The sequence below is a fragment of the Camelus bactrianus genome, chromosome 9 (genome assembly GCF_048773025.1).
Source record: "Camelus bactrianus isolate YW-2024 breed Bactrian camel chromosome 9, ASM4877302v1, whole genome shotgun sequence".
Taxonomy (NCBI): domain Eukaryota; kingdom Metazoa; phylum Chordata; class Mammalia; order Artiodactyla; family Camelidae; genus Camelus; species Camelus bactrianus.
Genome location: NC_133547.1, coordinates 17,242,931 through 17,362,626, shown reverse-complemented (window position 1 = coordinate 17,362,626; position 119,696 = coordinate 17,242,931). Strand labels below are relative to the sequence as shown.

The window sequence follows — 119,696 nt, the reverse complement described above, 5'->3', positions numbered from 1 at the left end:
TAGTGTATTTCTTTCAGGTGCTGTTATAACAAATTACCACAAATTTGGTGGTTTAAAGCAACACATTTATTCTCTCACAGTTCTGGAGACCAGAAGCCTGAAATCAAGTCTCCCTCTGAAGGCTACAGCTCTGGGAGAAACCTGCCTTGCCTCTTCCAGCTTCTGGTGGCTCCAGGTGTTCTTGGCTTGTGGCCGCATCACTTTAGTCTCTGCCTCCATCTTCATGTGATCTCCCCTTCTCCTTGTTTTATGTCCCAAATCTCCCTCTGCCCTTCTCTTAGAAGGACCTGGAAAAATCCAGGATGATTTCATCTCAAGATCCTAACTTCTAAATACATCTGCAAAGACCTTTTTATCTCAGTCAGGTAACATTCACAGGTTCCAGGACATGGACATCTCAGGAGACCTCCATCCAGCCCACTCCATTTGCCTCAGGACCTTCATCCACTCTGATGTCCAAGCCAGAACTCTGACTCTCCTGGGGCTTATCCTTCCCCTTGTTTCCAGTACCTAACGCACCCGTGAGTCATTTCACTTCTTCTGCATCTCTGGTATCTGTCACTTCTCCCTCTTTACACAACTTGATCCAAGCTAGCATCACTTCTCACGGAGAGTCCTAGAGTAGCCTTCTGTCTGTCTACACCTGCTCCTGTGCCCTGCCATCCATCCTCCACACTGTAGAGCTGTTTGAAAATGTAAATCTGATCACACCACCCCCCTCCATTTAATTCCCTACCTTTTCACTGCTCTTATGAAATGAACTAATGACCATAACACAGTCTATATTAAAAGTCAAGGGGGAGAGGTATAGCTCAGTGGTAAAGTGCGTGCCTAGCATGCACAAGGTCGTGGATTCAATCCCCAGTACCTTCATTAAAAACAAATAAATAAATAAACCCTAATTACCTCCCCCCCCAAAATATTAATAAATAAAAGCTAGAAAAACTTATAAAAAATCAAAATGAAATAAGAGGACAAACTTTAAACTGGGAAGTCTTAAGAAGGGGGTGTACAGCAGACAAAGAAATGTTTTTGTAACGCAATTAGGATGAGTCATTACAAAAGTGCCTGACTTTGAACTTGGCCTGCTCTACACTCAAGAGTCTAATACACCGCGGCCTGATGAGGCCCCTTCTCTGGTCTGTAAGAAGACAAAGTCGCCGGACATTGACATGCTGAAAAACATCTGCCTCCCTTCAACACCCATCACGTAGTTAATACTGAGATGGCTGGGGTCCCCTCAGAGTGTTTCTGGCAGCAGCGTTTTAAAGCTGTCGTTTCTGCTTCCCCCAGGCTCGCCTTTCCTTTATGAGTCTCCGGCTGTAGTACCTGAATGTGAGCTGTCCAAATGGCTTCAAAATGAAGTGCCTCTAAGTTACCAACTTTCACATTCCTGTCACTACCAAGCAGTCTGCTCCAATTTATGTTCTAATAATAGCTAAGTGGAGACCTTACTGGTCCAATGGAAGCAAATCTCTAGCACAAAAAAAAATATATGACATTTGCCAATCAATCATAAACCACCTTCTGGGCATCCGCAACAGCGTCAGCACCGTGCTGATTCCTCTCTGGCCCCCAAACAGGGAGATGGAGAACAAGGCGATTTTATACAAGAGAAATGTTCCCTTCACATTTCTGTGTCTTTGGGATAGGCTTAATTCTGCTACAAAAAGCCCTAAAATCTCAGAGCCTTAAAGCAATGAAGTATTATTTCCCATTCTTGCTGCACACCCAGGAGGTTGACTGGGGCTTTCCATCATGCTGTCATCCCTTCTAGACTGACCAATGAAGCAGCCCCTGTCGGGGACGTGCCTGGTCACTATGGCAGAGAGAGAGAGATGGCTTTGGATACCAGTATTTAAAAGCTCTGGCCTTGAAGTAACACAAGTTTCTTCTGCTCACAACTCACTCAACCACCAGGGGACCCCGAAGGGCACCCTGCAGCACACTCAGAAAGGGGGAGACGTGGAAATATTGGCAAACTAAAGATGATAACAGTCTGTCCTTCTTGTCATTAAATATTTAGACCACTCGTCTTCCCTACAAGCAATATATACTTACATACCTCCCCCCAAGGGTAATATCCAGAAGTTCCATCCAAATGTGGCATCAAATTTTAAAGTCCAAGACCTATGGGTGCACAGGAATTTCTAAGTTGGATAGAAGGAGCCACTGTCTCGATTTAGAGATGTAAGAACCAAAAGCCAGGTTCTCTACTCCACCTCCAACATTACTGCTCCACTCCCAACATACATTAGTTGCTAAAGTAATCAACGCACCCTTCAGCAAGGGGCAGAATCAAACACTCGCTCTATTTCCCCCTCTATTGTATTTATTGCATTTAACATTTACATAGTATCATTTCTCTGCCAGGAATCTTTCTAGGCATCTTGCATGTATCACCTCACTGCAACCCTATGAGAAAGGTACTATCACAAACCCCATCTTCAGATGAGAAAATTCAGCCGATTCATTTGTTCAAGGTCCCCCAGCTCGTAGGCGCTGGAGCTGGGGTTCTGACTCAGGCAGCCTGGCTCCAGAGTCCGTGCCTACCCATTCCACCGCGCGGTCCTCGCAGGACATCTTCATCTTTACAGATTCATTTACAAGTAACATTCTAAACCAAACTTACTAAACTAAAAGTGGGAAAATGCATATTAAGAGATGTAAATTTTAGTCTTGGAGGGAACAGATTTGTTACTGGAATCCCCAGTGCCTGCTCCTCCCTCGTGCTGCTGTCTTCACCCAGGATGAGTTGGTGGGACACCCGACACCTCTCACAGATGGGTCTCGCTAGAAAATGGAACACAGATGGAACGCCCCCTGCTCTCCGCTGTCATGAAGCCTCTGTGTACAGCATACTGGTGCCTCACTGTATGGCCAGCAGAGGAAAACGCCTGTGAACACTTCCACACTGGGGTGAGTGGGCACGGAATTGAAGCTTCTGGATCCAAACCAGGAAGTCTTTTTGAAGTCTCCCTCACATGCAGCCCTTGATTGCTGGCTGTGAAGGCACAAGCCCAGTGCTGCTTGAATCCGTGTTCTCCTCCAAGGGCAGGAAGACCAGGAGAAGACTGAGCCAGCATGCAGAGACAGGTGGGCGTGGACTGAGAATCCTAGCAGCATTCGAGTCTCAGGTTTGAGTCCCTCCTAGGGATCCCCACAGGGTGGTAGATCCTTTCCTTCTAAAATTTGTTCAAGTTGGGAATTGTGCCTTTTACAATCAAAATGATAGTTATACCATGATTTATTTAACCAATCTCCCGCTGATGCCTTTGAATTTTTCTAATATTTTTGCTCATGCAAATAATGCTTGAAAAATTTTCTTGCTCTTTGAGCATGCCAAGAGGATAACCCTAAAAGTAGAATTGCTTTCTTCTCTTAAAAATTACTTATGCTTTTAAATTTATCAATACTTTAAAAATGTTACTGATATTGCTAGTCCTAAAGCAGTGCCAATGCACTAACTCTCCAGTAGTGCATGAGGGACCGAATTCCTCATATCCTCACCAGTACTTGATATCATCAGTCTTTTTATTTCTTAACCATTGGATACAAATAAGTGACCTCATTGTTTTATTTTTTAACATTTTTTATTGAGTTATAATCATTTTACAATACTGTGTCAAATTCCAGTGTAGAGCACAATTTTTCAGTTATACATGAACATATATATATATGTATATATTCACTGTCATATTTTTTTCTCTGTGAGCTACCATAAGATCTTGTATATATTTCCCTGTGTTATACAGTATAATCTTGTTTATCTATTCTACATTTTGAAATCCCAGTCTATCCCTTCCCACTCCCTGCCCCCTTGGCAACCACAAGTTTGTATTCTATGACTATGAGTCTGTTTCTGTTTTGTGTTTATGTTTTGTTTTGTTTTGTTTTGTTTAGATTCTACATATGAGCGATCTCATATGGTATTTTTCTTTCTCTTTCTGGCTTACTTCACTTAGAATGACATTCTCCAGGAGCATACATGTTGCTGCAAATGGCATTATGTTGTTGGTTTTTATGGCTGAATAGTATTCCATTGTATAAATATACCACTTCTTCTATATCCAGTCATCTGTTGATGGACATTTAGGCTGTTTTCATGTCTTGGCTATTATAAATAGTGCTGCTATGAACATTGGGGTGCAGGTGCCTTTTTGAAGTAGGGTTCCTTCTGGATATATGCCCAGGAGCGGGATTCCTGGGTCATATGGTAAGTCTATTCCTAGTCTTTTGAGGAATCTCCATACTGTTTTCCACAGTGGCTGCACCAAACTGCATTCCCACCAGCAGTGTAGGAGGGTTCCCTTTTCTCCACAGCCTCTCCAGCATTTGTCATTTGTGGATTTTTGAACGATGGCCATTCTGACTGGTGTGAGGTGATACCTCATTGTAGTTTTGATTTGCATTTCTCTGATAATTAGTGATATTGAACATTTTTTCATGTGCCTGTTGATCATTTGTATTTCTTCCTTGGAGAATTGCTTGTTTAGGTCTTTGGCTCATTTTTGGATTGGGTTGTTTGTTTTTTTCTTATTAAGTCTTATGAGCTGCGTATATATTCTGGAGATCAAGCCTTATAGTTTTAATTTGAATTTCCTTAATTTGTGTGATTAAACATCTTTTTATATTTTATTGACCATTCATCACTGCTTGTTACATTTAATTTTATGTCTCTACCTGGGATTTATTTTGGTATAAGGAGAAAGGTGAGGATTCTAAGTATTTTTGAAAACACATAGTAGCTTTTCAAAACCACACTTCTCTGAAAATATCATAAAATTAATTTATCATAAAATTATCATAAAATTAATTCCATATATACTTGGGCCTAATTATGAACTCTCTGATCTATACCATTCATTTGCCTCTCTGGTCTTATTGATTCTTATGATAAAAGGAAATGTTAACTTAAAAAACCTATTAAGTGAGATAGATTCTAAAATTGGGTCTAAAAACTAAACTGAATTCTATGCTGTTATATGAGACATACTTGAAACAAAAGAACACCATGAAATTGAAAATAAAAGGATACATAAAAATATACAAGGCAAATGCCAACCAAAGAAAGCCTGGGTAGCAATACCATCATTAAATATATAAACTATGAGCAAAAAGCATTAAATGAGTCAGAGGATCACTTTACAATAATAAAGGTTACAGTCCACAATGGAGCTAGCCATCATGTACTTCTATGCACCAAATAACTAAGCACTGGAATATATAAGGAAAAACTATAGGGAATTCATGTTGAGAGAGATGAGCACAGTGGTAGGGGGAGATAATATACAACCCTCAAGACCGGTCAGGCCAAGTACATAAATGAGTATGCCAACAGAGAAGTGATTTTGTCATGTCACATGTATATTCAGAAGGAATTTCTTGAAGTTTGTGATTATCTAAAATTAGGAGCTGGTATGAAAAAGTCAAAGCATGTTTATTAGCTTTAAAAATAAAATGTTATTTCTTGGTTCCCTACTATGGTGGGAATGTGTCCCCCCAAGTTCATATGTTAAAACCGTAACCTCCGAAATGATGGTATTAGCAGATGAAACCTTTGGGAGGTGATTAAGGCATGAGGGTGGGGCTCTCATGAATGGGATTAAGGCTCTCAAAAATGATATCCCACAGAGCTCCCTGGTGCCTTCTCCCATTTGAGGACACAGCAAGGAGTCTGTGACCCAGAAGAGAGCCTTCACCTGAACACGCTGGCACTCTGACCTTGGACTTTCAGTCTCCAGAACTGAGAGAAATAAATGTTTATTGTTAGACAGACTCACAGACATAGAAAACAAACTTATGGTTACCAGTGGGTAAGGTGGGGGGGATAAATTGAGAGATCAGGATTTGCAGATACTAAAACTATATATAAAGTAGATAAACAGCAAGTACTACTGGATAGCACAGGGAACTATAGTTAATACCTTGTAATAGCCTATAATGAAAAAGAATATGAAAAGGAATATATATATATATATATACCCTCTCTCTCTCTATATATATATATATGAATCACTATGCTGTACACCAGAAATTAAAATACATTGTAAATCGACTATACTTCAATATTTTTCAAAAATGTCTATTGTTTATAAGCCACCCAATCTATGGTATTTTTTTTATATCAGCCCAGACAGACTAAGACATTCCCATTGTAGAAAAAAATGAAGAAGCCAAGATCCTTTCCAACCCTCTCTGCTTCCATGACTTCCTCTGGCACTAGCTGAGATTTATGATCTCTTACATTTCTTGAATAAGCAGCATAATGTAAAAATAATAACATTTTAATAAGTAAATTCTGGTTTATGGCCACAATTGCCAGTCATTTTAACTTAATAATTTTGTTTATTTAGATTCAAGGCTCACCACAGACTTCATTCTTCATATTCATAAGTTCTTTATTTTGATTCTTCTTTTAATATGTTTTCCATCAACTGAAGCATATAATTTAAGAAGCATTTGTGAGTTCTTAGCTCCAAGGCTTCCCTTCACCATACTCTGCAAGCAATTGTTCCATTACCTTTTAGCATCTTGAGTTGTGGAGGAAAGTCTGAAGCCAACCTAAAATCTCCCATGATAAGCTGACCTTACCCTGCCCTGATGATTATAGGATCTACATTGGTCCTGATGGCTTTATACAGATTTGTCTTGCTATAGTAAGAGAATTCTCTTAATGTACAAATTACAGTCATCCTTCTATTTTATCTATAAATTTGGTTTTGTTACATTTGTTCTGTTCTCTTTGGGAAAACCTGCTGTGCATTACATCATGACTGTCAGCTTCCATATCCATCATCTAATCACGTTTCTCCTCCACCTATGCCCCTTGCACTTGATGGATTTTCCCTTGGACCTCATCTCCATGGCAGCAGCACAAATTGATTCCAATGTGATTCTGAGTTTTTGTTTTACAAAGCTTTCCCTTCAACTAATTCTCCAAGAGCCACTTTCCTTCTCTTTCTGATGTTCGATGCCCTTGTCTTTGAGCTTTTGTTTGACCCCTTGCTTCACAGGCATGCCCCATGATTAAGATTAGAGATAATTTCTTTGAGGCTTTGGAGAAGTTTTATCTAAATGTGTCTTCAGTGGTGTGAGCTAATTCTTGTTCAACTGTGTATCTACATGCTTTACCCTCATTTTTGTAATAATTATTCCTAAATCCCACCTTGGTTTCTTTCTGGTCATCACTGAGTGGGAGTGGCTTTCTGAGGATTACATGATGTCATTACCCTTTTCCCCTGTGATCCTGAGCATTGTTTCAATTCTTCCCTTAGAAAAAGAAGTGAAGAACTAGTATTGACTACTTATCAGGAAGTATCTGTTCACTCCTTCAGCTGCTGGAGAATGAATGGATGAGAGGGGCGAGTGAGCCAGTGTAACTGTCTACCTTGACTTGGGAATGTTGCCTGCAAATCTTTTCCATTGCTCTCCTCTGATATTTCAAGCATTTCTCTCTTTGGAGTATGGAGGGAGATGATCTCTCTCTCTCTTTGTCTCTGTTTCTTTCTCTGTTTCCCTCTCTCTCTCTCTCTCTCTTCCCCACTATCCCTGCCATCTGAGGACACAGCAAGAAGGCAGTCAGTCCTCTGCAAACTGGAAGAGGGTTCTCACCAGGAACCAAATCAGCCTGCACCTTGTTCTTAGACACCTGCCTCCCACCAGCCTTCAGAACTATCAGAAGTAAATGTCTGTTATTTAAGCCGCTCAGTTTAATGGTATTTTGTTATAGCAGCCCAAGCTAAGATGTTTACAAAATAGCTTGCTGGGATTTTTTTTTATTGGGATTGCATTGAATCTATAGATCAAGTCAGGAAAAACTGGTATCTTAACAATATTGAGTCTTCTAATTCATAAACATGGGTATCTCTCCATTTATTTAGATCTTTAATTTCTTCTATCAGCGTTTATAGTTTTCTACATGTTATCTTGTACATATTTTGTTAGATTTATATTTAAGTGCTTTTTCTTGGTGCTATTATAGATGATATTTCTTAATTTCAAATTTCAGTTGTTCAGCGACGTTGAAAGGAACTGCATTTTGTATATTAACCTTACATTTCTTGCAGGATGCACTTATTAATTCCAGGGGGTATGGCTTTGTTTTGCTTTTTGTAGATTCTTTTGGATTTTCTCCATAGATGATCATATCACCTGTGAATAAAGATAATCTTATTTCCTCCTTTACAATCTGTACACTTCTTTTTGGTCTCACTGCACTAGTTGGGACATCCAATATGATGTATTGTATATATTGCAAAATGATCACCACAGTAAGTCCAGTTAACACCCAACACCACACAGTCACAAATTTTTTTCTTTTCTAATGATGTGAACTTTCAAGATCCACTCTCCTAGCTACTTTCAAACATGCAACACAGTATTATTAACAATAGTCACCGTGCTGTCCATCACATCCCCATGACATATTCATTTTGTAACTGGAAATTTGTTCCCTTTTCTCCACGTCCTCTCCAACACTTGTTATTTCTTGGCTTTTTGATAACAACCATTCTAACAGGTATAAAGTAGTATCTCATTGTGGTTTTGATTTTCATTTCCCTGATGATTAGTGACGTTGAACATCTTTTCATGTGTCTATTGGCCAGCTGTATCTCTTGAGACTTCTTCAAACCATGTGTTATTTAGAAGCACGTTTTCATTTCCAAGTATTTCAGAATTTTCCAGCTATCTTTACTGCTTTCTGCAACTTTCCAACTTCCTGTTACTGATTTCTAGTTTCATTCCATTTTGTTCTGACAACATACTTTGTATGATTTATATTCTTTTAAATTTGTTAAGGTATGTTTTATGGCTAAGGATGTGGCCTATCTTGGTGAATGTTCTGCTGTGGCTGGATGGAATGTTCCATAAATGTCAATTAGATCAAGTTGATTGATAATGCTCAGATCATTTATATGCTTACTGACTTTCTGTCTGCTTGATCTACCAATTACTGACAGAAGAGTTTAAATCTCCAAATGGTGGATTATCTAGTTATTTTAAGCTCTTTAGATGTTGAAGCTGAGACCAGAAGTCCCAAGCCTTTGTTTTTTTTTTATCACTCATGTCATTGATAAAAATGTGCTCATGCACATTGTCTACAGAGTAAAGAAGCAAGAGATTAAATCACTCCTCTAAGACCCTTCTGTCAGCTGGGATTGCTTCTGCTTTATTCCTGCACATTAAATAAAAATGAATCTGTAGGCAACACAGAAATAGACCCTTAGGGCTCTAGACAATTTACAAACCACAAGCACATCATTCAAAAGCTCTAGGGTATCAGATGAGTGTCATATACAATTTGTTGAAACAGACACACGAGTAATTAAGTGTTGCCAAATACGTCATTGAGCAATTTAGAGTCATAACTTTTTTATCCTAAAGTCACAAAAACTCAAGTTTAACTCTCCTCAAACAAAATTATCAATTAAAAAAATATTTTGCCTAAATCAAGAGATTGTTTCTGCGACTTCTTCCTATAGTCAGTGATTGGAAAGGACTCCTGGACCCAATTTCAACAGTGTGTGTGTGTGTGTGTGTGTGTGTGTGTGTGTGTGTGTGTGTGTGTGTGTGTGTGTGTGTAGGCTTCCCCATGCCAACAACAAGCAATTCTTGGATGCTAGGAGGGTGTCCTACAATTCAGCTCAATTCTGACACTATCTACTCTGAGACAGAATCAGACTCCACAGATAAAGGGCTCAGTCCCACCAGGCAGCACTCCACTTTAGACATTAGCAGCAAGCGCAGGTTGTTGCCTGTGCTTCTGACCAAATGACTATAAACCAAAGGATCCCATAACCCCCTCCTCGGGTTAAATTAACTTGCTGAAACAGCTCACAGAACTCACGAAAAGCCATTTACTCACTCGATTACTAATTTACCATAAAAGGATATTAAAGGATTTGAATCAACAGCCAGGTGAAGAGATACATAGGGTAAGTTTACAAAGAAAGACGCTTCTGTCCTCGTGGAGCCTGGGGCACAGCAAGGTGGCACTCAGAAGCATTCTGTTTCCCTGACATGAAAAGGGGCAAAAAGCTGGTTTGGGTCTTTATGGTGGCTTCACTACACAGTCATAATTAACTAAATCATGGGCCAGTGGTGATTTCTTACACCTCCATCCACTCCCCTCTCCCTAGAAATCAGGGGGTGGGACTGAAAATTCTCATTCTCTTGGCAACTAGCCCTCATCCTTAGGTGCTTCTATAAGTCACCACATTCACATAACAAGACACCTTTATCACTCCCAACATTTAGGAAATTCCAAGGTTTGGGGAGCTACAAGTTAGGAACTATGGATGAAGACCAAATATATACCAGAAATATATTTTGGTCATCTGAATGATCAAATATATATTTCCTATAAATCACAGTATCTTAGTGATTGATATATTTAATTCTCTAGAAAGAGCATAAAGCTTTTTCTGTTTAAAGCAAACTTATTTCTGTCAATAAAGCTTTATGTCCTGATGGGGAGAAGGTAGAAAACGAGTCAGGCAAGGAGAGAGCTGACATTCCGCAGAGACCAAGTGCCTCTGTGGTTAACCAGCCCTCCACTGATGTCATTTCAGCAACAGGAGAGGAAGCACAGTGGGCAGCACCCCACCTCCGACACCAGACCAGTCTGAAGGAGTTGTAGGGGACGGAACTGTGGAGCCAGACAGTCCGGGTCAGGGCCGTTGCTCAGCCACTTGCTTGCTCCATGAGCACAGTGCCCTCACTGAGAACAGGGAAGGTAATGATTCTAGTCTCATCAAGCTACCATGAGAATTCAATGAAGCAATGCATCCAGGCCAGCACATCACAGATTTTCAGCAATTGTTAATACCCTCCCCCAACCACCACTTCTCATGTCTTGAAAATGCTGTTTAAGAGATACCCCCAAAAGCATAAGAGAAATGTGAATTAAACCTACACCGAAGTGTGCCTTCTCACCTGTCACATTAGCAAATATGGAAACTGTGTGACAGAGGTAGTATTACAGGATGGAAAGTTCAATAATAGTATTGGGACAATCTGTAGAGAAAAAGATGAAGCTGAATCCCTACCTTTTTACCTGATGGGTAAAATTCTTCATGGGTTACAAAGGTTTAAATCTGAAAGGCAAAACTTTAAAAACACCCAGAAGACAGCATAGAATACCATACGGCCTTGAGTAGAGAAGGATTTCTTAAATGAGATACAGAAAGCACCAATTGCATAAGAAAACAGTAATATTATATATTATTATTATGTTTATACTAAGTGTATACCTATTTTAATATATTTATATATTATATATTTTAATTAAAATATTACATATATTATATACAAATACATGTTAAATATATTTATATTGTATTTTCTTTTCTATATTATATATTATTTTATCTTATATAGATTACATATAAATATTATTAATATTAATATTAATGTATACAATTTATATAGTAAATATTTTCTTTTCTACATTATATACTATTTTATCTTATTATATAGATTATATATAAGTATTATTAATATTAATATTAATGTATACATTAAAATTAAGAACTTTTGTTCATCCAAAAACATCATGAAATTTTTTTTAATAGAGGTACCGGAAATTGGACTCAGGACCTCACGCTAAGCACGTGCTCTACCACTAAGTTATATCCACCCCCATACAAGTTATATAAGATGCTAACAGCAGGGAAGGTCGATGAACGGTACACAAGAACTCTCTGAAGGATGTTCCAACTCTTCCATTAGTTACCTCAAATTATCTCAAAATAAAAAGTTTAAAACAAAGTATAGAGAGAGTGAAGAGACAAGCCACAAACATAGGAGAAAATATTGTCAACGCACATAGCAGCCGAAGGATGAATACCCCGACTGTGTGAAGAACTCTACAAGTCCATAAGAAAAAATACAAACAACCCAATAGAAAAAAAGGTATACACACAAAAAATACTAAAATCAAAAATAAAAGCATAGGAACAGTCGTTTCACACAAGAATGACCCATAAACATAAACATGATGCTCAACCTCGTAAAACATCCAGGAAATGCACTTGAAGACCACAGTGAATACGACGTCTGTGACCTGCCTTCAAACACTCCAGTGAATAGACGCAGCTGGGTGACGGGGAAACAGGGCCAGTTATACAGTTCTCTTTACTTACAAGCACTTGAAAATGTCCACAATGAAAAGTTTTCAAAAACCCTACAGTTAGATACAATATTAGTTTGTCAGGCAGCCATAACAAAGTGTCACAGGCTGGGAGCTTTAAACAACAGAAATGTATTCTATTCCAGTTCTGGCGGCTGGAAGTCTGAGACCAAGTTGTCAGCACGGTTGATTTCTGCTGCAGCCTCTCTCCTTGGCTTGCAGACAGCTGCCTTCTTCCTGCGTCTCTGTCTGTGTCCTAATTTCCTCTCTATCAGGGACACGAGGCATACTGGAATAGGGCCCACCCTAGTGACCTCATTTTGGCCTAATTACCTCTCTAAAGAGCTTATCTCTAGAGCTAAGTTTTGTTTGGTTGGTTTTATTTATTGGGAGGAAGGGGTAATCAGGTTTATTTATTTTAATGGAGGTCCGGGGGATTGAACCCAGGACCTCATGCATGCTAAGCATGCACTCTCCCTCCCCCTGAGAGCTTATCTCTAAATCAGTCACATTCTGAGGTTCTGGTGGTTAGGATTTAACATGTGAACCTGGGGGGAAGACAACTCAGCCCATAACAGACACAATCTTCCACCCAACGGACTGGCCAAGATTAAGAAGCCTGACCCATGTTGATGAGAATGTGGACCAGTAGAATTGCCCCACTGCTGATCAGAGTGTGAACTGCCAAAACCACTCTGGGAAAGAAAGCAGCAGTTTTATAAGGTTGAATCCACGCATATTCTATGACCCAGTAATTCCCCATGAGAGGGAATCTTACACCAGGTGCCCTAAGAGACATGGAAAATTCTTGAAAGAAATGTGATTTATAAAAATGCCAAAAGAAATAAAGGCAATAATACAAAAGACAGGAGATGAGATATATGAATAACAACACAGGGAGATGCAAATGAAGAGGTAATAACTGGGGAGAAGTTCTCAGTTCTAATTATATGGTACTTGTTCTCTACCTTTATATGATCGTCAAAATTGTATTCTAATAACAGGGGGTTAGTTAAATAAACAGTGGTAGAGACATACAACAAAATGTCATGCAACAACCACTAAGGATCCTGTTCTCAAAGACAACTTTAGGATATTGAAAAATATATCACTTAATGGGGAAAAAATTCAGAACACAAAGGGACTAGATAAAGACAGCGCATCCAGCTTCCTTTAACTGCAAATGTCTAAAAATGGCATGCACATACTCGCATGTACGTGTGCATTAATTAATCTATGACAGAGTCCTCAAAAAAGAAGGAATGTCTCCAAATAAACCAGCAATTATGAAGATTCCCTGAAATTTAGAAGGCAGACGGGCCTGAATTGGAGGACTCACCCAAAGAGTGAGCCAAACACGCACAAGAGTGGATGTCTGTGGACTGTGGGGGCAGTTGGGGTGCTGGGACAGGAGGGGGCTGCATCCTCCAGGAGGTGTCTGAACAGGTGCTGGTCACACTGCAACAGTGACACCCAGGCAGGTCCACCCAGTCTGCCCCCCAGGCCATGCCAAAGAATGGGCAGGAGCAAAGAGGGTGAGGTCCTGGGAATCCAAAAAGCAAGAATGGGCTGTATGAAAAAGAACCTGTAAAAATCTTGGAAATGAAGGGGTGAGCCAAGCAACAGAACGGACAGTGCTGAGGAGCCAGTGAGTGAGCCCCGTGTGGTTCTGGGCGCACACGAGACCAGGATGGAGAGCCTGAGACAGATCCAGGAGTTTCATCACCAAGTCAGCTGAAGATCCAGGAGGAAAAGGGAGGAGAAGAAAAAAATGAAGGATGAGTAATCTTAGCTGAAGAAACCTGAGACCCCAGGTCAAAGTGCCCTCCAAGCATCAACAGAGCAACTTCTTCAAGGTTTTGAGGGACAATTCTTCCACACCTAGAATACCATTTCTAGCCCAATTATCTTTCAAAAGTAAGAGCCAGGTGACAAACACAGACTTTGAGGAGTCAGGAAGTACACCACAGTAGTGAAGAAAGATACTAACACACATATACTTAAATCTCAGTTATCAGAGTAACGTTCCCTTGTGACCTTAACAGGAGGGAAGGAGAAGCCATCAAGGGTCTTACAACGTGGATGCTTGTGAACTCGAAATCTTGATCAATTTAGTAATTCTGTCGGATCAGTGATGCCAAGGAAACCCAGTTCATCATTTACTTGGGAACCCCCACCCCACCAAGTGAAAGGTTGGTTGCACCATCTGCAAGGGTAACATGTAAAGATGTAAAGTAGCCTGCTGGAAGAGACAGCCGTGTTTTTCACATCACAATCTAGAATGTTATGGAGACATCAGCACCTGTACAAAACCTTAAAATGAAATCAGAAGTATGCACAACCCTGAGCCGAGTCAGGTGAGTTCTGTTGCACTGGGAGTTATTCACAGCCAGCCCAGCCCTGTCCTACCTAAGCCACCTCCAATACTGCACACAGAAACACCAAGCCACCTGGAAAAACCTTCTCCCTGAGGCTTGCTCCTGATATGTAGGACCATTTTCTTACCAAATCATAATTTTAAACATATTACAAAACTTTTTAAATGACAATAAAACCCTCTAATTTGCTAAACATAGAATTACTGGATCTGGTGTATCATAAAAATCTTGCCACAACCATAAAGTAATACAGAAAAAGGTAATGTGATGGGTAATTTCATGTGTCAAGTTTGAATTCCCAGCTTATAAAATCATTGATAGCTTCATAATCACCAAAGAAGTGAAACAACATTTTTAGGATGAAAAACTGACCTGGTAAGATTTTTAAATTAAGTTCTCTTCTTTCGACCAACATTCCAACATGGTGCAGTAAATGGAAAAGACCTCAACTGTAAGGTTTTTTTTCTTTTTGGCACAAAATTCTCTTAAGTTCTCAGTCCTTATATAAGATGGATGTAAATTGGCTCTGTAGAGTTTGAGCTGAATAATTAACTTAGAATTCAGCTTCTTATTTGTAATAAGATTGAAAAAGATAAATAAAGAAGGCCTGTGGCCATTTTACCCCCAAATACAATTTCTTTATTATAAGGAACCAAACAGAAAAGAAGTTAAAGAACTTCCTTAATAAAAGCACTGAACTGCCACAAGTCTAATAGACTATTAGAGCCTAGATGAAGATGGAAAATTGCCTAATAAAAATTGCAATTTGCATAGATTTGCCCCATAATTACATAACTTATTAAGCTCCATTTTCCAGATACCATAATGGGGTTCACCTTTCATTTAATGCGATTTGTGATCACTGACTACTGCAGGCAGCAAACGTTGGTAAAATCAAATCCATAATTACATTTTTGGTTCATACATGAAAGACTGAAATATTCATTAGCTGATATATATACTATTTGTTAAAATTAAGTAGAATGAAAAATTCTGAAGAGGATTTTACTCAATCCTTTAACTACCTTTTTCAGGGTTTTTAGTCCATTGACTGTACAAGGTAAGGTTACAAAACAGGAGAAGAAACACTTTGGGTCTAAATTCTCTCAGTCTGGTTCAATACAGGAAATGTTTATTAAGATCATCCTATCCCATTTGTGTAGTCATCTGAATTAAGCAGGTAGCATGGGTGCCAAATGTCTGTACCTTGTAAATAGCACCTACCTTATGGTTTGGCGGTAGATAAGACAAGACGCCAAATACATCACACCTCCCTGGGGCCACATCCTTTTCCACGTGACCTTGGGGCTCCTCCCATCACGTGGTGTGGTCTGCTTCCCCACCACTTGGATCTAGGCTGGCTTTGCAAGTTTGGCTAATAGAATGCAACAGACATGCAGCTAGGCAGAAAGAAACCTTGCAGCTTCCACTTCTGGTTCTTGGACCATTCCAGCTGCTATGTGAGCAAGTCTGCACTAGACTCCAAAGTGATGAGGGGCCAAGTGGAGGGAGAGGTCCAGCGGACAGCCAGCAGCAAGGCTCCAGACCTGTGAGGAGGTCATCTTGGCCCCTCCAGCTGCCAGGTAACTAGAGTCATGTGAGAAACACCAGGTGAGACCAACAGAAGGATCCCCCAGCTGAGCCCAATCAACTCATGGAATTGTAAGAAATTAGAAGTTAAAAACATTTTAAGTTTGGGGGTGGTTTGTTCAGCAGCCCTAGGTAACAGACACCATCTCTAAATCTCCAGTCTCCCAGGAAAGTCTCTGTGGTGCTAGAAACCACCAAATGTGTCTTTTTCTCATTTTTTTCTCTACAAATTACTGCTGCTAGTTCACATACTATTCCTGTTCTCTCCATAAGTCACGGTGACATCTATGACTATAAAGAGTTTCTAGGAAAAAAATAACCCATGTATGGTGATACATGCGGAAGTAACTTCATGTGCTCGTTACAACAATGAAGTTGTACAGAGTAGTCTTAGAGTACTTCCGCTGGGTACTCAGTAACCATGGGGAATTGCTTCCAGGACCCCTGTGGGTACCAAACCCCGTGGATGCTCAAGTCCCTTATGTAAAATGGCATAGTACAGCCGGCCGGCCCTACCCCTAGATTTTGCATCTGTGGGTTCAACCAAACATGGAACTGACTAGTTCTTGAATCTGTGGATGCAGAACCCAGGGACACCCAGGGTAGACTGTACTTCCAACTTCTTCGTGATCGCTTAGCTGCCTCTCAGATACACGAGATGACTGATCGCTTGATTGGTTGATTTATAATGAACTAAAACCCACTGATACTTGTTCGAATGTTGTTCTTTTACAGAGCTTGATTTAGAAGTATGGGAAGGGAAGCCTGTCTGGCAGTTTGTGTGCTCTGGGCTGGTCCCCCAAACGGCTGAGGACTGCTCAGCCTTCATGAAGTCTTCCATACCTGGCCACTCCCGCCTGATCAGTTCCCTTCCTTCCCACCAGACCTTTAGGCTCTGAGTCCCCAAACTCCTCCCCAATTAGATTAAGGGGGGGATTTATTTTTAAGGATCGTAAAAGCTATCCAAAACTTGAAAACAGATCAATGAGATTTGCTGGGTGCACATTCAGTGATTGCCTTTCTATTGACTGGGCTGTTTTACAGCTCTGAGCCAACTTTAAAGATTTTTTCCCACACAGACATGCAAATAATCTCTCTCTCTCTCACCCCCTCTCCCCTCACCTCACTGGTCCCCACACTGCTGCACTCACCTCTTGGCTGAACTCTTACCGGCTTGGGTCATTGGACTCTTTAATCAGTAGAAATTGATAAGAGGCCAGACGAAGAATTCAGGCAAGGCTTTACTGGGACTCTATGCTGCAGCATGAGGGAGGGAAAACAAGCCACAGGTGCCCTCACTTGCTCTCCGAGGAGGGCGGGCTAGTGCCTTAAATAGGGTGAGGGTAGGGGTGGATCGTGGGTGGGGCCAGAGGCGTGGCTCAGGTGGTCTCCCCCGTGGTGGTGGTCTGTGCAGGGCTCATGCCCAGCTCTCCCTTTTTGTTCCTGGCGCCTCAGAAGTGGCAGTTGGCTTTTGGCCATTTTTTTATGTTACTGTTCATCATTTGCCCCAACTGCACCTGTGTGCAGCTATTTTTAATCCCTTATAGTTATTTTGTATCCTGGTGCTCAAGGAGACGTTTGGCCAGGTGCAAGCACTCGAGTCAAGGGTCCTGGTGCCAGGTCCCAGCCTATCTCAGAATGGCTCTTTCCACATCCTGAGGGAAAACTGCTCTCAAGTTTGCATATTCTTAATTTAGAGGAATGGTCCCGTTGACCAGAGTTGAAGAATCTTCATTCCAGGAGAGACACCCACCAGTATGATTCCAGCATCTGCCCCTTGCCCACTGGAGGATAAGGACGTGGTTGTGACATTTCTGTATCTGTATTACCATATACTACTTCAGGGCTCAGGGGCGGCTGCCTCGAGGGCTCTCACTGCCCCTGATGCCCAGAGAGCTGGGCTGTGGGAGTACAGGGGATGGAGGGACATGTTGTAACGGTATTCATCTCCCCATCCCGTCTCTGTGGTTACACGCCCTTTACCATTTACTAATATTCTCTCTCTTTTTTCTTAACATTGCTAAAATGGAAGTCATTTTTAACTTTTTCCAGAGACCCATTCCCTGAATTAAAAATCCTATTCTAATTTTTTTCTCTAATTTGTTGTTCTCTAATTTTGTCTCCAGTAGTTCCATTTTTATTTTTCTTGGCTTTGTTTTATTGGTTTTCCAGCTTTTTATTGAATCCTTATTTCATTTATTTTCATCCCCTCTTGCCTAATAATGAAAACGCTTCGTTTTCTTGCTTTGAGCAAAGTTTGCCTGCATCTCTCATAAGCTTTGGTGCCCCTGCTCTCCAAGTTCTTAACTTCTAAGGAGCCCATAATTGCTGTCTGGAAGATGTTAACTCTTGACAGAAGGTTACTGAAAAGACTTATTTGTTTAACTTCCAAGCCTTGAATTTTTAAAATAAACTTTAAGTAACTGATTTTTAGTTTTATTACATTGTTGTCAGAAAATGTGCCCTACGTGACTCCTTCCTTGTGGGATTGGAGAGTTTTGTAGGTTCTGAAACAAGCAACTGATTTTGCACAGGGCACAGAGTTCCATGGATCTGTCTATATATGTCAACCTTATACAAAGCCTCTAACTCTCCTGTTTCTCCTGTTTGACCTGTCAAAGTTTGAGAACCATGGGTTCGAGTGTCTCACTCTCCTTTTCCTTATGACAATGTATTCCTTAATTTGTTTTCTGCTTTGTATATTTCAAATTCAGTCATTTACTGCATCTTTGTGGGTGATGTGTCCATCTTCACTGTGAATCATATCCTTTGTATCATGAAAACATTGGCCCAAATCCACAGAACATATTAGTCACATAATCCCCGTTTTTTCCCTGCAGCTGCCTGACATTCATTCATTCATTCATTCGAGTATTCGATCATCTGCCATGTGGGGGTAGGGCTCCATCCCTGGTGCTGGGAACAAAGGGGTGAATGGAACCAACCAGAACCCTGCCCTCAGGGAGCTTCTAGTGGAGGAGAGAGACTGAGAGCAAATTTACCAACAATGTCACACTTTCATGCGCACTCCCGCATTCACACACTGTCCTACCCTCTCACACACTTTCTTGCACACCCTCATCTTTAATCTGTATCAGTATTTCTGTGGGATAGACTTTTATGAGGAGAATTGGAGGTCTGAAAGACATGGGCATTTTAAATGGACAAAAACTGCAACATTTACTGATTCCAAAGAGGGTATAATTTTACACTCCCATCAAGAGAGAAGGAATGATTCTCCTTACACTGTTTCAAACACTGAATTTTTCTCTAAATTTTTACGTTTAGGTTGGTCCAACAGTGGTATTTTTGCCAGTTTATTTATATCTCTTTGATTCATAAACTTGAGTACATTTTACCATATATTTGTCTTACCTATTTTTAGAAGCACCTTACACATTTCTGGATATTAACACTCTGCCATATGTCATAAATATGTTTTCAAGTTTGTCGTTTATTGTTTATTTATGATGTGGTTGTGTATACAAGTTTTAAGTTGGGGGGTCCCCTCTTTTTTTCTTCTATTGCTTCTAGATTCTTTTTTCCCATCTCTCAGATTATGAAAACAGATGCCTGTATTTTCTTCTACTACTCTAGAAATTCTTTAATTTTTGATTTTTAATCCATTCAGGCTTTTGTAAATAACATGAAAGCAGAGAAGTGACCTCTCCCCAAATGGATAACCAGTTGTCCAGGCAAAACTTACTAACTAATCAATGCACCAATCCACCAAGAGAAGCGAAATGCTATTATCAGGGAAAGGGGAGGAAGAGAGAGATGCCAGACCAATTAAAAAAAAAAAAGGCAGTGTCTGTGCAAAAATAAATTTTTCTTTCCAAATCTAAGAGCCTGTATTCAAAGAGGAAACAGTAAATATAAGATAAGGCACCATATCCACCAACAGAGAGCTTGCTTTATTTAGGGAAGATGAATCTTGTTTCATAGAAGAGATCTGGCTTCTGGTCTGAGCCCAAGATGCTAGGAGGTGGCCACCCAGTCATGAGCTAAGCCCCTAAATCTCAGGGAAAAAATACACCAGGAGCAAAGGCAGCTAATACAGCATGCATGGCGTGATGAACACTACCATGGGGACCAATCTAACACAAAGCCAAGTCCTTTGTTTTGATAAAACTCAAATGCTTACCTTGATGAGGGAGGTTGTCAAGGTAACTCTTTCAGAAACAATGTCTTCACTGTGGACCAGTTGTCTAAACTCTGGAGAACTACCATTCTGCTCTTTGGTGACAAGTAAAACCAACTGGGGGTGGGGGGAACCTGGCAGCCCCAGGATGTACCACAGGGAGACCCTCACTGGTTTTCAAAACACTTCAAAAATGGTAAAACAAGAACTTAAAGTTATATGACACTTTTGTAAAAAGAGATGTTGCTGAGATCAACTGTTTTACTACACAGATATGATGTAGTAATAAATAAAAATGACACAATGAACAGTGTGATAATTATAACAATATTAGAACAGCTTTCTTTTTTACAATATGGGGATATTCAATACTAAATTCAACACACTAACCTAAATTTTCATCAGTCTCATCTACAGCTTCTAAACTGTTGTCTTCCTCTGTCTTAAACCTATTTCTATAGAGGACGTGGGACTGCATCAGTCCTGGTCCCTGCTAGGTGCTCCAAAGGTTTAAGGAAAGCTGTTTAAAGAGAAGACTCTTCAAAGGTGTGGTCTGGGGCCTGGAGACCCACAGACGGTGGGGAAGCACTGGGGACCAGCAACCCTGGGAAGCTGCTACTCCTGGGCCTGAATGGGTCAGAGAAGGAACCCCAGGAGCTCTGGGGCTGTGTAGGGTGGTCCTGGACCGGAGGTGCAGGTAGAAGAAAGCTGCCAGGTTCAAAATGCAGGTTCTGAGGTTTAAATCCTGTGTGGACAAGTTCCACGGCTAGGTTATCTCATCCATACAGTGTGGATAATAATACTACAGACTTCGTAGGGCTAAGAATTAAATCTGATATTGATGAAAACATTGGAGCAGTGGTTGGCACTGTTCAAATCCTCAGTACTCAAATGTGAGCACCGTTGTAATAACAGCTGAGGAAATTAACCTTGCAGATTACTTTTTCAATGGGAAAAGGCCTTCCCAGTTCTTAGGGAAAATACTTTTGATCCAAGAACTTCTAACCCAGGCCAACTATCAATCAAGTGTTTTCAACTGTGCCAAGATCTAGAAAACTGACCTGCCAAGCACACATTCTGAGGAAGTTACATAGGGGTGGGGGTGCACTTAACCACAAACCTCTTAATAAATGTTTGGATGCATGGGAACCAAAGCACAGATACTGAAGAAAGGCAGTAACTTTTCCCCCAGAAGAGAGACAAGAGGTCTGTTGATAAAGGCCATAATACAAATGTACATAATTTCCAACAAAAAGCCAAGAGTTCCCTGGCAGGAACAAGTGCCAGTATTTCAAATATTCCAGTGCTCCTCTGAGGGTCACTCTCGCTAAGGAGTTTCTGGGTTCTTGTCTAAACTCTTTGCTGACCCCCCAGTGTTTGTAAACACTTTATAAAGTAAAAGGTTGTTTACCTTTTTAGATTTCCATCTTATTTTTCTACTGCATTTTTTTTTTTTTTTGGTTTGCATAGTGTGGCCACAGCAACCAATCCAATGTCATAAATACGCAAAGGCAGCCAAAGTCGCATCAAAGGAATTTAAGAAGCAAAATAAAAAGTCCAACATGTGACTTCTTAGACATAAGTGAAAAAGGCATTGCAGATCTGGCAAGATGCCATGTAAATTGCTTCAGCTGAATTTAGACACTCAATTAGGCACTTAATTATCCTGAAGCTTTATTGATGCCCTATTAGAAGTGGCCCCACCCCTTAGAATCAAATGGAAGACACAGGTCAGCTCCCTGGAGCAGCCGGAAGGCAGATCTGATGCACAAGGGCAGGTAGCATTCGATCAACAGTTCACAGACCCCTCCCCTCCTGCTGTCCTAGTCACACCTCTCACTGCACATTTTCCCCCTGAGAGCATCTCAAATCTGAATTATAAATGTGAATTTTCTTCCAGGACTCCAAGCAATCTTTCTGCATGGCTCACCTATGAAGCCATCAACCTTCAGTAGCAGCTGACCCCTCTCAGACCTTCCAAGGGTCACCATTCCAGCTGCTCTCCTAAGTTGCTCTGAATGGGAGTCTGACTGATGGAGTCAGTAGAGGTCCATGCCTCCCACCCCCTCATTAATAACTTAGGTCCACAGGCAGCCAGCTCCTGGTCCCTGCCCTGGTACCACATTATATGATAATTATACTCGGATTAGTTTTTCATACCCTTTGGACAGAGATGCTAATTTGGCCTTAGACATTAAAATCTTATAAAGTTATCTAGTGATTTTAAGTCCAATTTCTTAATTTGGGTGCTCTAAACTGAAAAAGAGAAAAAGATGTGGCTATCGGCTTCCTATGAAGAGCTGATTCCTTAACTGACTTTAATCAGAAGCTTCTTGGGGGTGGGGATGTCATGTCTCATATCCAATTCAGCACCTTATTTTAAAATGCCTGTAACCTGTTTACTGACCATCTTAACACTTGGTCAACAGTCTAACCTTCATCGCCCCAAATAGGACAAAGGCAGCAACAAGAACTGGAGATCAGTCAGCCACCTGAATTAACCATTTACTCTTTCAAACTCGACAGCACTGGAAACAGAACTGTCCAAGGTACCTCGTAATAACCTACACAAGTGCTTAAACTTAAGTCAGTCATGGCTCTTTGTCCAGAGCAGCTGTTAGTTAACAGCTCAGGCTGGAGGGCGGCAGTACCAGCTCCTCTGATGACCAGCTGCTCAACGTCGCTGGACTCCACTTTCTCATCTGGAAAGTACGACTGTAATAGAAAAGAACAAGTCTGACTCTAGATTAGATCTGTTCCTTTAGATTTAACCACTGTGCCCTGTTTTCTACGCTTAGTCTTGCCAGCTCTGCACTCATGTAAAGATGACAAGTTGCAGAACAGAGAATAACATTTGTTTTGTTGGAGGTTTTGCAGGAGCACCATGATCTGACCCACGTGGACAGCTGCAGGAACAAAGAATTCCTACACCAAGAAGTTTGCAACAACCAACCACACCCCCTCCCCTGTTTTTTTTTTGTTGTTGTTGTTGTTTTGGTTTGGTTTGGTTTGGTTTGGTTTGGTTGGGGGTTTTTTTCTTTGTATAAAAGGAGCCTGTAATCTGACTGGAGCAGGATGGTTCTCCAAGACATTAGTCTGCCATCCTATCAGTCTGCTGGCTTTCCAAATAAAGTCGCTATTCCTTGCCCCAACACCTCATCTCCCGATTTATTGGCCTGTTGTGCGGCGAGCAGATCGAGTTTGGACTTGGTAACAGGACTGCAGTGGGATTAAAATCAGTAATGACCAGAAGCACATAACACAGTGCATGGCCCACAGAGCCTTAAATAAGTGTTACTTATTTTCTATGAATATAAAAAATGAAAAAATATATATTGAATCATTCTAAAGTGGTAAAATATATATTATGTAATGATAGTATATATATAACATATAAATTTTTACATAATAATACTAACATATAGTATTTTTTTATCTTTTACCACTTTAAAATAATTCCACAGATAGAACACTTTAATTAAGTTCTCTGCCTAGTGAGCAATCTTCTTGATTCTTGCTGCTCACCTGATAGAATCTGTGTTCATCTCTGTCTCTGTCTCTCCTTTTCTTTCCAGGAGCTCTCTTAAACTGAGATTACTCCCCTTCTGAGAACATCAGCTTGTAGAGCCTCTATGTCCCCTTCCCAAACTTCCTGGCCCTGCTCCCTTCCCTATCTGGCCTCCCACACTGAACTCCAGGGCTGGTTGGGCTCCCTCTGGCATCCCCAACACTCTGCCTCAGTCTCATGGCCCACCTGCCCCAGTCCTACACCTGCCAGGCTGCCAAGTCCTGCCCTAGAAGCCACACAGCCCCACAGGCTGGCTGCCACTACAAGTCCATGGCCCCTTTCCCCAGACTGGCCTCCAGGACATACACCTCTTCCAGTGTCATTCGAAATGCCAGTGTCAGCAGACTGTGGTTCTTGGTATCTGTGATTAGTTAAAACTACTTCAGGTAAAATTTTCTCATACGAATTTCTAAACGTTAACCTTGAAAGTCAAGTGCTGGGAATAGGGGAGCAGTTTATGGAACCGCAAGGCATCTCACCCTCATCAGTAAGAGAGTGTACTTCAGACACCCAAATAGATACAGAGACCAGTTCAAGCTAGAATTCTGTACGTGAGTTACGATGGAGCTGGTCAACTAAATTCTCTTTAAAACACATGAAGTTCTACAAAGCACCAGTCACGAGGTTATGGGATCTTGGTGTCCCGATTTCCTATGGTCAGAATAAAGAGTGAGGAAGGACCCAGCATTCTGTTCCTGTGATCATTGTTTTTTTTTTTCCAGCAAAAATTCATCCTTAAAGTCTCTTATAACACACAAAAATTTTTCTTAATAGATTTTTTAAAAAAACATTCTAGGGAAACAAATGGTGGATGTAAGGGAGCAATGTAGGAAGGAAGTAGAGAGAGAGCAGCTAGGACGCTGTCATGTAAGTCCCAGTATGACTGGACCCGGAAAGAGGCTGGAAGGAACTGATCTGAGGTGGTAGAATCTTCTGGACTTAGTGACTGATTGATAAGGAAAATGGGTGAAGGAGAGAACAGAACCTATGACAAGCCCCAGCCCCATCATGTCTGGGGGAAGGTAGATGTGATACTGTGATTTATAATAAGAAATACATATATTTGTCCACATCCTGTTTCTGGCAAAGAGCTCCTAAAACCATTGGAATTTCCTAAGTGATGAGAGTGATAAAAAGTGTCTTTTGGGTGTATTAATGAGACGACTTTGGGGAAGTGCCTACAGATGGGGGCTGGTTGCCAAGGGAACCAACCAAGTGATTAGAGATTTGGAATTTTCAGTCCCACCCTCTGACCTCTGGGGAAGGAAGAGGGGCTGGAGGTTGAATCAATCACCAGCAGCCGATGATTTAATCAGCCGTGCCTTTGTTAATGAAGCCTCCATAAAAGTCCTAAAAGGACAGGGTTTGGAGAGCTCCAGGGTTGGTGAGCACGTGGAGATGTGGCGAGAACAGCGCCCTCAGAGAATGTAGAAATTCCACGCCCTTCCCCCATACCGTGCTCTATGTATCTCTTCCATCTGCCTGTTCCTGAGTTAAAACCTTTTATAATAAACTGGTAATCTAGAAAGTAAAAATATTTTTCTGCATTCTATGAGTCATTCTAGCAAGTTAATCAAACTCAAGAAAGGGGATTGTTGGACCCTCCAGTTTACAGCCAGTGAGTCAGCAGCACCGGTGACAACCTGGACTTTCAGTTGGCATCTGAAGGGGGCGTGGGGGTGGTCTTGTAGCACTGAGGGATCTGATGGTATCTCCAGGCAGAGAGTGTCAGAATTGAGTTGAATTGTAGGACATCCCTCTAGTGTTGAAGAATTGTTTAATGATGTAGAAAAAGACATTAGAACTGGTATCAGAGTTGGAATAGATAGGGAATTTGGTTTAGATTCAAAGGATCTGAGACACCTGCAGAACACCCATGTAGAGAGAAATCCCATAGGCAACTGGATCTTCCCCCGGGAGTTCAGGAGGATGATGGCTAGAGACACAGTTTGGGGAGCCATCAGGATTACAGGTGGGACATGAAACCCTGGAGAGGAATGAGAATGCCCAAAGATGTTCAGGGAGAGACAGTGGCTAAGAACAGAACCGAGGGTGCAGGTCTCAGCCTGAGCATCCAGCAGGTGGAAAAGAGCCCACGAAGACATGAAGAAGAAACAGCGAGAGCAGTAAAGGAGGAGGCCTTGGTGCTACAGAACGGAAAGTGGAGAGAGTGGTTGGCAGGGTCTTAGACCTCAGGTGCTGGGTAAAGTGAGAAAAGTTCCCACTGCATTTGGCAGTCAGGGATAACTGGTGACCACTGTCTGAGCCCAAACCCAGAAATCACCCTTAATTCCGCTTTATCGCTCACACTCCACACTAAATCCATCAATGGTTTTACTTCCAAAATGTAACTCAAATTCATCTACTTCTCCCATTACGACCCTGATCCTGGACGGCTATCATTTCCAGCCTGGACTTAGCTCTCTATAAGAACGTCTATTGCCAGTATTAAATGGGAAAACTGGTTTGAATTCTGTGAATAGATTCCTAACCAGGTTGTTTCTTTTCATATCAATGAACCGAAGGAGAAAATTATGATCACATCCATAAATGCTAAAAGGATATATTCAATACCATTGTTGTTGTTGTTGTTTTTGAGGGGGAGGTATTAAAATTTATTTATATTTAGAGGATGTACTGGGGATTGAACCCAGGACCTCATGCATGTTAAGCATGTGCTCTACCACCCTCGATGCCATTCCTTACAAACATTGAAATAAGGAAATTTCCATCTACTTCCAACATGATTTTAAAAATGTAACCCCAAAGCCAGCATCAGCATAGTGGGGATACACTAGGGACTTTCCCATTAGTGTCATTAAAGAAAGCAAGGATGCCCCAGCACCCCTATTCCATATCATCGTCTTGGCAGCACTAGCCAAACAATTATTTGATGGAAAGAAATTAGAAGCATAAAAATCAGAAAGGAAGCGGTTACTATCACTATTTGGAGATGATGTGATTAGAAAATTCAAGGGAATTGACTGAAAAACTCTAAGAATCCAGTAGGAAGTCAATAAGTACCTACCAGATACGTGGGTGAGGTCACCTTAGACCATCCAGCCCCAGCTGAACCAGATAACTATGACCATTTGAGTGACCTCGGATGAGACCAGCAGAAGAACCACCCAGCTGAGGCCAGCCCCAATTACCGATCCGCAGAATCACAGACAAGTAAAAGGGTGGTTGTTCTAAGCCCCTCCATTTTGGGGTGGTTGGTTATGCAGCAATGGGTAACTATGTTTGTGTCCCAGCAAAATTCATATGCTGCAGCCTAATCCCCAACGCCATGGTATTTGGAGGTGGGGCCTTTGGGGAAGTGATTAGGTCATGAAGGCGGAGCCCTCACGAACGGGATTATAAGAAGAAACTCAAGAGGGCTTGCTTCCTCACTCCTTCTCTCCCCCTCTCCCAACCCACCCCCTCCCTCTCTCTCCACCATGTGAGGACACAGCAAGAAGGCAGTCATCTGCACACCAGGAAGAGGGTCCTACCAGACACTAAATCTGGCAGCACCTTGATCTTGGACTTGCAGCCTTCAAAACTGTGAGAAAGAAATGCCTGTGTTTAAGACCCCCTCATCCATGGTATTCTGTTACAGCCCAAACTCACTACAACAGTACTTAACACTGTATCTCAATTTTTAAATTACAGGGTATCAAAGGTGTGGATTGTGACTCAGGTAGAAGAGGAATAAACACCTCCTAAAGATGGGTAAGGTGACAAACAGGACTGTGTACCCTCTCCTGAGGACCAGAGAGTACAGGTTTGGTTCTATGGGGGACAGCTGCATCATGTTAGGTGAAAGTGTGACTCTGCTCCTGTCTTTATCTGGAACGTAAGTATAGGTGCAGGAAGTGGGCATGGATGCCAAGATGACAAAGACGGGGCGTGCTAGATTTTTTTTCAGCTTGGCACCACCACTCTGGTCTAAGGCTGGGAAAGCAGTTTCCTGCACGGTCCTGGGCGAGCATTGGCCAAGAGAGGAACTCGTGTGATTTTCGAAAGGATGGTAGAAAAGCAGAAGCCATTATTCTTGGATGGTCTTGTTGGTGAGACACCACTTCCTCATTTCAGGTTCCATCAACCAACAGTGGCCCCAGCCCACCTCAGAGTCCTGGACTGCGTTCCCACCTCCCCTTCCACACACCTGCTTCAGGGGTTGTCCCACAAGCTCTGATCTGCCCAGCTGTGTTCCTGGCTGTTGCGGTTAGAGACTTTGGACGTCCCTATGCCAGATCTTCCATTTCCCACACTTGTCTAAGCCTTAATTCCTCTCGTAAACCCCTTATTCCTATAAAATATAATCAAATAATAAAGGGGCAAAAGATGTAAACAGCTTACAGAAAAGGAACTGCATGCAAATGGTTGTTAAACACGGGAAAAGATGCTCCTCAGCCTCATTTATTACCAGGCAAACGAAAATTTTCCCAACATACAGTTGTCATCTGTCTAACTGACAACAGCCCTTAGGTTTGATAGCACATCTGCTGACAAGGCTGTGGGGAAGGACCCCCTTCTGCCCTGGGGGTGGGAATGCATTTGAAGGGGCCTCTATTTCTCCATCAGCAACAGCCATCAAAATGACAAAAGCGCATCTCTTATGACTCGGGGATCCCACTTTGACGTTTTATTCTACAGAAATTCACACCAGTCTACGTATGTGAAAAGGCATCGCTTAAAGGGTGTCATATTGCATGCAGTAGCGAAAGACAAGAAACAATCTAAAGTTTGTCAGAAGTTAAATAAGTTATGGTATGAGCATACAGTAGCGTCCTATGCAGCTGTAATAAAGAATGAAAATGACAAAGTTCTGGGAAGATATCAAAGATACTGTTAGGTGAAAAGGGCAAGATACAGAACCATATGTAGAATATGCGATCTTGTGTAGCAAGGACGAAAAGCAAAATATATATTTTATATTTTTATGTATGCATAAATATTCTCTAAAAGGGTATATGTGAAACCAATGGTAGAGAGGGAATTGAAGCAGAAACAGAGCAGATGGGAGTAAGGATGGAAAGAAATTTCTTCATATACTTTTTTAAAAAATCATATGAACATACTTCTATTTAAAAATTAAACATGTACAAAGTTAATAATGCATTGTTTTAAGAAAGGCAAGCATTATTATAGTCACAATGACATTAGTTTTAAAATGTAATTGCATCTTAGAGGAGGGTATAGCTCAGTGGTAGAGTGCATGGCTAGCATGCATGAGGTCCTGGGTTCAATCCCCAGTACCTCCACTAAAACAAATAAAATGTAGTTGCATCTAAATGTATTCATTTTACTCAAAACTCACCTAACATATTATGTGGAGAAACAGGGTCACACGTATTTGGCCAGCCCTTGTCCCCCAGCCTATAATTTTAGTCATTTTCACAACTGAAGAAAATTTGAAATAAGAGCATAATAAACACATCCTCCTTCTAGATTCACCACTTAATGTTTTCCCACATTTGCTTTATCAGTCTTTATATATATTTATACACACATGCACACAAGAATTTCCACTTTTTTTGGATAAATTATCCGAGAATTAGTTGTAGACATCATGACATTTTAACCTTTACGTATTTCAACATGTAGCTCCTAAGAACAAAGACATTCCCTACAAAACCGCAAGTTATTGCCATCAAGAAATTTAACTTTATTATTAACTAATAAACAGCCCATGTTTAATTTCCCAGGTTATCCCAATTGTCCCCTTTATACTTGTTTTCTCTTAACTAGCCAACAATCACACGTTGCATTTAGTTGTCACATCTCTTAGTCTCCTTTAATCCAGAATGTGCTCCATGTCTCTCCCAGTCTTTATGGTCACTGATGTTTTTGAAGAATCTAGGCCTGATGTTTTGCAAGAAGTCTCTAAATTTGGATTTTCCAGTTGATTCCTCATGATTAAACTCAGGTTAAACACTTTTGGCAAGGTTACGTACAGATGTTATCATGCCCTTCATCAGAAGACCTACGGTATCGGCTGGTCCCACCATCAGTGATGAAGTTTGATCATTTGGTTACAGTGGAAATCTACCAGATTTGTAATGACCCTCTTTCCCCTTTGTAATTAATAAGTCTTTTGGGGTGATACTTTGGGACCATATGACTATTCTCTTGCAACAACCTATTACTCAATGGTAATCCATTGATAAGTTTTATCTGAATCAATTATAAAATTTGTTGCAAAAGTGATTTTCTAGGATTACCATTTCTTCTGTGTTTATTGCCATTCTTTTTTAGGGAGTAGGTTTATGAGTGGTAGTATAATTATGACTCAAGCTATTTTTTATTCCATACGTTATACTCTATCTTCCTGTCATCATTCTTTATGCTTATATTGTCCCAGATGTGCCCAGTAGGGATGCCTCCAAGCTAGCTCCTCTGTCCTTTCACCACGTTCCCATCAATCTTGGAACATGTCCTTGCATTTGGGAAGAAGACACTTTGGCCTCAGTTTGCACATTTCCTGCTCCAGACGTGGAATCCACTGTTTTCCAAAAAGCCTTGTTTCCTGTAAGTCAGGAATGGTATTTAGAGACCACAGTCTGGGTGCCAGGGGTTTTCATTGGTTCTGGGCCCTTTTCACTTACTCTGGTAAAGAGATGTTCTCTGCTGTTTAATCAGGTCTTAATCATTTCTCTACCCACCCCACCCTCCACTTTCTTTTCTCCCTTCTTTTGCATCAAATCCTTCACAAAATATTGGAAGCCCTGAAGATTAGAAAATATGGATCTAAGTGGTTACAACATTTGAAAGGAGACATCTTCATTTCTCTCCCAGTACATGTCCTCAGGCTGAAGGTGGTTATAACCAAGAAGGTTAAGGACTATTTATGAAGGAAGGAGCAGACAGCATTTCCCATTCAGGTCTTTTTCTGCTTGAGGGTGAAAAAAATGGAGGAATTTCATCCAATACAAATATGATTTGAATTTGAGAAGTCTATTTCTAATTACTACTTATGACTAGAGTAAAAATTCATTTTATACACTGTAATTGTATGGTTTGAATATGTCATCAGAAATGCAAAGCTTGATGCCTTTGATTTTAATTTCCAAAACCAATGCCTCTCAGTTCACATATTTCAGTGGTTTCTGGGCTGAAGCACCTTTTTCTAATTAGCAATCAAGACGTGCACAGTAGTTCAAGACCTCCTCAGGGTTTGAACCACCCTGCATAATGCATTTTATTCCACATCATGATTATTCTTGGCCCTTTGCTGAACTGGTCATTACCTGGACCACTAAAAGACATCCCACAGGAAGTCTGTTCTTGAATTCTTAAGTGGCCTAAGATTTGCATCACCCTGGCAGGTAAAAGGGTCAATTTTAACTATCAAGTAGCAAACATTTTCAGAAGACAAAAAAAGAAAATAAGTTACAGTTTGCAACAACGAGAGCTGTACCCCCATGTTTTAATTAAAAGTTCTTTACTCGTAAAGAGCATGTGATTCTGTAAGAATCACCATATGATTCTGTAAGATTAAGGACAAGCATGAAGTCCCTGTCCTGTGAAAACCAAACTGGTCACTCTCAGCACCTCTGTTCAATGAAGTTCAGATCAGACTTCGTTTTGCTGTATATCGACATTCACAAGGTATATTGGCAGCCACCAAAAACTCAAAGCAAAAAGGCTCCACCAGAAATGGGAACCTGCTGGTTCACAATTCACACTGCTTACGTGCTTTAAGCACTTCAGGAGCAACCCTTCCCTTAGGCGAGAGGAAACCATGCCCAGGCTTCAAGCCAGATATCTAAGCCCAAACCCCCCCCCCCCCACCGGCCCAGAGGCTCCCCATCCTGAATCCCTCCCTGCAGCTTTGCTCATCTCTGTCTGTCACCCTCTTTGGTTCACAGCTTCCTGCTGCTTCCTGTAGTTTCCCTTATATTTTTGCTATGTTACTTTTGTCTCCCCGTGTCAGTTCTCTAGTCCATCCCCAACAAAGAACACATCATACTGTCTTCAAAACCTCTATGGCATTCTTTGAAAATTAGCACTCTTGTTTCTGTTGCAATGATCATTGTTAAGACTACGAAATACAGCAAACTCGCATTTGGGTTTTGCATAAACCTGTTCTCTACTCTTGAGTTTTCCCCCACTGGAGTCAGCTGTGGTCACAAAGAAAATCATCATTCCTTTATTTACTTCAACTCCTCCTCACCCACCCAGCAGAAGGCCCCCAACTCTGCCTGCCATTAGAATCCTGGAAGAAAGAGCCATAACACTTTAGGCAAGTAGAGAGAACAACAGAGTGGATACAGGACATTTGAAAAATACAAACCAATGAATCTATCAATTTCTGTATTTTTTAAACAGAAAAAAAAAAAAAAACCCGCAATCTTTTCAAATGTCCATAGTGCATATATAAATAGTCATCATACTGGAGGGCAGGTTATAGCTCTGTGGTAGAGTGAATGCCTAGCATACACAAGGTCCTGGATTCAATCCCCAGCACTCCATCAAAAAATAAATATATAAATAAATCTAATTCCCACCCCTCAAAAAAAATTAAATAAATAAATCCACACAGTCATCCTACTAAGCTACAAACAAAACCTAAATTAATTCCCCAAATAACAGGGCACATACTCTGGCCACAATGAAGAAAAAAAAAAAAGTGAAATGATGGGTTAAACAAAAAATTAAATAAATAAATAAAATCGAATGACTTAGAAACTGAAAGCCACTCTCCCAGTCAAATTGATAATCAACAAAAGTCAGCATCTATAAACAAATGACAGTAAGAGCAATGTATATCAAAATCTGTCCAACGGGGACACAGTTATACTCAGAAAAAAATAGCTGTCTACACTGAAGAACAAAGCCATGATATTTTATACCTCCTTTCGTTAAGAGGTAGAATTTATTTACACAGCCCTTGGACCTGGGTTACCCCTGACTCACTTTGGATAACAGAATGTGTGGGAGTGACACTGTGTGAATTTCCACGTTTCCTCTCTTGGAATGTTGCCTCAGCACTGCCACTTAAGGAAACGTCTACCCCACCGAGGATGAGAGGTAGTGTGCAGGAGGACTAAGGGACCAGGACAACTGCCCGGCACCTGAGTGATGCCATCCTGGCCCTTCCAGCCCAGCTGACCCACCAGCTGAATACAGCCCCAGAACTGATCCCAAGTGAAATCAGCAGAGGAACCACCCAGACAGCTTAAAAACTTGTAAGACACAATAAACTGTTGACATTTTGAGCCATAAATTTTAGGGTGACTACTTACGCAGTAATAGGTAACAGAGGGGAGGTGTAGCTCAGTGGTAGAGTGCATGCATAGCGTGCACAAGGTCCTGGGTTCAATCCCCAGTACCTCCAATCAATCAATCAATCAACCTAATTACCTCCCCCTCCAAAAAAATTTTTTTAAAGGGCAATAAATAACAAACGATAACTTTGTTTTTATCATAAATCATGGAATTTTGGACTAACCATAAATAAACAAACTGTAGTGAACAGTTGCCATTTTGGCCAGTAACCCAAATTGGTCCAATCGGTGAATCCCAGCACCTTTCTGGACACTTCCTGCCACTTGGCTTCACCAGGGGGCAGAAGGCTGAGGCAGGCCCTGCCCTCCCATGTTCATGGCAGAGAACCAGCCTCTCCTTCAGCTTCAGTCTCACCTTTCCCTCTCGGCTCCAGGTGGGTCCTTGTGGCCAGGAGATTAAGCTTTGCTGGTTTGCTCAGCCCTGAACCCTGTGCACCCCTGGAGTTGGGAGTGGAGTTTTTCGCACATGAAATATGCTCCGGACGCATCAAGTATTATCTACATTATTCTTATTACCTGGAAAACGCTTTGCTGCTTTTTCCAGAAAACAAAGAGGCCCCCATCAACTTGTCCCTGACTTTCACCCTCTCTCGGTGGCATCACTCCATTTCTGCTAAAACAATGATTTTAAGACAAATATCTGTTAGCTCTAAAATGCAGATTTACTGGGGGAAATATTTTTCTTTTTCCCTCTGAAAAGTATGTTTATGTAGCTGTCAAGCTGCCAAATAATACTGTCTCCCTCCAGGCTCCCTCCCTGCTGGAGTCTCCCTGCAGTCAAGCCTGCACCCCAGATGCCTACGGGTCCTTCAGGACTTCCACAGCCCCCTTGAGCAGGAAGATGCCTCCCTGCCTGGGGCAGGGCAGGGTCGAGGGGACCATCTCTGTTTCTACTCTGACTCTCCCGCCCAGTCTCTGCTTGCCCGACCACTGCAGCAGAAGCCCCAAGAAGACTGAAGAACTTCATGCCCCTTAAGGGCAACCCAGAAACATGAGGTTTTATCAGAGGAAGTTTCACCCCAGTGCTAAAGAGAAATCCTTTGATGTTTCTGTGCACAGCGGTCTCTTGCCTTTCCTCCCCATCACCGCGCAGAATCCTGGCTGTTGCCCCCAGGATCAAATCAGGTTGGTGCCCTTGGAGCCCATCCCCCGAGCTTGATGAGCTGGGGTCCTACTGCAGGGAGGGGACGCTGGCCAAGCCCCCTGACACCCCTCTCGGTGGGAGGGAGAACTCATCACTGAGAACAGCTCATCACCCACAGTCTTTCAATTCCATCCACAGAGTGAGCCTTAACAATGGCTCATTTTCGCAGTCTCGGTTAACCACTGAACCCTTCTGGTCTGACTCCGAAGAGTGAAAGCTGCTGCCAAAAACCCAATGTGGTTTCTACTGTGCCAATGTCTCGGTTGCAAAATTAATTCCACAAGTGGCTGGTAAAGGGCACATTTCCCAGGTAAGTGGCGCCTGTGTGTGCAGCCACCGTGCAACGAGGGGGGTGCCCTCTCACTCCCAGTCTTGGTGCTGGAGCCCATCCTGACCACCTCCGACACCTGGCCAGGGGTCCCCCCCTCTTCCAGGGCTTGCCAGGATCCCAGGCTGTGGCAAGAAGGCTGCCTAAATGCTCTGGGCAGAGTCCAGGCAAGACCATGCACTGCCCCTCCCTGACCAGCGCTGCCGCCACGTGACTCCTGAGGCCGGAGATCCTTGCCACAGAGAGAGATGGTGACACCCAGCTGGGTCTGCAGCCTGGCTTGCTCTGGGCTCTTCCGTCCAGTGCCCGGAAAGCAGGAGTGCCAAGGATCTGAGACCTCTTGTCCCTCATTCTGCTTGCTTCTCTGCCTGAAGGGGCTGGAAGGCAGGCAAAGGGAAGGCCAGAGAGGGGTCTCCAGGCAGGGGAAGGCAGCGGGAAAGACAGGAGTGACCCTCCCACTCCAGCCCCTCCCAGGCCTTGGCTGCCTTGCCCCCCTCCTCCCCCTTGGGGCCCTGGACAGAGGGGCAGGCAGGAAACCCACACCAGAGGTCACCCCTGCAGGGTCAGACCAGGTTCTTGAGCACCTGGGCATGGTCTCTAAGTAGGTACCCTTCCAAACGGATATTCTTTGATTTTCAAATAAAAAAATATAAAATGTATAGAAGTATAGAAATAGCTTTATACCTATTTCCATACTACACAACTTCTTTGGAGGCTCATCATACCAATTAAAATGTAGATTGTAAATACGGTAACTGATTTGTTTCCAGTGGAGCAGGCCGAGTCCCCGCAGAATCCCAGCTGAGTGCAAGCTGGCCGGCCGTCCAGCTGGCCTCACCTACAGCTGTGTACCTACAGCCATGCTAGCTACTTGTACTGAATGTCAAAGACACGCCTTAGATCAGTCAGCAAGAAGAGGGCTTACATTTCTACTCCTGGCTACCATCCACCTGAGCAGGAGCAAAACCATTGGTGGGAACTTGCCCAGATGTAATGGCAGCCTCCCCGGTCACTTCCAGGCGGCCTATCCCAGAGATGATGATCAAGTTCAGATGCTGGAATTATACTGTGTGTTGAAACAACAGAAAAGACAGCCAGAAGCAAAGAGAAGGAAATGGGGCAGGTCAGCACACTTAGAATAGGGCACAGAGAGTGATGGGAAGACCTTGCTGATTGAGTCCTGGATTACCCAACGTTTACCTCCCACCTCGCTCAGTGGCATTGGCCTTCCCCATGGATGGAGACCAGAGTTTAGGGTGATGGCAGGTGTCTGCACCCACTCACTCTGCCAGGAGCTACAGGGAACGGAGGACCCCTGGCCTAGACTGAAGTTGGCTGACAACCCGCTGAGCATCGTGGCTTTTACTTGCACATCTGCAGGGGACTCATGGAACCAGAATGAATGTCACTAATAAAGAAGGATGATGCTTCCAACACAAAGCACAGAAGATAATTGAACATGGGTTGGCTGACACCAAAGAGGGACTTTGGCCTTGAAGAGACAAATTGAGCACATGGAAAAGAAACACACTGCCTGGAACCACATCATCTGGACACAGGTCTCACCTTGGGACTGAATGGACCTGTGTTTTGTGGGTGGATTGTTTAAAGATGCCAAGTTCTGCTGTGGGCTGTAACTTTAACAATTCATAGCCCTCAACTTAACTGGAAGATGCATCTAAGTCAGAGAATGGAATAACCAGGAGTGGATTGTAAGGGATGTGGCTGTATTATTGAGAACACTCAGTTCTGATGTATAGAATGAAACAAATGAGTAGGGCAGTAGGAAAACTCCTAAGATGTGTCTGTAAATTAGGCACATGGGAGATACGGGAGAGACGAACAGAGCCTATGTGCAGTGAGCACGGAAGGAAAGGACGGAACAAACCAATGTTACCTTGAGATAGAAAGGCATGGAAGGGCCAAGGGAACCTCACTTCTTCAGAAGGCGCAGATCATGTCAGCTCATTGAGCTCTGCAAGCCCCACTGATGACACCTACTGATGTCACCCATTCTGGTCCTCTGAGTCCCCTTCCTGGGACACGTGGGTAAAAGTCATGGCAGCTCAGCAGGTCACCTGCGAGCAAGAGCTATGGCCACCCCCCGGCCTTCTTCCAATAGGCCAAGCGTGTGTTGACCCCGGTCACCTTCCATCTATTAGGCCCCTTCTCTGTTTTCCCTTGTTTCTCACTGTATGTTTTAAATGGATTCAATAAAATGGACGTAACAAGCATCTGAATTTGGCCTGTGAGCCTTTCGGTTCAGTCACCTCTCGGGGAGCCTCCCTGGTGGTACGGGAGGCTTCTGTTGTGTAGAGTCAGTTCCCATCACTGCAGGAGCAATTTACACATTGCTAGTTATGTGAAGAGTCGAATGCAGAAACCTGAATTAACCGGCACCATGTTTCTGATCTGTTTCAGAGATACCTTCACATTCCCTCTAGACTGGTGCCCTGGGAAGCTGCCCGGCTCTCCCATTCCTTAGTCTAGTTCTTATCCTGGGGTGCCTCTCTCCAGTGTCTTCCACTGGTTTTTTGAGAACATCAGCCCAGCATCCTGGGCACTGACTTTACTGCGTGTTGGAAACTGCAACAAAGGACAAGCACGTTGTGGAGCCTCTACTGTGGCAGGCAGAAAGGGCTCCAGGAGATATATGTGATGCATCTCTCCCGGAAGATCTTGTCAGACAGCATGTTCAAATGGTTGGCCACCCAATGACCTCGGACCATCTGAGAGCTGGCTCTCCCATTAGGGTGAGTTTCTGGAATAAGACTCTGAGCTGATCAGACAAATACAGGATAAAGACAGAACAGTCTGTAGGTGTTCCCAGTGCCCTCGTTCATCTGAGAATATTCTAGTTTTTCTTTGTAATACTCATTCACACCCTCGAATGGTTAAAATTTTAAAAGACTGACAATTCCAAGTGTTGATGAGGGTATCAACCAAATGGAGCTGTCTGTCTGCCAGTGGGAAGGCAGGATGGTGCAATCACTTTGGAAGGCAGGGTAGTGGTTTTTAATAAAGCTAAAGATACACTTACAGCATCACCCAGCAATTCCATTCCTGAGTATTTAGCCAAGAGAAATGAAAACATAACCCCAAGAAGAGCTGGACACAAATGTTCATCACACATTTACTTGTAATAGTGAAGAACTACAAATAACACAAACACCCATCAACCAACGAATGGATAAATAAACTGGTGTATCTGTACAATGGAAGACTTCCCAGCAAAAACAAACAAAAAACTACTGACTCACACATTATGAAAACATTATGGTAAAAAAAAAAAAACAAAACTATGTTACCCAAAAGAATTCAGGCAAAAGAGCTTATACAGTATGAATCTGTTTATACGAAGTTCAAGAACTAACGAAACTCATCTGTAGTGAAAGAAATCAGATCAGTAGTTTACCAGAGATGGGGAGGAGGGCAGAGACTGCAGAGGGGCATAACAGTGAGCAGTGTCCCGGAGAGGGCTCCTACTGGCCCACGAGAGTCCACTGTTAAATTTCCAGGGGTTTTGGGAGCCAGTTGTTAAACACAGCCATTATTTAAAAATTACATTAGATAAACTTACAATTAAGTTACATGAAAAACAAAGAGAATAAATACTCAAATCTCATTTCTTCTCAGTCATTTTTACTATATTTTACTATTAGCTATGCTCTGGAAGTAATTTACAGCTATCATGTCTGCAGGACTGAAATGCTCTACAGTGGCATGCATTCTACGGGAAAACTCAACTCCACCCTCAGGGACATTACGCTGGCAGGTTGGAATCAGCCATGGGGGGAGTACTGGAAATTGGCAAACACTACAAAGCAGGCCTTGACTTATTTGTTTGTTAATTGTCCAGATCAAAGAAAGGGATGCAAAAGATGCTAATAATGCCAATTAAAAGTGAGTAGTGTGCACAGCTGTTACATTATGACTAGCACAAAAAATTAAGAAAATATTCTTGGGCATTTAAAACTATTATCTGACTCTCAGTTAAAGAAGTTGCTTATGTCATTAGCAAAGAAGTGATATTCCAACATACGTCTTGTTTCACTTCTGTCTTACTCCTTAAAGTAAATAAAAACAGCAACCAAAAGTTAGGTCAGAATGACACTACAAGGGAAGAAGGAAGATGGCGGAGTAGAAGGACGCTCGCAGGTCACCCTCTCCCACAAATACACCAAGACCCACATCTACAGACACACTCAGCCAACCAGAGCACCTGTGGAACTCCGACAGAACATCGCCCTCTCCAAAAGATAAAGACGCCAAAAATCTGGTAGGAGAAAAGGAAAAAAGAAAACAAAAGGCAAAGCAGCGCAGGACGGGTCCCACGGGGAGGGAGCGGCAAAGGAGGACTGGCGCTCGCTCGCTGGGTCTCCCCTCTCCAACTGAGAGAACAGTGGGACGGAGGGGGAGCCTCCGAGGCTCGGATCTGTACAGAGCAGCCCTTGACTAAAGAACTAAGTTAAACGGGCACATAGCGTCCCCCCCGACACCCAGCCTGAGACGCGGGCCAGCAGCCGCGGGCAGGGCCAGGCTGCACAAGCCGGGCAGAGGACGGAAGTGGCTGCACGGAGGCAGCCCCGGGGGAACACAAGGGGCTGCGCGCCGTGGCTGTGGGTGCACAGGGCAGAACAACCTGGGCCCTCCATAAAACAGCAAGGTTGATGTGCTCTCAGGGGAAGGGTGCACACTCCCATCTCTGAAAACCCGCGGAAAGTTTCCGGGGGAAGAGAGGCGGGGCTCAGGCACAGCCGCCATATCCTCCGCTGCTGAGCACTCAGGCGGGGGCGGGGGCGAAACCTGCATCCGCACAGAAGGGCTTAGCATCCTCAAAGGCCAGACTGAGACTGGCCTGCAGCCCGGGGCAGATAGGATCCTTCCATCCTGGTCCCTCAGAGAACTTGCTCCACAAAGACAAACAAGGAGCTGGGTTTTGGCTCGGAGCAGGGACAGGGCTGTCGCTCGGTCTTCCCCGAGCCCACCCGCGGAGCGCCGACCAGGGCGGAGCACCGGGCGGAGCGAGCAGCCGCACAGAGCAGCGGAGCTACCGGCGGCGGCGCAGGTAGAGCGAGAGCGGCCCCCCGCCTTTCGGGCAGGAACACAGCCCCTGACCGAGGTGCTGGGAGGGGGCACGACCCGCCCTCCTACCTGGCCAGTCTGCAACATCTGACTGCGGCATCCGGAGGGGCAGCGACCCGCCCGCCCACAGCAGAGAGCTGCGCCTGACCCAGTGTTAGGAGGAGGCGCGATCGGCTTGCCGACAGGTGCTGGGAGCAGCACAGACGAGGGCGCCAACGGAGGGCCCCTGAAAACACCAAGCTGAGCTTCCAAAACAGGACGAAGACAGAAAGACTTCACATTAAAAGCACACAGACTCCAGGAGAACACCGACAATCCCCCCCCCTTTTTTTTTTAAATCTGTTTTTACCTGTTCTATTTTCTATTACTCTCTTAATCTTTACTTCTTAATTCATTTCTATTTCTCTTGGGTTTTGATGTCCTGCTATTGATTAGACACAGGTTTCAAATACATCTATTCATCTCCCCCCCCCCTTTTTTTGTAAAGGTTTCAAAAGGACGTCTCAACCCGATTAATACTCTGCTTCAACTCACTCTTCTATTATTCATTATACACTGTTTTCAAACCCTCTTTCTCCCTTCTTTTAAAATTCTTTCTCTCTCTCTCTTATTTTTTTTTTCTTTTTTTCCTAAGTTCTATTCCTAAATAGGCATCAGATAGATAAAATCCTTAAGGACCAAAATAAACAACTGATACTCCATAAACCACAGTGCCAAAGAGGTATGAGCAAGATGAAGAAGCAGAAAAACCTTTCCCAATTAAAAGAACAAGAGAAATCCCCTGAAAGAAAGATCAACAAAATAGACATCGATAGCCTACTAGATCAAGATTTCAAAAAAGGAGTGATCGAATTGCTGAAGGAATTAAAAGAGATAGTGTTTAGAGATATAAAATATGTCAAAAATGAAATTGAAGCTATAAAGAAGAGCCAAGTAGAATGGGTAAACTCATTGACAGAGATGAGGAATGATCTAATAGCTGTGCAAAGCCGACTAGATAATGCAGAGGAACGAATTAGTGATCTAGAAGACAGGGCAATAGAAAGCACCCATTCAGAAGAACTACAAGAGAAGCAAATAAAAAATAATGAAAATAGCATAAGGGACCTATGGGATAATATAAAGCGTCCCAATCTTCGCATAATAGGGGTCCCAGAAGGAGAAGAAAGATCAAAGGGGATTGAAAAGGTTTTTGAAGAAATCATGACTGAAAACTTCCCAAACTTAAAGAAGGAATCAGATATCCAAGTACAGGAAGCTCAGAGGGTCCCAAACAGGAAGAACCCAAATAGACCCACACCAAGACATATAATCAAGATGGCCAGAGTCAAGGATAAAGAAATGATTCTAAAGGCAGCAAGAGAAAAGCAAAGAGTAAGTTACAAGGGAACCCCCATAAGGCTCTCAGCTGATTTCTCTACACAAACACTACAGGCCAGAAGGGAGTGGCAAGATATATTCAAAGCCCTGAATGAAAAAAAGATGCAGCCTAGGATCCTTTATCCAGCAAGGCTATCCTTGAGGATAGAAGGAGAAATAAAGAGTTTCACAGACAAAAAAAAAGCTGCAGGAGTTTAGCAACACTAAACCCATGCTAAAAGAAATATTGAAAGGGCTATTCTAAATAGAAAAGCAGCAGGATGCTACAGAAATGAGAAACACACAACTGAAAAGGTAACTCATGAATTACAAATAAAGTAAACATGAAATTATAAAAGAAGACGTACAAATCACTGAGAGTGGGAGAGGGAGGCAGGGAAATATAGAATTTTTTTTTCATTCTTTTTTAAATTTTTTTAACAGTAGGATGGGCTTAAGATCATGTTACTATCAGTTTAATAAAAACAGTTATAGTAATGGGTTGATAAATTTACAAAAAAGGGTAACCACAAGCCAAAAATTTACAAAGGAGTCACAAAAATTAAATAAAATCCATGATAATACAAAGGAAAATTACCAAACCACAAAAGGAAGAAGAAAGGAACAAAGAGGATATACCAATTCAACTTGCAAAGATAAGTTCAAAATGGCAATAAACACACATCCATCATTAATTACTGTAAATGTTAATGGACTAAATGCTCCAGTCAAAAGACACAGAGTGGCAGACTGGATAATAAAGCAAGAGCCTTCAATATGCTGCATACAAGAGACCCACTTTAGGGAGAAGGACACATATAGATTGAGAGTGAAAGGATGGAAAAGGATATTCCATGCAAATGGAAAAGCCAAAAAAGCAGGTGTTGCAGTACTGATTTCAGACAAAATAGACTTTAAAACAAAGGCCATAAAGAAAGATAAAGAAGGACATTTTATAATGATTAAAGGAGTGAAACAAGATGAGGATATTACACTCGTTAATATATATGCACCCAATATAGGAGCACCTAAGTACAAACAAGAATTACTAACAGAGATAAAGGGGGATATTGATGGGAATACAATCATAGTTGGAGATTTTAACACTGCATTAGCATCACTAGACAGATCTTCCAGACAGAAAATAAACAAGGCAACAGAGAAATTAAATACTACAATAGAAAAACTAGATTTGGTGGATATTTTCAGAGCATTACACCCCCCAAAAATAGGATATACATTCTTTTCAAGTGCACATGGAACATTTTCCAGGATCGATCATGTACTTGGGCACAAAAGAAACCTCAACAATTTTAAGAAGATAGAAATTATCTCAAGCATCTTTACTGACCACAATGCCATGAAACTGGAAATCAACAACAGAGAAACAAAGGAGAAAAAAAGGAAAGCATGGAGATTAAACAATATGTTATTGAAAAAACAATGGATCAATGAGGAAATCAAAGCTGAAATTAAAAAATACCTTGAGACAAATGATAATGAAAGCACAACCACTCAAAACCTATGGGACACAGCAAAGGCAGTGCTAAGAGGGAAGTTTATAGTGATACAGGCCTTCCTCAAAAAAGAAGAACAATCTCAAATAAACAATTTAACCCACCACCTGAATGAATTAGAAAAAGAAGAACAAAAAGCCCCAAAAAGCAGCAGAAGGAAGGAAATAATAAAGATCAGAGAAGAATTAAATACAATAGAGATTAACAAGACCATAGAAAAAAATCAACCAAACCAAAAGCTGGTTTTTTGAAAAAGTAAATAAAATCGACAAACCTCTGGCCAAACTCACAAAGAAGAAAAAAGAGAGAGCACAAATTAGCAAAATAAGAAAGGAAAATGGAGAAATTACAACAAACAAAATGGAAATACAGAATATCATACGAGAATATTATGAAAAACTATATGGAACCAAACTGGATAACCTAGAGGAGATGGACAAGTTTCTGGAAACATACTGTCCACCAAAACTGAATCAAGAAGAATCTGAACACTTGAACAATCCGATCACTAGAAAGGAAATAGGAATAGCAATTAAAAACCTCCCTACAAATAAAAGTCCAGGACCGGACGGCTTCACCGGGGAATTCTACCAAACATACAAAGAAGAACTCATACCAGTCCTTCTCAAACTCTTCCAGATGATTGAAAAGGAGGGAATACTCCCAAACTCATTCTATGAAGCCACCATCACCCTGATACCAAAACCAGGCAAAGACACTACAAAAAAAGAGAATTATAGGCCAATATCACTGATGAACATAGACGCCAAAATCCTCACCAAAATTTTAGCAAATAGAATCCAACAACACATAAAAAAGATTATACATCATGACCAACTGGGGTTCATCCCAGGGACATAAGGCTGGTTCAACATACGCAAATCAATCAGTGTAATACATCACATCAACAAGAGAAAGGACAAAAACCACATGATCATCTCAATCGATGCAGAAAAAGCATTTGATAAAATTCAACACCCATTTATGATAAAAACTCTCGCCAAAGTGGGTACAGAGGGAACATATCTCAACATAATAAAAGCTATATATGACAAACCTACAGCCAGCATAGTACTCAACGGTGAAAAACTCAAAAGCTTCCCACTAAAATCTGGGACAAGACAAGGATGCCCACTATCACCACTCCTATTCAACATAGTCCTGGAAGTCCTAGCCACAGCAGTCAGGCAAGAGAAAGAAATAAAAGGGATCCAGATTGGAAAAGAAGAGGTAAAAGTGTCATTATATGCTGATGACATGTTACTATATATAGAAAACCCTAAAAGGTCCACACAAAAGCTACTAGAGCTGATTGAAGAATTCAGCAAGGTAGCAGGTTACAAAATTAACGTTCAAAAATCAGTTGCATTTCTTTACACTAACGATAAATCAACAGAAGAAGAAAGTAAAGAAACAATCCCCTTTAAAATAGCACCCAAAGTAATAAAATATCTGGGAATAAATCTAACCAAGGAGGTGAAAGAATTATACACAGAAAACTATAAACCATTGATGAAGGAAATTAAAGAAGACTTTAAAAAATGGAAAGATAATCCATGCTCTTGGATTGGAAGAATCAGTATTGTTAAAATGGTCACACTGCCCAAGGCAATCTACAGATTTAATGCAATCCCTATCCAATTACCCAGGACATATTTCACAGAACTAGAAAAAATCATAATAAAATTCATATGGAACCATCAAAGACCTAGAATTGCCAAAGCATTACTGAAGAGAAAGAAAGAGGCTGGAGGAATAACTCTCCCAGACTTCAGACAATACTATAGAGCTACAGTCATCAAGACAGCATGGTGTTGGTACCAAAACAGACATATAGACCAATGGAACAGAATAGAGAGCCCAGAAATGAACCCACAAACTTTTGGTCAACTCATCTTCGACAAAGGAGGCAAGAATATACAATGGAATAAAGACAGTCTCTTCAGCAAATGGTGTTGGGAAAACTGGACAGCAGCATGTAAAACAATGAAGCTAGAACACTCCCTTACACCATATACAAAAATCAACTCAAAATGGATTAAAGACTTAAACATAAGACAAGATACAATAAACCTCCTAGAGGAAAACATAGGCAAAACATTATCTGACATACATCTCAAAAATTTTCTCCTAGAAGAAATAAAAGCAAGAATAAACAAATGGGACCTAATGAAACTTACAAGCTTCTGCACAGCAAAGGAAACCAGAAGTAAAACAAGAAGAAAACCTACGGAATGGGAGAAAATTTTTGCAAGTGAAACCGACAAAGGCTTGATCTCCAGAATATATAAGCAGCTCATACGACTCAATAAGAAAAAAATAAACAACCCAATCCAAAAATGGGCAGAAGACCTAAACAAGCAATTCTCCAAGGAAGACATACAAATGATCAAAAAGCACATGAAAAAATGCTCAATATCACTAATTATCAGAGAAATGCAAATCAAAACTACAATGAGGTATCACCTCACACCAGTCAGAATGGCCGTCATTCAAAAATCCACAAATGACAAATGCTGGAGAGGCTGTGGAGAAAGGGGAACCCTCCTACACTGCTGGTGGGAATGCAGTTTGGTGCAGCCACTATGGAAAACAGTGTGGAGATTCCTCAAAAGACTAGGAATAGACTTACCATATGACCCAGGAATCCCACTCCTGGGCTTGTATCCAGAAGGAAATCTACTTCAGGATGACACCTGCACCCCAATGTTCATAGCAGCACTATTTACAATAGCCAAAACATGGAAACAGCCTAAATGTCCATCAACAGGTGACTGGATAAAGAAGAAGTGGTATATTTATACAATGGAATACTACTCAGCCATAAAAACCGACAACATAATGCCATTTGCAGCAACATGGATGCTCCTGGAGAATGTCATTCTAAGTGAAGTAAGCCAGAAAGAGAAAGAAAAATACCATATGAGATCGCTCATATGTGGAATCTAAAAAACAAAAACAAAAATAAACAAACAAACAAAAACAAAGCGTAAATACAGGACAGAAATAGACTCACAGACAGAGAGTACAGACTTGTGGTTGCCAGGGGGGTGGAGGGTGGGAAGGGATAGACTGGGATTTCAAAATTGTAGAATAGACTACACTGTATATAGCACAGGGAAATATACACAAAATGTTATGACAACTCACAGAGAAAAAAATGTGACAGTGAGTGTGTATATGTCCATGAATGACTGAAAAATTGTGCTGAACACTGGAATTTGACACAACATCGTAAAATGATTATAAATCAATAAAAAATGTTAAAAAAAATTTAAAGAAAAAGAATGACACTACAAGCTAACTGCAAACTTTGGTTGGCTATAGATATGAGACTCTGGCAAAAATCAGTGAAAACATTTTGTGATAATCAGTTGACTATAAGGAATTTATGATTAAAAATACCGTACATTTTATTATTACTTATAAATTATGCAATAAATATCCTTTATATCAGCAAAATTTATACTTTTAATATGTTAAATTATTAATATGTTAAATAAGTAGATGTTAAATAGGTAATATTTTTTTCCAGAGAGCCTGCTGTTAAATATTTACCAGTATATTACTGGGCACAAGGGAATATTTTGAATAACGGAAATTATCTGCATACTGATTGGCGATTTGGTTTCATGGTTATGCATTTTCAAAACTCATCAAACCATACAGTTAAAGTGTGTGAATTATACTGTATCCAAGTTATATTTTGATACATTTGATTTTTAGAAAAACAATATAAAATTGAAGATCCTTTGATAAGCTAATAAAGACTTCAGTGAATTCCACAGTACCTGGGCCTTGAGAAAACATTTGGGGGTCATAGCGCAGTTTGTTCAGTATTTTGCTTTTTGTTTTACTTCAAGCCCAGAGAAGACAAACCTGAAAATGTCTTCTAAACATCCGCTGGTCCCCCAGCCCAGACATAGCTACAACTCAGGGTCCTCCGTCCTGAACCAGCACACCTTTGTCATCCTCGGAAAATATCCAAGAACTCACTCGTCTATTAAAATAATGTCTGAGATGAATAGCCTCTGTAGTAATTATCAGCTGAGAGTAAAGGAAATGAGTCTTTTGCACTTTTCAAAGCCTCTTTTATCTAAATCTTTGATGAATTCCCCAAGAGCAGCCTTTCAGCCTCAGCCCTTTGTACAGGAAGTGAGCAGGAAAGATCCCATTCACCTGGAGGCATGTCTTGGCCACAGCACACAGAGGAAAGCCAAGCCTAGAAGTTAAAGTAACTAATAGGAGGGGAAAATCATAGCTCCAATGCTCCGTCCTCATGAAGCTATATGTTCAGTGTTTGGAAACAGCAGTCAGTTCACTGAAACTTTCATTTTTTCATCCAGTTATTTCAGTCCCATAACCCTCTGTCATCCATGTATGTACATATATGATCTATATGTCCCGTACATAATACATAAATGCATATATGATATATATCATATATACAAGCTTTTACATCGAGATAAATGTTTGTTTTTAGAAAAAGACATATTGATTTTGCTTATTACCTTTGTGAATTAAAATCCTACCACCGGTCTTGTTTTCAGCAGCCCAAGCCAGATAACTTGATGTTTAACATTGGTCAGTCAATCAGCAGGTACTCCTAGAGTAGTGACTATGTATTCATGATGCCTTCCTTGAAAGACGGGCCTTATTGCTTTGCGTTCCCTTAATTGACCTGGGTAATCCCAGCCCCTTGTTTCTCTCATTTTCCTCTTCTAGACCCAGCAGGGGAAGTATGTGCCTTGAAACTGTCACTTTATTGCTATTAATATGTACTGGCCAAACAAACCATTTTGTTTGATATGTACATATATATTTTAAATTTTTTTATTAAAATCTAGTCAGTTTACAATGTAGTGTTAATTTCTGATGTACAGCATAGCGATTCAGTTATAAACACACACACACATATATATATTCTTTTTAATATTCTTTTCCATTATAGGCTATTACAAGGTATTTTTTTCACTTTGTTTTTCGGGGGGTTTTTTGTATATAAATTTTTACTGAAGTATAGTCAAGTTTACCACGTTATGTCAATTTCTGGTGTGCAGCACAATGCTTCAGTCATACATGAACATACATATAATCGGTTTCATATTCTTTTTCACCATAAGTTATTACAAGATATTGAATATATTTCCCTGCACTATACAGCATGAACCTGCTGTTTATCTCTGTTTGACATATTTTAACAACCACTTGATTTTCACTCTGAAGTGATTCTACCACAAAGAGAATCCATGCATTTTTAGTTAAGAATAATCTAATTAATGAATCTAGTATTCATTGCGGACTTTGGTGATTTTACAATAGTAGTTAATCGCAGTAAATGCACTATTATTTAAAGAATAAAGGATCAGTTTCTCATAAATCAAAACATTCTGACACAACCCCAGGAAGAAATGGATATGAATGAATGCAGGGAAGGCAGTTCAGCTCCAGGAATCACCCTGCTCTGTAGCATCCCACAGGGGAGACGGGGACCCCGGCACAGAGTTTTGCTGCTCCTTATTACTCAAAATCAATCCTGGCCAAACAGAATGTGCTCCCTGGGCCAGGAAAGTCACTTAGGCCCTAGGGGAAGCCCAGGCATGTCAGGGTAGCCCAGGGGCCAGGCCATGGCTATCTGGATGGAGGTGTGCATCTGGAAGGTCCACCTAGGACCACCCAGGAAAATGCACGACCAGGGCATGAAGGCAGGGCTTAGGGCTGTCTAGGAACAAGGCTGTGCCACAGGGCTTCGAGTTGTTTCATGGCCCTGGTGCTGTCTGCTCACTCATTCCCACCGGAGGCTTCCAGATGGCTGTGTGTTTACTCACAATCCACACCGTCTCGCAGCCTAGGGTCAATCGCTCACCACGCCGACCCCTTTTGCAATATCCCCATACCATCCTATTCCACCCAGAGGACTATCACCCTCACTGTGTGCTGGAGCCAGCTCCTACTGGCTTACAAGAGTTAACTGTTATATTTTCGGAAAATCTGCAAGCTGGTTATTAACTGTAGTCATTATAAAAAAATTAAATTATATGCGCTCACAATTAAATAAGCTGTATTAAAATACAAAAGTAATACGTACCCCAAACATCATTCCTAGTTAGTTTATTGTTATGGTTTTCTGCCTTCTTTGCCCTTGAGGTTATTTACATCTGTTGGTATTTACATCTGTCCTATCTCGATGGTGAGACTACAACATCATGATATGCTGGTAGACATCTCCTCTCAATTCAACTCCTTGTTCAGGGACCTCACCTTGGTAGCCAGAAACTGGGCACGATGGGAGCATTTTCACCACGGAAAGCAGCAAATGGGACAAATCAGGGTTTCCTCTGACACATGGTCACCAGGCCATGCTGGATCCTGGCATATCCCCCATGGGACCGGAGCAGCTTGAGCAGCAGATAGGCTGGTGAGTGGCAGAGATGCTCCCAGCACAGTGGACGGTCTGAACAGACGCCGGGAGGTACAAGAGGTAGCAAAGAGTATGAGCCAGAAAGCCCTCTCCGAGCGCTAGAGAACCTAGTAGTGCCCAGGGGTCAAGAAAAATGAAGACCGAACGTCCCCCAGAGGCAGCAAAGATGCAGCAGAGTGAAACCCTCCCCCAAGGAACAACAAACAGGAAGCTTGAGAGAGAAAAATCCCTGTGGCTGAGGAAAGGGTGCCCCCCAACCCTGATCCCCTCCATCCTCAGCAAAATCCCTAAGCCCCACTCATCTGTCTACACCTGGAGGAAGCCAACTGAGGAGAAACGAGGCTGAGGAGGTTCAGGGTAAGTGCACAACACGGTTGCCCTTTGGCAGGCGCTCCCACCAGGTCCCAGGTTGGGGAGGGACTGGCTGAGTGTCTTCTCTTTCTTCTCCCAAGAAAGATCCAAGGAAGTCTTCTGGGCGTCCGACCGGACTGGTGCGTTAGTTTGCTAAGCCTACCACAACCAAAGGACCACCGACTGGGCAGCTTAAACAACAGAAATTTATTTTCTCACAGTTCTGAAAGCTCGAAGTCCAAGTTCAAGGTGTCAACAGGGTGGGTTTCTTCTGAGGCCTCTGTCCTTGGTTTGCAGGTGGTCATGTCTCCGGGGTCTTCACATGGTCTCCCTCTGAGTGTATCTGTGTCCTCATCTCTTCTTACAAGGACACCATTCATGTCAGATTGGGGCCCACCCCAATGACCTCATTCCACTATAATCACCTCCTTAAAGGCCCTATCTCCAAATACAGCCTCATGCTGAGGTACTGGGGGCTAGAATTTCAATACATGAATGTCTGGAGGACTCAGCTCATAACAGCCAGAAATACCTGAGGAGGCTTTTGAGGCAAGGATGGGTCCTGGAAGGCTGACCAACAGCAGCCCCAGGACGGTAGGACTGAGGAGCTCTGTGCTCCTTAAGGTAGGCACTGCATCTTAGTGGCCTCTGTTTCCCAAATGTCCAGCACTAGACCTGGCAGATAGTACGCTTTCAAAAAATTTTGCGGGGGGAGGGCATAGCTCAGTGGTAGAGTGCATGCCTAGCATGCATGAGGTCCTGGGTTCAATCCCCAGTACCTCCATTAAGAATGAATGAATGAATGAATGAATGAATGAATGAATGAATAAACAAACCTAATTACCTCCTCCTCCCAAGAAAATAACCAAAAACAATTTTTTAAAATATTTTTGAATGAATGAATAAATGAACATCTTGCCAGAAAAAGTATCCCTTCTTCACTTTTTCATGGACAGGTGAGTCTGGTTTTATTTAAGGACAGGTCAGGACCATCCTAATTTCCCTTGAGGTTGGTTTTCTTGGGACCAGGCTGGTGAGGACGAGTATCAAACTTCATCTTGGCCCCCCCTGACCATTCAACGTCCATCGTCTGCATCAAGCCCCGCCAGGAGCAGGGCCCACAGCCCAGAGCTTTCCAGCGACCCAAGGGCGTGTACACAGCCTGGGAGGCAAAAAAATGTATCAGCACCAAACTATAGAGACAAAAATGCAGCATCAGGATAACACGCTTGATGAGACTTACTATGTCAACTAGCTTCCAGGCCCGTATTTTCACTTATTATTTGTTTACACCTTATATTAGTGTGGGATAGGGGTGCGTTTCAGTATTTTTGACATTTTATATAGTGGAGTCTCCAAAAGTAAAATCCTCTGGGGCCCAGGAGGCTCTTAGACTGGCCCCAGGCTTGGTAGCTTTCCAGCTAGAAGAGGGAATTCCTAGTCAGGGTAACACAGGGGGCCCTCGCCCCACGGCACGGAAATCGTCCTCGGAAGGAAGCTGCCCTCCCAGCAAGTGGCCGTGAAACCTTCAACAGAGCTGCTCCTGAAGCCAAAGCCTCCACGACTGGTTTTAGGTGAGAAAATCTTTTCTAAATATTTCCTGTTTGCCCCCCTTTCCCACCAGGCACATATGATAGCTGTCATCACAAAGGATCCAGGACCTGAGTTTTTTTTTTTTTCCCCCGCCTAAGAGTGGTTTCAGAACTTGGTCAGTAGCTTTGGGAGGGAAATAAGGAAGTGAGAGGGTCTGAGAAAAAGGCAAACAGGTTTCTTAACCATGGTGGTGTGGCTTAGCCCCAAATGTAACCCTCAGTCCTGACATGTGACCTTGTGCCTGGCTTTAGCAGTGATCCGGGAAGGATTTGGAAAAAATGCCATTCCATGTCCTGGGTGCAACTGGATGTAAAGCAGCCCTGCTCCGAGCAGAGAAGCATCAATAACTATCACTTAGAGACAGATGAGAAGCAAATCGGCAGCTGCCAGACAGTCAGTTGAACCCCACTCTGCTGTGTTTTGAGCCTAACTTTCCTTCAGCCTCTTGCATCTCATGTCAGTGAGTTCAGTGGTACTTCCCATGACACAACCGATCAACTGCATGGAGAATAAACTGCTGTAAAAGAGCTTATTCAGACATAACCTTTAAGTGTGAGATCATATGCAATTCAACACGCGGCACAAACAGCTCAGAAGCCTAAGCAGGCCGCCAAGCTTGCTGTGGCTTTCTCCCAGCGAATCCAGGCTTATGGTACCATAATGGAGCATGAATTTACAGCCACAGAGATGTACGAGGGAGATTAAAGCTTCATCTGCAAGGACATACTGTGTGGCAAAAAAAAAAAAAAAAAAAAAAAAACAACCAAGTTATTGTACTTTCTACTTTCTATTCTAATGAGAAACTTAATCCCTTTCGGTAGAGTGTGGGCTCCCTCTGCTGCTGGCAGGAGACACCGGGATGCCACGCACTCAGGGATCCTTGGGGACCTGGCAGAGCAGGCGGGCCTGTCCTGGGAGGAGAAAGATGGGCTGAACGTTCAGACAGGCTTGATCTGGAGGCGCTGCCTCTGTGGGATACTGGGACTATCTGTGCTGCCACAGAAACAAGAAGTGGGAGTGATGGAACATACAAAGAAACCGGAAGATGTCCTGCCCGCATCACCTGTATCCTTCCTGAAATATGTCACAGAAGTGATGCTGGGAGGCAGCAACCCCCGCCAGAGTGACCTCTCTCTCTCTCTCTCCTTCTTTTACCTTCTACACAGCCACCAGCCACTGCCGGAAACTCCTCCAGTTCTGATTCAGATCCCTGCCAACAGTTTTGCTACTGCTCTGGGTTCTGCTTTGTTCAGGCACAGCCAGTAGCTGACGCATGTGGTGCCCAGGAGACTGCATCACCCAGAGGGTCTATCACCTTCCGTCCATCAGTAAGCAACGCTTCTCAACACACCTGGCCACACCCCACTCTAGCCTTCCCCAATCGGTCTGACTTTAACAGTTGCTTCTTCTCAGCAACAGGATATTTTAATGAAGCAGCCACCCCCAGAGCAGAAACATTCCAGTGCCACCACTTTGATGTGTTCCTTTTGGCCAAAAAAAACCTCCAAAAAACCAAAAAAATCCTTGAACTCCAGCTGTTTCTGTTACCAAGAGAGGTATGGGAAGTGGATGAGGTTTGGTGTGGGGGTGAGAGCAGGGGGGTGGGGGCAGACACTACACTCTTTGAAACAAGGACCACACTAGCTCCTCTCAGAATCATCAACTATCCTGAGCAAAACAGCTCATTCTCTGATAATCTGATTATTTGCATGGTCAGGATCTCAAATTCTCTGATTTCTCTCTTAAAGTTCTAATGGCCATTCTCATTTACTTTCAGTTAGTCAGCAGAGATGCACGTGTGTGTGCGTGTCTGCAGCCTTCCCGGTGATACTAGCATCCTGCTACTGGGTATACATTAGCTTCTGGGAGAGGGGGGAGCAGGGACACTGCTAGTTCTCTGGGTGCCACGTGCTGACACACGATCACCTGTTCTCACCTGCAGTCTGCATAGAAACATGTTCAACTACACTTCTGATGGTGTCCTCAGGAATGCACATTTATATTTCTCATCAACACTCATAGCATTTATTCATTTGTTCATTTAGCTAAGAAGTCACCACAGGCATTCAGATGGGAGAAGAAGCTTACTTGGCCAAGGCAGGTAGTGGAAAAGGTCACAGGGAAGAATCAGACCCTGGAGAGATTTTGAAGAGAAACAACAGGATATTCAGGTGAGCTGGATGTCGGATGAGACAGAGAGAGAGGGGCCAAGGTGACTCCAAGCTCTTTAGTGTGCAATTAGGAGGGTGCCTGCTTTTTGACCTGGTTGCCAGGTGGTAACATGTACTGAGATCGTAAACAGTGGAGGGGGCAGGTTCTGAAGGCATGTTGAATTTCGGATGCCTGGTGAACATCATCATGGCGATGTGGAGCAGGCAGGTGGATGTCCTGCATTGAGTTCCAAGGGAGGGTGGAGCTGGAGACAGGATCTGAGAGTCACCCGGGTGTGGATGGCACTGGATAAGACTTCTAGGGGGTGAGTATAAAAAGCCTGAGGCAGAGCCCTGGGGTAACTCACGGATACAGTGAGGAGGAGCAAGCCGGAGCCTACGCAGAACAAGCACGAGGAAAACCTGGAGGCCATGGCGGTGGCGGGGGGCAAGTATTTCAAGGAGTGAGAGATCAAAACTGCTGCTGATGGACTGGAATTATTGCAGCAACCCTGAACATAGCAGTTTCAGAAAATCCTGATTAGAATAATTCAGGAGAAAGTAAGGAGTCAAAAAGTGGAAACAGCAAAGAGAAATGACTTTTTTTCAGGAGTTTTGCAATAAAGGAGAGGAGAAAAATAGGGCTGTAGCAAGAAGGGGCTGTAGCATCAAGGGAAGTGTTTTGTTCTGCTGTTTTGCTTATTTTTCATTGTGGTGAAATATACACAACATAAAATGTACCGCCCTAACCATCTTTAAAAGTCCAGTTCAGTAGTGTTAAGCACATTTGCTTTGTTGTGCAACCCGTCTCCAGAACTCATCTCGCAAAACTTGAACCCTGTGCCCAGTAGACAGCTCTCCGTTCCCGTCTCCTCCCACAGCATTGTACTTTCTGTCTCTATGAATTTGACCACTCTGGTGTATCAGTTTGCTAAGGTTGCCGTTAACAGATTACCACAGGCTTAAACGACAGAAATTTATTTCCTCACAGTCCTGAAGGCTGCAAGTCCAAGATCAAGCACTGGCAGGTTTGGTTTCTCCTGAGGTCTCTCTCCTTTGCTTCCAAACGACCAGGTAGGTACGATTTGCTATTTTTCAAAATGATAAGCAAGGAGTTTAAGAAACACAACCCATACGTATCAAAGTCATAAGGAAAAATAGCAAATGATTTAAATTTTTGTAATTTAAAATAATTCAGGGGAAAAATTACTGTGTCTAGAAGTTTCTAATCAACCAATTAGTCATGTGTAAGATTAAATATTCAGACAGGCAAGAACATAGAAATTTTACTGACCAGCAATTTTTTGTAGAAAATTATTTGATGATATGCTTCAACAAAATGAGGGATTAAACCAGGAAAGAAGACAGGGAATCCAAGAAACAGGATACAACCTCAAATAGCAACAAAGGGAAATCCAGAGCCACAGGAAAGCAACAGGCCTACGGAGAAACCTGTCCAGGTTAAAGATGGAGGCCTTTATAAGACAGGTGTCTGATAACAAAAGTGGAGTCTGTCAGAACAGATGATCTGATGCTAAGTTTAGAAATGTCCAATTTTCTTTGATAAAGAAAAATACAGGCACCCCCAATTTCACTGCAGCATTATACAGAAGAGCCAGGACATGGAAACAACCTAAGTGTCCATCAGTGGATGAATGGATAAAGAAAATGAGGCATATACACACAACAGAATACCATTCAGTCATTAAAAAAAAAAAGAAGAAGAAAATCCTACCATTTGAGACAACATGGATGGACCTAGAGGATGTTATGCTAAGTGAAATAAGCCAGACAGAGAAAGACAAATGCCATATGATTTCACTCATTCATGGAATAAAAACAAAGCAAGTGAACCTAAAAGTCACAGATAAAACCGAAACAGAGTCATAGATACAGAGAACAAACAAGTGGTTGCCAGGGGAGGGGGTGGTGGAGGGATGAGTGAAATAGGTGAGGGAACTTAAGAGGTACAAACTTCCAGTTATAAAATAAACAGGTCACAGGACGAAATGTGCAGCATAGGGAATACAGTCATAACAATGTAATAGCTTTGTATGGTGACAGATGGTAATTAGACTTCTCACAGTGATCATTTTGTAATGTATAGAAATGTCAAACCACTACGTTGTGCACCAGAAACTAACATACTGTTGTAGGTCCATTATACTTCAAACAAACAAACTCACAGGAAAAAAGATCAGATTTGTGGTTATCAGAGGCGGGGAGAGGGGGGTTTTGGGGGATGGGGGAACTGGATGAAGCTGTTCAAAAGTTACAAATTGCCAGTTATACGATAAACAAGTACTAGGGGTGTACATGATTAATATAATTAACACTGCCATGTTATATATGAAAGTTGTTAAGACAGTAAATCCTAAAAGTTCTCGTCACAAGGAAAAATTTTTTTTCTTTTAAAAATTTTTTAAAATTTTGTATCTGTATGAGATGAGAGATATTCACTAAACTTGTTGTGGCAATCATTTCACGATGTATGTAAGTCAAATCATTATGCTGTACACCTTAAACTTTTGCAGTGCTGTAGGTCAATTGTATCTCAATAAAACTGGAAGGAAAAAAGACTTAATTATGATTACAGATGGGAATATCAATGCGATGTAGCACAGATAACAAAATGCATAGATAATAGAAGCTGAGATGTAGAAAAGAAGGACATGAACTTACTGAAAGGGTGGAGATGCTGCTATCTTCATCTTTTAAAGTCAAGAGACACTGTCTACACCTGATGGAATAAGAAACAGAAGGTGTAAGTACATTGCTTAAAGATAAAACAACAAACAACTGGAAAGAGTAATATGCATATTAAGGAACTAAGGAAGAGAAATAGGGGTTGTGGAACCTGTTAAATCCTTATCCATCAAGGGAGGAGGTCATTAGAAAATGTTAAACCATATAAATTAAGACATAACAGCATAAGCAGATTATTTAAGTATATAGCCTTTTAACTCATTTGCTGATTCTGCATTGGCTTTCTCCCCACTCCCACAGTTGACCAGCTAGTCTCAATGGCTCTCTTGTAGTTCTGTAAACATTTCAGGCAGGCTCCTACTTCAGGGTCTTTGCATTTCTGTTCCCTCTGCCTGGAATTCTCTTCCCTATGATATCTTCATGACCCTGTCTCCTCTCCTTCCCATCTTTATTCAAAAGTCATCATTTCAATGAACACCTCCCTGACCCATCACACCCTATTCCCAATTACGGGACTATTTTTTCTCTCTGTGGCACTTCATTTATCACATTTAACATACATATTCTGTCTTCTATTTCTATATTTATACAATACTCCTATCCACCAGCACTGTGTAAGGGGAGGAGAGTACGGTGATGCTTGCCTGTTTTTATTCACCTCTGTATACACTGGTACCTAGAACCACTGTTTGTCACATAGGAGGCAGGCACTCAATATATATTTAATAAAATAATAAATGTGGGGAGGGTATAGCTCGGTGGTAGAGTGTATGCCTAGCATGCAGGAGGTCCTGGGTTCAATCCCCAGCACCTCCACTGAAAATAATACTTACAAACAAACCAACCAACCAACCTAATTACCTCCCTCCCCCACCAAAAAAGAAAAGAATTTTAAAACAAAAAAATAGAAAAACGTTTTACAACATTGTGAAAGAGAAAAAAATAAGAATACTGAAAACATTATATATGTGCATATATACACACACACAAAACTGTACTCACAAGTAAATTCATTCCTTATTTAAAAAAAAACCCCAGTAAATTCATTTCTTAAATGTTTTCATTCTTAAACAAGAAAGGATAAAAATAAACAGAATATTCACTTGAAGGATCTGGAAAGAAAATAACAGAAATATGGAAAGGAGGTAGAAATAAAGATAAAAGAAGAAAAATCAATACTGATAAATTTGAGTGTCTTGGTGTAAAAAAACAGCAAAATATTAAAATGGCTGGAAAGTATGATGAGGAAACAGAAAGAAACAATAACCCAAATAAACCATCAAATCAGCAATCCCTAAAAGGGATAGCCCCCCAGGTACAGATGTGATAGGCATAGATTTCCAAAATGTGAAACCCTGAATGAAAGGAATAGGTCTCTAGCAAGTAAAATTATCTTGAGAAGAGACAGAAAACTTTAACAGGCTGATGAAGAAAATGAGAAGCTGTTAAAAGAGAGGCCAAGCCCAGATGGTTTGACGAAGAGTCCTTTCATTTCTGCCCTAAAATAGTCACAACTACATGAGGAATGTATCTTTGTTTTGTGATTTGTTTTGTAAACCTTTAAATATTTAATCCATTGGGAATGTATTTTTGACTTTAGGGATGAGGTGAGAAGTCTTGTCTCTGCTGATCTGGTTTCCTCACTTCTTCATGGGTGTGGGCCACTCAGGCACCAGCCCAGGTGGGGCTGCCTCCTCCCAACCCAAGGCTGATGTCTGTGAAGAGAAGTCACATGACCCATCACATCACCCACTGCACAGAAGATCCACAAAGGGTCTCAAACGGTGACACTCGGAAGTAGAAATCAAGACTCCAGACTTCCACTTTTATCATTTCTCCCCACCAAATCTTGCCTGTTTACATATTAGAAGAAAGGCATCCTTAATGTTTAAAAATGTCAAATTCAAAACATATGGATTCTCTATACTCAAGAACTGAAAGAGATATTTGTACACCAATGTTCACAGCAGCCGTTATCACGATAGCCAAAAGGAGGAGACCACCCAATTGATGACAGGATAAACAAAATGAAGGAAATTCTGACACACTCAACAACATGGATGAACCTTGAAGACATTATGCTAAGTGAAATAAGCCAGTCACAACGAGACAAATATATGATTCCACTTATATGAGATACCTACAACAGGTAAATTCATAGAGACAGAAAGTAGGATGTTTCAAGGGCTTGGGGGCACAGGAGATGGGAGAGTCGTTATTTACTGGGCATACTTCAAGCTTTACAAGATGAAAAGCGTTGTAGAGACTGCACAAGGTGAATGGATTTAACACTACTGAACTGTGCACTTAAAAATGGTTAAACATTTTATATTTTGCCACAACTGAAAAAAACAGCAATACATGTCACAGGTTTAGGAAGCTGACCTATCCCTCCAACACAAACCAACGCCTCCACTCCAAGGGCGAGCTCTTACCGAGCTCTTACCACCAGGAAGTTCACCCCGTCGGGCAGCCGTGTGTGTGTGTGTGTGTGTGTGTGTGTGTGTGTGTGTGTGTGTGTGTGTGTGTGCGCGCGCGCGCGCGCGCGCGCGCTTGCTTCACACCACATCCCACAGCCCCCGCCTGAGGAAAATCTCAGTCTCCAAGTTTGTTTTGACTTGGCTTCTTAACAGCAGGGTGACAAGCGAGTCTCTTCTTGCTCCAGCTCCCCCCAACCCATTTTAAGTGTACAATTTAATATTTTTGAGCAAATTTAAGAACTGTGCAACCATCACCACCATCCAGGTTTAGCACATTTCTTGTCACTCCACTCAGCCTTTCTAAGCCCCTGGATCCTCGTCTGTAAATGGAGATAACAGAAACCTCGAACGTTATAGGCCACTAACAAGTTTTACCTATTATCTTTACACTTGCTGGTGAAGGCCTGTTTCGAGATTACTATCTTTTCCAACACGCAGCGGGATCCACGCGGCCGACGCCCGCGCGCGCAAAGCACGGATTAGAGGCGGGGAAGCGGGACTCAGGTAGACAAGGCGCGGCTCAGCGGTTCGGTCCCCCCGCCCAACGCCTGCGATCGCGGAATCGGGCCTCTCCCCGCGCCCTGGCCGGGGCGGGCGGCGGGGCTCCGGGCTGGATTGGTGATGCCTGGGCCCTGCGGGCGCCTGCGCAGTTTGGAGGGCCGCACGGGCGCGCGGCGAGGGGGCTGCCGGAGTTCCCGCGGAGTGGGCCGGAGCGTGGCCGCGGCTGCTCGCCCTGGACGGCCGCACCATGGCGGAGGAGGAGCTCGAGGCGCTGAGGAAGCAGAGGCTGGCCGAGCTGCAGGCGAAGCATGGGGTGAGCGTGCCCGCCGCCCGCTGGGCCCGTCCCCTGCCGGGCGCCGCCCTCGTCCGAGGTGGAGGGCGCGGCCTCCGGCGGAGGCTCTGAGCGCCGCCGCCCGTGCTCTCCCCGCGGGCCGAGGGTCCCGCCTCTGTCCCCGGCGGCCTCCTGGCCGCCTCCTAGCCGGCTCGGCCCCTCTCTCAGTAGCATCTGGGCTCGGGCGGCAAGCCGACCACGTGCTGCCACGGGCGGGTCGGGCGCGGGGGGTCTCCCCGGGCAGGGGGTCGGTCTCGCCCGGGCTGGCGTTGGTCCCAAACAGAATGCTCAGCCACTCGGGTCTTTTCGGTGCCCTTAGCTCTTGGATCTAGCTCGTCTACTGTTCCAGCCGAATGTCTTTTCCAATTAAGTTGTTCTGACCCAAGTGGTCGGCAAACATTTTTTGAGCGTCTGCTGTGTGCCAGGTGCCGAGCGTACATCGGGGAACATCCACTCTGTCGGAGTTGACAGTCCCGGGGAGGGGCTGGACACTAGACACTAATCCCGTAGATAAAACGCCCAAGAAGCGACTCTCCCATAAAGAGAGGGAGAGGAACGTGTTAGGGATGGAGCGGGACGGTCGGGAAGGAAGTGCTGTTTGAGTCCACAGCGTCCCCAGTACCGAAGTCCGTTTTCTTTTCCAAGAAATATTCTTACCATTTCAAATACGGTTTCGTAGTACAGGGACTCTTCTCCCTAATGGCTGGTTGTATTCTAAGACATTCTATTAGATTGTGACCTTAGAAGCTTTTCAAGACGTTGTAGTAAGTGGAAACTATCCCTCTGACTTCTGTGACGTCCGGCTTTTAACTATTTGGTAAGCTGTCTCTACCTATGCAGCAGCCTATTAGGCACCAGAAACAAAATAGAGGGCGAACGGTATAGCTCAGTGGTAGCGCGCATGACTAGCATGCACTAGGTCTTGGGTTCAACCCGCAGTACCTCCACTAAAAGAAATGAAAGAAAGAAAGGAGTGGGAAAGGATGTTAAGTGTCAAAAGATAGTCTCCTGCAAGGTACTTAGAGCCATTGCAAAGAGCGAATTGTGGCTGAGAAAATGATATTGAAAAAAGAAAATAGAATGCCTACTATTTTTCCTCTGAAATTACTCAACTAAAGGATAAAATTATTTTTTCAGGATCCTGGCGATGCAGCACAACAGGAGGCAAAGCACAGGTATGGGCTGGAACTCTCAACTTTTTGAAGGGTGGTGTTACCAAAATTTTGGTGAGGGAGGTGGTGGTAATTAGGTTTATTTATTTTATTTTTTAATGGAGGTCCTGGGGAGTCAACCCAGGACCTCTTGCATGCTAAGCATGCACTCTACTGCTGAGCTATATACCCTAACCTCCCCCCCATTTTCTTTTTAACTTTAGTTATTTTAATAGGTGTGTGAATGTTAAAAGTTTTTCTTAGCATAGTGATTTTTTCAAAAATCAGGATATCTTCGCTATTGATTAAACAAACAGGTGTGGAACCCTGCATGACTTACTATGTTGTATTGCAGTTACTGGTTGATGTTTGTTTCTCTGCTAAACTGTGATTACCTTAAAATAGGCGTAATGATAGGACTGTCTCATGGGGATGTTGTGAGGCTTGCATGGGTACAGTGCTTCACGTGTAGTAAGTGCTCAATAAATACTGACTCTTACTCTGTTTTCATGGTTACTTTGTCCCAGCACGTGGCAGAGCACCTCACACTTGGCAGGTTTATTGAAAGAGTGCCTAGTTACGCCATCATGCTATCTTTTCTTCCTAACTGTGTTAACACATAAGGTAAAATTTACCATCTTAACTATTTTTATTAATTATATTCTCAATTATTGTGCAGCAGATCTCTAAAACTTTTCCATCTTGCAGCACTGAAACTATACCTATTAAACAACTCCCCATTTCCCCTTCTCCCACCACACTATCTTTTAACTCATCCCTTCATTCAGCAGATGCTCACTGAGCATCTGCTCTGGGTCAGGCACCGTGCTGGGTCTACAGAAATAGTCAAGGTGGAGAGGGTTCCTGCTCTTACATAGATTGCATTAGTGGGAGAAGCCAGATGGTAAGCACCTGGGATAGCGCTGAGAAGAAAATAAAACTACTACATGAACGTTGTCGATTCTAAAGATGAGAATTTTTTTTTTTCCACATTGTAACGTATCTGAAGTTTGAATGTGTCTCATCCTCTATTGCTCTTGTCCTGGATTCTTCCAGAAAGGATTTACTTTTGTTTCTGCCATCATTTGGATCATTTCTAACCTGAGACCTTTTAGAATTCTCTGCTTGAGGTTCCCCCCTTCCTCCACCCCGGTACCAAGAATTCAGACAGCAGACCTACAGGACTAAAGCTTGAAATTTAAATCCTCAGAGACACTTTTTCTTCCTCCACTCAGGGCCAACACTGATGCGTGCACACATCCTCTCTGCATGGCGCGTTCGTTTCTTGTTTACCTTGTGCTGAGGATGTTGCTCTTTCATGCCGCAGCTTTGAGTGAGGGTCTCCTCTTAGACACTTCATCCAGGGTGTTTTTCATTCTTAGAGATACAGAATACTATGCAGTATCTTACAGTCGATGGCATCTTAGATGCAGTGAAATATAGTAATAGTTTGTGGCAGGATCAAAGTACTGAGGAGCAATAAGGCAGTGGCCTATGGAAGTGGCCTCTGGTCCGTGAGCCCTAGGGTCCTCAGATGGGGGCATTTAGGCACAGCCAGCCCCAGCTCCCCTTCCCATTCGGCCAAAGAATCTCTGCTTTTGCCTGGTGTATGTATTAAGTTCCTTGAAGGATTTCATTTGAAAAACAGTTTCTGCTGCTTAAAAAAAAATTGAAACTGCTGTCTTATGAACATGAATTAGTTCCTACTTGGATAGGTAGGAAGATGCAAGGATAGGAACAGAGTTACAGTTTCACTCCCTTCCCGACCCCAAAACTAGAACCGAGAGTCTTGAAACATGGAGTCTGGTCCTACCTTGGCCACAGTTACCTATGTCTCCTTAACACGGCCTCTGTGGATCTCAGCTGCTTCATCTCTGAGAAAATGACACGGATTAATCACTAGGTCCTTATAATTGCCTGAAATCTCACTATAAATTTCTAACACCTCTCACACACTAGGCACTTAATAAATGTTTATAATGATGGTTGAACTGAAACTCCACCCTGAATTATGCAAATGTGAAATTTTACCTGTCAGTTTCGTAGGTTTACACTCACATGATATAAAGCTGGCCTTTGAGGCTAAGAATGGACTCATTACATTTCTCTGTGTTCAATAGACGTGCTGACAGCCTAGTTCTAATTTTGCTTGACCTGTTTTTGTTGTAGGGAAGCAGAAATGAGAAACAGTATTTTAGCCCAAGTTCTGGACCAGTCAGCCCGGGCCCGCTGTAAGCATCTTCAGTTTTCTTTATTTCCATAAAATTGACTTTGAGTTATTTGAATATGGAGATATATGTATGAAATTATTACTCTCTCTAGATTTAATATTCTTGTAACCTAAAAACATGCAAGATAGATTATGTGTAAGAAGTGTGACATTTATAAACCTAAAGAAATGTACTTAAATCTTTATTATTAAAAGTACCAGCTCTGTTCTCTCTTACCAAGTGCATACAGTTGGCTCTCCGCATCTGTGGGGTCAGAATCCACAGGTACAGAGGGCTGATTGTACTACACCATTTTATGTAAGGGACTTGAGCGTCCTTGGATTTTGTTATTCTCAGGGGGTATTGGGACCAATGTCTTGTGGATACCAAGGGATGACTGACTATACTAGGTAAAATGTATAGGAAACAACTCTTACTTCGGGTCAGTCACAAAATATTGCCAGTAATCGACACGGGTGACGGGGGCTCAGGTTGTTTGTACAGGCAGACCTTGGAGATACTGCGGCGTTGGTTCCAGACTCCCACAATAAAGCAAGTCATGCAGATTTTTTGTATATAAAAGTTAAGTTCACACCGTACTGCAGTCTGTTAAGTGTGCAGTAACATTATGTCTAGAAAAAGTGTGCATACCTTAACTTAAAAATAGCTTATTAAAAAATGCTAACTGTCATCTGAGTCTTCAGTGAGTCATGATCTTTTTGCAGTAGTAACATCAAATATCACTGGTCACAGATCACCATAACAAATATAATAATAGAAAGCTTGAAATATTGCCAGAATTACCAACATATGACACAAAGACATGAAGTGAGCAAATGCTGTTGGAAAAATGGCACCGATAGACTTGCTCAAAGCAGGGCTGCCACAAACCTTCATCTGTAAAAAAAAAACGAAAAACAGTATGTGTGACACGCAAAAAGTGAAGCTTAATAAAAAAAGGCATGCCTATATTCTCTGCTTTAGATATGTTCATAATTTTTCATAATGAAAATCAGGTAGAAAAAAAATTAAATGAGCCAATTCAGAATGAACCAGCATCTCCTGTATTGTAACTTGAAGCCCAGCTTGGAAGAGGCAGCCTTAGATGGATCACTATGAGTATGTATTCGTAGTGATATGTAAATTGCTTTCCAGAAGGCAATCATATATATGTGATTATATGTATTAAAAAATAAATATATACACAAACACACACATATATATTTGAAAGCATGGGGCTTAGCATCTGAGGATGCAGGTTTAATCTTAGCTCTACCACTACCTCTGTGTGGTCTTAACTGAGTTTAACACAGCCAAACTTAAGTTTCCTCATTTTAAGAGGAGTAACAGTAGTCCTTGCCTTCTCTGCCTTGCTAGTCTTAAGACAGATGTAAGTATGAAGTGCTTTGGAAACGTCAGTGCTTAGTTACTAGGTGTAACGTAAATACATTTAATTTTGACTTCTTTTTGGGTATGTGTGTCTATTTTTTTTTTCCTTTTTAGTGAGTAACTTAGCACTTGTAAAGCCTGAGAAAACTAAAGCAGTAGAGAATTACCTTATACAGATGGCGCGATACGGACAACTAAGTGGGAAGGTAAGCTTGGACTGCCTGGAGGCAGTTTTAACCCGTTGTTACCTGCTTCCTCAAAACATATCTTCAGAAGGTCAATTTCATCTTTTTCTGGCTACAGAATTCTTGTTTTTAAAGGAGAGAATAGTTGTATCTACTGTAGATCCTGAAAGATATGTTTTTTTTTTCCTAAAATCCTCTGCTGCTTTCCTGACATCACTGTGGAACCTTGTTAGCGTTCCATATATGGGAACCAGTGACTGTTAGGGGCTGCCAGCTTAAGCTGCTTCTACACTGGAAACAAGGGTTGTCAATAATGCTAATTCATAGGCAAAGTTACGCTTGTTTTGCAAATGAGGAGGTGCTGAAATTCCTGGTTATTATGTGCATTGCTGTAATGGCATGGTGGGATATTCTGGCAACCCGGAGCTGCCTTCAAGATCCAGACGAGCCTCACCTGCACTGGGAAGCCCTCTGCTGCCGCCAACCTGCAGGGATCAACCCCCACTGAACCCCTTTCACTGAGAACGTGTGTGGAAGAGACGACCAGTGGTTCATCTTTTTTGACTGACTTGTCTCCTGCTTCTAAACTTCTCGAGGTTTCAAGGGCAGAAGCTGTGTCTCCATCCCTGACACTTAAGATAGTGGTGTAGGTGGTGTCCTTGTCTGCTAGTGCTGATAAAGGTGTTCTGAAATACCTGTTTAACTTTGGGTGTTCCAAGGAAGCTAACTGGTGGATACTTTTCCTCCTGTCTCAAATGAAGGCCAGCAGAGTAGATGCTATGTGGAACTTAAACCAAGAGTTAATGGCCAGTAGTTTCAGCCCGCTGTCCCGCTCTCCTTCCCTCCTGACCTCTACGCCCACACCCCGGAAGGACTGAAATGATTCAGTCTGCCGAGGTCAGTTCTTTGTTTTTTAAAAAGTGCTGTTTTTCTTTCTGGTTATTCTAGGTATCAGAACAAGGTTTAATAGAAATCCTCGAAAAAGTAAGCCAACAAACAGAAAAGAAAACAACAGTTAAAGTAAGTTTCCCCAAATGCACACGGCAAAAGAAGGGTTGATATTTTAAAAAAGCATTGCATATGCGCCTACTGTGTCAAAAAAGATATTTCAGCCCACAGACATTTTCATCTTACAACAGGGAAGTTTGGGGAGAAAGGCTGCATATATTGAGAATCTATTTTTAAGGCTCTTCTGTTGTTTCCCCTCCCCTTAGATCTTAAACACTTAACGTTGTTTTAAAGACAAGAATGTCTTGCTATAGTAGTAGAAATTTGTCTTCTCAGAAAATGAGTTATACTTTATTAAACATGTTATGATGCTCATTTAATTTCCCCCCCAGTTCAACAGAAGAAAAGTAATGGACTCTGATGAAGACGATGATTATTGAATTTACGATGTTTAGAGACTGGAACTTGATGGAACAATTCTAGGATAGATAATACTTGGCTGAAGTTAAGATCTGGTTGAGTGTTTACTTTGTTTATTGTCTGTATACCTTTTAAAAATAAACTTGTTATGCAAAATAAAACAAACTGGGCAAAGTTGTTTTACTCCTGTAGCTGAATGAACAGAAGATCTGCATTTTTAATTTTTTCCTTTCCCATCAGAAGTTCTTGAACATGTGTAGCAGCATGAATATATCCGTTGTAACTGTGTCATTACTGTTAGGAAAATGGCCTTAGCAGAAGTAAAAGCTGCTCGAGCAGTCTTCAGTAAGGAAACAGCAGCAGCCTGGTAACATCACGGGAGCTAAGACTTTTGGGTTAAGCTGAGTCCGCCTTAACATTTCCAGGCCATGGCAGGAAGGCTGTTGTTCTTCCTGCAGATAGTACTTATGTTTAATGTAAGGAAATTCCTAGCTTTGGTTTCATTTATAATCTGCTTTTCAAAGGCATCGAGTCTAAATATTATCCTTATCCAAACCACCTCTGTAACTAGAGGATATATCCATTGGAAAAAAACAACAAAAGTAACGGGGACATACTGATAATAGCACTTCAACACTGACAAACATGTCTGCGAGAGAAATGATTTCTAATGATTAAAATCCAGTTCGTTTAGCAGTTAAACATTTTGGTAGAAATGTTCTGGGTCTTCTTTTTCTAAATATTTTTTTCCCTTATTTTTTTTTTTTTTTTCTTTTTGGGCAGGGGGAGAGTGTATTTAGGTTTATCTATTATTTTATTTAAAACCCAGGACCTCATACATGCTAACCCGGCACTCTACCACTGAGCTATACCCTCCTCTCCTAGAAATGTCCTTCACTGATAAGGTTGCAGGTAACTTAAAGCAAATGTCATCTCTCATATTGTGCTTTATCCCCACCAGGTTATGAAAAACTTTGCTCATAAATTTTAATCATAAACTTAACTCTCAAGTAAGCTGTTTGGTGTAACCTGGTAGATGTCTTAAGTCCTGTGAGACCTAACCCAGGAGGAAGTTCGTAACATTTAATGAGATGATATGATTAGTAGCAGGAAAGTGATGGGAAGTGTGGTTTACAGTCCCAGTCTCTGCTTTAGCTTGTACACTGCTGACACATGTTTAAAGTATATTTGAGATTTTACTATATTTGAGACTTGAAATCTGTAACCATAGACAGTGAAGAAAGTTGGTGTTGTAATAAATGTCTAGTATTTCTGATTAAACAAATGATTAGAACCATTAAGAACATCAAAAATTTTTCAGAGGAACAGAATAAATCATCAAAAGTAAAAGCTGATGAAGGATTTTGGAAAAAAAATCCCAGTTACAGGTAAGTTTTGTTTTATGTCTCATTTACATGAAAATGCTGGAGGGAGCCTAGACAGTTCTCAACAAGTTTTGCTACACGCTTGTTTTTGCAGAATAACCACTGTCCTGATGGCAAGTACTGATGTGAATGTGTTTAAAAGATTGTCAAACTCCTGGGGGTGGGGAGTATAGCTCAGTGGTTGAGCACATGCCTAGTGTGCACAAGGTCCTGGGTTCAATCCCCAGTATGTCCATTTAAAAAAAAAAAGGAAATAAGGCTAGCATCGTTAAAAAAAAAAAAAAAAAAGTCAAACTCCTGTTCTTCAAAAGACACTTGAGATAGAGGTTCTTGACATCAAGGGGGTGGGGTACGTTTCCATCTGGGGAGCGGTTATTCTAAACTTTCTAATTTAAAACTTTAACTGATAACACTTTGAATTCAAAATATTTGTATACAAAATAGAAACCTAAGCATTACTAATTTCTTGAGTTGCCAAATCAAATTTAGTTTTAAGTGGGAAAGTAACTGGAGAAAAACACAAGTATTTTTTAAAATAACTGAGGTAATCACTTCATATTGCCCACGCTGCTATTTACCAGAGTAGCTTAAGAGGAATCTTCTCCCCCAAGACTGACAGTCCCATTCATGATGTTACTCCAGAGGAAGGGCGCACCAAGCTGGAAACTGGCAGTTCAGATGACACCACCAGTCAGGCCTTGACCCCAGCTCTGACAGTACAAGCAAACCAGCCCCCCTTACTTCCATGAAACTATTTCGTTTGACAGTTCTACCAACCAGTGCAACTGTTAGAATTAATTGGGGGTATACGTGAAAGTTTTCAAAATTACATTGCACCGCCACCAAAATTAGGTGGTATTAAATAATATGTATTTGCAGCCTGGAAATGGCTGTGCTGATAAACTGCATAGGAGGTGGCCTCTCGGTCAGGATGGTAGAGGAACCGAGCAGCGTAAGTCAATAAGGTGGTCTTGTTGAAAAGTGGGGGAAAGGAGGTGAATCGGAACAAAGAACTATTTCCTGTTTGGGCTAAAAAGCCATATTCTTTTTTTGTTGTTCTGATGTTAGAAAGCACTTTTGTGTTAGGCACTTTGCCTACTGGCTTAGATTAGCCCTTTTCAAGGTAGTTGGATAATGATCTGCTCTGAATGATCCAGTTTACATATTTCAGTCACATCAGTAACCTAAAAATAAAACGTATGTCCATCCGATGATCCAATGAGGGAAGATTTTTTTCCATATACTAAGCACGTGTTTATAGCAGAAAGGCTAAGAAACATCTCTCCGTAGCAACACAGAAACTAAAAAAGTACACCATAACACGCTCAAGAATCATAAAGTTTACTGTTTCTTTCCCATCATTTGGCACATATCCAAGGCACATTAGAAAATTAAAAATCATAAATTACTTTGTAGAAAAATAATCAGCCCCTCCCTTCTGTACATACGCAAGTATTTCCAAGAACGTGCACAAAACCATTTCCCTATTACAAAGTTATTTGAAAATGTACTCAGGACAAATCCGTGTTTGCAGCTCTAGACCAATTAATAACATAAAAAAATAAGAGTAAAATCTATAGAAATTTATAAAAAGGAATAAATGGCAATAAATCCTAACTTAAACTTTGACCTGGTTTGTGCTGTAAGTTTTGAATCTGAATCAAAAGACTTAAGAAAAGATGTGCCAAGTCTACTTTCTAGTTCAGTAACCATCCATCAGGTGTGACATTAAAGAAAGGGAGGCTCTTAACGGAACGGGAAGTTTCTAGAGACACTGCTCCAGGTGCGTACGTGCAGTGGTCAGTCATCTGTACTTTGTTGGAAGGAAAAATATACCCAGCTTTCCCCACATACATAGTGTAGAACGTGTCATCATATGTGTCCTTCTCACTAAAGTGAACATCAAAATGGCATTTAGGCATCTTTGGGTTCAAGTGTTGCTTTGCAAAGGGACATTTTTCAGGTCCTATTTCCTTCATTCAAATGCAGCATTTCTGCCCGGCCTCCACAGTATCAAGAAACCTAAATTGCTTTTCTTCAGCTTATCCCAGAGGGAGGATTTCTTTTAGCTTGTGGTTTGCTAGTTTATACACGTCACAGAGGTTTAGCACCTTTCAGTAGGAGGTCAGAATCTGGTGATGGAACCTCTCACTGTAACCAAGGAAACCTTAATAATTACTTGAGAAGCATACAGCCTGGTCTTAAGGGTCGGGACACCACCGGAATTTTTGTCCATTCCTTTTCAAGTGTATTCATTAGTTTTAAAGAGGAAAGAAATGGTGATAATTTTTTGTTGTTGCATTCTTTCCATCAGCCACAGAAAAGCTTTCCAGAACTTTCCTTTCTCTCAAGCCAAAGAGAAAGTACACTTAGTTCTAAGCTGTATTCATGCTTGGCATCTTGTTGAGGACTCACTTCTGGCAGCAGATGATTCTTTAATTACCGTTAAGACTGGGAAATGCTAGCCTCTTGGGGGAGTGGTCAGGTTGCCAGCAGTCTCCGGGCCCTTGGGGACAACGGCATCATTGACTGTGTGTCTCCGGAGCATTCGCCTGTTCCCAGGAGCAGGCTGTCTCAGTCCAGGCCTCTCCAGCTGGTCCCCATTTCCTCTGTCAGCAGTCTGAGGTCTGCCCTGGTCCGGCAGGTTATTCTGCTTCTGTGGGGAACTCTGCTTCCCTGGCTAGAGAAAAGGTACGATTCAAACAGCTCACGTCTGCACCGTGCTTTAAACCACCAACCATAGTAACAGCTACCCTTGACTGCTTCTGTGCATCACCCCGTGTGCTCAGAACTTTCCAGGCATAATTTCAACTCTTAACATCCCTGCAGTGAACATATGACAGGTGCACACTCCAAGTGTCAGACACAATGTAAATGCTTTGCGTGTTCTCACGTTTACTCTGTGCAGCTCTAACAAGTGTGCGCTGTTACTCCTGCTATCCTAGAGCTGAGGAAACCGGATCAGCAAAATCAAGCGGTCTGCCTAGAGTCCCCTGGCTCACAAGGGAAAGCTAGCACTTGATAGAACCCGGGCAGGTTTCAAAGTCTCTGGGCTTCCCACCCAGTGGCAAGTCTGTTAGCAAAACCAAGAAAGATTTAAATATGAAATCAAAGTTGGTCATGTTAACAAAAATCACTTTAATCCTCTAAAAGATTTAAAACTTTTGTATATTTGTTCCAACAAGCCTGTGCCTCACATGCTGTAAATTCTAATTCTCATAAATAAGTCATATCTTATACTGGCGAGCAGCAGTAAGAAAAGCCACATTTCTGAGAAAAGCCACCTAATAGCACCACAGAATGTAAAGCAGGCATCTTTTTATAATTAAATATTAAACAGCGCTGTAGGAAGATGGCCACATACAGGCTTGTCTAAATGAGCAACTTTATACCACACGTGAAGCTTTTTACCCATCTACAGTAAACAGTGGTGGTTTCTTATATTCGTGATGAACACATTAGTGAATCTGTTTATTGCATGGTGAAATCTGAGACAGTGCAGCTTTAACTACTTTCCAATTTCCCTCACTTTCCTTTCTCAGCTTAGAAATATATTATTAAATATAACAATAAATGAAGTCTATATTCTTGACCACTGCCTCTAAAGAACTCATTTTTATTGTTATTAACTCTTAACAGTGAAGGGAATAATGAAATGAGAAATGTGTTTACCATGGATTAGTTTTGAAAAATCTAGACTTTAAAAAATAAGATTATAAGCCAGTGTTTAATAACTCACCTCCTGCGGAGACTCTTCAGTAAAATTAGGGACACTTCTATCTCTGGACATAATCTCCCTCGAAGTCCTTCCCCTGAAACCCAGAACAAACTGAAATAAATGTTCGGATACTGGTGCGAAACACTCTGGTGGCCACAAGGTGGCAGTGTTTGCCAAGTGCAGATTTATCTATAACCCATTAAAGCTACACATGACCTGCTTGAATTGGGAGTAAAGTGAAGACCAAAAGCATAGAAGTCAACTCAAATTTCATACTCACTTAAACGGACCGACTGAGTGGACAAAGTAAAACTGTCTTGTAAAAGGTTCATCTGGTAGATCATACATTTTTGAGTTCCCTGTAGAGAAAAGGATAAACATCTGAAAACCTCCAAAATAGTTTAAGAATTGTTTTAAAATTAAAGCATAGATGCAAATTTTCAATTTTCTTTTTGCTAAAGTTTAAAAGAGTTTAAAAAATTAAGCACTGCTTTTGCTTACAGAGACATACTAGTAGATAACCTGTTTATTACCACGTGAACCCCCAGGAAACAGATCAGACCTTAATACACTGATGTTCCCCAGCCACAGCCAGTTATGGTGAGACAGCCTCAGGAGTATCCAGATATGGGAGTGGGTTCACATTATTACATGGCAAAGTATATTGCAACTTAAAGAAAAAAGTTGAACAAAACTAAACTATAACAACTTTTCAAAAAGAAGAAAATGCTTCAGCCCCACCCGTTTGGCAAATGCTGTCCTAATTACTGTCAACTTCCGTACACCTGCAAATTTACAAAGGAATCGTTAAAGGTAGCATCTACCCCAGACGTCCAGGAAATGCTTTTAAAAAGGCCTGGATTTGGAACGTGAGGCATGAAAGAAACTACCAGAGGTCGCTCCTCCCCTCCAGTCGGGGGTGAGGGGGTGCTGAACTTTAATGCTCAGACTGTCCCTCACAATCCACCAGAAAACTAGCATCAAAAACCAATGAAATACGATGTTACATGCATTTCTTTGGTGCCTATATCCCACCCTCAGTCATAATTATAATTATATTTACGAACACCAGCAACTAGTCATGAACTTCCAAATGAACTCAAGTTGAGAATCACAGAAGGTGAAGTTCTTACATTTTTTCCTGATCTTAACAGTAACGTACTCCTTGTGGTCTGTTTCGCCAGCATCATCTAATGTGGCCACACAGCTTGGTACCACTTGAAGTAATTCCATTATTTTTGAATTCTACAATTTGAAAAGGGAAGAAAGTTAACATTTTAAATTCTTTCTTAGCAGGTTATCGCGTGGTTTTGCTCTCAATGTCAATTGCATGGCCAGGCAGCAAAGCTAAGACTCAACTACAGACAGAACTTCGAGGCCATAAAGCCTAGCGCTGGAGATCAGCCCTGCTTCTGGGGCCGGGCTCTGCCCTCTCCTAGGCCTCTGGGCCCGTGCCTCACTGCTCTGTGCAGCTGGGCTGACGATCAATAATAGGCTCTATTATTGTAGAGTTATCATGAGGTTATCCAGGGCCCAGCACATAGTAAGCACTCAATAAACGAGATTCCTCACTGTCATCATTGGAGAGAAAGTGCTAAACTGAAAGCTTAAAATATTTCAGTTCTGTTCTTAACATTTCTTAAATGCCACTGAAAATTAGAAATGAATATACTAAGCCTCTCCGTAGGTTGCATTCATGGTGATTTAACCTGTCAGTAAGTGTCATTTAACAGCCTAATAGTCGTCCACCTGAGTAGGAAACAAGGTAAGGCTCCCACGTGGTAACAGGAGCAGTAAGGAGCTAGCTCCTCCCCCGGAGGAGGAGACTGTACCCTCACCCCTTCACTGCGCAGGTCCACGCGCTGCAAGACCTGTAAATTGTTCATCACAGTTCTCCTTACGGAATGCAGGGTTTGTTCACCAACTGAACAAACTTCCTCCATTGTGCTGCTCAGACCTCAGCTGTGTTCCCAGTGCAGGGACGGTGTGACCAGAATGCCGTCTCAACCTGCTCCTTCCCCGCGAGGGCCTGACTGCTTGTCAGCGGCCCAGACCAGGGTGCCGAGGCCAGCAGTGGGTCGGGGGGCACCTCTACCCTGGCCTTTGAAAACCACCCCTGAAGGACGGGCCCCTGGCTCCCTGAGCAGGCCGCCACTGACCAGGGGACCAAGGACCAGGTCAGGTGTGCAAGCATAGCGGCAGAAGTCCCTGCCCGTGCCCCAGCTCAGCCTGGCACAGCAGATCCAAGGTCTGGCTACTGCCCTCGGACCTGGCTTAAACACAAGGAATCCGGGTGAGCTCTCAGGGAGCCTGGGATGCTCGCAGCAACTCCGCTCTCCCGCTCACCTGTTCGGCACAGTCTACAGCCGTGCATTGCCTCTTGTTCAAGGCCTGAACTGATGCTCCATGCAGCAGCAGCAGCTCCACCACAAAGACGTGCTTTTCTATCACAGCCTCGTGCAGCGCTGTGTTGCCCTTGCTGTTAGCAGCGTTGATGGAGGCCCCGTGCTGGGAAGGGAAGCAGCACAGTGAGGACACCACAGACCGTCCGTGCTCAATCAACGTGGTACCTCGATGGGGGTGCGCTGTAACGTTTTTCCAACTTTCCTGTATGTCTGACATTTTTCTTAACACGTCAGGGGTAAAAGTAATACCGAGAAAAAAAGATTTGTGTACAAAGATATTCATTGCAGTGTTTATCACTATAGCAGGGAAAAAAAAACAGAAGTCACCTAAATGTACTGAGCAGAAACAGATTAAAAAAAAGGAGAAAACAACTATGGTACATTCATAATTATGCAACCATTAAAAATTGAGTAAAGTGAATAATGTTCTACATTAAGTGAAAACAAGAAAGATAGAAGACAATACTGATCTAAATTATGCCCATTTTTTAAAAGTCACCAAACTTAGTTGCCTTTGAGTAAAAGGGTTACGGAAAAGTTGAGTTTTTTCCCTACTTTTAAAATTCTCCCTTCTGTATAATCAACACAGATTACCTTCATCAAGAGAGGGGGGGGAAAGTAGCAGTGACAAAGGACATTCAGCTCACACTTCAGGTAACAATTCAACTTACCTGGTGAGTGAGGCCAGGTCCCAACCTTCAGCAAAATCAATCTGATGCAGCACAGATGCTGAGACCCCGTTTCCCATCAGAGGGTCATTGCATGGAAACGCAGTGCGAAGTTCCTCGTCCCGGGGCCAGCTTAACGCAAAATCCTCCCGCCCCCGCCCCTCCCCTCTGTGCCCCTGTTGGCAGCTCCGGGGTTGGGGGGCCCTTACCTGCAGCAACAGGGCCGCGACCTCGTGGTGGCCTCTGGAACAGGCGTAAATGAGGGGTGTGTTTCCACTTATATCCCTCTTATTGGGTTTTGCGTTAGAATCTAACAGATACTTCACCACCTAGCCCGGAGAGGAGAATTTGTCAACTTTAAAATTGTCGGAGAGAAATCCTGTAACTTGACAATCTTTTGACTTTTCTCTAAATTTATCTAGAAGGCTCTTTAGACACGTGTGACCCTCAGGAGAAAGCAGACCAACTGGGGGAGGAATTAACATTTGCTGAGGGCCTTCTGTGCGCCGGGCAATGTGCTAGGCACCGGATGTTTTCACTGAATCACTGTATCTCCTCCATGCAGAGCTGGAAGGATGACTCCAGTTTTACATGCTGGGACAATGATGTTTGCAGCACTGTGCTAGGTGGTACTGGAAATATGGTTCCTGTCTTTAAAAAGCTTACAGTAGACCTAATAAGGAAAATGAAAAATTCGAGAGATACTAAACCGTTCGGCACAGACAAGGGCGGCAGGAACGTGGAGGTGGTCAGATGTGGCTGGGGCCCTGGATGACCAACACCCAAGAGTCGGAGAGCGACAGCTCCCGCCAGGGTCAGAATCAGGCGTGAATGCCAGTGGGAGGGGGCTGGCTCCACCCCCAGAAGGCCCAGGGTCCTGGGTTCCCTTGCTGAGTGGTCCTGCCGTGGGGATCTCAGGATCTCAAGGCTGGGAGCAAGGAAATGTGCCCGTCCTCTAGGCTGGCCACCAAACCCCTATCCCTCTGCAGCATTCCCACCGAGCGGGGTTCTAACCGTGTACACTCTACCCCAGAGACAGAACCCTGACCTGGAAGTGGCCGTTCTGGCAGGCCAGGTGAAGGGGGACAGCTTGGCTGGCGTCTCTGGCCCCCACCCGGGCACCGTGCTTCAAGAGGAGGAGGACCAGGTCCGCCCGGCCGTGCAGGGCAGCCACGTGCAGTGGGGAGGAGCCATCCTGGTTGGTCACATTCACACTGAGCCCACTGGCAGGAATCTTTGCCAGCTTCTAGTAAGTGCAGAAGGTGGAAACGGAAATGTTAGTATTTGCAAAACCCGGCTGAAGGAACTGAAGCTGTCAGTCCCCCACGGCCCCTCTGTCAAACTGGGACTCACAGCAGGATCCTGAATCGGGTTGCCCACAGGTGAATTACTACTTAAGAAAGGTATGACATATCACAGGATTAGCTTGCATTTTCAAGAAAGCAAGGCCCCTAAAATGATACCGTAAGATTCCAAGGCAATTCAACAGGAAAGGGAGTCTGTTCAATGGATGGTGCTGGAACAACTGGATATCCAGATACGGAAAACTGCACATCCCCCCCCCCCTTGCCTCACACCACACACCACCAAGAAATGCATCACAGACCCAAATGTAAAAGCTACAACTATTAAGCTCCTTGAAGTGAACACAAAAGATCTTTGCAACATTGGGATAAGCCAAGATTCCTTAGATAAGACACAGAAAGCAAAAATCATGAAAGAAAAGTTTGATAAACTAGATTTCATGAAAATTTTTAATGTTTGCTCTTTGCAAAAGGCAATTAAGAAAATGAAAAAGCAAGTCAGAATGGGAGAGAATGTTTGCCATATGTATATCTGACGGAGGACTTGTGCCAACTGGAATTTTAAAGAAACAAAAAATAAAAAACTCTTGCAACTCAAAAAGACAATCCAGCTTTTAAAAAAAAAATAGGCAAAAGATTTGAAAAGACTTCACAAGACAGCTGAATGGTCCGTCAATGAGCACAGAAAAGTAACATCTTTGGTTGTCAGGGAAATGCAAATCAAAATCAGTAATGACAAAACCAAAGTGTCAGAAGACAACAGTGATGGCCAGGGGATGCAGCAGGGGACGGGGAAAACTTCCAAGGCTCAGGAGAGAATATTTCAGGTGACAGAGACGGTCTGTATCTTGACCGTGCTGGTGGTTACCCGGCCACGAATTCGCTTATCAAATCCCACACAACTGTTTGTTGCTTATCTCCATAGTTCACCTTCATTTTTACCATGAAACTTCCTTAGCATTCACAGTGGTTTTACAATCGATCATGCGGATATAAAAACAATCAATCAGAAACTAGCAGGGCAAACAAAACTGATTTATAAACCAGTATAACTAAAAACAAACATTCCATTCCATTATCAATCATACAGTTGATAGTGGGATTAATATGTCAGTGTTTTCTGTGACCGATCAAGGATTAAAACTTGGGTCATCTAGTTCACTTTTTGATGATTGAAAATGTAATCGTCTTAAAAAAAAAGACTATGCTCAATTTAAAGGATGAATTTTACTGTATGTAATTGACACCCCAAAAATCAAAAACAAAGAAGTTGGGGGAGGGGATTGGGAACACAGGGCAATACCACTGCACACTGCCCAGAATTAAGTTAAAAAGTCAAAATAGCAAATGTTGACCAGGATGGGGAACTCGCACACCCTGCTGGCGGGAACGAACGATGCTACAATCACTCTGGAAAATTTGCCGTTCCTTATAAAAGTTAAGCATATACTTCCTGTATAACCCGGCAGTTACACTCCTAAGGTCATCACTCAAGCAAACATATGTGTATACGAAGACCTGTACACATGATAATCACAGCTGCTTTATTCACAAAGCCAAAGCCAGGAGAACAGATAAACAAATCACAGTACACTCAACAAAATGCTGCCCCGCCATAAAGAGAAATGAACTGAGCCAGCACGATTGCAGAAACATTCTGCTGAGCGAAGGAAAGAGTGTGTACTGTGTGGGTCCGTTCACACAGAATTCTAGAACATGCCATCGAGTCTGTAATGACTGAAGCAGATGAGTGGTTGCCTGGGATGCGGGGTGGGGGCAGGAGGGACGAGGAAGGGACTGAGAGCAGGGCAGGGACGGTCTGGAGGGGGTACGAACCTTCTGCATCTTGCCTGTGGGGATGGCTTCGTGGGTTTACACATCTGTGGAAACTCACCAAACTGTACACCTTAAATGGATGTTCTTTACTGGGTATAAGTTATACTCCAGGATGGGGTTTTTTTTAACAAACTCACTCTAAACGCACCCCTGGGCTAGCAGAGGATGGGGCTGGTGCGGGGGTGGGGATAGTTTTAATTTAATCACAGTATGAAGCAGTTTAGTTTTGCGTCTGTTTGAGAAATGACAAAAAGAGAAAAAAGATAAAGAGGATTTAAAAGAGCAGGGAACATAAATTGATCCAATAAATTCGACAGACACTGTGACGCGTAACTCAGTTTCTTGTTACAACTAATGCAGCGGGAGGTGGAGGAGGACAGAGTGCAGGTAAGTGGCGAGGACAACAAGGGACACAGTGACCACCTCCAGCCACACCCTGTCACTGGCCAGGCCTGTGGGCGGTGCGGCTCCACATCACGGCCTTGGGAACCGCGCCTGCCTTTTCTAATCCCTTTGTTTTCCACAGCAGCCCGCCCAAGGGAAGTCATTTTTTGGATGGTACATAACCAGTGGCCTGGGGACGGAACAGAAGTTGCATATCCCAATGTACACATCATGCTGCTGCTGAAAAGTTCCCCAAAGCGGGAAACCACCCCGAGTCCTTCAACAGGTCAAACAGGCTAAACAAAGCATGGCACCAACACGCCATGCAGCACTGCTCAGCGATAAAGAATAAACCGTCAATGACACGCACCAAGCTGGAAGCAGGCGGAGTGGATAAAGCCAATCCCCAAAGGTTCTAGGCTGTGTGATCACATTTATACAACAGTTTTGAAACGGCAAAATTCTCGAACTGGAGAACAGGTTAGTGGTTGCCAGGGGGTCAGGGAGGGTGGGGAGGGGTGACCAGGAGAGAGGTGGGGGTGGCTTTTAAAGGGCGACGCGAGTGATTCTCCTGGTGGTGAGTGAATGGTTCTGTACCTTGAAGGTGGTGGCAGATACACACACCTACACGTGGGATAAACCTGGGTCGAATGAAATACTCACATGTGTGCATGCGTGCACATGCAGACACACACACACACGAGCACAAGTAAACCTGGGGAAACCCGAGTGAGGCGGATGGACGGTGACCACGCTGATATCCTGGCTGGGATACGGTACCGTGGTTTTGCAAGCTATTACTGTTGGGGGAAACGGAGCAGACGGAACAGGGGTCTCTCTGTTCTTGGAGGGAGGGTCTTCCTGCAGCCGGGTGCACCAATGTGAGCAAAGGCAGCGGGCAATGGATCTTGCTGGGGGCACCAGGGCCACGAGGACAAAGACCCCTGGCACGTCTGTTCATAAGCTCCTGCCCTGTGACTCAGGGGCCCTGAGAGCCATTCAGACACTAAGCCTGAGAGCGCGTCCCTGCCCTGCTCCCTGACCTGCCTTGTTCCGAAAGCAGGCGGCCCGAGCCGGATCCTGCACACGTGTCCCCTTTCCCCTGCCCTGAGCTGGCTACTCCCCACCGTATCTCAGGAGATGCCTGGTCATTAGCTGGCTGAGACGCAGATAACTTGCCTAAGGGGAAAAAGGACAATCCACCCCCACCCTTCAACAGAAGAAAAGCCAAACCTTTTGAGCTGGAGCACACTTGGGGCACTGGCACAAGGGGTGACAAAATTCAACATCCACTGCGCCAGCAGCCTCCTCCACTTCATCCAGGTCCTCCTCTGTCCACTCAAAGAGGTAACGTACCTGTGGTCGGGAGGTACAGAGAAACAGGGTCTGAAAAAACTCATCCTGCAGCTCCGCTGCAAGCTATGGACACGGACACACACACACACACACACACACACACACACACACTCTCTCTCTCTCTCTCTCTCTCTCTCTCTCTCTCTCTCTCTCTCTCTCTCTCTCCCCCTCCCCCCCCTCTCTCTCAACTGTTCCCAAATCAGGACCTGCATTTCCTCAGCCACCAAAGTAACTTATAAACGACTTATAAACGACTGCAGCTCCCTCTCAAGGATTCCAGGGTTCACCTGCGCTCGAGCAAGCCTCTCTAATTCCTTTCAGTGGTGACATTCCCAGGTCGAGCCACCATTCCTGCAGAGAATGATTCTCTTCTTCTATCTGAAAAAGGGGCAGAGCGCTGCTGGCCCTGGGGCATCTCATGAGCACTTCCTCTTACACGATCCAGCCGTCTGCTTTCAACAGCTGGGGGAGGTAACTCACTCCAAGAGGCCAACAACTCGGTCAAGGCTACAAGTAACTGGTGACCGAACCTAGATGCAGGCTCTCTGACTCCACGCGGAGGTCCTTTCCACTTGCCCTGGCCCACCGGTGAAAGCATTGAAAAGACCCCAAACAGATCAGATTCCTGTTTCAGGAAAGACTAATTTCTAGTTTTTTATTAGATTTGGAGAAAAGAAAACAATATAGAAACACCTCCAGGCCTGGTTCCGAGCACTGAGGAAGTCAGCCTATGCCTGCAAGCAGGACTCTGTTCAACCACAGACGTTCCCCCAGCCTGGTCCCTTCCACGTCTGACAACAGATGCTCCTCAGGGTAAAAACACCAAAGGCCTCACCGAACAAGCTGATCCGGACAGACCGGACCGAGGGCAGTTCCTCTTGGTGCTTAGAAGGAACGAGATGCGGGCGGCGGCCTCGGGCAGCGGGCTGGAGGCTCTCACATGTGCAGGTGGGTCTGGATGGGACCGCAGGGCACCGGCCGTTTCTCACCTCTCCTCCCCAAGTGGCCTGACCCCCTGGCCCGCCCACAGGAGGGGGAAGAGATGTGTCCTGCCACAGGGACAGTCACATTCTCTTCTCCACATCGGCTCTCACTGCAGCGGGTGGGGAGCCAGAAGAATTCCTCCTCTGCTTCCCCCAAAGAACGCTGGGTCCCCTGGGGCTGGACTCACCAAGGGAACAACCAGCACCAGCCAGGTCCAGACACCTGCGTCCTCCCCTCAGGGTAACCGCCCGCCAAGCTGATGGAGGAACAGCAGCCCTGGGCCAAAGCTAACACACTGAAAGCTACATCCCAAGTCTTCACACCCCGGAGGCTGTTACAACCAGATCCCAGTCATTTCTGTCCACAGCCTTGAACTCAATCATCCGAGAAAAGCACTCTTGAAACACATCACTGCGAAGCTCTCCTGTAAATCCATTCCACTCAGAGCTCCTAACCTGGTGAGCGCTCATTTACTCCTCCGTTTTAAAGTGGGAGACATAACAAACTCCTTTCAGGAAGCCACAGGCCAGCCAGGGGAACTGCCCACGGGAGGCTTTAGTGACCTCACCACAGATGTTCCCGGACACCTGACAGGGAGGGTTACAACAGACACCTTAGTGCCATCTCATCCGGACACCTGCTCGTGACTCCTTGGAAGCCCAAGTCTGAGACTCAGCCTCCTGGCCAGGGTGTCGCAGCCGCCCACAGCTTCGGCAGGGCCACACCAATGCCATCTCCGCCCCTCCCCAACCCTGTCTGTTCGCCTTGCTCTCGGTGCCTCCAGACACAGGCTGGCCCTCTTGCCCACATCTCACCACCCTCCTGGAACATGAATGTCCAAAACGCAGGGACAGGCTCGCTCTCAGGCTTTATTCCGCCTGCCTCATTACTCATAGGGGGAAATGTCACCTCCCACCATCAAGTTATTTATATAAAATACACCCTTTCCGTGTGAGACTGAACGAGAACCCACACAGCCCCGAACTCACCTGGAGGCAAGAGACCCAGGCACAGCTGTTTAAACCGAGAGCAAGCTGTTTTATGCGAACTTCTAAACACTCACCATTTCTAGATCTCCATCAGCAACCACTCTTAAAAGTTTTTCTACCTTGATAAAAGGAAAAAAGAATGTTAGGAAAATAGTTTCAATAATTTAAAAAACACCATCCTGGAGACCTAGTAGCTTTCATTTGTGTCTTGATTTGTGGAGTTTTGACATCTCATTCAGTACCTTTCAAACACATCCCTAAAGTTGCCCAGACAGGGCCTGCAGGGTGGGGCTAGTGGGCAGGGAACCCATCCATTTAAGGTCTATAGAATGACCTGCCATTCATGTGCCACCGTGGGATGACGGCCACCTGAAAGAACAAGAGCTTCCTAAGAGGGTGGCCACCCCCAGAGCTGCATCTATTCAGCCCTCATTGTCCACACTGGCGGGGACCACCGGGGCGGATGCCCCCACACCCCTAGGAACGATGCCAGGCCTCCGTCAGACTCCAGAGCATGTCTCTCAGCTTCCTTTGCTGTGGTTCTGCATCAAGCTAAGCTTACTGGGCCCTCCAAGAGCAGATCATGGCTTGGGGGTGGCGGGGTAGGAGGGGCCCCCCACCCACAGGGGACGGGCAAAGGGATGGGGAAACATCTGCACAGTGACTGACACTGGACAGGCTCTATGGCAGGTTAGATGGAAAAACAAAACAAAACAGGCTATAAATCCGCTTTTACAAAACGCAACGTGTGAGTACGTGTAAACGTCTACATAACTTTGCAGGCAGTCAGGGGCGACACACCTCAGGGGAACAGGGGTGCGGGCGAGGTGGGAGGGAAGGGCAGAGAATTTACTTTGTAAAACCGTCTTACAGCAGGGGACCTCTGGGTGACTGACTCGACTTGTACTTTTCTTGGAATGCTCCTCCATCCCATCCCACACACATGCTCACACACACACACACACACACACACACACACACAGACACACTATCCACAAAGCAAAGAGCCGCGGAGGGCGCAGGCCATGAAAGGCAGGCAGGCTGAGGCTGGCCGGGCTCCCCTCCAGGGCACTGACCTCCGCCACAGCAGACGCGGCTGTCCCAGCGACGGGGCGGCCCTCATCAGGCCCCCGTAACACAGGGGCCCCCCTCCCCCGCGCCCTCCCATCCGGGGGCCTCACCTCCCTGAAGTCCTTCTTGGGGTCCTCTTGTCTGGGGCTCGCCAACACGGAGGAGAAGCTGGAGGCGGAGGACCCCTGGCTGACGGAGTCCACGGGGCGCGGAGGGGGTGGCGCGGGCGCCTGCGGCAAGGGAGCCGGACGCCGGGACAGAGGTGAGGGCCAGAGACAGGCTGCGCTCAAACACGGCCGATACACGCAGCCCCGCTCACTCACCTCCGAAGACTTCTGCCTCCTCTCGAAGGACAGGTGATGGGCTTCCATTATGGACAGAATCTAGGAGGACAAAGCAGGCGGGAAAAGCCCTGAGTGAGGGTTGCCAAAGCCTCATCACCCATCTCACCCCGCAGCCCAGCCGCCCCCTCGGGGAGACAGGGAACCGTCTGCCCCCTCGGGGAGACAGGGAACCGTCTTGGGGCCATGCTGATCATGTCCTACAGGAGGAGCTGGTGCTTCCCAGGAATGGGCTCAGGGGACAAGACAAGGCCAGGCACAGAGAGGAACTCAAAGGCTGCCTCGTCCAGCCCGGGCTGTCTGCCTTCAGGCTTAAAATGTGACCTTTCCGCCTGTAGTCCCGGGCCTCAGGCAGGAGCAGCCGGAGCTGAAAGCAGAAGGCAAGTCTGCCCCTTCCGTCTGCACATCTCCCTCTGGAAGGGCCTTTGGGAGAAGCTACAGTGCAGAGGTGCCCTCAGGCTCGCCACGGGCATCTTGGGCCAAGGATGGCATCAGCCAGTCTGGAGGCTCTGGCTGCTACAAAGCCAAGACCCCAGGAGCACACGGGCGACACCACTGGGGCCCCCCAGGTCACGAGCAGGGATTTAAACCATCAAAAACCGCGCTACCATAGGTTTCATATCGTGTTCTTATCACACAAACAAAATAGTAACACAACAATAAAAAATAATAATGATAATTTAAAAAAAAAAAAAGAGGGCAGTGGGAAACTTTTGGAAGGGATGGACACGTTTACACCTGGGTTGTGGTGTTGGTCTCATGAGCGTGGACTTAGCTCCAAACTCATCAAGTCATATACATTAAAGATGAACAGCTTTTTGTACGTCAATCGTATCTCAATAAAGCAGCTTAAAAGGAAAACCTGTGCCACTCCTAGCAGAAGACATGAACTGAAAGAACTCTCTAGAACAGAGTTGGAAATTGTTAAAGGGGGCCAATGAAACATGAAGAGGCAGAAAGCAGGACCTGTGCCAAGGGAGACGACTGGAGGCCTGTATTGAAACGGAATCACTTATAGAACCAACCTAAGTGTCCACGGACAGATGACTGGATGAAGATGTGGCATATACACAACGGAATACTACTCAGCCATAAAAAAGAATAAAACGATGCCATTTGCAGCAACACGGATAGACTTGGAGAGCATTATGCTAAGAGAAATAAATCAGATGGAGCAAGATAAATACTGTATGATATCACTTATATGATGAATCTAAAAACATGGCACAAATGAACTTATTTACAAAACAGAAATAGACTCAGAGATACATAAAACCAACTTATGGTTACCAGAAAGGAAAGGTGGTTGGGAGGGATAAATTGAGAGTTTGGGATTTGCGGATACTAACTACTGTGTATAAAAGGGGTAAATGACAAGGTCCTACTGTAGAGCACAGGGAACTATAGTCAACACCTTGTAACAGTGCATAATGAAAAAGAATATGAAAAGGAATATATATGTATAACTGAGTCACTATGCTGTTACACCAGAAATTAACACAACACTGTAAATCGACTATACTTCAATTTTTAGAAACTGGAATTACTTATGTGAGCCTCTAGTTGGGATGTTCTGGACACATCGGTCTGATGACCTTGGACGTCCACTGCACGTGGCGCTATGCGCCCTCTGGCTAGCTGGCCACACGCGTCTCTGAAGGCATCCCTTCACCAGAGCTGCTGCTGGGAGACAGGCACAGAGGCCCGGCCTCTGCGTACCCCATCCACCGCTCACGAGGTGGGTACCGTCACGACATGCTGTCCAGAGCTATGTGTTTCCCGAAATTACTAGCAGGAAAAGAGGAGTAGGTCCTTAACAAAGCACTTATGAAGGAAACTATACCCGGTGATGCTCAAGCTCAGCCAAGTTAAACTTCAGGAGCTAAGAGTGAAGTAGCAGGACACGTCCTGCTCCCACGCCCGGTCCCTGCTCCTCCCGGCCAGAGCCGCTGCCATTTGCTCATAAATCCGCAGCATTCAGAGGCCGCGGTAAACTCTGCTGGGAGCAGCTCTGGGCACAACACTGACAAAAGCCACCACTAAAGCTGAGAATAATGTAAATATGTAAAACCCATGAATGACCGGGTCCCAAATGCAGCAGAGAGGGTGCAGGCCAAGTTCTAGCCTCGCACACTAACGCACAGTTTGAACAGCTTGGCCAAGACCTAATCTGTGGAAGTTGATTTTTTCTAAGAGTCGTGTTGCTGCTTCAAGGTGAAAAAGGCTACCTTTGAGTTTAACGCACACTTGAGAGGCGTTTCCTTCAGCCTGTTCTGGATCTCTGTAGACGCTCCATTTTGCAGCAATGTCTCGATGATGCCCTGGTAACCCCAGCGCGCGGCGATGTGCAAGGGGGTGTCTCCTTTCTCGTTACCGATGTCCAGTCTGCACGACTGCACGTCATAGTAGACCAGGGCCTTCACGCACTGCAGACAAAATGGGAAATGCCACCGTTAAGTCCCACGCCTAGCCTCGGGCAGCTCTGCGCACGCCACAGCCCCCACAGCCCCATACAATCCAGGCGCCACTGGCCAAGCAGACGTGCCGTTAACAGAGAGTCAGATCTCCAGGGTTCCAGGTGACCTGATCAGGTCGCATCATTTTCTCAAAAGAACCCGACTACCAATCAATAAGAAATGGCTGAATAAACTGTGACATACCGTGTGCAGACGGGTCACCACAGCAGGCCAGAGACCCCTACCCCTTGAAAGGCCTGCCAGCAAGGCTGGCCCTTGACTTGGGGTGTTCCTCGGGAGTCTGGATTTGGGGAGTGTGCCCAGAGTCCCATAACCGATAAGAGGGGCTTAATGGATCTAAGTTCCTTTTGCAACAATGGGGGTTTATGCTGAACACCCACTTCCCTTCTGGGAGTCTGGAATTTTGATAGATGCTCAGGCAGAGGGTGTCTACACCACCAGCCTCCAGCAAAAATCTTGGGTACCCAGTCCCCAATGGGCCTCCCTGGCGGAAAACACTTCACTTGTGCTGTTAGGCCTGGCTGCTGGAGGAATAAGCATGTCCCATGTGACTCCACAGGGTGACACTTTTGGAAGCCTGCGCCTGATTCCTCCCGTCTTCACCCTTGGCTGGTTTTGCTCTGAGTCCTTTCACTGCAATAAATCATAGCTCTGAGTACAACTCTGTGCTGAGTCTTGTGAGCCCGAATCACTGTACTGGGGAGTGTTCTCAGGGACCCCGACAAAACATATGCAATAGATTACCGTGCAGTGATTACAGAACCAGATCAACATCTACTGACCTATGGGATGTCCACGATGTATTAAGTTACGACAGTAAACTGCATAAAAACGTGTGGGGTGTGATCGTGTTCACACAACTACCTAACCCAGCCTGGCAGGCGAGAATTCTATCACTGAACCACCCATGCACCCCACCTAACCCAGCCTGAACCATCCGTCAGTATAAATCTACCTGTAATATACCATGGAGAGGAGGGGGGGAAATCTCTCTCTCTCTCACACACACACACACACAGACACACACAAACATGGAGTTAAATACTAAGTGAAAATGATAAAATTCCTTGATGTTACCATAAAGATACAAAATGCAGAAACTGAGTGTGAACAGAGGTAGGAAGCAGATGGGAAGCAGGGATGAGTGAAAACCATTTAATCTCAGGAAAAGACAATGGGCAGTTAAGTTTCAGATTTCTGCGGTTTCAACACAGCATCTGTAATAAGTTTTTGAATGTTTTCATTAAAAAAAAAACTGCCCACCAAATGCTCCCATCATTGTCAAGATCATTGTCAACGTAACACATGACATTCAACTAATCGGAAATTCACATTTCTCCACGGGGGAGGGAGGGAGGGAGGGTCAGAGCGGCCACCCTGGGAACAGTGAGTGCCACTTACGTCCTCATGGCCATGCGTGCAGGCCAGGTGCAGGGCCGTGTTGCCGTTGTTGTCCTGCACTTCAGGGCTGGCTTTGTAGTGCAGGAGCAGCAGCTTGAGGAGAGGAGAGACCAGGTGAGCACCAGCGAGCCCGGGTGCAGGCACACGCCTCCTCAGTGGCGTGGCCTGGGGTCTTGCAGGGGGACATCGCTGGTCTCATCTACTTAACACTATAATTAAAGGTGCATCAACCATGTAACAGAAAATAAACTGAAAAAGAATGTGTGTAGGTATATATGGATAACAGAATCGCTGTGCTGTACACCTGAAACCAACACAACGTTGTAAATCAACTATACTTTTGATTTAAAAGTATAGGGTAATAGGGCTGGGGTAATCCAGGCATTGGTAGTTTTAATTTTTTTTTTTTTGGTGGGGGTGAAGGTAATTAGGTTTATTGATTTTTTTTTTTTAATGGCGGTACTAGGGATTGAATCCAGGACCTTCTGCATGCTAGACATGCATTCTACCACTGAGCTACATCCTCCCCTACCCTAATCAACTATACTTTTATTTAAAATAAATTTAAACATTTTTTAAAAAGCAGGAAAAAAAATTGTATCATCACTCTCATCCTTCCTGATGAGAAGTCTGGAGATTAAAAAGCCCCACCATCCTTCCCCCAAATTAACATGATGTTTCAAATCTACACCTAACAGTTTTGGTCCAGCAGACCCTTGGGGAGGGCCTGAGACCCCAGTCCTTCCCGCGGGGCAGCGGCAGAGCCAGCGTGGAGCAGAGGAGGCGCCAGGACAACTGAGAAGCCACACGCAGAGCCCGGCCCGGCCAAGCCTGCGCTCGGCGGAGGGGGCTTAGGGGGGCGGCTCTGCTCACCGTCACACTCTGATAGCCCTTCTGACACGCAAGGTGAAGCGGGGTCGAGCCGTGGTAGTCCGTGGCGTTCACCACCGCGCCCTTGGAAACCAGAAGGTCGATGAGGGATGCCTGCCCTACAGAACAGAAGGGAAGACAGGGGGTGCTTCCCAAATCCTGCAGGTGAAGCTGCGACATTATCCACTCTCCCATTCCAGGGCACGAGACACGCCAGGAGGCATTTTTCTGCTTGAGAGGAACCAGAGCTAAGTTCAAGTCAGACTCAGAATGCTCTGGGGTGGCCCTTGGAGGGGACTCGGCTGCAGCCCACATCCCAGCAACGGAAGGTAGGAGGAAAGAGCCTCAGACGTCCACAGAACAGCCCGTGGTGCATCAGTTCACAGGAATGTTGTGCAACCATTAAAAAAACACTGACGTGGAGAAATGTTCTTACATGCTGCCAAGTGAAAAAAAGCACCGACCAGAGCAGCAGAGCAGTACAATCCCCGCAGTATCATATGTTTTCTCTACACGTACACAGGAGCACGCTGAAACCTCAGTCATAAATCAAAACGACAGGGCGGGGAGGGGTGATACTACAGACGTCTGTGTTTTCTACCTTGAATGGGCACTTTTTTTTTTTAATGTGCACCCTGAAAGACAGCTAACTTTTTAAAGCAGGATATAAGAACCCCAATTCTGAGGACATTCTCACAGCTCGGATTCAAGCCCTTCCTGGCAGGCCCACGAGCCCAGGGGCAGTGTCAGGCGTCCACACAGTAAGAGCACAGATACGTGCTCGTCCAGCCTGGGGGCAGCATACAGAGGCCCCCGGGGGGTGGGCCATGACTCAACCCCTTCTACCACCCGACACCATCGCCCCCAGTCAGCTACCCTCTGCGGGGCCACCCTCAGGCCCCATCCCTTTGCCCTGATCGCACAGAGGCCAACACAAGATCACATACCACAGAGGGCAGCCACATGGAGTGGTGTATGACCCCTGTCGTCTCTGGAGAACGGAGTGACCACTGAGGGGTCATTCAGCCTCCTAAAACAGAAAGAAGGCTCAGCAAAATACACCCTAGGAATGGACTTGTGGGTCCTGGGACGAGAAGACAGATCTCTGGGTGTGTGTGATCCAAGCTGGCCTCCTCCACAGTGTCCCAGAGAGCATCAGCCTGGCTTCCGCAGGGTGAGGACCAGGCACCCAGCTCCAGTGCCCCTCCTCCTGCCCCACCCCCACTAGGCCTTGACACCCAGCAAAATAGCCTGACAAAGGGGAAGCCAAAAAGGTTACTGGGAGAAGCTGACATTCCTCCCAACCTAAAACAACCCATCTTCCGAGGCTCGGTCAGGCCCTCTGCCCACCTACCCTGGCAAGCAGGCCAGCGGTGTGCCAGGTACTTTTATGACCTTTATCCCAACTGATTCTCCAAAGAGAGACGGAGGTGCAGCCTCCATCTCACAGCAGAGGAAGCAGGGTGTAGAGAGGATATGTTCCTCATTCAAAATCACACAGCAGACAAGTGGAAAAGTTCCGTCCAGGGCCCAAAGTCCCCCACATCCCGGCACTGAGCCTGCCCGGGACCCTCTTACCCGGAGACGAGTTTCTCACACTCATCACAGAAGCACAGGGGGTGACACATCTTTTGGACGGCATCTTTATCTTGGTCTTCTTGGCTCAGAAGTCTCTCCACTTCTTTCTGGTCACCTGCTGCGATGTGCTAAAAAGCGACATCAAAAACACTATTGATATTAAGGGACTATTCGCCCTTTGAGGTGTGGATTTTTGTGTGTCCTTACAGAAACACACATCCATGTGTGGGTGGATGGAATGATTTGCTCTCTGGGACTGGTTTCAAAATAACTGGGACAGAGAGGGAAAGTGGGTGGGGGCAGAAATAAAACAAGATTGGGAGATGGCTCCACGGGAGTTAATTCATTACCCTATTCTCTTTCACTTTTGTAAATGTTAGAAATTTTCCGTAACTAAAAAAAAATGACAAAATTTCCAGAACAGCAAGAGTTGAGGGGCAATACATCCTGAACCTCGGTGTGGATTTTGACCCTGTAACTAACAGAGCCTTGGTTTGCAGAACAGCTACAATTAGCGTGAGACCCTGTCAACAAACAAATGTACAGGGCTCACCCCTGTGATTCATGAAGGTGTTCCCCTCAGGGAGTGAGATGTTCTGGGGGACTCATAGCTCTGGACCCTGCAAAGAACCCACTCTGGCCCCACTGGCCTCCTGATGGCTACCTCGCAGGGCACCGCACCAGCCTCCCTGCAACCAATCAGATCTGGGAAGGGAGCTGCCTGCAGGTACCAGGGGATCAAGCCATCACCAGGTGCCACACTCCCTGCCCAGTGCACTCACACAACCATCTGTAATGCGGGCTCCTGGGGCCGAGAAGAGGCACCCGTGAGGCACCACTGAGCTGACCCTAAAGAACAACTTGTGTTTTGCCGAATGGAGAGGGAGGACAGCCCTGGCAGAGGCCTGGTGCCTTGGCTGTGCTGGCCAGTGGGGCTACAGCATAGCTCACAGGAGGGGAGATGAGCAGCCGTTGAGACCTCAGCCTTCCTACCACCCACTTGAGCACAAAATGAATGTCCACGTGTAAGTGCGCAGATTGCCCTGATGGGTTCTAGAGAGACAAGAGACAAGGAAGGAGGCAGCACTCCTCACACAGCTGGGCCCACGGGGCCTCCTGGTGTCTTACCTGAAACAGGCCGTCAATGGGAGTTGAAGTCATCTGAGACAGCAAGCTCATTCTCTGCTTCAGGAACAGTCTGTCGCCAAATCCCTCAGACTCCTGTAGGAAAACCCGACAATCCGCTATATGACATGCCCCGGGCTGTCAGTGCAGATCCTTGAAAACAGAGGACCCAGGAACGATCCTGGCCATTTCCCATGGAATTAGGACCAGCGGTGCCTCTACCCTCTCTCTGAGCTGCAGAGCAGACCCTCACCCGGCTGGGAGAGGGGTGCCCCGACTGCCTCTCCGGGGAGTGGGGCTCTGGTGTTAGGATCTGGGGGGTGTGTGTGAGTGTGTGTGAATGTGGCATCTCAGTGTGGAATACAGCATGCACACACCATCGTCCTCCAGATGGAAAACCTGGACTGTCCTGGCCTCCCCCTCCTCTCCAATGTCCGTCCTAATGCCTGCACAGCCCTGTCCCCTGCATTTACTTATGAACGTGCTTAAAGAACGTTGATGGTCATCTCAAGTATAATTATGTCTTGGGGAAAAAATTTCTGTGAAACTACATTATATTTTACGAAGAGCTGATGGTAAAATACAGTCTAATTAACTAATTAACACTTAGTCTTCAATGCTTTTCAGAAACCTCACCTGCTGTGTGGAGACACTCCTGGGCTCTTTGCCCAGGAAACACCACCAACACAGAAACGTGGCCTCGCACGTCCCTAGATGGAACGGCACTAAGGCAGGGGCAACCCCACAGGTGTGATCCCAGGGCGGGTGTCACAAAAGACAGGGAAGCCACCATACCTGCTCTGTCAATAAAGGTAAAGGGCGTCTCTCAGGCCTGACCCACTCAAGACCCAAGGGACAAGCTCAGCAGCCAGCCGTAAGGATGATGAAACCTTGTCCCCAAGTCTGGGCAGACCATCTGGGAAGGCAGGACCGGGGTCTGACAGCCCAGTCAAGAGGGGCGCCCTGGGCTGTGCCCACCCAAGCTAACGGCCACCCAGCCATGCACGATGTACCAGGGAACCAGGAAACAGAGACGTCCAGATGCAGGACGTTTTATACCATGAATTTCAATTGCCTGTTTAGTGAAAAGAAAGAACCCTGTAATTTTTGGCTTGTTTTCAGTTTAAATTTTATCACTGAATGAAAGACCCCACCGCCGCCATAAAACGTGTTGGCCAACAGCCACATTCCAAGGGCGATCAGATCAGACCCTGGACAAGAACAGAACTTAATTCCTCAGCCAGTGCCCTGATACTGTCGGGCTGCGTGCCAACAAGTGCAGCATAAGCTCAAATTCTGGATAAAAATACAACTGTATCAGCACAGAAAAAGAGACATATACCAACGTGTTAATAAAAGTCACCCCCAGCTAGTGAGTTCAGGAGAGGCTTTTGTTGTCTCTACTGCAACTTTATATGCTTCAAATATTGTTTAGAAGCAAATAGAAGTCTTCTCATCAGAAAAAAAATGAAACTATTCTTTTTTGGGGGAAAAAGCAGTATACAAGATTAGCTACGATATCACTTCAATGATGTAAAGTATACACAGATAGGAAAAAAACTGAAAAATACACAAACATGTTAATAATGAATGAATTCAGGGAAACTTCTTGTACCCGAGGGCCCCTCTCTGGGCAGGCCTATGTTCTTTTCCAGATGTTTCTGTGCATCATTACTTAGGAGCTTCTAACATCAGGAGAAAATTCAGATCAAGTGAATGTCCAATACTCAGGACCCTTGGTTTTTCATACAGAAATCTCTTCACTTGATTGATTTCAACTATGTGATTTCTGTGAGGACGCTCATGTTCTGCTGGTCAGTACACAGTGAAATAAGCCAGCAGTGCAACCTTGGTTTAAGGGTCTCACAATCCTCGTGGGAAAAGGATTGCCTCCGCCAGCCAAAGCTCCCCAACCAAGAAAATAGTAAGAGGGCCACTGAGTCCTCAAGCTGCAGACGTTAGTAATCACATTTCTTGGAGGAAGATATAGCTCGGCGTTAGAGTATGTGCTTAGCATGCACAAGGTCCTGGGTTCAACCCCCCAGTACCTCCACTAAAAAATAAAATAAAAAATTAATTTAAAATAAGTAAAGAAACCTAATTACCTCCCCCAAAAAACAAACAAACAAACAAAAATCTCATTTCTTGCTGATGGTGGTCCCTGCTCCCAGCTTCCCTTCCTGCCCGTGTGCTTCTGAGGACAACAAGGATTAATGCAGCAGGAGTGGGGGGAACGTGAGCGCCAAGGACACCCCGCCAACTTTCACAACCAACTGGGTGCCAGGTTTTCAGTCTGCTGGGCAGCTTTGAAGCCTCGCAGCCCTCAAAGGGCTCAGGCCCTGTGTCCTCAGGAGAGCGTTTATGAATGCCCGTCCCCAACACCACCCTCAGAACCCCATCACACATGCCATGACACCCACAAGGAAAAGGGCAGGAGGGAGAGCTTACCGGTGGCTTGACGGAGAGGTTTCCCTGCCGGATATATTCAATCGCAGCCTCGATTGAGGTCAGGCAGTATCCCAATTCATCCTTGGCCGAGATGCTAAACCTGAAGTTTTTGATATAACTCAAATTTGCCATCCTGATGAAAAGAAGGAGAACGTTCCGTTGTTGTGGACTCAACTGACACCTGGGCGGAAACAAGGCTAATGGCTTGGTCGTCAAGTTGCTTAGCAACAGGGAGCTACGGCTGCTTCCGTATCTCTATTTAGCGGGTGCACACCTAGGAAAATCAGTCAAGCTCCTTGTCACTGTCTTGGAATAGGCTCGTTTTTAGGAAGCTGGTTACTGTAAAGTGAACTTGGGTTTCTGTGGGAAAAGGATGGGCTTTGGAGACAGACAGACTTGGGGTCAGCCTCCGGCTCAGCCACTGGCTGGCCACGCGTTCCAGAAATGGGAAACAAAAGCTCTCTGGGCCTCAGTTTCCCCGTCTGTAAGTGGACTGAAAGGCAGCCCCTGCAGAACGAAGGCAGGGCGGGTACGGCACCAGGCTCAGAAGGGGGGCTCAATTTCCAAGAAGGGCACTACAACAATCACGGTGCAGGGCTGCTGTTTTGAAAAAGCATCTTAACAAAAAAAGATTACCAATTCGGGATCTCTGTTTTCACAAGCAAATATAACAGGACTGATAGCAGATCGTCAGCACACATGGTCTCCAAGTTCACTGCAAAGGGGGGAAACACACGTTCAAAGCCGTCCCAGGATTCACACGGACCGACACACGCACCAACTCCCTGCCACCACTCAACCCACAAAACCACAACCCAGGAAGGTGACACACCAGGGAGAAATGCAATTGCACAGTATCCTTTCTGGTGTCCTGAGGAGACGTCAGATCCCAGGGGTAAACTAACGCCTGGCATCCTCAGAACACGTGTAAAAGCAGAAAACTCCAAGCAGACTACCCCTTGCTTCCTTCCGGGACAGATAATGAGTCCCAGGAAGTCAGTGATGGTGGATACAACTCGAACAAGGGCCTGAGCCACTGCCAAAAGCCTCTTTTCTCCTGGGATCATTTCTGTTTTACACTCTGAGGAGCCTAATGAGTCTAATGTTCACATGCAGCTGGACTCTACTCATTTTCGTTGAAATTTTGTTTCAGTAATCCATCCACATGGTGAAAATTTCAAACAGTACCTAAAGAGCAAAAACCATGCACGTCTGTCCCACCCCTGCCTCCCGGACTTCCTTCCCAGAGACAACTGCTGCTGCTTCCCACGTGTCTTTCCACAGACAGTCTCTGACTCGCCGTGGTACGTGTGGATGTCCAGCCCCCCAACCTCAGCAATGCTGCTGGAAGTGTACCCTATACACTCCTGCTTATTTCACTTAATACGCTCGGCACACCGTCCCCTAGCTGCACACACAGATCTGCCTCCTCGTTACTTTTGTCTTAGCTTATTTTGTTCTGTTTTACTTCTTCTAACGGAAAATTTTAAATATACACAAAATTAGAGAGAACAACCTAACAAACAGTTGAGCCCCCAGGTACCCATCACCAGCTTGGCTTGTTTTTTGAGGCCACTGCTTCTCTGACACCCTCTTCTTACCTAATCACGCCTGACCCACCCTCTCACCCCCGTTCCTAGGCACCCACTCCTCAGAGCAGAATCTCAGGCAGGGATGCTCTGTTGCACATCAGCCTGTCCTTATGACCCTTTGAGACGGCACTGCTCCTTGACAGATGTTCCAATCTGGACGCGTGCAGCTACCCCACGGCCAGCCCCTTCCCCGGGCACAGACCTCTCTGGCTAGGAGACTGGGTGATCAGCTGCACCACCTTTCGCAAACAAGCCAGCTTCTGCTGCGGTGAGGTGCATCTATTCAGCTGAGCCAGCTCCCTCTTTGCACGAGGTATGTTGAAGCTGTAACATAATTTGGAAGGGGACGACTGAAGAGCACGGTGCAAGGGCCCGCCTTCTTGGAGCTAAGCACATACCTCAGAGTTACATTTCTTATAGCAAACCGCAAATAAGGAAAAACAAAAATAGAAACTCAGAAGTAATCTGACTCAACTCAGTGGCAAAATATGACAGCTTTCAAGGTCCCAATCATATAGCTGCACCAGAAAATTAGAAAAAAAAAAAATCAATCATCCTCAGCCCAAAGGGTGGAGGAAGAGTTTAAACATAAACACTTTAGACATTTTTGTATCCTAACAGAACTTAAATTCAAAAGGAGGTGCCTCTATGGCAGGGGTCCCTCAGATGGGCAGGTGAACAGAGCCGTCGGCTGCAGGACCCACCTGGGCAAGTTACGTGCCCGCCCAGAGACCAGCCGTGCAAAACCCCATCCCCTCTGGCTCCACCCACTGGCACGCCGGCAGGTGGGCATGGGAGAGTGACAGCTTCGAGACAGTCATCTGCCAGCTTCAGCCCTTGATCCCTGGTCACAGATAACTGCCCTGCACCTCGGTACGAACCACATGAAATCAGTGCCGCCACCACTGCTGAGGGCCCTGAGTCCCGGGGACACGGCGCCCCGGCCACCAAGGACGCCGCTGCTGCAGCACAATCCCTTACCTGAACTCAGGCTTCACACCGATCTCCTTCTGCTGAAGATCTTGAAGGCTTCTTGTGATTTTGTTAAAGGCAGCATCCTAACAACAAATTTTAAGGAAGCTTCAAATCTCTTTAAAAGCTCAGAGTAAAGCTTCCATCCTGGGCGACGGTGATGTAGAACCTACCTCGCTTGCCTCCATGGTCCCCACGTATTTAAAGATCAGATCGTAAATATCATGCTGGACGTACATCTGTGAAACCAACGGGCCCCAGTTCAAGGTGCGTGGAGGGCGACACAGAGGATGACACGGAGGGTCCCCCGCCGCTGCCGCCTTCCCTCCCGCTGCTGCCCTGGCCTCTTACCTCTACCGCCTGCTTCATCAGGTTCATCTGGGCCTCCTGCTTGGCAAGCACTTTCTGGAGAACAAGAGGAGTACAGTTATCGAGCTGGGACGGGCACGCGGGCAAGTTCTCCCTTTGGGAGGTCGTGCTGCTTACCAGGTGGGAGTCCCTCAGGAGCTGCTGGAGGCATTTGGTGTAGAGAGCATTCACGGAGTCCTGTGCGACACAGAACAGAGACACAGGTCATCCTCATAATCCAAAGCCATAACACAACACCCAGGACGTGTAACGCAACCTGGGGCAGAACATTTCACAAAAAAAAAAACGTATTTCCTGGGTGATAAGCTCTAAGTCCTAATGTCCTAAGTCCTATCAAATCAAGGATGTGATTTTTTTTTTTGCCAACTTTTCTTTTTAGGTATATATATATGCATTAAGAGCAGAAAAAAAATCCCTCTAGGGTTAAAATAGATGATAACATTTATTGCTACACTTTTCTGTGATTTTCAAGTTTTCCACGTGTTCTGTACTACGGCTATAGGTAGAAAGAAACATTTAAACAAAACTGCCAACAGTGGAGGCAGCAAAGTTACAGAGTGAACCAAGGGGGAACCCGGTGCTCTGAGCTGGCCTGAGATGGGGCACGCCTAGCAGAGCAAGATATGGCTACTGACTATGTGATGACGGAGGCTCTTTCTTTCACACTCTCTGAACGTTCGCTGGAAAGAGGCGATATTCCTGTCAAATTTCTCCGCATGTCTTCCCAAAAACTCTCTCACATCTTCGATGGTTTTTAGGGAAAAGGAATCTGAAGATGTTGAAGGTTCTTCTGAAAAAGAGACTGAGGGTCAGGCTGGCTGAAGCTTTCACTGTTTCCACCAGGGCAAGTCCCACAATCCTTTGCCTTGCTCTTCTAGGGTCTGAGGCTCCATCTTCCACGGGAGGAGAGGAATGATCTTATTTCAACATCCTGCCTAAGAGCAGCCCAGTTACAGGACAACTGGGGTCCAGAGAGCCTGGTCCTCTTAGAGACAAAACCTCAGCTCCTTTGGGACCATGGACGTGACCCGTGAGGATCTGGTGAAGAAGTCCTGATTCCTGACAATAAGAGTCTCAGACAGCATTTGGCACATTAAATCTTACCTCAATTTCCTGGAGCACTGAAGAATTATTATCCATTAAAAATAATGAGATTCCAAAGAGGCACAGCAGTGAGGCTGGGTGGCTATAAGGTAGCCCTAAAGCTGAGGCCCAGAGACAAAGCCAGGGCTACCACTCTGCACAACTCCAGGGGGCGACACTGATGTCTACAGGTGTAACATCCAACAGATGCAACCATGCACAGCAGCCTAATCCATATCTCCTGAGCTCGAGTTGACTTTTTGATTAAGTTCTACGGGGAGTTATTGTAAACAGTTGCACGGGTTTCTAGTGGCCTCTTGAATATTTTATGGGATGTTTGTAACAGCTCTGTCAGGAGGAAATTCAACAAGCATGTTTCTCCAAATCAGGAGAAGTGGGGCTTTCTCCCAGAATACCTGAACTCTCTCTCTTTTCCAAAGGATGGGCTATACAGAGTATGCTGAAACCTTCTTCTTTTTCATTGTAGAAAGTCTCTTCGAAGAGAATGGGCACTGACAGAAGACAGGCGAAACCAGCTCCTAGTTTAATCCTGTTTCCTTGGATAAAGACATCCTGGAACAAGAGAGCCATCACTGCACCAGCAGCAGCCAGTGTGACCACCGACCTCTCAGCCAGCCCTGCCACTGCCCCGGCCCCCAACAATCTGGCACGTCACCCCACCTGCCTGCCCTCCCTCCAGGGTGGGTTTGTGGGGACACCAACCTTTCTAGTTTCCTGATCCTGAAATGCTTCCTTTCCTGCGTTCACCCTGTCCCTGGGACTACGTAGTACCCTGATCCTTTTCACATGTTGCAACAAGAAAGCATTAAGCTGCTCCTCGGAGCAGAAGAAAACCTGTACCCTCAGGGAAAGGTAAAAGAAGGCTCTCCTCTCTGAATAAGAGACCAGGATGACCGGTGCTGCAACGTGGAGGGGCCGGAGGATGCAAGCTGCATCCGCTGCACGGCTCACCACTGGGTCATGGCTGGGGTGCCTGGGAAGACCGGCCACAATGAGCCCGATGCCTCTGTTCTCCTGGTAGATTTGGGTACCACGAAGAGAACAAGTAAACTGACCAGTGACTGGCAGCTGTGGTGAGCAGATCCCTGGCAGGAAAACAGCAGCATACTCAGGAGGCATGGGGCTACGGTCCCCCCACCGAGCTGGTGTACTGGTACCCCCAACCCTGCCTCTGACCCTGTCCCTCCTCAACTCCCACAGCGCCCACAAGCCCAGCTGCAGGAGCATCACTGGTGGGGACCCCTGACCATGGGTCGGCTGAAGACCACAGCCAGTCCTCACTGGGGAATGGAACCTCCCCCTCTCAGAACCCATCTGCTTCCGCTTACAAAATGAGAAAATGCCTTCCCCAGAGTTAACACCAACGATGAGACAGGCCGGCGTCACGTGTCTCCTGACATGATACAGTGAAAGGGGTAAAGTGCCCTTCCGAGGCGTTCCACCAAAAACACACAACTGCGATCTCACCGCGGGGGAACGTCAGAGAAACCCACACGGCAGGAGATCGACAGAGCAAGACAAAAACATCGCAGTCATGAAAGACAGACACTGAGGAACTGTTCCCAAGGGGAGGAAACTAAAAAGACGAATACACTGCATGATCCTGGACCTGACAAAATAAGTTTTTGGGTTTGTTTTGTTTTTTGCTATAAAAGGATGTTACAGTTAGCACAGATTGCATAAGGACAGTATGCTGGAAAATCGTATTCTATCAGTGTCAAATTTTCTAAGTGTGATCGCTATGCTGCAGTTACATGGGAAATGCACAATGTTTTGGAGTAAAGGGACATGGTGTCTGCAACTTACTCTTCCTGAAAAAGGTTCAGAAAAAGTAATAGTGTGTGTGTGTGTGTGTGTAGACAGACAGATGGGGAGATAAAACAAATGTGGCAAAAATGCTAACAGTTGGTCAGTCTAGGGGAAGGGTATGTGAGAGTTCTCTGTACTTGACTGAAACCTTCCATAGGTTTGAGATGATTTCAAATCAAGAAGTTCTTCAACAATGAGAAAATCATCCATGACGTCCGGTCTGTGGTCAAGAAACTGACAAGCCTTCAAAGGCGCTGGGATAAGCAACTCTCCTTGACAGGGTCTCTCTGTCCCATGACAGCGGTGTCCCATGACTCCCCGACTCCCTGGCAGAAGCCCCAGGGGCTGAAGGAGAGGTGCCCGGCCCTCGCCTGCTCCGGGCCTCAGCCAGGGCCCTGCTCCCCACTGCCAGCTCCTCTTCCCTGACAGGCAGCAGGGCTGCTGTGGTGTCAAAGCTATCATGTAACAGAGACGTGAAAAGGGTGAGAAGCGGGATTCTCTCCCCTCCCCTGCTCCCACATGCTGAGTGAGTGGCCTTGGTTGACCCACCAGAAGTGAGTGAATACCTTGCCATTTAAGGTCTGAAAGTGTTCCTCCACCGGGATCAAAATGTAGGACTCAAACTGACAGGTAGACTGAACACTGCTTGACAGGCTTCCTTTGCAGGGTACTAAGATCTGCAAAAAAGAAAAAATTAGGGTGACTCTTAAACACATGTGTCAGTTACAACTTTAGCAGAACAGGATGCAGCCAAAGATGCTCCCGCTGGAACTGCTGTGGGGACCTGCTGGCAGAGAGGACACCTGGGGTCACTGGCCAAGGTGGCAGCAGCTGATCTGTTGTCATGGTGATGGAAGCTGAGGCTGCCCCCACCCCTGGGCAGAGGGAGGTGGCACAAGCCTCTTCCATCTCAGACCCCAGACTGGCCAGCTCACTCCCACACCGCTGGGCCCCTCCCCACAGCTACCCCGGGTGCCCCACTCTGTCCTCAACAGGACTGGGAATGATTCCAGATAAAGAAAGGATGGTTTGGAAAGTACAGAAAAGTGAACCTACAATGTCACACGTAATCCCACCGCCTGGGGGGTAAACACTGCACACTGAAGATAGTTTCCTGCCCATCTTTTTCCTACATTTTTTTAAGCCTAATTGTGATTACAGTTGATAAAATACAGGCCACAGAATCACTGCTGCTTATCGCAGGCTGCCACCTCCACCAGAGAGGGTGCCAGACTCTTATCTGTGGGGCCGGCTCAACCTGAAATGTGAAGTTTGGACCCACTGTGGCCACCACGCTGACCAGGCATCGGTTTCTCTGCTCAACACAGCAAAGGGAAGGAGCTAGACTCTCAACCTGCCTTCTGCCCCAGCAACCACACTAGGATCTGTGCTTGGCCCCGGGACTCGTGTTTAAGAGCAGTCTCTCATCCTTGTAACCCTGGAAACCCAGCATAGTGCCCGGCACGGTAGGAGATGCTGGATGTTTATCAGATGAATCCCTGTACTGAACAAATCCTGAGAACTGGGCTACAGGCCTCAGTGTCCTTAGTTGGGCTGCATAGATATTTACTTGAAAGTCAGTTCTTTGGAATGCGGAAGCCTGCTGCTAGGTTCCCAGGAACCCCATAATTAAAGGGCTCCGATAAAAGGAACGAATTTAATCTCCTTTTATAATCTTTCTTTTTCCTACAGGCAAATGAACCCACCCCCAGTCCACTTGGGGAACCTGGAGGACTTTCCCCCGATGCCCCCGGGACAAGAGCCCCAGGGGAGCAGCAGGCCTGTCTGGCCAGCTCTGCAGAAGCCACAGCGCATAATTAGCTGGATCGTTCTAAGAACAGGGTGACTATTAGAAGCAGGATGTGGGTGTCAGGGGCCTCTGGGATTGCACTCTGCGGAACATGGGGAAAAGGGCTTCCACCATCCAACCAGAGAGCGGATGATGGCAGAGGGTGCTGGCCTGGACGCGGGGGCAGCCCTGTCAGAGGAAGGTTTGGGAAGGAAGTCAAACTCGAGGAGGGGCTGGGGCAGGTTGCGGAGAAAACAGCCAACCTGCACCCTCGGCTGCCACACACACTACTGCATGAGGATGAGGGGGCCCATGAGCTCAGCTTGCAGGGAGAAAGAAGGCTGTGGGGCAGTTAACCCTTGGGATACACATGTTTCAATGTGGTGATTCCTACAGCACAGGGAACTACAGTCAGTACCTTGTAATGGCCTATAGTGAAAAAGAATATGAAAAGGAATATATATATATACACATATATATATATACACACATATATGTGTATACACACACACACACACACACACACGCCAATATGCTGTATACTAGAAATTAACACAACATTGTAAATCGACTGTACTTCAATAAAAAAATTAAAATTAAGAAATTAAAAAACATAAAATAAACATAAAAGTGGTGATTCCACATTTTCAGAGTCCAGTGAAGGACTCTTGACTTCCCAGGGCAGATTCAGGGGCTGCCAAACCTGGCTCAGTGGCCAAGCCCCATGGAAAGCAATTCGGCATTCACCTGCCAAGGCCACATGGATCCCTTAGAGGTGGCTGAGAGGACAAGCCCTCCTCTAGGGGCAACTGGAGTATTCTACTGTTTCATGCAACCAAGACATGGATGGAGCATTAGGACAGATTAGACAGGGATGAGCCGGAGCTCCCACCACACAGCCAACAGGGGGCAGGCTGAGCGGGGCAGCCTCCCTAGGCCCTTCCCACAGCTGACTTGTGCTGAGAAGGGGGCCTTACTGATTCTCGAGTCCACTGAACAAGGCCAAGGAAGGTCAGAAATCCAGCGCTGCCAAATGTGGGCCCCACTTGGCTCCTTGTGGATCTCAGGGGAGTCGGAGTAAGGGGCCTAGGGCACCCCTGGGAAGGCGGGGTGACGCCGTTTAAGAAGCATCTCCTGCTCCTCAGCGAACCCAAAAGGAATGTGTCCAAGATGCTGAAGTTCTTCTTCAAAATTGCCCTTTTACTAAAGTGAGCTTGTGTGGGATTCTACTACTTGCAGCTGGAAAAGCACCTACTGGGTGACAGGAGCCGGGCTCAGTGCTGGCAACACAGTGGGGAGCAAGACAGACAGGCCCTCCAGAGCCTCCTGAGAGAGAACAGCGTTCCACGGCGTGGCATTTTTACAAAGTGAGTGACAGTTACCAGTGATAACACACTCTGATCTAGACACCATTTTACAAGATATCAGAGAACCAAGATGGGAAAGAACTTTTTCCCAAATTAGCACAGGCCCTCCCAGTTAACAGGATGGCTTGGCACCCTGTACTTTTTCTCCATGACACTCACCACAATTACAATTAGTACGTTATTTACCCAGAACGTGACCATCTCTCCCGCTAGAATTTCAACTTCATGAGGGTGAAGACAGTGATGCGCAGTCACATTTTTGGCTGAAGCCCCAGCATCAGACATAGTACCTTGCAGAGAGCAGCACTTAACTCACTACTGTGAAATGAAGGGGTGGCAGGGAACACCTTCGGTGACCTTCATGAGATTTTAATTTTCTACTTTGGAAACAGCTGTATTCTCTCATTTTTTTTTAAATAATAAACTTTATGACTTCTAAAATCCAAAGTAAAAAAATTCTGGGAAAAAAAGATATTAATCACAAAACCAGTCATAAAACCCAGAAGGGACCTGGAGAAATCAGGCTTCTAACGGCAGAGGGGTGGACTGGGTAAATGTCAGCTCCCTGAGCTGAACTGACTTCTCCTTTGGTTCAAATCCTCGGCTGCATCACTTGGCAAGAGAGGTGGGAACACAAGTGTGAGAGAGAGGAGGACAACACACGAAAAGAGGCCCCGTCGCAGACGGGTGGCACAGGGCACCCAGCTCGCCGTGCCCTGAGGTGTGTAAATAAGACTCCCGCCAAGTGCACCAGCCTGGGAACCGGAACGACCTGCAGTGCGGGGCCTGCCCTCCCTCCAGCAGACGCCCCCACCAACAGACCACGGCTTCCCTACTGGTTCCTGTTCCTGGAGGCTTTGGAGGTTGTGACCTCTATTACAAAAGTTCTCACAGTTATTTCCCTTTAGAAAATGCCTTTAGAGGTGACACATGTGTGATCACACACTCCCTTATTCTACGGGAGTGCACACCCACCTCAGCAAACAAGGACATAGGAGGCCTCGAGGAGGAATACGATTTCTGCCCTCGAGAAGCCCTCCTGGTCAACATGGAAACAAGAGAAACAGAAGTGAATACTGTGAGGCCAGTGACAACAGGGGCTGGGAGTTCAGAGGAAAGATTACATTCTGGGCTGGTGAAGTCCCAGGAGGCTGCCTGGAGGAAGCAGCTCAGGGTGGTTCATACACTGAGTGTGGTCTGGGGCTTGCTGCACTGAGGTCTGTACCTGACTCCCTCTAAACTGAAGTCTACCATATTTCTGGCCTTGTCAGCACCGCTTGGTCCACGCCTGGTGGAGGAGGACAGCCCACAGGGTCAATGCACTTACAATGCCATGGGTCTGGGCCACCTTGTTGCACAAGTCAGGACGCCACTTTTGAAGAGCCAGATAGAAAGGATTTTTCAGGAGATCTTCATCATACAGAGCCATATGGACTTCAGATGGGGCCAAGCGAGTCTCCTGGAACAGGAGAGGGAAAAGCAATAAATGACCACTTTCAGATTGATCTAATGCATAAAAGTCTTGATCTGGAAATTTCTAAAAAGCATCCCTGACACAGTAGTATAATTCGACTCTATAGACCTAACACACCATCAGGAAAGCCTAAAGATAACCCACCAATTCCAGGATGACTTTTTTACTTTTAAATGTATAAATTATGTTCAAAACATCAAGTTGAATTCCAAGTGGCAAAAGTAAAAATGGCCATTTTTAGAACATCCTACATGACCAAAATTATGACATTTTAAAGCTATGCGTATGTTTTTAAGGAAACTTTTTTTTTGCTCTTTTTTTTTGGTGGGGGGAATAAATAGGTTTATTTATTTATTAATTTCTTTAAATGGAGGTACTGGGGATTGAACCCAGGACCTCATGCATGCTAAGCATGCACTCTGCCCCTGAGCTATACCTCCCCAATCCGCAAAAAGGAAATATTTTAAGCATACAGGAAAGTAGAGTAATCATGCAAACCTACTTGCCTCAGATTTTCTTTTCAGAAACCAAGCACATCAGAGTAGACTGGCTCCCCCAGGTGTCCCTCCCTGATGCCATTCTCTCTACCCCTTTCAGAGGCAACCACTATCCTCAAGTTGTTTGTATATCCTTCTAGCTTGTGCTTCTGTTCCTTTTACACTCATGTATCCATAAATAATACATCATTTTATGAGCTTCAAAATCTACATAAATCATATCACACTATAAGTAGTCTGGGACATACCCTTTTCAATCAACGTAATGTTTTCAAGTTCTATCCACGCTGATCCATACAGCTCTCATTCCTTCACTAATTTCTGCTGTGCGGTATATTTTAAGGGAACATAACAGAATTTATTTATCTAATACCCTACACTTAAAGTTGCTCCCACATTTTAAGTATTACAAACAATGCTGAAATGAACACGCCTCTACCCCTAGGTGTTCCTGGAGCACCTGTGCTACGAGAGGCACTGCAGGGCGCATCCACCTGCACGTCACCAGGATGCTGACAATGCTGGACCGCTTCCTACCTCCATGCAAAGTCCATGAGCAGTCCCCTTCCTCGTATCACATTCTAGCCAACACTTTAGTATTGTCAGGTGAGTTCATTTCTGCTGGTCTGAGTATGAACTAGTATTTTGCTATTTTTAACTTTCACTTCTCTGACTAATGAAGTGGAATATCATTTCCTTACATTCTGTAAATTATCTTTTCATGTCTTCTGACCACCTTTCTCATGGGTTGCTGGCCTTTTTCTTATGATTGGTAGTTCTTTATACACTGATACTAAAAGATATTGTAGAAGTCCTCTCCTAGTCTGTGACTTGACTCTTCATCTTTCCAAATGGGTGTTTTCAGAAAGAGAAGTGTTTCATTTTAATGCAGTTGAACTTGTCAATCTTTGCCTTACTGGTCAGTGCTTTTTGGATCTTAGGAAATCCTATCATTTTACCCCATTATAAACTGGTTTCACCATCCCCTACCATGAGAAGGTGAAGTCTACTTCCCCACCCCTTGAACCTGAGCCGGCCCCGGGACTTGCCTTAACCAACCAAGAGAGAGAATTGATGCTCCATGATTTCTGGGTGTCAGTCTCAAGACACCTTGCAGATTTCACCCTCATTCATTTGGGGAATGGAGAAGCCCATGGGGTGAAAGAACATGGCGGAAAAGAGAGGCCCAGGTGGTCCAGTGAGCACAGTCAGCCTGTCAGCTAAATGCAACCACACCAGGGAGCCCAGGTGAGACTAGCAGAACCATCCTGCCAGCCCACAGAATAGTAGCAAATAACAAACTGTTAACAGTTTTAAGCCATTAATTTTGGGACAGGCTTGTTATGCAGCGAAGGCTACCTGAAACCACATCATTTCCAACTCCAAGGCCACAGCATAGTTCCTGTAATTTCTAAGAATCTTACTGTTCTTCATTTTCAGGTATTCAATTCATTTTTATTTTTATACATGCTATAAATTGGGCATCTGATTTTTTTTTCCAAAGGTAAGCTGTCTTAGTCTGCTCAGGCTGTATAAAAAAATACCATAGATTGGGTGGCTTAAACAAGAAACATTTATTTCTCACAGTTTCAGAGGCTGGGAAGTCCAAAATCAAGGTACCAACAGATCTGGTTCTTGTTAAGGGCCCACTTCCTGGACTGCAGGGGGCCACCTTCTCGCTGTAGCCCCACATGGTGGAGAAAAAGTTCTCCTATCTCTTCCTCTTTTTATAAGGGCATTAATTCCAGCATGAGGGCCCCACCCCCATGACCTAATCTAACCCCAATTAGATTCCGAAGCCCCATTTCCAAATACCATCACATTAAGGATTCGGGCTTCAACATATGAATTTGGGTGGAGGTGGGGGACACACACACAAATATTCAGTTCATAGCATAAGCCAATGGCCCCAACATCTTTTTTTATACATTTTATCACTTTCACAGGAGCTGATAATGCTACCTTTGTTATACTCCAAGTTCCCACATACGTTTGGCTTATTTCTGGGCTCGACGGTTTCAATGGTCTTGATTAGTGCCATCCAACAGATTTATGTAAGAAATGCAATTAAATATACATTATGCATCATTACATATGTAATTTAAAATTTTCTAGCAGCCGAATTAAGAAACAGGTGAGATCAATTTTAATAAAACATTTGATTTATGTTAATATAGCCAAAATATTATATTTTCAACATGTGATCATGTGAATAATTTAAAATTATTAATGACATAGTTTACATTCTTTTTAATGCTACAACGTCTTCAAAATCTGATGTGTATTTTTCTTCTCAATTCATGCCAGCCTCATTTCAAGTGTTTAATAGCCACATGTGGCTAGTAGCTATTATATTGGACAGAGTAGGGCTAGAACATACTATTTTACATGACTATGGTTCCTAATAAGCATTGACATCTCATAGAAAAAATGGTCTCTCCCCTTGTTCTCCAAAATTGTCTGGTTATTCCTAATTCTTTATAATATCACATGAATTAGAATCAGCTTATCAATTCCATGAAAATTCCTGTTGGGATTTTTATTGGAACTGTACTAAATCTATGGACTGGAAAGTCAGCATCTTTGTAATAATGACTCTTATCATCCATAAACATGGTATGTCTTTCCACCTACATCTTCTTCTATATCCTCCAATTAAATTCTCCATAAAGATCATAGATCATGTATGTTTATTAAACATTATATTCTGTATACATTTGCTCCTGTTGTGCATAGGGCTTCCAGTGCCCCCGGTCTGCTCCCCTTACCGTACATCATGTGGTTCTACTGAACCAGAGATGAATATGAAAAATGGGCACAGAGAAGGAGTCAGAGTTCTAGCCATGTCATTCCACCTCTCTGAGCCTCCATCTCAGTCTATGCAACGGAGAATACAAATAAACAGCAGTCTCGTAGGATTCCAGTTTACGTGCTGCAGTCGCGATTTTTGCCACACCGCACACCAGTGTACCGCCACTTACTGCTAGCTCACATGGTGCCTTTACGAGAATCAGAAAAAGGCACCCATCTTCCCAGTGGGTACAGTCCCGTGCCAGGGCACGTGGCTTGGTAAGCAACTCATATGCTATGTATCAGCAGTTTGCCAATACAGCCCCTTCTCCAGGGAAGGGCACTCGTGCAATAAACAACCTGCACAACTGAACACAATGGCTCTGTTGTTAATGTTTGACACTTTCCTTTAAACATCCACTCCTTTTTTTTTTAAATGGTAAATTTTTGAAAAGTGATTTACTTATTTATCTAGTTTTTGTGGGGAGGAGGTAATTAGGTTCACTTGTTTATTTTTAGAGGAGGTACTGGGGATTGAACCTAGGACCTTGTGCATGCTAAGCGTGCACTCTACTGCTTAAGCCATACCCTCCCCTCCATCTACTCCTTTTTAAAATTTACTTTTAAAAGAATCCTTATTACTACTTTAAATGGAAAAACAGTACCACTTCCCATTAAGAACAGATCACCTTAAAATTAAAAATTATAAAACCAGTTGACATTTAAAACCTAGCTAGATGCTACTGCCTGCCAAAGGTTCTGAACTTGAGCCTGAAGCCTATTCTCTTCATTAAGAAGAGAAAATTAGCCACTATTAAAGAACATCAAATAAACTTATCCTTGATACAATCATATGAATAAAATATGTGTGAAAAACTGAATTACCTTCTCACTATCTAATATTCCAAAACGGCTCTTTGGGAAAACACCAGAACAGTATGTATAAATGCATTATGAATTTTATCCCTTATGGATAAAGGTAAAAACAGCCACCATTTGAGAGCATCCTTGGTCCAGCACTATGATAACTTCTATACATCCTCATCCCATTTTAATGCTCATAATAACTGTAGGTATCATAAGCCCTGTTTCACAGATGAAGAAACTGAAGGTCAGTTGGTCAACTCGAGGCTAGACAGTTGTTAGAATTTATTCCAACACCCATCCCTTTAACCACTATACTCATCACATAAAATGAATATGCCTGGATGAAGGGTTATTTCATGAGCCATGGATGCACAGATTCCACACTTCATTTCTCCAAAAGGAAAAGTCCCCATGACAGACAGCCCACAGGCTCCTCACCAAATTCCCTCAGTCTGTTCCAGTCTGAGCTGTTGAAGAAGGCCCCTGAGCTCCCAGCAAATCCTCTTAGGGAGAAGAGCCTAGCATGAAAATGGCTACGTATAATCCCTTCCTGGGCCCCAGCTCTGCAACGATTTGGGTATTTGAATGGTTGAATTCAATTATTACTGGAGCCCAGGGAATCCTTTCATACAGTCCCGACCAGAATAACTGGATAATTCTGCTGGGACAGAAGCACAAGAAAACAAAATTCTTCCTGGTTCCTGACACAGCTGGTTCTCCGTGACAGAGCGCAAAAGATAAGATGCCTTGGATAGGAACCACGTGAGAAACAGGATGCGATAAGGTCGGACTAAAGCTGAGAAGGGACACTCCTCCTGCTCCTCAGATAAGACGCTGGCAGAGCACCAACACTCCTGCCCTCAAGATGGAGGGGACGAGGGTAGGCTTTGATGCAGGAACTAAGGATCTGGCTGGGAAGCAAGGAATGTGCTCCAGGAGAGTTAAAAACAAACAAACAAACAAACCAGAACAGTGCTAGGAGAGGTAAGGACCACACAGAGAAGGGAGCAGCCAGGAGGGGGCTGGGGTGGGGAGTATGGAAAGCGTCCCTAGGAGGGACCACAGCAGAGCCAAAGGGTCAGGAGGTTCCTATGGGCACAGAAAACTCAACGGTAAACTTTTTTTGACCAGATGAGAAAGTGAGTTTCGAGAGATAACAAGAATCCAAACAGAGCAGGTCAGAGAGAGGCAGCAAGGGAAGCAAAGGGCCCTGAATGCCACGCCAAAACATTCAGTTCAAACGCATGAACTGTGTAAACACACGTGACTGTCAGCAAGCATGGCTGGTGAAGGGGACAGAGCTGGCTGTTTTTCAGTCCAAGTCACCTGCTTTCTCCTGGACATCAATCCCCTGGTTGCCAACAACTAAATCCTCTGTCGAGGAGTAGGGATTCAAAGAGCTCTGGCCAGCACTGTTCCCAATCTTTCTGTCCCAGTGTTAAAAATATGTTAATAATGCTTAATGCCAGAGTTGAAATCTCATATAGGCGTACATGTTTAAAAATACTTCAACACCCTGACAAGTTTACTTGTAGGAATGAGTTTTATATTTTAAAATAATATGCAAAGTAAACTGGAAAGATGTGTGAATCCTCATATAAACCTCCTTAAAAAAAAAAAAAATTCCACCCTTGCCTGAGTGCAAATGATGGAATGATTTACAGACAATCCAGTGAAGTTAGTCAGAGAAACCAAATACCTCTGAACGTGAGTTATCTGAGGTTACTCTGAACAGGAGAGCTAAGCGAGGCCCGAAACCAGCACAGGGCATTTTAGGAGACAGTGTGCACACTCGTGGTTTTGTGGTCTTCAACCGTCCTGCCAGCCCGGATGAGTCGGGTGGTCAGGGACCATCTGGTGACAGTGTGCAGCCTGGCTCAGCAGAATCTAACACAGGAAAGTCCGCGCCTCCCAGAGATGCCCTCCCTGCTGAAATCTCACTCCTGCCGTTCCGGGACCCTGACCAAAGACCCTGACCGGGCATAGTTTCCAACTGATAAGCCAAATCCTCCAGCTGGCTTAATTTGTGACTCAGAAGTAAAAGACAAAAATGGAAAACTTTCTGTGCATCTATGTTTAACACCAAATGGAAGCAATCTGATGATGTAATGTGTGGTATTACAGTCGCTCATGTGCTTCTGGCCTGTAACGTATATGGCTCCTGTCCATATGTCTCTCAAAGCTCTCCTTCAAAGCGCTTTGCAGCCTGGCTCGCTGCAGGCATGCAGTAACTGTGGGTCCACTTGAACAAAATGGTAATGAGGCGTCAGAGGAAGATCAGGCTCCCAGGGAGGGATCATCTCATTTTTCACAAGAGCTGGAAATCCACGGTCCATATGCAGGGAAGGGTGAGGGGCTGGCCCCAGGCGGTCATGCAGTCACTGGCAAAAAGCCAGAAACAAAGGGTGTGCTCAGAGCTCAGAGCTGGCTGAGCACAGTGATGGCTGGAATGTGGAGGGTCACAGGAGAGAAGACCTTAGGGCTGAAAGAAGGATGTGACCACCGAAGGAGCAGGGAAGTTTAGAGGAGCCCCTCGGAATGCCGCCCCATCACCCTGCTCTTGGAGTTGCCAGGGAGCCACCAGCAGCCACCTCCCTGTAGTATACTGGGAAGAAGGGCAGGAGCTCCAAGGATCACCTCTCAGTGGCTCCCAGATATGGAAGCAACCTCAGGACCAATCAGATCCGATTCTTTCGGTCTGAATCCTTTCTAGGTCTGGGATCTATCATCACATGGTCACATTCCCCTACTCCTCTAGGAAAGGAGAAAGTTATTAGATACCACCCTAACCCTGATAATTCGTAAACAGAGGGAGAGCCTCAACAGAAACACTAACAGAGCACAGACATGCGAAGAACAAAGCCCCAGCAGCTGCCCTCATGGGGGCAACACAGTCCAAGAACCATAAGAAGACACAACCAAGACTTCAACCCCACGCCCGGTGCAGACACTCCTGCGGTTCTCCCAGCAATCCTGCCAGGTGGGATTATTTCAGGTGACAGGCCAAGGTGAGGAGAGCTCACCCAAGGTGTCCACCCAACTTCAGAGCCCCAACTGCCTCCCTGCCACTAGGGCTAGTGAGAAGTATCTGTTTCTGTTCCCATCCTGCACTTCCCCCTCCAAGGTCCTGCCTCCTGCTGTCACGCAAACGTGTCCACCTAAAAGACAACAAAGTGGTCTTTCCAACACCGAGGTCTCTGCAGGATTCTTCAACGACTTCCCTTCTACTCTGTACCAGACGAACTCTCAACTTCTTTACTTGGCATGGAGGGCCTCTCCCTCCTGGCTTCCTGCCCACCTTTGCAGCCTTATCTCCCTCTGCTGTCCCCAAAGCTTCTCAAAGAGATGGACTCTCCTGCCTTCTTCCCATTTTGTCCTATAAAAACTACTCTTCCTCTGTCGAGGCCCCATTTGGCCCACAGGTGACTGAGACCCTCCACCCCAGAGAATGGCCAAGGGCCAGAGCACATCCTAGCCCTGGCCACAAACCACCGCCAAAAAAATCAGTTAAAGGACAGACTGCTGAGTGACTGTGAGCCCTGAACCCAGTGCTTTGGCCCCCAAGTCCGCCTCAACGCCAGGCCCAGCAAGATGGCCTGGAAACATAAATATCCTGCTAATATCCGCTGCTCTACCTAGGCCTGGGGAGGAAGAAGCATTGCTTTATCAAAATAGGAGCCTCTCTCCCGGAAATCCACAAACCTGGAAAATCCCAGCTCCCATGGCAAACTCGTAGTCCCTATATAGTCTCCCTGACCCTCATTCCCTTAATGTCCTAAATCTTCAGTTAAGACGCCCGACTTGCTCCCGTGGCCCTGCAAAGGCGGCGAGTTACCACGCTCCAGCACCTCTAGGGGCGGCCAAAGCGGCACCACCTTGCTCGAGCCCCTAAGGATAGTCCGTTTTCAACGAAAAGAACTGAACAGACACAGGCTCTGGAACACTCTGGTGCTTAAGAGTTTTCCGAAGTAATCTTTACCCAGCAGAAGCAGGAGACCCCGCCCCACGAGACGCAGGCAAGCAGGGATTCCCTCCTATCTCCCCCACGCCTTCATCACCCCGGGGACCATGACAGCCTGGCCCGAGGCTCCGGACTCCCGCTCACAACTTCCCCTCCAGCCGCCCGACCAGGCCTCCCTTAAACCACGGAGGCCACCCTGCCCACTGCCCCCAGGACTGAGCTCCCGGGATCCCGAACCTGATGACCTGCCCTGGAGCGGTGGGAGATCAGAGGACGCATTCTTCGCCAACCCCACCCCCTGCCCCGCAAACACACACGAGGGGCAGAGCGAGCCCGGCTGCGGACAGGAGCCGGAGAGCGAGGGTGGGGCAGTCCACCCGGCGATGGGCCGGGGCCTTGGGGGCCGCCCGGGGAGCGCCAGCACAGCCTGGGGCGCCGGCCGAAGAGAGGAAAGAGCCCCTCCCCCTTCCCGCTCCGCGGCCCCGCCCGGCCTCTGGGCCCCAAGGCGCAGCAGTCCCGAGGGAAGGGAGGTTCAAGAGGAGACAGAAAGGAGGACACTTACTTAAAACGCTACATAGTTTCACTCCCTGCCCTTTCCGGAGCGGCGGCGACACCTCCCGGGCCCTTGTTCAGACCTCAAGGCCCACCACCCCAGCGCGGCGGCTCTACTCCATCTCCTACCCCTACTCCGCCGTTGGGCGGAGCCGCGCCTCAAGGCCCCTTGTCAACCCAATGAGAGGCCGTCCTTAATCAGAGCGACAAGTGCGCAGAGCAATTATTGAGCCCACCCAGTCGGGGGTGGGGCTCAGGCGACGCACAGCACTTCCTACTCAGGCGGGACCAGCCCACAGCCACCGGCTGCGCGTGCCCGGAACGAGAGAGGGCGGGGCCTAGAGCAGATCCGACAAGAGGGGTGGGGTCCAAGCTCCGCAGCTGGAAAGCCTGCTGGACCAGGATGGGGAGATTTGGAAGCTGTCCCACTCCACGGATCGCCCTTTACTGCTCGCTTTGGAGGATGGAGATGCCCAGTCCTACGAGGCATACCACTCTCGTCGCTGGCAGGGTCCAAGAGTTAGAGTCCCTGGGTTCTGGCCCCTCCGCTTGCATGGACTTCGCGTGATCTAGGCCCCCTTTTTTATCTGAGCCTCAGTTTCCCTGTTCGTAAAATAGAGGAGGGTTGGATCTGCTGAGCGCTAATATTCCAGACTGTAATGGGATGCGGAGGAGGGGGAGATGGAGCCACACGTGACCTCCCCGCGCGGGGCCCCGCCTATCCCTGGTCCAGGGGATGGAAGCGCCCAGCGAGGACGGGCGGAGGTGGGCGGATCCTAAGAAACCCTACCCGGCCGCCTTTGGCAGCGGCTAAGGCGGAGCGCGCGGCTCCGCAGCCGGCTAGCCCTGGCGACGGTACCGGAGGAGGATGGGGACCACAACCCGAGATTCGCAGGTGGCCACCGTGGAGGGGAGGGCCGCCCAGAGACTCAGCTTGTGACTACGAGCGCACCTGGGGAGGATGGACGAGGGGACGGGAGACAGCTAATGGGGCTGCCTCTCCGCCCCCGGTCCGCAGAAGCGCACGTCGTGGGTCCCGAGCGGCTCTGTCGACCGCAGCGGTAGCGTCAAGCTCGTCTCGGGCTATGAGGAGTGCGTGAGCCGCCCGACCCGAGGACGCCGTCGGAGCTGGCTGCTTCCTGCTGCGCTGAGGGCGTGAAGCTAAGAGGGGTGCAGGCGTCCGGGCTGCGCGGGAGAGTGGCGACATGGCAAAGGAGGAGTGCAAGGCGCTCCTGGATGCGCTCAACAAGGCGACCGCATGCTACCACCACCTGGTGCTGACCATCGGCGGCTCCGCGGACTCGCAGAACCTGCGAGAGGAGCTGCAGAAGACGCGCCAGAAGGCGCAGGAGCTGGCGGTGGCCATCCGTGCCCGGCTGACGCCCCCGCTGCGCGACCGGGGCCTGGGCGCCGAGGAGCGCGCTGAGTTCGAGCGCCTCTGGGTGGCCTTTTCCGGCTGCCTGGAACTGCTGGAAGCCGACATGCGGCGCGCGCTGGCCCTGGGCACGGAGTTCCCGCTGCACGCGCCCAGGCGGCCACTTGTGCGCACGGGCGTGGAAGGCGGCGCTTCGGGCGTAGCGGCGCGCGCCCTGAGCGCCCGGAGCCTGCGGCACGAGGGGGAACGTGACTTCGACGTGGAAGACTTGCACCAGCTGGAGCGGGAGATCCTTAAGGTGGGCGAAATGATCCAGGACATGGAGATGAAGGTCAACGTGCCCCGCTGGACGGTGCAGGCCCGGCAGACGGCGGGTGCCGAGCTCCTGTCCAGCGCTAGCGCCGGCGTCTCTTCGGTGGGCGGTGTGTCCGTACAACAGCGCACGGGGCCTTGCGATCTGAGTAAGGCCCTGGCCGCCACCATCTTCAGCGCCGTGTTGCTGGCGGCTGTGGCCTTGGCCGTGTGCGTGGCGAAGCTGAGCTGACCCACACTCGACGGTCCCCCGCGGCCACCGCTCCCTCCCTGGAGGCACCCCTTTGGGAACGACCGCCACCGCCTGGACTTGGGATGGTAGTGGGATCTGGCATGTTTAAGGGAAGCGGTTCTAAAACCCTGTGTGTATATGTGTATGTGTATACGCGCATTTCAAGCACACATCTGCCTGGTTAGAACATGGCTTCCTCTTGCTGGCCCGGGAGGAGTTAATTTTGCGCGGGCCACCAGGGCATTACCGCTAATGTATGCAGAAGCTTTATCCCCTATTAATAGAAAACCGTCCACAGTGACCCGAGATTCCTCCGAGTTAATAGGTTACCGCCTGTGCTGCTGGGGCATGTTTACACTGAGTCTGAGCTTGGTGCCCCCACCCCGTGCAGAGTGATTCCCATACTCTGCTTGGGGCAGTTTGGAAAAGAGGTTGAAGGGAAAATAAGTGAAAAGGTGGCTGTGTTTGACAGGGGGGGAGTGTGTGTGTGTTTGTGTGTGTGTGTGTGTGTGTTGGTTTTGTTTCGTGGGCAAGAAACAAATTGCAGTAAGAGGTAAGCAGTTTTTATAACCTTAATCCTTTGGGGCCTAATCTTAGGAGAGTGTGCAAATAGAAGTTCATGCAAAGTGCTTTCTTATAGCACACGAGTACACACTTCTGCGCACATTTGCCTATTGAAAAGGGCTCCGCCCAGTCAGCTAGGGAGGGGCGCAAGCTTTGGGAAGGGCCACAAGCTATCTAAACAGGCGCTTTCTCCTTGACAGGGGCTTATTTTTGTTCCAGAACTAGACCAGAGTTTTTGATCCTCCTTTGGGGGAGGGCCGGGGAATCCTCTTTGGAGCCCTTAATCCTGTCTATCCCTTAGAATTTGCTTGCTGGCCAGTAGGAGAGCTGGCTTTGGAGGGATCTGCACAGCTCCCTGACCCTGACACTGCCCCCTGAGAGGATCAAGTGGCATCACTGGACACATAGGTTTTGAGCCAATTAGCCCTGAGACTGGGTTGGAATGTAGCAATTTTAACTTTGAATTTAAGAAGCATTTTTTTAAATAATCATCATTTGAAAGAAAAATCACATGACCACATTGTGTGCTATCAAAGATGGGGTTTTTTTTAACATTTTTAAATTTATAATCATTTTACAATGTTGTGTCAAATTCCAGTGTAGAGCACAATTTTTCAGTTATACATGAACATATATATATTCATTGTCACATTTTTTTCTCTGTGAGCTACCATAAAAAGATGGTTTTTTAAATAAAGGACATTTGGCCAGGAATTCATACTGGTGCCAATGAGTCAAACATAGTGTCTTCACTTATGTACTTAGGTTACTAAACATACATCTGCATTTTTAAAAATCGATCTTAAGGCAGGAGATCATAGCATAAATTACTGGAACCACAGACGTAGATGACAGACGTCAAGTGACCTCAGCCTCTTGTGGGCAATAAATCAGGAAATGTGGAAAACACCTTAGGTCCCAGGCAGGAATTTGCCTGAATAGCACCATCACCTCCTACCTGTGGTCCAGAGAGCGCATTGTTGGGGAAGAAGAGCTCAGAAAACAGATGCATTTAACTCTAAATGTAACTTGGGATGAAACCTAGAGATTGATTGCTGAAAAGTGATAAAGAATTTCTATTTTTCCTCTGTTACCTGAGAAGAGAAAAATGGGACCAGAAGGGAACTGGCAGTTTTTCACAAGGGCAGTTTGGAGGCCATGGGGCAGAAGCAATTAGGAGCAGTAGTGCTGTCTGGGCACCCAGTCCTAAGGGGCACCCCCCCCCCAGCATCATTTGCCCACTCCTCCTCCACCTCAGCACACACATTCCAGTCCTATGGATAATGAAAGCACAGAATCTGTCTTTGATAATGGTTTTAAAAGACCCACAAAGTCTTAAACTGATTAAAAGTTCTACAACAATATCTAATAAAAGGAACTCCTTCTGCCTCAGCCAGTCTGGGTGACTCTAAATTGGGCCATGTCAAACTTCTTTTTGCACCTGCCTTCCCAAGGTACCTTCAGAAATGACATAGAAAGGTTTCTAACTCCCGGCTCCCTCATCCTACACACAACACAACATGGAATTGCTGTCACCTTCCCCAAAGTCTCATCTCTCTCAGTCAAGAGAAGGCTGGGGCATATTGTGACCCAGTGTTGGAAAATATCCCTAAAAACCAAGCCCTAAATATTTTCCTTACGTTTCTAAGACTGTGACTCCCTGTTCTTATCAAGGTGTTTTTGTTCGTGAAAAAAACAATTGTCCATCAGAACATATTAGAAAAACAACCCACCAGAAGTCGTGTAATCCATAGGGAGCAGTTGGGACACACAAATGTCTTTGTTTTCACTCTTCCCAATCACTTGGCAGAGCCTTGGATTATTTACTTATATGTGAGATCACATGTGTACCTGATTCTGGGAGTCCTCTGCTCATGGAAATTAGTGATAAAATGTTGCACACACATACACACAAGGCTGAATTACAATACACGTATTTATCCTATGTACCTGCTAACCTAAACAACTCTTGGAAAATTTTAGGCATTAGTAGTATTTGGCATTATGTGGAGGTGTAACATTGCGTACTAGAACTTTTGCTATATTATGTGAGCAAAATCACTTTTGGCTTGAGTAACCATAGAGTAATCTCTAACAATATCTCTCTGTTCTCACTTCTATAAATAATTCCAGAGGTTGTTTTCTGGTAGAAACCTCATTCAATTTAGATGTTTGATATCAAAGTCATTAACTTTCTAAAACTATTTGATATGATCTTATACCATGATACAAGTGATTTTAAAAAGTTCCAAATGTTTAATATAGGGTATATATGATGTGGTCATCGTTAGAATGTACTTTTCTACAAGCTAAAGGCTAGATCTTTACCTCAAAAGTTAAGTGCTATTATAAATCTCTTGTAAATACCTGTAAAGAGAAAATCTTGGCTTCTCTTCTGGGAAAATAGCACAGCTTTATCTGATTCTGAGATGAAAACTTGGAAGGTCAAGGCATTTATCATGGGAACTTTCAACTATTGTCATTAGGGGGAAAAAAAAAAGAAAAACTTAATGTTTGTAGAAGAAAGAAATGCCTGGCAAATTCTTTTTTATGTGCTCTAAGAATGTATGCTTTTAAATACCACAAGGGAAAATATTTTTGGTAAGTCAGGTTAGAGAAGAAACTTCCTGTTTGACCTGTTTTATAGTAAGCGCTGTGAAGACGTGCAATGTTGCATGACTAAGAAGCAATTTTGGTTGAAGGGAGTTCTGGTTTGCATTAGGAACCTGATAGTGGTACATTTTCCTTTTCAGTATGCAGGTTGATGCAGTTTTAGCTACACAGTTGCTTTTCAGAGTGCAGTTCTCTGTTCGGTAATGAATGGTTGTTAAGGGTGAGCCAGCCCCATAGTGTGAGCGATGTATGTCAGCCTGAGAAATAAAAGCAGTGGAGGACTCAAACCTCTGTGTTCCTTTGGGGAGAGCGTCCTCCAGCAAGCCAGGACCAGCTGTGATGGCAGAGGCTCTGCTATTCTCTCCAAGTACCTCAGACAAGTCACTGACCTCCCTGTGCTTCACTTGCCTCATTTGTGAAATGGGGGAGGGGGGTTTCCTGACTGATTAACTCAAAAGTTCTCTTCCAGAGCTTTTAACAGAATGCAATTAAACAAGAAAGGTTATTTTGTTTGGATTGGGCGGGGAGGGGCTGTTACTGTTGGTTTTCGTACAAACTGAAATCAAATCTGACAATTCGGAGGTTGTTGTCTAAAATTAATCTGTTGGTAAAATTCCATATGAATTTTAAAAACCAGGATGAACTAAGCTTACTGTGATTTTGGTCCATCTCAGAATTAGTGGCTGGGGTTAAAAGCAAATTTGTGCAAATGCTACTTATTTATTAGTATTTAAAAGAGATTAAGAATTTAAATTCAGACTCTTAAGTCTGAGTCCAAGAAAGCCTAGTGTGTATTAAACAATTTGTTTTACCCAAGCAATCTAAACTGACTCGGGTAAATTACAGATGTGAAATCATGTCATTTGTCATGGAGGCTGGGAAAATCCTATTCTGTACGCAGCCTGGTACCCTCAGAACTATAACTTCATTGGCTGTCTGATGTTGGGAAACTACCACAGCATGGGTTGTTGTGTATGTGGCATCAGTTCTTAGTTGGAATTGAGGGCTTCACGTCTGCTGTTTGAATGATGCTTCTAACCGAAATGGTTATTAATAAATAACAAATCAAAGATAAAATGCAGCATTTATAACTTAGTTGGAAAAGGCAGCGTCAAATGATTCAGCTATCAACTATTACGGTTTTTTTTAAATGTTCTGAACCTTCTTCGTGCACATTTGAATTGAAATAAATGTCCTAGTAACATATCTACCCTTCACAGATTTAATTATTTAGAGATGTTCAGAAATACTCCAGGATTATAAATCTCCAAGTGCTTTTCTACAATACAATTATAGTCATCTTTTAATGCAAGATGGAATCTGGGAAGAAAGTAAGTCTCCACATGAGCCATCTTTGTGGTCAACATAGACCAAAGTCATGTTCAAGTACTATTTCCTTGGCTGTTAGGAACTGACCAAAGGTGCAGGGACTGGCCACATGCTGCCGCCCTGTGTCCTTCAGGACAAGATGGATTTCTGGAAAAGCATTCCTCTCTTTGATTTACTTTTCATCTCATTCCACAGAGGATTCTGGGTTTTCACTGTAGTACTGTGAGATCTTGGGCATCCTTCTTTGGTGTTTCAGTTTAGAATTGTATAACCTTAAGGCTTATATGACAAAGGTAAATAAGCCAAATGAGAACTCCTGTTGGCAAAATGATTTTTAAGAGCCCTTTTAATATGCTGTTATCCAAAAGTAAATGTGAATGTCTTTTGTCTGCAGGTATGTTAGGCATATAGAAAAGAGCTATGAGGAAATACACAGACGTGAACGTGTTTAAGGTGGTGGTGGGATTATGAATGATATTTTTCAATATATTCTTATTTCATATTGTTATATTGTGTTTACAGTAAAAGTTTGAATGCTCTTACCATCTAGAAAATGCTGTTGTTATTCAAGTGTAAAGTTTAACAGTTAGGGTCTCAATTATAAGAACCAATTTCAGAACCTTCACCCCAAAGACAAAGCAAAACACTTTTGGAATCTTAACCCCAGGTAATGAGAAGCATGTTTTGAAATGCTTCAAAGCATTTCAAAGACAGAATAGTATCCAGGTTAAGAGTACTGACTATAGAATACGGTATACCTGACTTCAGATCTGATCTCATTAAATAAGTTCTTTAATCTCCCTGACCTCAATTTCCTTATCCTTACAAGGGAAGTAATAATCAAGTAGACTTCATAGGGATATTGAGCTAAGACTTTGTTCAGGCACAGGGCTCAATAAATGTTGGCTGCCACTGCTGTGATTATAATAAGAGTTGAGAAGTCCTAAAATTGGGTGCCTGGGCAAAAGAAGCAATACATATGAAACATAAACTTTCTGTAACTTAGGTTAAGTCTGCTAAAATTCAATCTGAAGATTAAAACTAGGTACAAGTATCAAATGAGAGAAAGTGTGTAATAAAAGGGTCAAGGTTACAGAGGGAAATTCAGGTTGATCTAGAAACTGGAATCTGTACACTTTTTTAAGTCAAATTTATTAAGGTAAAATTTAAATACAGTAATATTCAGCCTTCCTAGGTGTGCGGTTCTGAGTTTTGACAAATGTATACAATCATGTAACCATCACTGCAATCAAGATATAGAATGTTTTCATCACCACTCCAAAGTTCCCCCATGTCCCTGGAAGACAGTCCTTTCCTCTCACCCAGAATCCTGCAACCACTGATCTGATTTCTTTCCCTATACTTTTGCCTTCTTTAAAAAGGCACATAAATAGAATAAACAGGTTTTTTTTTTTTTGAGAAAACAATGTTGGGAACCTTTTTAAAATGCTTCTAAGAAACATTTTGAGAAATCATTTTTATATGGTGATTCCTGGGACACTGGATGTTACTGGTCCTTTATAGGTGAATTTTGTTTAACTGCAGTGGCATGGCTTAATTTCTAGGCAGGTTGAACAAACTCTCCTCCTACTGTTGATTCTCCAAGCTGAAGTCATCTCTCCCTATGGCTAGCCCTGCATTCTCTTCCTTTCCTTTTCAACTGAAAAACCCAATAAATTAAGTACCAGAAATGAATCTGGATTCACTGAATTAGAGATTGAAAGCAAAGCCTTCTTGGAGCTATGGGTGAGAAGCGCCATGACGTGTTCGAAAAGTTTTTTTTTTTTTTCAGGATTATGCATGTTCTGATAAATGAAATAAGGGTATTTCTTATTGTAAGGACAGCTAGGGAGGACCCACTGAACATAAGAACGAGGAGTCAAGTGTCCTTACCTATGAAGCAACCGTTGTCATAAACAAAATGACTCATGCCATGTGATCAAGGGGCACCTGGTAAGGCGTAGGTAGCTGGCACTGTGTCCCTGGCAGAATAGGACTGGGCAGGGCACTCAGAGGACATGCTGATAGGTTTGGAGACAGATTCCAGCACTTGTCACACATGTGACCTTAAATCACAGTGAACTGTTTTCATATCTCTTGCCCATTTTCTACACAATTGCAAGGTTTTTTTTCTCAATTTTTTTCTACTCAATCCTTTGTAACAGGCATCACAGAGAATTTTTCCAATATATCGTATCTTAGACTTTCTTATGGTATCTTTTGTCATAATAAAGTTATAAATATGAAGAATGTGTCAAATTGAACAATCATTTCCCTTATTGCTTCTAGATTTTGAGTCAAAGAGTATAGAGGAATTTACCTGTTTTCTTCTAATGCTTAGATAGCTTCATTTTTTATTCACTGTGGTAGCCAGCTTCCAAGATGACCACCAATGATCCCCACTTCCCAGTATTTTCATGCAGTCCCCTCCCAC

At 44.7% G+C, this 119,696-nt stretch overlaps 3 protein-coding genes and 1 long non-coding RNA gene across 7 annotated transcripts; 2 read left to right on the top strand and 2 right to left on the bottom strand.

The window, feature by feature from the left end:
- Positions 1–49,482: 49,482 nt before the first annotated feature.
- On the bottom strand, positions 49,483–58,737 carry LOC105064988 (uncharacterized). Its single transcript, XR_834893.3, has 3 exons — positions 58,595–58,737; positions 55,716–55,773; positions 49,483–50,452 (listed from the first exon to the last, which is right to left on the bottom strand). It is a non-coding gene; the product is annotated as an uncharacterized LOC105064988 (long non-coding RNA).
- A 162-nt stretch (positions 58,738–58,899) lies between these two features.
- PDCD5 (programmed cell death 5) lies at positions 58,900–65,519 on the top strand. The gene is made up of 6 exons (XM_074369858.1): positions 58,900–59,033; positions 60,189–60,226; positions 62,372–62,433; positions 63,916–64,007; positions 64,935–65,006; positions 65,327–65,519. Exons 1-6 carry the CDS (start codon positions 58,968–58,970, stop codon positions 65,372–65,374), a joined length of 378 nt encoding a protein of 125 aa, XP_074225959.1. The 5' UTR covers positions 58,900–58,967; the 3' UTR covers positions 65,375–65,519.
- Positions 65,520–68,064: 2,545 nt separating this feature from the next.
- Positions 68,065–111,007, bottom strand: ANKRD27 (ankyrin repeat domain 27). Of its 4 annotated transcripts, XM_074369853.1 has the most exons (29): positions 110,523–110,688; positions 102,024–102,155; positions 98,107–98,217; positions 96,127–96,283; positions 95,263–95,417; positions 94,745–94,804; positions 94,610–94,663; positions 94,432–94,497; positions 94,268–94,344; positions 93,489–93,610; positions 92,331–92,409; positions 91,695–91,827; positions 89,250–89,342; positions 88,122–88,249; positions 87,491–87,573; positions 86,547–86,662; positions 85,674–85,766; positions 84,024–84,221; positions 81,778–81,837; positions 81,565–81,684; positions 80,458–80,502; positions 78,288–78,410; positions 74,579–74,776; positions 73,740–73,859; positions 72,804–72,965; positions 71,591–71,702; positions 70,738–70,816; positions 70,479–70,551; positions 68,065–69,419 (listed from the first exon to the last, which is right to left on the bottom strand). In XM_074369853.1, exons 1-29 carry the CDS (start codon positions 110,562–110,564, stop codon positions 69,201–69,203), a joined length of 3,210 nt encoding a protein of 1,069 aa, XP_074225954.1. In that variant the 5' UTR covers positions 110,565–110,688; the 3' UTR covers positions 68,065–69,200. The 4 variants fall into 4 exon arrangements, with proteins under 4 accessions (XP_074225954.1, XP_010948332.1, XP_074225953.1 ...); XM_010950030.3 differs by lacking the exon at positions 110,523–110,688 and adding an exon at positions 110,848–111,007 and having other exon boundaries at positions 81,565–81,837; XM_074369852.1 differs by having other exon boundaries at positions 81,565–81,837; positions 95,263–95,414; positions 110,523–110,694.
- A 157-nt stretch (positions 111,008–111,164) lies between these two features.
- Positions 111,165–117,804, top strand: RGS9BP (regulator of G protein signaling 9 binding protein). The gene has a single exon (XM_045512943.2). It carries the CDS (start codon positions 112,043–112,045, stop codon positions 112,754–112,756), a length of 714 nt encoding a protein of 237 aa, XP_045368899.2. The 5' UTR covers positions 111,165–112,042; the 3' UTR covers positions 112,757–117,804.
- Positions 117,805–119,696: the final 1,892 nt, after the last annotated feature.

Excerpts from the sequence above, each read along its gene's own strand:
- PDCD5 (XM_074369858.1), top strand. The coding sequence starts at position 58,968 with ATGGCGGAGGAGGAGCTCGAGGCGCTGAGGAAGCAGAGGCTGGCCGAG. Across the intron at positions 64,008-64,934 it reads ACGGACAACTAAGTGGGAAG|GTATCAGAACAAGGTTTAAT; the intron begins GTAAGCTTGGAC and ends TGGTTATTCTAG. Across the intron at positions 65,007-65,326 it reads AAAAGAAAACAACAGTTAAA|TTCAACAGAAGAAAAGTAAT; the intron begins GTAAGTTTCCCC and ends TTTCCCCCCCAG.
- ANKRD27 (XM_074369851.1), bottom strand. The coding sequence starts at position 110,564 with ATGCGTCCTCTGATCTCCCACCGCTCCAGGGCAGGTCATCAG. Across the intron at positions 87,574-88,121 it reads TGTGAGAAACTCGTCTCCGG|GAGGCTGAATGACCCCTCAG; the intron begins GTAAGAGGGTCC and ends TTTCTGTTTTAG. Across the intron at positions 84,222-85,673 it reads GCACGCATGGCCATGAGGAC|TGCGTGAAGGCCCTGGTCTA; the intron begins GTAAGTGGCACT and ends TTTTGTCTGCAG.
- RGS9BP (XM_045512943.2), top strand. The coding sequence starts at position 112,043 with ATGGCAAAGGAGGAGTGCAAGGCGCTCCTGGATGCGCTCAACAAGGCG.